At 40.8% G+C, this 144179-nt stretch overlaps 2 protein-coding genes and 1 long non-coding RNA gene across 8 annotated transcripts in view; 2 read left to right on the top strand and 1 right to left on the bottom strand.

Moving 5' to 3' along the window:
• Positions 1-30106: 30106 nt before the first annotated feature.
• On the top strand, positions 30107-98361 carry LOC122539965 (zinc finger protein 652-like). Of its 5 annotated transcripts, XM_043675195.2 has the most exons (7): positions 31486-31612; positions 32016-32129; positions 66301-67502; positions 79588-79735; positions 91230-91345; positions 94969-95113; positions 97214-98361. In XM_043675195.2, exons 3-7 carry the CDS (start codon positions 66372-66374, stop codon positions 97693-97695), a joined length of 2022 nt encoding a protein of 673 aa, XP_043531130.2. In that variant the 5' UTR covers positions 31486-31612; positions 32016-32129; positions 66301-66371; the 3' UTR covers positions 97696-98361. The 5 variants fall into 5 exon arrangements, with proteins under 5 accessions (XP_087834013.1, XP_043531134.2, XP_043531130.2 ...); XM_087977887.1 differs by lacking the exons at positions 31486-31612; positions 32016-32129 and adding an exon at positions 30107-30127; XM_043675199.2 differs by lacking the exon at positions 32016-32129 and having other exon boundaries at positions 31467-31553.
• On the bottom strand, positions 30931-31935 carry LOC148141792 (uncharacterized). The gene is made up of 2 exons (XR_015752507.1): positions 31841-31935; positions 30931-31195 (listed from the first exon to the last, which is right to left on the bottom strand). It is a non-coding gene; the product is annotated as an uncharacterized LOC148141792 (long non-coding RNA).
• Positions 98362-118411: 20050 nt separating the features above from the next.
• The window catches only part of LOC122539968 (phosphoethanolamine/phosphocholine phosphatase-like), a 26111-nt gene continuing 343 nt past the window's right edge, over positions 118412-144179 (top strand). Inside the window, exons 1-2 of one of the 2 annotated variants that reach the window (XM_043675204.2) lie at positions 118412-118501; positions 137384-144179. The exon at positions 137384-144179 is cut by the window's right edge and continues 343 nt beyond it. In XM_043675204.2, the coding sequence (XP_043531139.2) occupies positions 137423-138151 (729 nt within the window). In that variant the 5' untranslated portion in view covers positions 118412-118501; positions 137384-137422 and the 3' untranslated portion in view covers positions 138152-144179. The remainder of the gene's footprint in view (positions 118502-137383) is intronic. The other variant, XM_043675205.2, reaches the window with a different exon arrangement.

The following is a 144179-nucleotide window of genomic DNA, read 5'->3' on the forward strand; positions in this document are numbered from 1 at the left end:
GACGTTTTGAGCATAAGCTCTTCAACTTCCTGAGAAGCGTCGGTTCTCCTGTTCCTCGGAGGCTGCCTGACCAGCTGTGTTTTTCCAGCACCACACTCTCCATTCTGTGTGGTAGTTCCACATTGTCATTGCATAACATTTTAATTTGTTTGGTTCTGTGCGGGCGATCAGAGTAACGGGCTATGGACATTAGGGCAGTTGCATGTTCCTCCTGTAGAATGTGGCAGGTGAGAGACACTTCACATGTCTCTGCCGACTACATCTGCGGGAACCGAGTTAGGGAACTGGAGCTGGATGAACTATGGATCATCCAGGAGGCTGAGGGGGAAATTGAGAGGATGTACAGAGAGGTGGTCACTCCCCAGACACAGGATAAGGACCGGTGGATTACTGTCGTGGGGAAGAAAGGGAACCGGCGGTCAGAGCAGGAATCCCCTGTGGCCATTCCCCTCAGCAATAAGTTTTGGATACTGCTGGTGGGGACAGCCTACCCGGGGGAAGCCATAGTTGTCAGGTCTCTGGCACTGAGCCTGGCACTGTGGTTCAGGAGGGAAGGGGGGGAAATAGAAAAGCGCTAAGTGGTAGGGGACTGAATAGTTCGACGGATTGACTCCCGGCAGGTATGTTGGCTCCCTGGTGCCAGGATCCGGGATGTTGCCAATCGGATTTACAAGATTCTGAAAGAGGAGGGGGAGCAGCCAGAAATCGTGGTACATATTGGCACCTATGATGTAGCCAGGAAAGGGATTGAGGATCTGAAAAGTGACTACTGACAGTTAGGTTGTAGCTGAAGAGCAGGACGAGTAGAGTAGTGATTTCAGGTTTGCTACCGGTGCCACGAGATAGTGAGATGAGGAACAGTCAGCAAATGCAGCTTAACACGTGGCTGTGAGGCTGGTGCAGGTGGGAGGGCTTCAGATACCTAGACCATTGGGATACCTTCTGGGGAAGGTGGGACCTGTACATGAAGGACGGGTTGCACCTGAACTGGAGGGGTACAAATGACCTAGGTGGAAGATTTGCTCGTATGATTCGGGAGGGTTTAAACTAATTTGGCAGGGGGGTGGGAATCAGAGCCACATGTCTGAGAGGGGGTCAGTTGCAGACATGACAGTGACAGGATATATTGAATTTAAAAGGAAGGTTTCTCACGCAATGAAACAAAGGGATCTGTTATAGTGTGTATGGTTTAATGCAAAGAGTGTCCGAAATAAGAGTGATGAACTTAGAGCATGGATCAATACTTGGGACTATGATGTTGTGGCCATAACAGAGAGTGGGTTTCACTGGAGCAGGAATGGTTGCTTGATGTTCCAGGGTTTAGAACGTTTAAAAAGAACAGGGAGGGTGGAAAATGAGGAGGGGGGGTAAGCATTGTTAATCAGAGAGTGCATTACAGCTACAGAAACGAAGGTTTTTGAGGAAGGTTTGTCTACTGAGTCAGTAAGGGTGCAAGTTAGGAATACCAAGGGAACAGCCACCACATTGGGGGTTTTCTACAGACCACCTAATAGCAGTCGAGAGATTGAAGATCTCATTGACAGGCAGATTCTGGAAAAATGCAAAAGTAGCAGGGTTGTTGTTATGGATGATTTCAACTTTCCCCATATCGACTGGAACGTCCTTAGTACAGATGGTTTGGATGGAGCTGTTTCTGTCAGGTGTGTTCAGGAGGGTTTCCTTACTCAGTATGTAGACAGGCCAACAAGGGGAGAGGCCATTTTTGATTTGGTGCTCGGCAACGAGCCACGACAAGTGTCAGATCTCGCAGTGGGAGAACACTTTGGTGACAGTGATCACGACTGCCTCACATTTAGCATGGCCTTGGAAAGTGAAAGGAGCAATTACCGAGGGAAGATATTGAACTGGGGAAAAGGAAATTATGATGCTATTAGACAGAAGTTGGGAAATATAGACTGGGAGCAATTGTTCCACAGAAAGGGCACAGCAGACATGTGGAGACTATTTAAGGAGCAGTTGTTGCGAGTGATGCACAAATTTGTTCCTCTGAGGCAGGTAAGAAGGGGTAGGATTAAGGAACCTTGGATGATGAGAACAGAGGAACTGCTCGTCAAAAGGAAGAAGGCAACTTACGTAAGGCGGAGGAAGCAAGGATCCAGCACAGCTTTAGAGGATTACAGGCTTGCTAGAAAGGAGCTCAGAAACGGACTGAGGAGAGCCAGGAGGGGGCATGAAAAAGGCTTGGCAAGAAGGATTAGGTAGAACCCAAAGGCGTTTTACTCATACGTATGGAAGAAGAAAATGATCAGGGAGAAGATAGGGCCGATCAGGGATAGCGGAGGGAACTTGTGCATGGAGTCTGAGCAGATAGAGGAAGCCCTATATGAGCTTTTTGCTTTGGTTTTCACCAAGGAACGGGAACTTGTTATAAATGAAAACTTAGAGGAGTTGGGATACAGTCTTGACCAGATCAACATTGATGATGATGATGTGCTAGAATTTTTGGAAAACATTAAGATTGATATGTCCCCAGGGCCAGACCAGATTTATCCTAGGATGCTCCGGGAAGCGAGAAAGGAGGTTGCTAAACCGCTGGCGAGGATATTTGTCTCCTCACTCTCCATGGGAGTCACACTGGAGGATTGGAAGGAGGTGAATGTTGTTCCTCTTTTCAAGAAGGGTAATAGGAAAATCCCTGGCAATTACAGACCAGTCAGTCTTACGTCTGTGGTCAGCAAAGTTGTGGAAAGAACTCTGAGGGATAGGATTTATGACTATTTGGCAAAGCATAGTGTGATTAAAGGCAGTCAGCATGGCTTTGTGAGGGGCAGGTCATGCCTCACAAATCTTATTGAGTTCTTTGAGGAGGTGTCAAGACAGGTCAACGATGTTCGAGCAGTGGATGTGGTGTATATGGATTTCAGCAAGGCATTTGATAGGGTTCAGCACTGTAGACTCATTCAAAACATCAGGAAGTATGGGGTACAGGGAGATTTGGCTATCTGGATTCAGAATTGGCTGGCTGACAGAAGGCAGAGTGTGGTTGTAGATGGAAAATATTCTGCCTGGAGGACAGTGTTGAGTGGAGTCCCGCAGGGCTCTGGACTTGGGCCTCTGCTCTTTGTAGTTTTTATAAATGACTTGGATGGGGAGGTTGAGGGGTGGGTTAGTAAATTTGCAGATAACACAAAGGTTGGAGGTGTCATCGATAATATAGAGGGCTACTGCAGGCTGCAGCGCAACATAGGCAGGATGCAGAGCTGGGCTGAGAAATGGCAGATGGAGTTCAACCTGGATAAATGCAAAGTGATGCATTTTGGAAGGTCGAACTGGAATGCTGAATATAGGATTAAAGACAGGATTCTTGGCAGTGTGGAGGAACAGAGGGATCTGGGTGTGCAAGTACATAGATCCCTCAAAGTTGCCACTCAAGTGGATAGAGTTGTTAAGAAAGCATATGGTGTTTTGTCTTTCATTAACAGGGGGATTGAGTTTAAGAGCTGTGAGGTTTTGCTGCAGCTCTACAAGTCCCTGGTGAGACCACACTTGGAATATTGTGTCCAGTTCTGGTCGCCCTACTATAGGAAAGATACAGAAGCTTTGGAGAGGATGCAAAGAAGGTTTACCAGGATGCTGCCTGGACTGGAGGGCTTGCCGTATGAAGAAAGGTTGAATAAGCTCAGACGTTTCTCTCTGGAGAGAAGGAGGAAGAGAGGAGACCTGATAGAGGTGTACAAAATAATGAGAGGAATAGACAGAGTCAATAGCCAGAGACTTTTCCCCAGGGCAGGATTGACTGGTACGAGAAGTCATAGTTTGAAGATATGAAGAGGAAGGTATAAAGGAGACGTCAGAGGTAGGTTCTTTATGCAGACAGTTGTGAATGCATTGAATTCGTTACCAGCGGTGGTGGTGGAAGCAGAGTCATTGGGGACATTTAAGCGACTGCTGGACATGCACATGGATAGCAGTGAGTGAGGGGTGTGTAGGTTGTTACTATATTTTACATTAGGATTAAATCTTGGCACAACATCGTGGGCCAAAGGGCCTGCTCTGTGCTGTACTTTTCTATGTTCTATGTTCTAAATAGGTGCTACACAGGCCACAGAAAAAAAACTCTCTCTGGAAGGGGTCAAAACTGACAAGGAGAATGTGTTGCTGGTGTTTTTGAATCTGTAGTCTGTACTGTTTGTCCTGTTCTGGTCCGAATGTGTTGGATAGGCCTGCGATAATTAAAAGTTGACAAAGCACTGAGATCTGACATAGATACAAGAAGTTTAAGGAAGTAACAGTGGAAACTGCTTTCCAGATTTGAGAAACAATATCAGCAATGGATAGTCTAGCCTTAAACGTCCTCATTGTTTGCACTCCTCCAGTTCAGTCTGTTGAGCATCCCTGCTTGCTCTGATCACTGGCCATGGCTTAATTGGCCAAGGTGTGAAACTCTTCCATGAAATCTCTCTAATTGTTTTTTTCCAATTTTATGCACAAGGTAAAATTTGACCACGTAAGCTTTTGGACATCTATGCAAATATTTCTTTATATGGCTTGATGTCATATTTGATAATGTTCCTGTGAACCACCTTGTGGTGGTTTCTAACATGAAAGGTAATAAATACAAGTTGGTGTTGATATTTTGATCTTAGTATTAGTGTCAGCCCCAATTCTGGAAGCAGTACTTTAATCTAATCAAGACTGTACTAACAGCTCTCGTAGCACTGCACCTTACTTTGAGATATACCTTTTGCCTGTACTATCTCTGTAGGCAACATGCTGCTAAGGTGTAATGAAATGGTTCTGAAAGGGTTAATGGTGGAGATGATATTAAGTTCCACCAAATCTGATGATGCAGAAAGCCTTTAGGTGGGGAAATCAGGATAATAGCTAAAGGCCTTGAAGGGGTCCGGTATGCCATCTATGTCTCCCAATAGTCTTAGTAGTACTGTCAAGTTCAGTGTTTTGCATCAATCCATTTAGATACATCTCACACGGCAAGTGGAATGCAAATCCAGACTTTCCAGCCCAGATGCAGGGACACTTCCACTGTGCACCTAATTGCTATCTTGCAAAAACATCTTGTTAAGACAAGAGCCTCTTTTCGTTACAATTCTCTAGAGGCTATTCCCTTACACTTGTGAACCAAATAAGCCCTTAGACCCAGTCAGGGCAAAAATAATGGCAACAACATCCTTTGATCTGCCCGATACCACAAACAGATGTTGGTTGTTTTTTTCTAAGATTGGAGATGAGATGACCCCTGACCCATTAAGCCCATAGCATATGGGAGAAGCTTCACAACTAGAAAAGTAAGATTGCAAACATTTTCAGCAATTTTTACAAGCATGATCTTGTCTCTTACCTGTTACGTTGACTGCGTTAGCCAGCGACATAAACTGGGCAGATTCCCCAGCACTATAAATCTCACAAAAAGCACTTTCACAAACAAGTAATGACAACATACAGAAGAATTTATGACTGTGTACTTTGCCTAAAAGTACATGTTAGCTCATTGTCTGTTGCTGCTTCATCCTGTCTTGTTTCCTGGGCAGTTTTTGTCAGTGGGAGTTTGCCATTGCTTTATAATCTCTGGCCAGGGGAAGGATACCAGTCCGATGTTTACTTCAATCAGAGCAGGAATCGAACCTGTCCTATTTAGATATTATTCTGAATGACTGAATAGCCATCTAGCCCACTAAAACCCCATTCAGAAGAAAATGTCTTCTATTTCTGCAAAGAAAAATTCTAAGCAAATTGCAATTATTGAAACTAAAGACAAGTCCATACAACTAAAGCATCTAAAACTAAGCTATGCTTAAGATAAACACGTATGATCTGCTCAGCGTTCGCATTATCCATTGTGCAGATCTGACCACAGCACCAGCTGCATAATGGGAAATCAGAAGAGATCAATTCCATAGCTTTTCTTTCATTTCACATTGACAAGCTGTGTAACATGGCTGTTTAAATATTCCATTCTGTTTTTTAAGGTATTTGGGTATTGCTTCTTCCCTCAATATCTACAAAGCAAAGATGAACTGATTTTTCATGTCCTTGCAATTTGTTGTGCACAAAGTGATTGTCCCACTTGTGTACTTTACTACCGTAATCAACTCTTTGGAGTTTCTGTGATGAAACGGCAGGTTTTACTGAAGAAGTGGCATTAATATTAATGTGATTTGCCCTTACATGACTCTTTTCATCTCACCTCTGTTTATTCCATTTAGCATGGTGACAATGCTGCACAACATATGGAAACTATCTTCAATGTGGAGACAGGACTTTATCTTTCTAAGGTCTGTGTGACAGGCACAGTCAGGCAGTCATATTGGTAATGTTGGAGTCAAGTATGGTTTCCCTCTTGTTGGATCCCTCAATTTCTACTGCAAACACAGTCTAGCAGCTATGTCCTTTAGGACTCGACCAGTTTGATCAGTTGCAGTACTACTGATATACTCTTGGGAGTGGACATTGAAGTCCCTCATCCAGACTACATTCTACACCTCAATGCTTCCTCTAAGTGGTATTCAATATGGAGGAGCACGGGTTCATCAGTTGATTGGTGGAGTGGTACATGATAGTCAGTAGGGGTTTTCTTGCCCATATTTTACCTGATGTCTTCAGATGTTATGGGGTTCAGAGTCAACTTAGATGAATCCCAATGCAACTCTGTCCCGACTGTAAAATACTGTGGTCACATCTGCTGGTGCTGGTGTTGCCTGGGACATAGTGTGAAAATTATGATTCTGTGAGTATGTCAGGTGTGACTAGTGTGACAGACGCCTCTCGAAATTTTAATATTAACCCTCAAATATTGGCGAGTAGAGCTTTTCAGGCATGACGGATTGAGTTTGCTTTTGTTTATTCTGGTATCTAAGTCAATGAAGATAGACGGTCCAGTTTCATTCCATATATTAGGGATTTTTAAAAATTAATGCAAGAATTCAAAGCGGGTGTGGATCTGGAATCCTTCCCCAAAGGGTGTTGGTGAACCTTATATATTTTTACATAGATGGATACATGGTCACCATTAGATATTGTATTTATATTCCACCATCTGCCGTAGTCAGATTCAAATCAGGACACCAGAACACTACGTGAGTTTTGGATAGTAGAACTATGCCATCACGTCTCGCTGAAAGTTGGTCTAAGTGTGAGCTGATAGCACAACAATGAGGTAAAGCAGATATCTAGAACCTGATCTAGACACAAATCATTTCAATGATTATGAAGATTGGAAGGAAGAGTAAATTGGATTTGGTGATATCCATGCTGAATTGGGTACAGAAATGAAATAAAGGGAACAGACAAAAGACTGGATTAAAAGAGAGAAAAGAGACAGTAAGTAAAAAGGAAAAATGTAAATTTAAAATTTTACAGTTCTAGAATGTCCAGCAATAATTAAAACTTGAATTTGCAACAGTTATTTTACATTGCAAAAAAGATTGACTGGCTGTTAATTAAGACCTTATATGATGACCCAGAATGAAATGCCCCCCAGCTTTACTTTTGTTGACATGCATCTCGTTGTACCTAATTCGCAACTACAGCAACGTCACTCCATATTAGAACAGTGAACTAAACAAGAAGCCAAGAAGTCAACAGCGAAGCATGAGCCCATCTCAGACAACAACAACCGAATTTCTGCATTTAAGCAAGACGTTTCCTTGACTGAGGTTTACTGTAGCATTTGCACATGAACACAGCAATCGCAGATAGCCCCACCATTATTTTGACAGCCCATACAACACTATGATTGTGCATATATTTCCTGTTTATTCCTGATTTTCTTCCAGTTTTTCTTTTCAAATTCAAACCATAAAAATCAAAGTGTTCATTACTTCAGTTCCTCCCAATCGAACTATTATTTCATGATTTGAATCTGAGGTATATAATAATCCCAAGTTACTGGTACCTTTCATTGTAAAAGGAAATTCTGAATAATATTAAATATCACAGAACACAATTTGCAAGCTGCAATTTCATCTGAGAGTGTGACACATGCTTAATTGAATGGTACAATGTTCGTGCAGGCAAATAATGTTGTTCTCAAATAACCTAAGGTCGACCTTATGTTAAATATATCTTTAAAAATAAATCAATGTTTTTTTATAAATCTATATGAATTGTTGCTTACAATTTTTTTTACTCATTTCAATTCATTTTTCACACTTGTAACACCTTGCTAAATACATCATCTATAGCATAGCTTACTGGATGACCACAATACTGGCATAGACCCACATGTAGTAGCTCTATGTGGCGGTTAAAGTCTCTAGATTCTTTGCCTGAAAAATGCGGTCTCCTAAATTAGTTTCTTTTGTGGGTTTGTCTTTAAAAAGATCGTAGTTACATCATTGCTGTGCTTTCAAAATACAGTTCCACAACTATCTCGTTGGCATTTTCTCTGATTCCTCTGATGAAAGAATATCTTAAATCGTGGAAAGAGTTGCACTGACTTGTTTATTATACTTCAAACATAGAAACGTTCTGGAAGCTTTAAATGTCTCAGCCATCAATTTATAGGATTTTTTTCTGCTTTAGAAGACATAGCTGTTCTAAAAATAAACTCTTACAATTGCTGTTCTCACGTGTACCAGAAAAAGTCTATTATCCACTGGGAGAAAGTTACTAAGGCAAAATCCCCTTTAGCAGCTTGATCTAAAATGAATTCCTATGCATTCTTTTTACCTCAGATTTCACTTCACCTTCTAAAGGAGGTGTTTTATACTGGGCCAAAGCATCCTGTTCCTTTTGCAAATGCCACAAATGAGTTTGGTATTTATTACACCCGATTGGTTCCCGACAAGATGCAAAAATGAGGGAAAATTAATTCTGCTTCTATTTTCTCCATCCAAATTTCTGAGTGGATCCAGGGTGGCCATTGAAAGACAAATAGCACAACATTTCAATATATAAAAATGGGCAGGCAAGGCCTTCACACCATTTTCCAGCCATTGGACATGAAATGCAAGCATGAGCTTTGGGTCATCAGGTGGGTCATTTCGGAAGTTAACCGATAAATGATTTTTGGATTGCTGTTGTCACGTTTTTGAGGTGGTCCATGCTTGCAATACCTTCCAGGCTGTTTCTGTAAGGAGATGAGATAATGTCATGATTGTCAGAGGTAACATCAACAGATGTTCCTCTTTTCAAAAAGAAGCTACACCAGTCCACCTTCCAATACGAAGCTAACAGTTTTACAGGCTTTTCAATGCATATAATATTGAATGAAACAATGCAGTGCAGATTACGTTCTCTGGCTGCAGTCACCAAAATGCCACCAATGAAGTTTGTAGATGATGACACAATTACATAACAATTTAGCTTTACAGGGCCTTAATCAGATACATTGATATTCTATCTGCTGCAAGGACATGTGCAGCTACCCACACACCATGGGGCTGGCACTTGCAGGGACAGTACCTAGAATGTGGCTACACTTCCTTGCAGCTCTTTTCAATGTTGATCTACTGTGAAGGTGTTGAAACCCTCCCTTGCAAGCATTTGAGGCATTGCATCAAACTCAGCAGTTAGCAAACAAGGTCAGAAGAGTTGATCAATAGCCGTCCAGACATCCAGGTTCTTGTTATTTTGTCTAATGCTTCTAAAACTCCAGCCCTTTCAGCTGCTGCTGGATTTAGTTGCTTTTGAAAGCTTTTCAAAGCTTTGCAGATTTTCTTTCCCACATTGCAGTGACACTCCCCTTTAATTGTCTTCAACCCTTTAAAATTGCCTCGCATGCAATCCGCCTGGTTCACCATCAGCGTCCCCATGGACCTGGCTGAGCATACACCTGGTGTTGTTAATAGTTATGCAAATGAGCTCACCAGGGAATTGAATGCTGTTTGCACTTCACCTTACAGGTGGGGCTTGCATCAGTCCTCGATCTGTTTTGATCTGAAGGAGGCCTGACAATGATCCTCACCTCCTTCAGGCTGGATATTAACAAGGTCAGGTTCTGTAGACTGGAGTTTCAGGCAGGAACACCGGAGGTCTCGGCTCTCCACGACAGTGTGCATCTTTTTGCGTTGGTGGTTTCGCCATCTAGAAGTCAGCCTGATTGACAGTCAGGAAGGGAGCACTCCAGGGCGAGTCATGGGAGTAGATCTGTTCCACCCATGATTTCAATGGTACAGTCTGATCTTGGGTGCTGGGATGGGGTGTGTGTGTTTGTGTGTGGAGGGTGGACATCAATCCTGATGCAGGAATGCATTTTTGTCCAACCTAAGAGGTCAGGGGCACTGATTCCGCAGGAAAGGAGTCGGATCCTCAGGGATGTGATTATGGCTCAATTCTTGCTGGTATGGTCTGATCCTGGACCCTGGGGACCTACGTGAAGGAGAGGCCACTGGGGAAACTATTATTGTTTCTTCTGACCCCCTCCCCCAAGATGTTCTGCAAAGATGCTTAACTACCCCCTGAAGCTGAAGCTCAGCTCACTTCAGTTGTCAAAATTCCAAAACGTGCAAAACCTCAAAAGAAGTTTAAATTAAAGGCTTCCAGTCTCTTTAAAATATTTAAGCTGCGAAACAACCTGTTGGTTAACTTCGTCACCCCTGTTTTACCTCAATTAAAAACTCTTGGATCTCTTTAAAGATAGTAATGAGATTTCCCACTATCCTTGTCAACATTGCTTGTTCAATGACTGATTAATGATATTTTTGTATATTCTGCTGGATAAGACCGTTAAGTTGTAGGATTGCATACTGATTAACATTTGTTATTGACAGTCTGACAGGTTTCGCTGTGAACACTCCGTCTGTGCTTGTAACCATCTTCATTTCAGACAATATGTTAGTTCGAAAAACCGAAATTTAGCATCTGTGGAGAGAAAGCAGAGTTAACGTTTTGAGTCCAGTGACCCTTCTTCAGAATTAAGAGTGAAAAGACTCAAAACGTTAACTCTGATTTCTCTCCACAGATTCTGCCACACCTCCTGAATGTCTTCAGCAACTTCTGTTTTTCAGATTTCCAGCATACAGAGTTCTTTGTTTTATTATAGTTAGTCCTGTACACAGTAAGAGTTTTGTGATCTTTACAAACCCAAAGAACAGTGAAGAAGGTAAAGACGTTTGATGCAAGTGTCATTTTATGTGTTAATCCAGACCTGATATTTTGATCCACTCAAAGGCCTGTCTAGAGCACGATTTGAACCCTACACCTTCTCAGTGAGAGTGCTGCTACCAAAAGCTCACTCTACTTGAATGGTAATAACAATGATCTTATTGTGTGAAACTGACTACTGTTTTGAACTACATAAAGTCAACGACGATAGTGATGTGGAGAGGTGGAAAAGATTCATTGAGGAAGTTCCAGAGCTTGCAGCCTAGGCAGCTAAAGGTATGGCTGCCAAACGTGAAACAATAAAGATTGGCATTCAAAAAAGGCTAGAATTAGGAGAGTGCAGAAACCTCAGAGGGCTGCAGATCTGGAAGGTATTACAGAGTGTATGAGGAGCAATGCCATGGAGGGAATTGCAAACAACTTTTTAAGTCAAAGGTGCTCCCAACAAGGAGCCAGTGTAGCCCAGCTTGCATAGGACTGATGGATAAGAATTTGGTGTTAGTGAGGAAATGAGAAGCAGAATTTGGATAAGTACTTGTTTATAAAGGGGAGAAATTAGGAGAGCAACCAAGAGAGCATTGACATAGTTAAGCCTAGATGTAACAGATAAATGAGCAGCAGATGAGCTGATGTACAGCAGTCAGATGACCAAAGAAGCAAGTAACAGACAGAGTTCTATTATGCTTTCTCTCTCAATAAATGTATGTTCTAGAAGCTCTCCATCAAGTATTGTTGATTTAATTTAACAGATTTCAGCATTTTCATATTCCATTTATTAAAGAACCTTGGATAGAATTGGTTCTACATGGTAATGGTATAATTAATGCAGAATCACTCTCAGTTAGGATATAATGGAAATTCTTACCTGAAAGAAGTTGCTACAAAATTCAATGACATCATTCTAGCCACAAACTTTCCCAAAGTCTGCAGAAAATTCACAGAGACCAGCAATGGTGAAAATGAACAGCCTGAATAAATGCAATTGCTATTGGCAGCAGTCATTTAATTAATTCTTAGAGAGAAACTAAAGCCAAATAAGGAGTTTTCAAACTTCTGACAAACCGACACTGGGTCACTTATGTTATATAGTTGGCTATAACAATAACCCTAGGATATTAGATGGCCTTAGGCAACAATCCTGAGACATTGAATAGCAGTCAATGTTGACTTATAGCACCATTCACAGGTTAAAATTAACAGCATTTTAAAGACCTTACTTTATTAGTAGTTTCATAACTTTACCCTTTGTATTCACAGTAACATTCCTCTTTTCAAAAAACAATGCTTATGATTTTATAATCTAACCTGGTGATATTTGTTTTTAAGCTGAGCAGTGTTTCATGGCATGTGACAATGTTTCAGTGATTTTACATTTATCCACACATGGGCTACATTTTTAAGTGCACATTTTTGGCATGCAAAACAAAACTATATGCCAGTAAATGGTCACAAGCTGGAACACGTCTGTTTAAATATAGTCAAAGAGGAAGATAACAGCTGTAGTTCTGCTATAACTGCCTTTAGGAAAAATTCTTTAAATCAAGTTTAAAAAAGCTAATTATCCAGGTGCACTGTACAAGACGTATAGCCCATGCCAATCTCTATTACAAAACTTAATGGAAGATCCATGCATTATAGAAGGATTTGGTGTAATTGAATGAGTGTTAGAAAATAGAGTTGAAACTTTATTGCTGGAACAGCACAGCAGGTCAGGCAGCATCCAGGGAACAGGAGATTCGACGTTTCGGGCACAGGCCCTTCCTCAGGAATGAGCAGAGAGTGTTCAGCAGGAGAAGATAAAAGGTAGGGAGGAGGGACTTGGAGGAGGGGCGTTGGAAATGTGATAGGTGGAAAGAGGTCAAGGTGAGGGTGATAGGTCGGAGTAGGATGGAGGCGGAGAGGTCAAGAAGAAGACTGCAGGTCAGGAAGGCGGTGCCGGGCTGGAGGGATCCGGCTGAGACAAGGTGGGGGGAGGGGGGATGAAGAAACTGGTGAAGTCCAAGTTCATCCCCTGCGGTTGGAGGGTTCCCAGTCGGAAGATAAGACGCTCCTCCTCCGACCGTCGGGTTGTTGTGGTTTGGCGGTGGATGAGTCCAATGACCTGCATATCCTCGGTGGAGTGGGAGGGGGAGTTGAAATGCTGTGCTACAGGTTGGTTGGGTTGGTTCGTCCGGGTGGCCCAGAGGTGCTCTCTGAATCGCTCCGCAAGTAGGCGGCCTGTCTCCCCAATATAGAGGAGGCCACACCGGCTGCAGCGGATGCAGTCGATGATGTGGGTGGAGGTGCAGGTGAATCTGTGGCGGATATGGAAGTTTCCTTTGGGGCCTTGGAGAGAAGTGAGGGGGGAGGTGTGGGCGCAAGTGTTGCACCTCCTGCGGTTGCAAGGGAAGGTGCCGGGAGTGGAGGTTGGGTCGGTGGGGGGTGTGGATCTGACAAGGGAGTCGCGGAGGGAGTGGTCTCTACGGAAAGCTGATAGGGGAAGGGAGGGAAATATATCCTTGGTGCTGGGGTCTGTTTGGAGGTGGCGGAAGTGACGGCGGATGATGCGCTGTACATGGAGATTGGTGGGGTGGTAGGTGAGGACCAGTGGGGTTCTGTCCTGGTGGCGGTTGGAGGGGCGGGGCTCAAGGGCGGAGGAGCGGGAAGTGGAGGAGATGCGGTGGAGGGCACCGTCGACCACGTCGGGGGGGAAATTGCGGTCCTTGAAGAAGGAGGCCATCTGTGTTGTACGTATTTTGAACTGGTCCTCCTGGGAGCAGATGCGGCGGAGACGAAGGAATTGGGAGAATGGGATGGCGTTTTTACAGGGGGCAGGATGGGAGGAGGTGTAGTCCAGGTAGCTGTGGGAGTCGGTTGGTTTGTAGTAGATGTCCGTGTTGATTCGGTCGCCTGAGATAGAAACAGAAAGGTCTAGGAAGGGGAGGGAGGAGTCCGAGACTGTCCAGGTGAATTTGAGGTTGGGGTGGAAGGTGTTAGTGTAGTGGATGAACTGTTCAACCTCCTCGTGGGAGCACGAGGTAGCGCCGATACAGTCATCAATGTAGCGAAGGAAAAGATGGGGGGTGGGGCCAGTGTAGTTGCGGAAGATGGATTGTTCCACATACCCTACGAAGAGTCAGGCATAGCTGGGGCCCATGCGGGTGCCCATGGCTACTCCTTTTGTTTGGAGAAAGTGGGAGGATTGGAAAGAAAAGTTGTTCAGGGTGAGGACCAGTTCGGTCAGTCGAAGGAGGGTGTCGGTGGAAGGGTACTGGGTGGTACGGCGGGAAAGGAAGAAGCGGAGTGCTTTGAGTCCTTCGTGATGGGTGATGGAGGTGTACAGGGACTGGATGTCCATGGTGAAGATGAGGCGTTGGGGACCGGGGAAGCGGAAATCCTGGAGGAGGTGGAGGGCGTGGGTGGTGTCACGAACGTAGGTGGGGAGTTCTTGGACTAATGGGGACAGGACCGTGTCGAGGTATGCCGAGATGAGTTCGGTTGGGCAGGAGCAGGCTGAGACGATGGGTCGTCCGGGGCAGTCAGGTTTGTGGATTTTGGGCAGGAGGTAGAAACGAGCGGTGCGGGGTTGTGGGACTATGAGGTTGGAGGCGGTGGATGGGAGGTCCCCTGAGGTGATGAGGTTATGGATGGTCTGGGAGATGATGGTTTGGTGGTGGGGGGTGGGGTCATGGTCAAGGCGACGGTAGGAGGAGGTATCTGCGAGCTGGCGTTTGGCCTCAGCGGTGTAAAGGTCAGTGCGCCAAACTACCACTGCGCCTCCCTTGTCAGCTGGTTTGATGGTGAGGTTGGGGTTGGAACGGAGGGAGTGGAGGGCTGCGCGTTCCGAGGGTGAGAGGTTGGAGTGGGTGGGAGGGGTGGGGGAGTTCAGGTAGCGGTTAATATCGCGGCGGCAGTTTGCTATGAACCCATTCCATTTAAAGCACCAAGGACAAGATGTTCCCTCCAGGGCTTCAAACACTGGTAAAGACTGGTTCCTGCCCAAAACTGCCCCTCACAGGGTGTCAAATTAAGGATGATCAGCAGGGGGTGGGGATGGCCCTGAAAATTGGTCAACCAATCAAAGACTTCTTTTAAAAAAGCAACTGGCTGCAGGAGAGAATTAATAAAGAGAGAAGTCAGAAGGAGGCTTAAACTAAAAAGGATCTTATAGGCAAGCCACCTCGTGGCAAAGGATGATGGAGGAATGGAGGGAAGGAGGTTCTCCACAGGCAGCAACTCCTGAAGTAGGGAGGGCTGCTTGCAGCTTGCCTGGAGATCACTGCCCTGCCTCCTCCCCCTTCCATTCCACCAGGGTACTCATAATTCCAACAACCACTAGGAGCTCATGGTCATGAGCACCAATAAAACTGAAACCATTCTTTTAGATTTCTCTGCAACTTTTCTCCCTTCCTGTGCTTACTAATGATGTGGAAGAGCTGGTGTTGGACTGGGTTAAAAAACACACAACACCAGATTATACGTATAAATAACTTGGTAAAAGTGAGAACTGCAGATGCTGGAGATCAGAGTTGAGAGTATGGTGCTGGAAAAGCACAGCCAGTCAGGCAGCTTTCGAGGAGCAGGAGAATCAATGATTGTGGGCCAACGGGACTAAGATAAAAATGGGAGGGGGATGGAGCTGGGGGCGGGGAAAGTAGCTGAGTGTGTGATAGGTAGATGAAGATGGGTATGAAGGTGATAGGTCGGAGAGGAGGGTGGAGCGGATAGGTGTGCAGGAAGATGGACAGTTAAGAGAGGTCAGATAGGTCGGTGCTGAGTTGGAAGTTGGATCTGGAATAAGGCGGGGAAATGAGGAAATTGATGAAATCCACATTGATCCCATATAGTTGCAGGGTGCCAAGGCGGAACATGAGGCATTCTTCCTACAGGTGGCAGGTGGTAAGGGTTTGGCGATGGAGGAGGCCCAGGACCTGCATGTCTTTGGGGGAGTAGGAGGGAGAGTTAAAGTGTTTGGCCATGGGGCGGTGGAGTTGCTTCGTGTGTGTGTCCCAGAGATGTTCTCTGAAGCGTTCTCCAAGTAGGCATCCTATCTCCCCATTGTAGAGGACACCACATCAGGAACAACTGATACAGTAAATGACATGTGTGGAAGTGCAAGTAAATCTCTGACGGATGTGGAAGGATCCTTTGGGGCCTTGGATGGAGGTGAGAGGGGAGGTGTGGACACAGGTTTTGCAATTTTTGCGGTGACAGGGGAAGGTGCCGGGAGAGGAAGTTGGGTTGGTGGGGGTCGTGGACCTGAAAAGAGAGTCATGGAGGGAATGGTCTTTACAGAATGTAGATAGAGGTGGGGTGGGAAATATATCACTGGCAGTGGGGTCTGTTTATTGGTGTTGGAAATGGCGGAGGATGATGCGGTGTATCCGGAGGTTAGAACATAGAACATGACAGGCCCTTTGGCCCTCGATGTTGCGCTGACCTGTGGAACCAATCTGAGGCCCATCTAACCTTCACTATTCCATTCTTGTCCATATGTTTATCAGGTGACCACTTAAATGCCCTTAAAGTTGGAGAGTCTACTGCTGTTGCAGGCAGTGCGTTTCACACCCCTACTACTCTCTGAGTAAAGAAACTACCTCTGACATCTGTCCTATATCCATCAATCCTCAATTTAAAGCTATGTCCCTTTGTGCTAGCCATCACCATCCAAGGAAAAAAACTCTCACTGTCCAACCTATCTAACCCTCTGATTATCTTATATCTCTCAATTAAGTTATCTCTCAACCTTCTCTCTAATGAAAACAGCCTCAAGTCTCTCAACCTTTCCTCATAAGACCTTCCCTCCAAACCAGGCAACACCTTAGTAAATCTCCTCTGAACCCTTTCCAAAGCTTCCACATCCTTCCTATAATTCAATGACCAGAACTGTACACAATACTCCAAATGTGGCCTCGCCACAGTTTTGTACAGCTGCAGCATGATCTCATGGTTCCAAAACTCAATCCCTCTACCAATAAAAGCTAACACACCGTGTGCCTTCACAACACCCCTAACAACTTGGTTGGCAACTTTCAGAGATCTATGAACCTGGAAGCAGATGTGGCAGATATATAGCTGAAAATGTGTTGCTGGAAAAGCGCAGCAGGTCAGGCAGCATCCAGGGAACAGGAGAATCGTGTTTCGGGCATAAGCCCTTCTTCAGGAATGAGGAAAGTTTGTCCAGCAGGCTAAGATAAAAGGTAGGGAGGAGGGACTTGGGGGAGGGGCGTCGGAAATGTGATAGGTGGAAAGAGGTCAAGGTGAGGGTGATAGGTCAGACTGGGGTGGGGGCGGAGAGGTCGGGAAGAAGATTGCAGGTTAGGAAGGCGGTGCTGAATTCGATGGATTTGACTGAGACAAGGTGGGGGGAGGGGAAATGAGGAAACTGGTGAAATCCGAGTTCATCCCTTGTGGTTGGAGGGTTTCTAGGCGGAAGATGAGGCGCTCTTCCTCCAACCGTCATTTTGTTGTGGTCTGGCGATGGAGGAGTCCAAAGACCTGCATATCCTTGGTGGAGTGGGAGGGGGAATTGAAATGTTGAGCCACAGGGTGGTTGGGTTGGTTGGTCCGGGTGTCCCAGAGGTGTTCTCTGAAACACTCCGCAAGTAGCCGGCCTGTCTCCCCAATATAGAGGAGGCCGGCCTGTCTCCCCAATATAGAGGATATAACTTGGTGTTGTTGATCTTTAACTTTGTGCTTACTAAGCCAGTCCTACTTCAAGCTAGCCCCTGCTTGAACTCTGATGTTGAATTTCACCTTATCCTTAAGAACCATCTCCTGCACCCTTTCACCTGATGCACACTAAACTCCAATTCACTTTCTGGACCATGCTAGCTGAGATTGTTCCTCCTAGTCTCTTATTAAAATGGCTGTTACCATGATTTAGAAATCTCACCCTTGAACTTTCAGTCCTTGCAATATCTGGCCTCATCACTAACTTCATTTTCTTCTGCAGACACCTTCAATGATTTGGAACCTTCCAAATCAAAACCTACCATAATTGCACATTGCCCTCTTTGAATCTCTTTAATCAGGTTTCTGCTCCATTATAGTACCAAACATTCCTAATTGAGAATGTGGCTTACTTTTCTTTCTCAGCCTCCATGACCTTGTTATAATTTTCAACATGGTTGACTACAAAATCCTCCTTCAAGACCTCTCCTCTGTTTTCCTGTTTAGTCAGACTTCCTTCACTTGACTGAATTCTTACCCATCCAGTCAAAGCCACAATACCTCTTTTTCATCCTTAGTCTCATGCTGCTCCTCAGAAACACAAGGTAAATACATTGGTTTTGAATCTAGCAATACTTTGATCTCAAAGTTATCGCCTCATTTACAAATGTTCCTATCTATCTCTGCAACCTCTACCAGTGCTACAACTCATCAGAATTGCTGAACTTCTCCGATTCTGGTCTTTTTTATGCCCCTATGTTAATCTCTTTGCTGCTGGTTGCTGCACCTTATGTCCTAATCTCACCAATATCTTACAAAAACCTCTTTATCTCTTTCCTCATTTACAGCACTACTTAAAACATACCTTTTTGACAAAGCATTTGATCTGTACTAATTTCTTTATATGTATCAGTAGGTGGAGGTGGGTACTGCAGATGCTGGAGATTAGAGTCAAGATTAGAGTGGTGCTGGAAAAGCACAGCAGGTCAGGCAGCATCCGAGGAGCAGGAAAATTGACATTTCGGGCATTCCAGATGAGGGGCCTTTGCCCGAAACATCGATTCTCCTGCTCCTTGGATGCTGTGCTTTTCCAGCACCACTCTAATCTTGATTTATATGCATCAATGTCAAGGATTGTTTCACAGCTCTTATGAAGAGTCATCTAGACTCGAAATATTAGCTTTCTTTCTTTCCATGGGTGCTGCCAGACCCCCTGTGATCTCTAACATATTTTTGTTTTCAGTACAGATTCCAGCATCTATCGTAATTTGCTCCTATTTTCCTTGACTCTAACAAGAAACAAGGCACTGATTTGAAAAGCATCAAGAATCGTATTAATGATAGCCATCAGTCTATTTAACCAGTTAAATTCCAACCATAGCTCAACCTGCATGTATATCAGAATCAAATCATGGCTCTAATGATCTGAGTCTTGCTTTCTGCATTGAAATAAATCAGGTAAATCCTTTAGAGAGAGTAAGTGCGCACCCTACATCATGGAGATGCACAGATGAAGGGGGCCAGTCACTTCATTTATCTACGGAAACATCCAACATCTCTTATCATTGTGCCAAAGTGTCTTGACAGACTTTGACTTTTTGTTTTTCTATCGCACTACCAAGAAAACTATCCTGAGTAATAATCACCTTCTTTTAGAAAAAAATACTTTATGATAACAATCCTGAACTTGTCCTTTGTTAGCAAAGAGATCTCGGTGTGCATGTATATAGATCTCTGAAAGTTGCCACCCAGGTTGATAGGGTTGTTAAGAAGGCATACGGTGTGTTAGCTTTTATTGGTAGAGGGATTGAGTTTCGGAGCCACCAGGTCAGGCTGCAGCTGTACAAAACTCTGGTGCGTCCGCACTTGAAGTGTTGTGTATAGTTCGGGTCACTGCGTTATAGGAAGGATGTGGAAGGTTTGGAAATAGTTCAGAGGAAATGTACTTGGATGTTGCCTGCTATGGAGTGAAGGTCTTATGAGGAAACATTGAGGGACTTGAGGCTGTTTTCGCGATAGAGAAGGTTGAGAGGCGACTTAATTGAGACATAAAAGATAGTCAGAGGGTTAGATAGGGTGGACAGTGAGAGACATTTTCTTGGATGGTGATGGCTAGCACAAGTGGACATAGCTTTATATTGAGAGGTGATAGATATAAGACAGATGTCAGAGGTAGTTTCTTTACTCAGATAGTAGTCGAGCATGGAAAGCAATGCCTGCAACACTAGTAGATTCGCCAACTTTAAGAGCATTAAAATGGTCATTTAATTAACATATGGATGAAAATAGAATAGTGTAGGATAGATGGGCTTCTTTTGGTTTCACAGGTTGGCGCAACATCAATGGCTGAAGGGTCTGTACTGCGCTGTAATGTTCTATGCTTGTATCCACAATTCCTTTGTCCGACTCACACGATTTGATTTGAAGCAATGCTTGGCTTCAAACCTTTTTATTCTGCATTGTTTCTTCATAACTTTTAACTCCAAATTTGAGGGTACTCATTTTTTTGAAGCCAGGGCTTTTCTCCTTACAGCAAAGAACGTTATGAGGATTTATGATAGACTTGTTTGAAATTATGGTTCCTGATGAAGGGCTTATGCCCGAAATGTTGATTCTCCTACTCCTCAGATGCTGCCTGACCTGCTGTGCTTTTCCAGCACCACACTGTCAACTCTGATCTCCAACAAACTGCAGTCCTTACCTTCTCCTTGTTTGAAATTATGAATGGTTCTGAAAGAATAAATAAAGTTAAATTATTTCTAGTGGCAGAAAAATCAGTAACCAGAAGACAAAAATTTAAGACGCTTGACAAAAGATTCAGAGATGGCAATGATCTGGAATATATAGGCTGAAAAGGTGTTGGAAACAGATTCAGTAATGACATTCAAAAACAATGAAATACATTTTTGAAAGGGAAAAAAAAATGGGAAAAAGTGAGGGTGTGGAGTTAATTGAATACTCTACCGAACAGCTGACACAGGCAAAAGGTGCCAAAGGACCCTCTTCTGTGCTCTATCGTTCAATTGTTTTATCATTCTAAGATCTGTCTCCATTCCTACCTTGCAAGATTGGTTTGCAAGTTCTTATCTGTTATTCATACACAATAATTTTACACCGTGACAGGTTCTTTTCCAGGTTTTTGATATTTCTCTTGCTTCTCAGCAGCCAGAATTGAATGCAATATTAAAGTTGCAGCCTGACCAAAGCATTATACAATGTCAAGATGACTGCCCCACACATTTGTTTTACTGATTTGCCAATATAGCTCAGTTTACCATTTTCTTCATCGACTGATGTGTCCTAATGACTGACTGAACTTAGAACGCCTCCTATAATTTATATAGCCTTTTCACTATCTGAATGGATGAAATTCTTGAAGCATGTCTGTCACTTATTCTTCAGTCAGAAACTGATATTATACCTTCATAGAATTTTTAGTTTAAAGAATATTAAGCCTAATGAATTTTCACAGTTTCCAGCTGATCAAAATAAAATTGTTCTACAATGAGATTTATACTAACGACCGGGGCCTTTACCGCACTTGTAATATAATCAGTTCTTATTTGATTGACTAGGTTTGTGCATTAATTGTTGTACCATAACTTTGATAGGGAGATCTGTTTTGGTTTCATTTGGTCCAGGTGGTGTTTGTGAAAGTTTGTTTTGAAGATTAGGTTGTTTTTGTAAGTTGTCTGCTCGTTTTTTTTCCCCTGTTTTGTTGACATTCCAAAATGCTTAAGGGCATTTGGGGCAAGAAAATTGCTGTGGTTACAGCTGTGTGCTTGCTAATGGTGAGAGTGAGCAGGGAGCTGTTTTCCCTTTCTCTTTAATTTGTCAGTGCCTTCCAAGAAAATTGAGCTGATTTTTTTTCCCATGGGGAGTAAGGTCCTCCATTACAGGTTTGCAGGTGGGAGGGTCTGTACTATTTCCAGATGGTCTTCTTGCCACCCTCACACCAGCCTCCAACCTACCCACACTTTTGTGTGAGGCAGGTAAGGCCTAGAGCCAATCATTAGCCATTCAAGGGCTACTTCCTACCTGACCTCAATTAAGAGGCTGAGTTCAGGGCAGGAGAAAATCTCAGCAGTTCACTCTGCTCGAGGCTCAGACTGGAAAGTGGCCTTGGGATCTCCCGAATGGATTTTCCTATCCACATCAGGTGCCCCCCCCCACCCCCCCACATCCCCCCCTCCTGACTTCCAAGGTCTGCATTGCAGGCATACCCTTGTCATTAAGACTTCAACATGCCTCTCCGCAGTCCCCTCTCTGCCATGGGACATAAGAGTGATAGGCATGCAGAATGACAGGCCTGTAGAGAGACTGACACACTTACATGTACTCAGTCTTGGCACCTGGGACATGGAATCTCAAAACTGCTTTTAATCCCAATCCTGGTCACTGCTTTCCATGGCATTGCCAGCAATTCTTCGCCAAAATCTTACACCTGTACATTTAAATAATACAAGCAGTCTTACTTTATCTACCTAATTTAAATTATTCATAACATCCACCTAAATCATCTTTTCTCCAAGGAGAACAAGCACAGCTTCTTCTAGCCTTGTAGCTAACATCTCTCATCCCTTGAACTATTTTGATAAATCTTCCTTTAACCTCACCAGCACGCATCCTTCCAGAATGATCAGACAAGTTGGATAGAGAGGGAATGTTGAAACCTGTGGGTGAGTCTAGAACCAAGAAAAACTGTCTTAAAATTAATGGTCACTTTGAGGACAGAAATGAAGGGTTTTTTTTCTGTGAGGGTTGTGGAACTTTGAAGTTCTGCCTTAGAAGATTTCATAGTATCATTGAATATCTTTAAGGCAAAGGTAGATAGATTCTTGTTAGGCAAGAGAATCAAATATCATCAGGGATAGTGGAATTTGGAGCACAAACGGACCAACCATGGCCTTATCTAATGATGGAACAGACTTGAGGGGCTGAATAGTCTATTTTGACTCCAAATTATATGTTTGTATGTTTATAAATGCGGTGGCTAGATGTGGATACCAAACATAATTGTGGTGTACCAGACCATTATGACGGTTCTGCATAACTTCCCTGTTTTTGTTCCTTACACTCATCTCCCCTCCCCCCATCTCATTCCAGATCCAATGTGGCACATCTTCTTAAACTGTCTTCATTCCCACCTATCCGCTCCACCCTCCGCTCTAATCTATCACCATCATCCCTCACCTGCATCAACCTACCACCTTCGAAGCTACCTTCCCCCAATCCCCCCATTTATCTCTCAGCCCCCTCGCCCCCCCCCCATCATTTCTGATGAAGCGCTTATGCCCGAATCATCGATTTTCCTGCTCCTCAGATGCTGCCTGACTTGCTGTGCTTTTCCAGCACCACACTTTTTGACTCTGATCTCTAGCATCTGCAGTCCTCACTTCTTTCTCTTTACGAAACCAAGGGTTCCACATGCTTCACTATTAACTCCCTCAATATGTTCTGCTGACTTCACAAAAGTCTATCTGAGTCCTTCTGTCCCTCTCAACTTTTGTACTCTTTAGAAATATGCCATTAAATCAATATTGACCCCGCCGATCCTTTTCACCCAAAATAAATGCCCTCACACTTCTCTGTATTAAATTTCATCTGCCCCCGCATCCCCATAATCCTGACCTATATCCTATCACAGTCAATTAATATAATCCTTGTTCCTTGCCATTCCTCCAAGTTTGGTGGCTTCAGCAAATTTTGAAATTTTACTTTGTATTTCAATAAGCAGTTAATTAACTTATGTGTATTTTAAAGGTGTATATCAGGAAACAAAACTTCAAAAACTAAAGTGATATTGTCAGTAGTAACATCTTTTCCAGTATTCTATAGCCACAATACAGCTACTGACCCTATGAAGAGTGTTCTTTTACATTTATTTTCCAGCTGAATACGTGATTCATGCTTATAAGACAAAATCAATCCCACCTGTCATTCACACACTCTGGTTACATTATCAATTGGATCCACTACTGCAAGTCACGAGGATTATTTTAGCAATAAATCTGTTCCCTCAACCTCTACCTGCAAGGATGCCAAGAATACCAATATTGTGTGAATAGAAAGTCACAATCCATTTCAACGTGGACAAAAGTCACTCTTGCTTCTCAATTACTGAATCAGTATTCTGGAAGTCCATACCTAGCCCCATGAAGGAAGCATCATGACCACAAAGACAGCAGCAGTTAGGATTTATAATGATGTAGACAAGGACAAGTAATGCAAGCTTCTCTGCAATGCTGTAATCCTCCATGATCTCTGCATTCCTTACAGACTGACTTTTTGTATATACTCACTTCCATGACCCCATCCTTGGTGGCCATACCTTCAGTCTTTGAGGCCTTGTTCTCTGCAATTCTCTCTGCAAATATTTCCACTTCTCTGTCATTGTTTAACATATTTCTTCAAGTCCACCTTAGATATTTATCAACGTTTTGGCCACCTTAGCTAATGTTTCCTTTGTTGGGTCAATGCTAATTATGGTCAGATTTCCACTCGTGTAAAACATCTTGGTATGCTGACATTGCTAAAGACACTATGTCAATACAGGTGGTTATTTTGCTGCATCCACATTCCCTGAACAAATAATTAGAATATAATTGAACTGAACTTCAAGCACCTCTTTAAACCAAATGAACCTTTTGAAAACTAAGAATAAAATGCCTTGATTTCATTCTTAAACTTATTCTTAAACTGTTTGATCAATACGAAAAAATTATCCATATGACATAAATAAAATGCGGGAGACTGGTAAGAATTCTGTAACTTGCAGAATTGCAGAGGTGCATTCCACATTCATACTACGCTTTTGGTAAAGATAACTTTGCTGTTAGGTTTATTAGTGACTGAATTATATTTTTGTCTTTTTGTCTTGGATTGCTCCATAAGTGAAAGCCCTATCTTTTACCTTCAGCCTATCAAATCCTTTATCATCTTAACAACCTTTATCAGATCACCATTCAGCAGTCTCTTATCTAAAGAAAAGAGCCCTGTATGTTTGCCTCTCTTGTGAAGTAAATTATCTTTGTTCAGTTACCACATTTGTCAATCTTTTTAAAAATGTATCAATATCTCTATATCCTTCCTATAATATAGACTCAAGAACTGTGCAGTGTTTGAAATTCGGTGATATGTATGCCTAGATTTTGTGTCCATACTGTTTACTAAGCAATGATAAATAGACTTAAAGCGAACTCTCTACATAAAGCACATCAGTCAATGACAAACTTGTGTTTCATTTTGCAGTCAAATCTAGTCAAAGACAATTGTTTCCATGTTCTCAAATTTCCAAATTTTAGCAGAATTAATATCAAGCAAGGTACCCAACAGGACACAAATAAAACATTACTTTCCTAATGTAGTTAATGCACTCTTGAGCCAACAAGAAACAAGTTAACCGTGATAATTTTACATTTATACTGGCTGTCGCTACCACAAACGGGTGTTCAATGTTCATAGTGCGAGAGGTAGGGGATATTAATTCCTCTCAAAGTGATTTCAACCTGATTTTGGGCAAGTTGTCTCGAAGATTCTTGGGTAGGGCAAGGAATGAGGAAGAGGTGAGAGATAAACAAATGATGTGGGAAGACAATCTGAGAGAAAAGACAGGCTGTGCTGCTCTCCTTTTGTTTCTCAGGTCAGGTTTTAAGACCATGTGGATACTCAGCCCAATGGTCGACCTGAAACAGAAAGTACATAACTTACAGTGAGAAAACGACAGAATCTTGAAGATAATATTTCACCTGCATAACCTTATTAAATGGAACAGCTTTCTACAGAAATTGACCTAGAATAGAATTTGACAAACTGAAATGTTGCTTTTGTCATCCATCACAGAGTCATAGAGGTGTACAGCATGGAAACATACCCTTCGGTCCAACTCATCCATGCCCACCAGATATCCTAACCTAATCTAGTCCCATTTGCCAGCACTTGGCCGATACCCCTCTATTCATATACCATCCAGATGCCTCTTACATGCTGTAATCATACCATTTCCTCTGGCAGCTCATTCCGTACACTCACTATCCTCTGTGTGAAAAACTTGCCCCTTAGGTCTCTTTTATATCTTTCCCCTCTCGCCCTAAAACTATGCCCTCTAGTTCTGGACACCCCACCCCAGGGAAAATACTTTGTCTATTTATCCAATCCATATCCCTCATGATTTTATGAACCTTTATAAGATCACCCCTCAGCCTCCAACACTCCTGGGAAAACTGCCCCAACCTATTCAGCCTCTCCCGGTAGCTCAAATCCTTCAACCCTGGCAACATCCTTGTAAATCTTTTCAAGTTTCACAACATTCTACCAATAGGAAGGAGACCAGAATTGCATGCAATATGCCAAAAGTGGCCGAACCAATATCCTGTAAAGCCGCAATATGATCTCCCAACTCCTATACTCAATGCTCTGACCAATTAAGGAAAGCATACAAAATGCCTCCTTTTCTATCCTATCTACCTGTGACTCCACTTTCAAGGCACCATGAACCTGCACTCCAAGGTCTCTGTTCAGCAACACTCCCCAGGACCTTACCATTAAGTGTATAAGTCCTGCTAAGATTTGCTTTACCAAAATGCAGCACCTTGCATTTATCTAAATTAAACTCCATCTGCCACTCCTCGGCCCATTAGCCCATCTGATCAAGATCCCTTTGAGCTCTGAGCTAACCTTTTTTGCTGTCCACTATATCTCCAGTTGTGATGTCATCGACAAACTTACTAATTTACCTTCTATGTTAACATCCAAAACATTTATATAAATGATGAAAAGCAATGGACTCAGCATCGATCCTTGTGGCACACCACTGGTCACAGGCCTCCAGTCTGAAAAGCAACTCTCACTGAGCCAGTTCTGTATCCAAATGACTCATTCTCCCTGTATTCCATGAGATCTAACCTTGCTAATCAGTCTTCCATGAGGAACCTTGTTGAATGCCTTACTGAAGTCCATACAGATCACACCTACCACTCTGCCCTCATCAATCCTCATTGTTACTTCTTCAAAGAACTCAATCAAATTTGTGAGACATGATTTCCAATGCACAAAGCCATGCTGACTATCTCTAATCAGTCCTTGCCTTTCCAAATACATGAATAGCGCTGAAAATGTGTTGCTGGAAAAGCGCAGCAGGTCAGGCAGCATCCAGGGAACAGGAGAATCGATGTTTCGGGCATAAGCCCTTCTTCAGGAATGAGGAAAGTTTGTCCAGCAGGCTAAGATAAAAGGTAGGGAGGAGGGACTTGGGGGAGGGGCATCGGAAATGTGATAGGTGGAAAGAGGTCAAGGTGAGGGTGATAGGTCAGACTGGAGTGGGGGTGGAGAAGTCGGGAAGAAGATTGCAGGTTAGGAAGGCGGTGCTGAATTCGATGGATTTGACTGAGACAGGGTGGGGGGAGGGGAAATGAGGAAACTGGTGAAATCCGAGTTCATCCCTTGTGGTTGGAGGGTTCCTAGGTGGAAGATGAGGCGTTCTTCCTCCAACCGTCGTTTTGTTGTGGTCTGATGATGGAGGAGTCCAAAGACCTGCATATCCTTGGTGGAGTGGGAGGGGGAATTGAAATGTTGAGCCACAGGGTGGTTGGGTTGGTTGGTCCGGGTGTCCCAGAGGTGTTCTCTGAAACGCTCCGCAAGTAGCCGTCCTGTCTCCCCAATATAGAGGAGGCCACATCGGGTGCAGAGGATGCAATAGATGATGTGTGTGGAGGTGCAGGTGAATCTGTGGCGGATATGGAAGTTTCCTTTGGGGCCTTGGAGGGAGGTGAGAGGGGAGGTGTGGGCGCAAGTCTTGCACCTCCTGCGGTTGCAGGGGAAGGTGCCGGGAGTGGAGGTTGGGTTGGTGGGGGGTGTGGATCTGACGAGGGAGTCACGGAGGGTGTGGTCTTTATGGAATGCTGATAGGGGAGGGGAGGGAAATATGTCTTTGGTGGTGGGGTCCGTTTGGAGGTGGCGGAAATGACGGCGGGTGATGCGTTGTACATGGAGATTGATGGGGTGGTAGGTGAGGACCAGTGGGGTTCTGTCCTGGTGGCGGTTGGAGGGGCGGGGCTCAAGGCGGAGGAGCGGGAAGTGGAAGAGATGCGGTGGAGGGCATCGTCGACCACGTCGGGGGGGAAAATTGCGCCCACACCTCCCCCCTCACCTCTCTCCAAGGCCCCAAAGGAAACTTCCATATCCGCCACAGATTCACCTGCACCTCCACACACATCATCTATTGCATCCTCTGCACCCGATGTGGCCTCCTCTATATTGGGGAGACAGGCCGGCTACTTGCGGAGCGTTTCAGAGAACACCTCTGGGACACCCGGACCAACCAACCCAACCACCCTGTGGCTCAACATTTCAATTCCCCCTCCCACTCCACCAAGGATATGCAGGTCTTTGGACTCCTCCATCGTCAGACCACAACAAAACGACGGTTGGAGGAAGAACGCCTCATCTTCCGCCTAGGAACCCTCCAACCACAAGGGATGAACTCAGATTTCACCAGTTTCCTCATTTCCCCTCCCCCCACCCTGTCTCAGTCAAATCCATCGAATTCAGCACCGCCTGCCTAACCTGCAATCTTCTTCCCGACCTCTCCGCCCCCACCCAGTCTGACCTACCCTCACCTTGACCTCTTTCCACCTATCACATTTCCGACGCCCCTCCCCCAAGTACCTCCTCCCTACCTTTTATCTTAGCCTGCTGGACAAACTTTCCTCATTCCTGAAGAAGGGCTTATGCCCGAAACGTCGATTTTCCTGTTCCCTGGATGCTGCCTGACCTGCTGCGCTTTTCCAGCAACACATTTTCAGCTCTGATCTCCAGCATCTGCAGACCTCACTTTCTCCTCAAATACATGAATACCCTGTCCTTCAGAATTCCCTCCAACAACTTCCCCACCAATGATGTCAGGCTCACCGGTCTATAGTTCCCTGGCTTTTCCTTGCCACCTTTCTTAAATAGTGGCACTATATTAGCCAACCTCCAGTCTTCTGACACCTCACCTGTGACTTTCAATGATACAAATATCTCAGCAAGGGGCCCAGGAATCACTTCCCTAGCTTCCCACAGAGTTCTTGGGTACACCTGATTAGGTCCTGGGGATTTATTCACTTTAGTGGGTTTCAAGACACCTAGCACTTCCTCCTCTGTAATATGGACATTTTTCAAGACGTCACCATCTATTTCTCCACATTCTATATCTTCCATGTCCTTCTCCGCAGTAAACACTAGTGCAAAATACTCATTTAGCATCTCCCCCATCTCCTGTGATTCCACACATAGGCTGCCTTGCTGATCTTTGAGGGGTCATATTCTCTCCCTAGTTATCCTTTTGTCCTTAAAATATTTTTAAACTCCCTTTGGATTCTCCTTAACCCTATTTGCCAAAGCTATTTCATGTCTCCTTTCTTCCCTCCTGATTTCCCTCTTAAGTATTCTCTTTATACTCTTCTCAGGATTCACTCGATCTCTGCTGTCAATACATGACATATGCTTACTTCTTTTTCTTAATCAAAACCTCAATTTCTGTAGTCAACCAGCATTCCCTACACCTAACAGCCTTGCCTTTCAGCTTAACAAGAACATATTGTCTCTGGACTCTCATTATCTCATTTTTGAAGACTTCCCATTTTCCAGCCATCCCTTTACCTGCGAAGATCTGCCCCCAATCAGCTTTTGAAACTTCTTGCCTAATACTTTCAAAATTAGACTTCCTCCGATTTAGAACTCTAACTTTTAGATCTGGTCTATCCTTTTCCATCACTATGTCAAAACTAATAGAATTATGGTTGCTGGCCCCAAAGTGCTCCCCCACTGACACCTTAGTCACTTGCCCTGCCTTATTTCCCAAGGGGAGGTCATGTTTTGCACCTTCCCTAGTAGGTACATCCACATACTGAATCAGAAAATTGTCTTGTATACACTTAAGAAATTCCTCTCCATCTAAACCTTTCACACTATGGCAGTCCAGTCTATGTTTGGAAAGTTAAAGTCCCACACCATAACCATCCTATTATTCTTACAGATTAACAGAAATCTCCCTACAAATTTGTTTCTCAATTTCCCTCTGTCTATTAGGGGATCTGTAATGCAATCCCAATGAGATGATCAATCCTTTCTTATTTCTCAGTTCCACCCAAATAACTTCCCTGGATGTATTCCCAGGAATAACCTCCCTAAGTACAGCAGTAATGCTATCCCGTATCAAAAACTACACTCCCCCTCCTCTCTTACGTCCATGGCCAGTGGGGAAAACACCTACAAGAACGAGTATCCGAGGCTGCAAAACCCATGGAAACTCCGTTTCACTGCTGCCCATCCTACAATGCGTGGTATATGTATAGCTTATTTATAACGCTATGTAAGCATGATTGCGAGGTCAGCCCACATATGAGTAATGTGAAAATCACTATATCACAGGATACATCTTTGCTTTCTACTGTTAAAGATCCGTTCAAAGGTAAGATACTCGTGCGAGGTAAAACTTTTTTTGTAACTTATTAAAGTTTACATTGGGGGATACATACGTCAAGTTCGGTGTAATGCAGTAGTTCCAATTCCATGCTTCAAGAGCGAACTGCAAGAGATTTATTGGTCAGGCTTGCAAGTAACCGATGTGCAGATAATCAGGGCAAGTCTATGGCACTGATTATTAAGCAAGGTTTCCCGGAGTGTGTGCTTTGAAAAAGTAAAACCGTGTTGTTAAAAATGCATGTGCCCCTGGATGTCAAAATGCCTACTTGTTTTAAATCCCAAATTTTAAATTCGATGTGCCTATGCTGTAACACGTCATTTTCTACAGCGGGGTGTTGCTTCTGCAGACTGGAAACTTGTAAATAAAGGTGCAAGGGACGGTTCCTAAAGTACACAATAGATGTGCTAAAGCGATTACTGTTAACGACACGGCTGTTTTGTTTACTGTTTGAAGTTCTTAACCAGAGTGTTCATCTAAAAGTGATTTTATATTGATGCTTTGAGTCAAAAATAAACAAATGCGTTTTTAGTTTAGATTTTATCGTTGCCCCTTTTGAACAGATTGTAAATTGAATTGTGTGGTACGAAGTCGTACAATTATTTTTAAAGTAAGGCGACATGCTTTCAAAATGGATAACAATTTCACTAGTACCTCTACTAGCATAGGGGCACTAAATGTAAGGAGCTGGCTGGCTGTTTAAGTAAATCGAAACGTTCAAATTGAACAAACTGGGATGATTGCCAGATAACTGTGGGAAAAACAGAGACGTTCAGTTTAAATGTTCTGTATTAAGTTACAATGGACTCAAATAGAGACCAATGCCTTTATTATTTCGACAATGACACATAACTTGCTGCAATTTACTGTTAAGTACTTGCAGCGCTGAGCCGCGAGTTTAAAAATACAGTATGAGCACACTTGGAATACAGTTTCTCTGAAAATCGGAGGGCGTGTTGGCAAATATCTTGTCTCCGTGGATTTTGAACCCAATTGGACTCATTTGACGCAATTACAGCATGTAACAAGAGCTCGCACAGCAAAGCCACATTGTGCCTGTCACAGAGAAAGAACCGAAGTGTTAGGAAAGGGGAATGGGTACTTGCAGCAGTTTTATAAAGTTGCTAACTCAGGTTTTGGATGGCAGTACTAAATGCATGCGGAAGCGGGGACACTGAGAACGTAGCTGTCAGTGGAATTCAATGTACTCTGCACTGGGGAGACACACACACACACACAGAGATCAGGTGTGCGAGTGCACACATCGGTGTGTAGCCAGACCCGGGGACAGTGATTGACAACTTGACAGCTCGGGTGTGAGGCGGGCTACTGCGCAGGCGCAGAGCGGCGGTCCCTTTAAATGCCGGTTATGGAGTCTCGTAATTCCCGGAGCCGGATATCTGTAATGTCATGGGTGCGTTCATCCTCCTTCCCTCCCCGCTCCGCCGCCGCCGAATTCCGAGTCGAATCGAGGTGCGTGGCAGGGAGTTTGCTCTTGGGGAGGTTGTGCGTGTGTTGAGGGGAGATTTTTTTTTTCTCTCTGGGAAGGGACGGATCGCGAGCCGGCCCCGCGGCGGTGCCACTATTGGGCAAAGGTGCGCGGGGAGGCAGCCAGTGCGCAGGCGCACGGCGGCCGCCGCCGCTGCTGGTCAATGGAGAGCTCATTATTTGGCAACGACCCCATTCCCCTCCACCCCCTACCTTCAGTCACTGGGACAGGCCACGTCGGCCCGGCCTCTCCCCCGCGCGCGCGGGGGGGGACACGGGGAAAGATCATTCTGGAAGGAAAGTGTTAAACCATACCACTAATTCCACCCCCCCCCCCCCCACCGCATACGTTCAACCTTTCTCTTCCCACCTCTTTTTTTTTCAACAGTGCAAACACTTCCAGTTTATTATGAATCATTATTTATTATTATTCCGGTGAGAAGGATCCAAGGGGAGGCCAGTGCCTGAGGAAGTGTCTGTGTGGCTGCTGCGGGCCCGGCGGGTGAGTGACTGACCTGACTGAAGGGGGTGAGCCCCTGTCTCCTCCATCCCTCCTCCCCCCCCCCCCCCCAGGATAGGGACAGGGCGAGGGTTTGGAGGCTTTGAACCCCCCCCCCCCCCAACCGGCCTCATGACACCTGCGGGCGGGTACCCTCCAACTCCACCCACCCACCCAGAGCGGGTTTGGGGTGGGGGGAGAGAAGGGGGTAAACCGACAAGGGGACACAGCCCCCCCCCCCTCAACCCCCCTCTCGTTTTTTTTTGGGGGGGGAATAGTGCTGGATGGGAGGGAGAGGGCAGGGAATTTACACACACACACTACCCCGTGGGGGTGAGGGCAGACACCACAACAAACGTTCTGTCCCCTTCCCGATGAGGGGGGGGGGGGGGGCGAGGGAGTGATATAAAGACGGATCCATGAGGTGAGATAATGGGGACAGACGCCCCCCTCCTCCCCTGAGGTGAGGGTGGATACGGGGACAGACGCCCCCCTCCTCCCCTGAGGTGAGGGGTGGATACGGGGACAGACCCCCACCCCACCCCCCCTGAGGTGAGGGGTGGATACGGGGACAGACCCCCACCCCACCCCCCCTGAGGTGAGGGGTGGATACGGGGACAGACCCCCACCCCACCCCCCCTGAGGTGAGGGGTGGATACGGGGACAGACCCCCACCCCACCCCCCCTGAGGTGAGGGGTGGATACGGGGACAGACCCCCACCCCACCCCCCCCTGAGGTGAGGGGTGGATACGGGGACAGACCCCACCCCCCCACCCTCCCCTGAGGTGGTGGGGAAAGAACCCCCTCCACAAGGGAGGCGAAATGGTGACAGACTCTTTCCCCAAGGGAGTTGTAATGAGGACCCCCCCCACCCCCTTTTATTTTTGAAGGAGGGGATATGGGGCGGATGGTGGTGAGTAGGCACCCCCACCCCCAAAAAGATGGTGTCCGACCCATTCGCCCACTGTGGCGGTATCTGTTACCCATCCCCAGAGCCCCTCCATCCCTACCCCAAATCCTCCTAAACACCCACCCCCAGAAGTTCGGACACCCCTCAATCAGTGGCTGACCAGATGGAAAGGGGATACAACTGGTGTCAGGGCAGACAACTCCCCCACACCTAGAATCCTGGGATCGGAGAGAAGGGGCAGAACGCCTGTGTGCAGCCACCCCGATTGTGAGTGTGGGGAGAGGGGAGGAACACTACAGGGGTGCTTAATGAGAGGGGCGTCCCAAAGTGGAGCAAGAGATTGGATGGATGAGCAGACCGCCCCAGAACGGGGCAGATGAAAAATTTAGGAGGATTTGGGGTAGGGATGGAGGGGCTCTGGGGATGGGTAACAGACACCGCCACAGTGGGCGAATGGGTCAGACACCATCACCGAACTATCCAGCTGGTAATGCTCCACGATCACTTCCTCGAACATTCACTAAACCCCACTTCGTGTTCCATGTCAATTTCATTTGACTTCCTTAGGTACTTGATAACTGGACATTCAAATATCTCTTTTATAATCGTATATCTTATACATGAAGTGATTAAATCCTTCTTCAGGAGCATAATAAATATGAACGCCATAAATTTTATCGTGTGTTCTTTCCCCGCTGCACAGTTCCACATCAGATGTGGCAGTTTTCCAGAGGGGAAAGCGAGGCTTAGCGAATCATTTCGTGTCGTTTTGGTCTAAATATTAAAAAAATGTATTGATGTCAAAAGCTTTGCGGCTTTCCAAGTCTTGATTTGCAAAGTATACTGGGCAATAGCATTTTACTTTCATTCCTAGTTAACGCCCCTGTGCAAATGTCGAGTATATGTTAACACTGTGCTGACTGCAGTACTGTTGAGCAGCCTCATTCACCACCATTACCCCTAAATTTCAGAAGTGTAACTTGTATTTGACATTATGCATCTTTTTTATTTTGTTCTACATTGGTGGAATTAATTTTGTGAATTGGTTTAATATAAGCCAAGTTTGAAAGCTGCATGCACGTAGCAGGTTAAAGGAATGCAAGTGGGCGGATTTTTGTGGTCCGTGTACATTCGTCAATTTATATTTATTTCATGAGCTGTGATTTGAAATGTTGTTTAACTCAAGTGATAGTATAGAATAAACGGGGAGAATGTGTGTTTACCTACTGAAAATATATAAACTCATTTGATAGTGAAATTAACCCGTTGTTTTCATAACGGGAGGACACTGATCATTTATCACTTCCAATCGTGATATTCACAAGTATAGAACTATACTTTTTTCTGATCTAGCCATTCGTCTTGCATTGATTGTTGCTACAACTCGGACGGCTGTAAAATATTGTACCTTCTTGTCCTTGCGTTACTGCTGTTTAAATCGTGCGTTGTTTATCTGCTGTAGTTGTTGATTTAAAACAATTCAGTGTTACATCTCTGTGGCAGGTTCAGGGGCCAAGTGTATTCGCTCAGTCCATTACAGTGTTCGTCATGCATCATTTTGGAGATTAACCTCAGGCCTTCATATGGTTCTGTTCTTAGTGACCTATACTTTTTTGAAGAAAAACACAAGCAAAAATAAAGTATCTGTACACTGGGTACTGAATACGTTTTGGTCAGCCAGATTGTTTCAACTGCATTAAAACAAGAGTGCAGGTCTGGTGGTATCGTTGCAAGAGAAACAGAGTTAATGTTTTGAGTCCAGTTTGTATTGAGTTCTGAAGAGTTTTACTGGTCTCAAGTTAATTCTGTTTCTCCCTCCTCAGATGCTGGCAGAACTGCTGAATTCCAGAATTTTCCATTTTTATTTCAGATTTCCAGCCTCCACAGTATTTTGCTTTTTAGTTTCAACTGCATACTTGGACAGTAGTTTGATATTCTATTGATTGTACTCTTAAAAATATTAATTGCAGTTGAAAATGCAGGTGAAACATTTTAAGTCACTTTATTGATGGTAAGTTTACGTATTTGAATTTGCTTTGTTTTTAGCAGTTATTTTCGCTTTCAATTTTAAATGAAATGACCACAGACAATTATGACTTTTGGGCAATTCTGACTAAATCTTTGTCACCAGAGGAAAATATCTGTACAGTTCAGGAGAAAGTATTGTAACCCTTGCACTGATGTATATCAGTCCAATACTATTAATGTTCTTGACTATGTTGGCAATAATTCAAATAATATTTCTATTGTTCATTTTAAATGTAAATGTAACGTCAATGGGAGTATTAATGGGCCGTATTTAGTATTATTGAGTGGTTATTCTTCTAAAGATGGATTAACATGCACCATTTGAAATGTCTACAATCTGTCGTTGCAGAAGAAATGAATTTAAAAAGTCACTGAAAGCATCTTTTGATTTTAAAAGATTTTCTTTTTTAAAAGAAATTTTGCTGGCATTCAGGCTTGAGGCAGAGTTCATTGTCTAGTTTCAATTTTTAAAGGAATGAGTTGCAGACTTTTTTTATTTTAAAAAATGAGAGCATTGGTGATGCAGGTGCCAGCAAAATGTTTACTCAGTTTTCTTAAATCTCTGATTTGGTGTCCTGGTTAGTTTTGGTATTCCGCTGCTGCTTACCATAGTGGGATTGTTTAAATTAATGTCAGTGGAGCAGAGATGTTTTTGACATTTCCCACTTATATCAAAGAAGTCGTAGTGCAGAGAAAGATTTTCTTATCTGACTCCTCACCTTAAGTTTTTACCCATTTTGAAAAAGGAATGGTGAAATATTCTCCATAATAAAATCAAGAAGTGAATCACTTATATAATTTTAGATTAGGCCTGGTATTTATGAACTTTAAATATGAGAAGGTTTGGAAATATCTGCATACTAGTGACAGAAACAAACAATGCAGACAGGCTCCTTTGGCCAGGTGATTTAAACACATTTCCAAAGTTGGCAACAAAGAAAAGCCAATAATTCAGATTTTAATTCTACTCACTGAGCTGGCAGCACGGTGGCACAGTGGTTAGCACTGCTGCCTCACAGCACCAGAGACCTGGGTTCAATTCCTGCCTCAGACTGTGTGGAGTTTGCACATTCTCCCCGTGTCTGCGTGGGTTTCCTCTGGGTGCTCCGGTTTCCTCCCACAGTCCAAAGATGTGCAGGTCAGGTGAATTGGCCATGCTAAATTGCCTGTAGTGTTAGGTGCAGGGGTATATGTAGGGGAATGGGTCTGGGTGGGTGCGCTTTGGCGGGTCGCTGTGGACTTGTTGGGCCGAAGGGCCTGTTTCCACACTGTAAGTAATCTAATCTAATCTAATCTAATCTAATTTGTTCTCAGACATTTTGTCATCATGCTAGGTAACATTATCAGTGAGTGTCCGTTGAAGCGCTGGTGTTGTCCTGATTTCTATTTGTGTGCCTTGGTATGTTAAGTTGGATGATATCATTTCCGGTCCTTTTTCTCAGAGGTTGGTAAATGGAGTCCAAATCAATGTGATTGTTGATGGAGTTGTGGTTTGAATACCAGGCCTCTAGGAATTCCCGTGCTGGTCTTTGTTTAGCCTGTCCTAGGACGGATGTATTGTCGCAGTGGAAGTGGTGTCCTCCTTCGTCTGTGTATCGATACTAGTGATAGTTGGTTATGTCTTTTGGTGGCTAGTTGGTGCTCGTGTATCCTGCTGGCTTGTTTCCTGCCTGCCTGCCCAATGTAATGTTTGTGGCAGCCCTTGCAGGGTATTTTGTATATGACATTTATTTTGCTGGTTGTTGATACAGGGTCCATTTTAGGTTCATCAGTAGCTTTTTTTTTTAAGTAGGTTTGCGGGCTGCCATACCAAGAGGTCGGAGTAGTCTGGTCATTAGCTCAGATATGTCTTTGATGTATGATTGTGTGGCTAGAGTCTCTGGGCGTGTTGTGCCTTCTTGTTTAGGTTTGTTGTTTTTAGGATTGGCAGACTGCTTATAGAGTACCCATTGTTCTTGAATACATTGTATAGGTATTTTTCTTCTGCTGTTTGTAGTTCCTGGGTGCTACAATGTGTTGTAGCTCATTTAAATTATGTCCTGATGCAGCTCCATTCGTGGGTGTTGGGATGATTGCTCCTATAATTTAGTATCTAGTCTGTGTGTGTTGCTTTCTTGTAGATGCTGGTCTGCAGTTCTCCTGAAGGATCCAACACACTGTTTCTACGGATTACCTAAGGTATACAAATCCAGGGCCCCTCAGACCCTGGATCCAACACACTGTTTCTACGGATTACCTAAGGTATACAAATCCAGGGCCCCTCAGACCCATAGTCTCTCTTCCCAACACGCCAACATACAGACTAGCAAAAGAACGTCATTGTAAGCTGAAATACCTAGTAGAAGACTCGCCACTCCATCCAGTCCACCCAAGAATTGCTTAACATCAGTGAAGACACCAAGATAGATGATGATAAAGTCATAGTCTCCTTCGACGTAACGGCCCTATTCGCATCAGTCTGGCCAAAGAAACATGGACCTCACTACTAGTCAAACCAAAGACACACACACCAGACAGCACCATCTCCATCAGCAAGGACAGCATCCTCAAATTAGTAGACCTGTGCCTTGTTACCCACTTCATCTTCAACGACAAGACCTACAAACAAATCAATGGGACACCAATATCAGGATTCTTGGCAGAAGCAGTTATGCAGAGACTCGAACAAACAGCCCTCCCCTTGATCCAACCCAAGCTCTGGGTCCACTATGTGGATGACACCTTTGTCGTTATGAAACTGAACAAATTAGAAGAAACCTACAATATCATTAACACCATCCTTACTGGCATAAATTTCACCAAAGAGGAAGACGACAACAACAGACTCCCCTTCCTAGATGTCACATTGGAACGAACTGCAGACCAGCGTCTACAGGAAAGCAACACACCAGAGACCAGATACTCAACTACAGGAGCAATCATCACAACACCCACAAACAGCTGCATCAGGATATTATTTAAACAAGCCACAACACACTGCAGAACTACGAGAAAAATACCTATACAACCCATTCAAGAACAATGAGTACCCGATAAGCACACTCTGCCAATTTTTAAACAATAAATCTAAACAAAGACCCAATCCAGAGACTCTAGCCACGTTACCATATATCTAATGATGACCTGACTACTCTGGCCCCTTGGTACCATGGTAGCCCACAAACCTACCAACATCTCTAGATGAATCTAAAGGGCCCTGCACCAACAAACTGCTGAATAAATGTCATGTCCAACATATCCTGCAAGGACTGCAACAAACATTTTAGGTTGGACTGACAGGCAGGAAACTAGCCACCAGGATACATGATCACCAGCTAGACCCAAAAAAATATGACCAACTATCACCAGTACCCTTGCACACAGATGAAGAGGGACAAGGGGAGTGGTGTTTTTGATAAGGGATAGCATTTCAACTGTACTGAGGGAGGAAATACATCGAGGGAAGTTATTTGGGTGGAACTGAGAAATAAGAAAGGGATAATCATCTTATTGGGATTGTATTATAGATCCGTTAATAGTCAGGGAAATTGGGGAAACAAATTTGTCAGGAGATCTCTTATCTGTAAGAATAATAGGGGATTTCAACTTTCCAAACATAGACTGGAACTAAATCTAAGGGTTTAGATGGAGAGGAATTTGTTAAGCATTTCCAAGAAAATTTTCTGATTCAGTATGTAGATGTACCAAGTAGAGAAGGTGCAAAACATGACCTACTCTTGGGAAATAAGACAGGGTAGGTGACTGAGGTATCAGTGAGGGAGCACTTTGGTGCCAGTGACCATAATTCTTTAAGATTTAAAATAGTGATGGAAAAGGATAGACCAGATCTAAAAGTTGAAGTTCTAAATTGTAGAAAGGCCAATTTTGACGGTTTTAGGCAAGAACTTTCAAAAGCTGATTGGGGGCAGACGTTCACTGGTAAAGGGACGGCTGGGAAATAGGAAGCCTTTAGAAATGAGGTAATGAGAGTTCCACAACAGTATATTTCTGTTAGAATGAAAAGAAAGGCTGGTAGGTATAGAGAATGCTGGATGACTAGAGAAATTGAGGGTTTGGTTAGGAAAAAGAAGGAAACATATGTCAATATAGATCGAGTGAATCTTCAGAGTATAAAGGCAGTAGGAGTATACTTCAGAGGGAAATTAGATCAAAAAAGGGACAGCGGATAGCTTTGGCGAATAGTTAAGGAGAATCCAGAGGGTTTTTACAATACATTAAGGACATAAGGGTAACTAGGCAGAGAATAGGGCCCCTCAAAGGTCAGCAAGGCAGCTTTTGTGTGGTGACATCTTAAAATGTCCATATTACAGAGGAGGAAGTGCTGGATGTCTTGAAATGCATACAAGTGGTTAACTCCCCAGGACCTGATCAGGTGTACCCCAGAAATCCGTGGAAAGCTTGGGAAGTCATTGCTGGCCCTTTTGCTGAGATATTTATGTCGTTGATGGTCACAGGTGAGGCGCCAAAAGACTGGAGGCTGGCAAACATGGTGCCACTATTTAAGAAAGATGGTAAGGACAAGCCAGGGAACTACAGACCAGTGAGCTTGACATCAGTGATGGGCAAGCTGTTGGAGGGAAAAATCCTGAGGGACAGGACAGCGAAGAGAGTTACCTCAGATTACAACAGGATCTGGATCAGATGGGCCAATGGGCTGAGGAGTGGCAGATGGAATTCAATTTAGATAACAAGGTGCTGCATTTTGGGAAAGCAAATCTTAGCAGGAGTTATACACTTAATGGTAAGGTCCTGGGGAGTGTTGCTGAACAAACAGACCTTGGAGTGCAGGTTCTTGGCTCCTCGAAAGTAGAGGAGAAAGTGAGGACTGCAGATGCTGGAGATCAGATCTGAAAATGTGTTGCTGGAAAAGCGCAGCAGGTCAAGCAGCATCCAAGGAGCAGGAGAATCGATGTTTCGGGCATGAGCCCTTCTTCAGGAATGAGGAAAGTGTGCCAAGCAGGCTAAGATAAAAGGTAGGAAGGAGGAACTTGGGGGAGGGGTGTTGGAAATGCGATAGGTGGAAGGAGGTTAAAGTGAGGGTGAGAGGGCGGAGAGGTCAGGAAGAAGATTGCAGGTTGGGAAGGTGGTGCTGAGTTCGAGGGTTGGGACTGAGAAGGTGGTGGGAGGGGAAATGAGGAAACTGGAGAAATCTGAGTTCATCCCTTGTAGTTGGAGGGTTCCTAAGTGGAAGATGAGGCGCTGTTCCTCCAGCCGTCGTGTTGCTATGGTCTATGCTATGCACCTCCAAATGGACCCCACCACCAGGGATATATTTCCCTTCCCTCCCCTATCAGCGTTCCGAAAAGACCACTCCCTCCGTGACTCCCTCGTCGAGTCCACACCCCCCCCACCAACCCAACCTTCACTCCCGGCACCTTCCCCTGCAACTGCAAGAAATGCAAAATTTGCGCCCACACCTCCCCCCTTACTTCCCTCCAAGGCCCCAAGGGATCCTTCCATATCCGCCACAAATTCACCTGCACCTCCACACACATCATTTACTGCATCCGCTGCACCCGATGTAGCTTCCTCTATATTGGGGAGACAGGCTGCCTACTTGCGGAATGTTTCAGAGAACACCTCTGGGACACCCCGGACCAACCGACCCAACCACCCCGTGGCTCAACACTTCAACTCCCCCTCCCACTCCACCAAAGACATGCAGGTCCTTGGACTCCTCCATTGCTAGGAGGAAGAGCGCCTCATCTTCCGCCTAGGTACCCTCCAACCACAAGGGATGAACTCTGATTACTCCAGTTCCCTCATTTTTCCCCCCCCTCCCCCCCCCCCCGCCTTGTCTCAGTCCCAACCCTTGAACTCAGCACCACCTTCCTAACCTGCAATCTTCTTCCTGACCTCTCCGCCCCCACCCCCACTCCGGCCTATCACCCTCATCTTAACCTCCTTCCACCTATCGCATTTCCAATGCCCCTCCTCCTACCTTTTATCCTCGCCTGCTTGGCATATTTTCCTCATTGCTGAAGAAGGGCTCATAGAGGGTTGTGCATGTGTCGAATGGGCTGCCAGAGGAAGTAGTGGAGGCTAGTACAATTATAACATTTAAAAGGCATCTGGATGGGTATATGAATAGGAAGGGTTTGGAGGGGATATGGGTTGGGTGCCAATAGGTGGGACTAGATTTGGTTGGGATATCTCGTCAGCATGGAAGAGTTGGACTGAAGGGTCTGTTTCCGTGCTGTACATCTCTGACGTGGGACAATACGTCCGTCCTAGGACAGGCTAAGCAAAGGCAAGCAGGAGAATTCCTAGAGGCCTGGCATTCAAACCAGAACTCCATCAATAAATGCACTGAGTTGGACCACATTTATCAGCCTCTCAGAAAAAGAACATGAAGTGATCTCACCCACCACAACAGACCACGACAAACAAATAGAAAGTGGGACATAACGCCAGCGCGTCAATGGAGGCTCACTGATGATACCTAGCATGTTGACAAAATGTCAGAATCAATCTACCAGCTCAGCGAGCAAACTTATAACTGGAACCACAATCTGAGCTACAAATCTTCTAAAATCTTAGAGCATTTTTCTTTGTGTTAAAGATGCTGCACAAATGCAAGTTGTCAATAAAGTATGCATTCATATAATGTCATATAAATTGTTCTCATTTTACAATTCTTACAGAAACCATAACTTAATGAAAATATTAATTTTTAATGAAAGGAATTATGCAAAGTTTCAAATTAAGACTTTTACTCAAAAATTGGCTATTTAGTAGGTAAGTTTTATGCTCTTGAAAACCCACAATTTAACCTTTTTTAAAATGTGCTGTACATTTCTATGACTGACTGACGGACTGAAAAATCCCCTTCACGTTTGTACCTTACTTTTGGAAGCACTTACATCCTCCCAAAACCAATCCAAAGCTGTTCTCCGTTTGCTTTCTTTTCCAATCAGATAATGTCTAATCTTTCAATTGACATTTATGGTGAGAATTACCCTGGAGATCTCTTTCTAAAGTTTGGCTAATTTTCCAGTCTTGTTTAATTCCTCACAAACTTGGTTTCTTTAGTTTGAGTGCAAGGTCCCACTCACTCTCAAAGTGGTGAACAATGGAAACTAGGTATACTATCTCTCTGCCCTCTTTTTTTTTCTTCTCTCAGCTTCTTGCATACTGGCTTATTTGAGGTTCAGGGTATCTTAAAGGAAATGCTGTGAGCAGATATTATTTTGAGTTCTTCTCTCAAAGCCCTTCTGTGTGGTAAAGTGAATTAAATAGGCCTTGTATTTAATGTGTTTCTATCTTACAAATTCCCAACTCCGTTTTTTTTGGAGTTGAATAGATATTCCGAACACCTTCCAGTGAGACTTGGATAAGTTTGAGCTGTACACCGTTTAGCAACTAAGCCATGCAAGCTGCTTGTCCTAAGAATTTGGATCAGGTCACATGAATCCTTCATTACTCAAGTTTACAATAAATAAATAGTCCCAAAAATAGTGTCTTAAATTTCCTATTTGTAGCACTTGATTAAACTAGGTGATATATGTCACTTGACATTCCTAAGGATTTGAGTTGGAAAGTTAGGAATTTAAACCAAATTTGTCACTATTTCTGCTACAAGTGTCAGGGATTCTGATATAACGGGACTTCAATCTTTTATTTTCCCTCAATAGGTTAACTGAAAAGGTGTTAAATTGCCACAGTTCATCTGATTTGCAGTAAGGCAGAGTCATAGTAACTGATCAAAACTGAGTTCTGAAATGACTATTGACTTGGAGTAAAAAAAAAAATGCCATTTCACATTCTGTTGATTATTGACAATTATTCCTTTGGCAACCTTCGAGCATTAATTCCAGTTATTTTCCTTTGGGGTTGTCCACAGTTTCAGAACCATCGATATTGTTTCTTTGCTCTACTCAAACGTCTTAATGCCTTTTGAGTCAGTTTTTTTTGTGGACCTCTTCTAATTGTAGAAGTAATCAGGCATTTGTACAATAAACAAAATTAATTTAGTTTTTTTTATCTTTTAAGTACCTACCCTTTTAACTCAAAAAGGGGAAAAGTGTTCACATTTGTTGAACACCGTTTCATCATGAATGGGTCTTGCAATTTGTTTGTCTGTTTCTGTTTATTTCTACTGGAACTTTTTTTGTCCTTGGGATGAGGACGTCACTGGCTAGTTCTGCATTTATTACCCATCCCTAATTGCCCAGAGGGCTGGGAAGAGTCAACCACATTGCTGAGAGTCTTGAGTCACATGTAGGCCAGATCCGGTAAGGATGGTAGTTTACTTCCCTGAAGGACAGGAGTGAACCAGGTGGTCTTTTCCAACAATCAACAATGGATTCATGGTCATCGTTAGACTCCTAATTCCAGACTTTTGTTGAATTCAAATTCCAACATCTGCCATGGCAGGATTTTAACCTGGGTCCCCAGAACGTGACCTAGGTCTCTGGATCAACAGTCCAGCAATAATACCATTAGGCTGAGGCCTCCCCCTAACATACCATTGTAGTTCTTAACCCCGTCTGTTCCAGAATGCAGATATTTAAATGCCATTTGTTTTCCTCAACTAGTTCTGACTCCTACCATTGATAAAGTTTGTAAATATCAGATTTGTTTTTGTTTAAATCAGACAGCTCTGCAGACTTGGTCCAAGCTGAGATTAAAGTCAGCAATGAGAGGCCACGGGACAACTGCCATTTATATATCAGTGTTGGAGAAATACAGTGTGTTCCTGTCAACTGTTAATCTGTTTGTTTAGTACTAAGATACTTAAATGCAACTGTTGTTACTGACTGTTGACTAGAATCCTGGCTTTCACTGCTGATCTCTTTAAAATTTGTACATGATCCAGTGGAATGGATAAATTAGAAACTTTTTTTTTTATCTGGCATCTTTTTGATGTAAAATGCTTTGGCATATCTGCAGGTGTAAGAAACAGAATTGATGACCACGCAGCAAGGTGAGATGAGTAATAGTTTAGTCAAAGTTATACTCTCCAACAATATTGTCCCTGCTTATCAGTTGTAGGAGAGAACAGTGGAGAGATGGAAGGCTTAAGGAAAAAATTTCAAAGTAGTAAGCCCAAGTGGTTGCAGTGAGAACTGATGGTGAGGTGAAAAATGTATTTACATACAAACAAACTGGTTTCTGAATATGGAGAACATGATTGGACTATAGCACCAAACAGAGTAAGGATGAAAGAAAAGGGTTGAAATAATGGAGAAGAATTAAACTCATGAACATGATTTTTAAATAAAGGATTATAGGCTTTCTGCCTCTTGCTTAAGAAACAATTTGGTTTGAGGATGCATGAGCAAAAGCTGATGTGGTACAAGATGAGCTGCAGACTTTTGGATTAACTCCAGTACGGTGGATGGAAAATTGGCCAGTGGAACGTTAGAACGTAGTCAGACCTGAGTGTTACAAAGGCTTGGCTACAACATCCATCTGCAGTAGAATGAAGTAGTGAGGTCCAAGTCAATTATGTTGTGAAGGTGAAAGTAGGTTATCTGCAAAGTTTGAAGGATATAAGGCTGGTACACAAATCAATCGGAAGAAATTGGGGGACACCTTTTTTTTTTCCCCCCCCCCCCCAAAAAAAACTTTGGCTGCATGACTTTGCGTCTACTCTTCTGCCTTCTGCACCAATTGTCCCCGCCAATTCTCTGCCATTCAATGAGGTTATGGCTAACCTGAACTTCACATTCTCACTGACCCCCAAGAATCTTTCATATCCTTGCTTAGTAAGAATTTATCTGCCTCTGACTTAAAAATATTCAAAGACTCTCTGCTTTTTGTAGAAGGGATTTCCAAAACCTCAAACCTCAGAATAAATTTTTCAACTTTGTTTTAAATGATAACACCTTCTACAAGGAAATATCCTCTCCATGTGCACCATGTCGTGGCATTTCAGGATCTTAAACACTTCAGTTAAGTTGCAGCTTTCTAATCTAAACTCCAGAAACAAGCCTGGTTTACCCAACCTATCCTCATAAGAGCCCCTGTCAATTCTTGGTATTAGTCTGGTAAATCTTCTCTGACTTGGTTCCAACTCACTTGCATCGTTCCTTAAATAAGGAAACCAATACTGACCATATGTTTTAAAAAATTCTCAAGGTCAGGTTCGTAGGAGAGTAGTCTGACACAGAACAAACGACCAAGAGGCGAGACTGCTAGAATATGGGCATTTTATTCCCCGCAGTGTCGCACAACGGGTCTGGTTTATGCTCACTCTACATGTTACAAAAACTGGGAGCCGTCAGTTCTTGTAGAGCGGTTGCCAACAACCCACGCTCGGCGGTTAAACGTAACCCCGGAGCAGACTCACCGAACTGGAGACTTTTCCAGCTTTTTATTCTTTTCCAGATATAAACATTCATGTGAACAGCAGAGCAAGGCTAAAAAACACATTCCATTCTGGTTACATACAGATAAGAAGATTCACACGGGACTAAGCAACACCTCCATTCTGGTTAGATTCACACATGTATTGGGACATAATTTTTAACCGTTTCACCACATTCCACTGCTTGGAATTTTACACCACATTCCACTGCTTGGCCCAATACATGTGTTACATTATGCTTAATTCAGTTCAATTCGTTTCAGTTAATTTCAGTTCAGTCAATTCAGTGTAATTCAATTCAGTTCCGTCCATTTCAATTCAATTTAGCTCAGTTCCATTTTGTTCCGTTCAATTTGATTCACTTCAGTTCCACTCAGTTCAGTTCAGTTCAATCCCATTCAATTCTGTTAACTCCGCTTCAGCCTTTTGGACATGCCCACATCCTCCGCTGTACCCCAGGCAAGGGGTTCTTCGGCAGGACTGGGATCCTTTCTCAAACAAACTGCCACGTACATGCCCACATCCATGCCATCCCGGGACGGTCGGGACCTCCACAGTTTGTTCTTCTGGTTTCTTAGTCGTTTTCCAAAACATTGTTCTGTATCAAAATCTCTCCTCAATTGCGATTGACCCTGCTCGACTACGCCAAATGTTTTAAAAAAATTCTCAAGGTCAGGTTCGTAGGAGAGTAGTCTGACACAGAACAAACGACCAAGAGGCGAGACTGCTAGAATATGGGCATTTTATTCCCCGCAGTGTCGCACAACGGGTCTGGTTTATGCTCACTCTACATGTTACAAAAACTGGGAGCCGTCAGTTCTTGTAGAGCGGTTGCCAACAACCCACGCTCGGCGGTTAAACGTAACCCCGGAGCAGACTCACCGAACTGGAGACTTTTCCAGCTTTTTATTCTTTTCCAGATATAAACATTCATGTGAACAGCAGAGCAAGGCTAAAAAACACATTCCATTCTGGTTACATACAGATAAGAAGATTCACACGGGACTAAGCAACACCTCCATTCTGGTTAGATTCACACATGTATTGGGACATAATTTTTAACCGTTTCACCACATTCCACTGCTTGGAATTTTACACCACACCATAGCACTTCAAATGTGGTCTCACCAATGTCCTGTATAACTGAAGCATAACATCTCTACATTACATTACTTGCAAAGGGAATTGAATGTCATTATTAAAACTCTACTAACTTTCCTAAATGAACAATTTCAGATTTTTCCCCATTATACTCCATTTGCCAAGTCTTTGCCCATAACCCTGACATTCTTATAGATTAAAAAAAACTGTCTAAATCAGTTTATAGAATTATAATGAAAAATATTAATCAACTAGAAATGATGACTTTAGTTCATTAATTAGTCATTTTGGGTCACAACAGCTTCAGCACAAAACTGCTGAACAAATCAATTAAGTTACATTTTTGTGTTTGTTCTAGTTTTATATATAAATGTGGCAGTTTGTGCAGTATAAACACTACTTTAATATTGTTCTGCTTTTATCTGTTCCTCCTTGTTGGAACAAAAGTAGATGGTCCTACCAGCATGAGCTGGTTTTTAGAATCTGATTCAAAATATCTTCAGTGACTTAGCCTCCACTACTGTTTGGGGAAGAAAATTCCTCTTCTCACTGTCACTCTTGCTCCCACCCCCCTAAAATGAGAACCCTACCTGTGTTTCAAAAATGTCAGCCCTTCTTCTAAGCTCCAATGACTTTAGGCCCAACTTGTTGACCTTTTCTCATGAGGCAACAAAGATGTCCAAGGAGTTCGCCTAGTAATCCATTTCTGAATTATTTCCAGTGCTTGTGTGCAGCTCCCCAACAAAAGAGTCATATTGTGTGCTGTCCTCTAGGAGTGGTCTCACGAATACCTTATACAATTATAGCAAAGTTTCACTACATCAGTACTTCGTGTTTTCAGTGAAGGCTCAAATTCCATTTGCCTTTCTAATGTCTTGCTGTATGCATGCTAATTCTGTGATTCACATACAAGGCCAGCTCAATTTGAGTTTGAGAATGAAAGTAATCCAGCTCTGACTAAAGTGGTGACTGAACAGGGAATTTAGGCCAGTATTAAGGTACTGAATCAAAGTTGATCACTCTGGCCTTTCAAACTGAAATTATTGCGCACAGGTTGGATATTGGACCAGCAGCATAATGGCTGTTATAAGAGCTGGCTCATTAATCTCATTTGGCTTGATGAACCAAAAGTTTTTAAATATTGGAATAAATGGAAGATCAAAAGGGAAGAAAAGGAGCATGCTGTCCCCTTCTGCCTAGAGTCATTTCTTCAGCTTCAGCACTCTGCTAACTCTGCAATGCAATAACTTCTCTCAACAAACACACTTAAAAAAAATTGAAACCAGCAAACCACCTTAAACTTTAGTCATCGCCATGACAATGCAGCATGCTTTGAGCAGTTACTAATCTGACTTCTAGTTTTAAGAATGTCTTCTTTACAATTTTCCTTTTGATCTGATAATGGATTTTACAGCTTTTCATACTTCACTGAATTAGTTTAACTTGGCTTTAACTCCAAAATGACTTTCTGGGCTGTCATTATTGCATGCAGTGTACACACCATATCTCCAGCTGAGCCCACCTGCTGTTGTTGATCCTACCTTTCTAACTGTTAACTCTTGAAGCAATATGACCCTCACCTGTTATTTTTAATTGACTTCCATATGCTTCCATTGCACTTATCACATCACATTTTCTACAGTTAAACTTTAATCCCTGCAGCCCCAATGTTACACTCTACCTAGATCTTCTCTTAGCATTGTTATGAGAATTAGTGAGAGGGACTGTTGGGTGTCATGAATGTGTAGTACGTGTGGAAGCTAACTTTATCTATGGATAATGTTGTAAAGTGGGAATGTGTAGATGACGAAGAGGGGCTGACTCTGGTCTTTAGGCGATTCCATAACTCTCTTTGCAGGGGTGGAAATGAACACCATCAGTGGTCTGACTCACAAGGAGAACCGTTCCATTGGATTGAACAGTGATAGTGGATGGCTTGTTGATTGTCTAAGTCTACAGAGAGAGACTGGATAATGCAGGACAACAACTGTTGCAATTGCTGCATTTGTTTAGAGTAGCTTATGAGTCATTGAAAACTGTTGGAGTAATTAAGATTTAAGGGAGAATCGGGCATGAATCTTGGAAGAGGCATGTTTAAGGATGCATGACAGCAGGAATTAGGGCTAAAATTTGGAGGGGGTTTAATTTTGTATTGGGGAGCAATGCAATAACTAATGGTACTGAAAACATGGAGCAGCAAATCTTGGCATATAAAAGTTCTTCAACATATATTTGTATGCAGATTATCTTGCATTCCTCAATTGATAAAATGTAATTTTATAGGTTGTGAAATCGATACTAAAGAGGCATTTATAGTACACTGTTTGCATATTAGATATTTCAGCTTTACATTAGCGACATAAAGTAGTTAAATGTTATGAGATTTAAGTTACTCTATTCCTTTTTTAATACCTGTATTTAAAGGAACACAGAGCTGAAGTAGACCATTCGGCTCCTCAAGCTTGTTCAATCATCCAAACCGGATCATGGCTGATCTGTGGCCTAATTCCATATGCTTGCTTTGGACCCATATCCCTTGATACTCTTGCTTAATAAAAATTGCTTTTATCTCCAAGTTAAATATAACAATTGAATTAGCATTGACCGCTGTTTGAGGAAGAGTGTTCTAAACCTCCACTGCTCTGTGTAGAAGTGTTTTCTAACATCTCTCCTTTTTAATTTAATAAAGGGAAATGAGTAATTGTAATGCAAATATTTTGTCTGCTGAGATGAGTAACACATTAAATACAGAATTATGTCTGATCATCAGGATATGGTTTGAGGTTACAGAAATTCAGTTCAGAAGAAAGAAGCATACATTACACTAACTAAATTGGCTATGTCTTTTAACAAAGATGAACATCTTAAGGTAGTTCACAGATATGTAATCAGAAAAAATTGATAAAGAATCAAAGAAGGAGCTATGATTAGGGGTGACTTAGGTCAAATAGGTTTTAATGAGGAAAAGGTTTAAGGATGAAATTCCAGAGCTTAGAAGTTTAGTTGGCTGAAGGCATGGCTACTGACGATTGGATTAAAGGATTGGAGAATGTACGATAGCATTGTAAGACTGGAGGGGATTAGCAAAAGGAAAAGGGGAGGCTATGGAGGGATTTTAATACAATTATTAAAATTGTAAATTGGAGACACTGTGGACTAGCAGCCAACATATTAGTAGATGCAGGGATTGGCGAGTTGGGTTTGTACTTTAGCCTAGGAGCAGCAAAATCTTGAAGCTGAAGTTTAGAGATTGCAAACTGAGGTCATTCAGGAGAGTAAAGTCTGGAAATGATATTTAGTATAGATGAGGGTTTCAACAGCAAATGGATTGAGGTAGGGAAAGGCTTGCCAGTTCAGGGATGATTTGGAGATACCAGTGTTGGACTGGGGTGTACAAAGTTTAAAAATCACAACACCAGGTTATAGTCCAACAAGTTTAATTGGAAGCACTAGCTTTCAGAGCGCTGATCCTTCATCAGGTGGTTGTGACCAGTGATGAAGGTGCAGTGCTCCTAAAGCTAGTTCTTCCATTTCGGGGAGGGTTGATTAAAAGGCAAGATGTTGCCATCCATGAATAAAACTTTTTAATGTCCTAAAGTCATGGATTACAATGATTTCAATGTGAGTGAACATGGTGGAAGAAGATGTGGTGATGGCAGCAGTGTGATCTGGGATAAGCTGCTGGGGGGGCAACAATGGATGAATGAGCAGAATGTTAAGCAGTTTGGTGAGATTACCCACAGCAGCTGAGAGTTGAGAGGGAGATGGAATTGTTGAAGTTAATGGTTATAAGGAAACAAACTTGTATGGGGGCTTTTGGAGAATGTTGAGAAGTACATTTGAGTAACTGTGGGATTTGAGCTCAGTAAAGTGACAGATGGATATGAAAGCAGAGGAAATTGAAGAGTTGAAATATGGATTGCAGGGTGAAGTACTTCTGAGGAAAAATAAAATCTAATGTGACTGAGTTACATGAAGGTGGGGGGGGGGGAGAGAAGGAAAGTTGATTTATTGGGCTCTGGTCTGAAGTGACAATGTAGACATCAATGGATATATAGTATTTAAATTCCATGGCACGCTCAATTTTTCTCTTGCCCATATCATAGAATTGTACAGCATGGAAACAGACACTTCGGTCCAAACAGTCCATGCTGAACATAATCCCAAACTAAACTAGTCCTGCCTGGTCCTGGCCCATATCCCTTCAAACCTTTTCTTATTCATGTACTTATTCTAAATGTCTTTTAAACATTTTATCTCTGGCACATCCACCACTTCCTCAGGTGGTGAGAAATTCATTCCACACATGAACCATCCTCTGTATAAAATAAAATTGCCCCTTGTCTTTTTTAAAATCCCTCTCCTCTCACCTTTAAAAATATGCCCTCTAGTCTTGAAAACTGAATCAAATTTATGACACTATTTTCCTTGCAAAAAAAACTATGCTGACTATCCCTTATCAATTTTTCTCCCTCTAACTCTCTATAAATCCTATCTTTTAGAATCACCACCTACAATTTGCCCACAGCTGAAGTCTATGGTTCCCCAATTTCTCCTTGCAATCCTTCTTAAAAGTACATTAGCCTCCCTCCAGTCATCAGGCACCTCACCTGTAGTTATAGATGATGCAAATATTACCTTATTGTAAATGTCGGATATGGAGGAGAGAATGTTCATTAGTTTAAAGCTAAAGTCAGAGTTAGTGATTATAATGAAGTTTACTTGTCAACACCAGCTTGGAGCATTTGAGTCCAGTTTCAAATTTCAAATTTTAGAGGCAGTGTAAAAGGTAATTGTATAAGAAGTCAGGCTACCAGAGATAGTTCAATATAAAATAAGGTAATTAGAGTGTGATCTTTGGTGATTTCATAATATATACAACTGACCCAATACTAGAGTAGAAGAGGGAGAAGCAGCTGGAGCAAAATCCAAGGAATGAGAGCAATAAAGCCCAGGAAGACCATGATGGATAAAGTCACATATCTGAAGCAACTTAAGTGAAGGGTCCAGGAGTTCTGAAACAAGTGAATTTGCCAGTAATTGGAAGCAAGTAGAGGAGAAGAAAAGAAAGGTAGTTGGGAGCAAGATCTAAAGCAGGGAATGACCAGCTGGAGCAGGTTAGGTTTAGATCAGCATAGTATAAATGTCACACTATATTCGCTAAAAGCTAAGGACACAAATAGGAACAAGGATTCAGATGGCCCATGTCACTGCTTTCTGCAGAGATTACAGTCATGGAGGTCAGTAAGATCCTGAGGCCAACAGCGGTCCAGGCAAAAATAGATTTCTGTCAAAAGCAGCAAAGTAAGCAGAGGAACCATAGGTGTAATGAAATGCGGTCAGAAAATCAGTTTGTATAATGTTGCTGGTAAAATCTTAGTTGTAAGCTAAAATCCTTCCCAAAAATTAACACCAGTTTTTTTTTTTTTGAAAAAGGCAAGAAGCAGCAGTGTAGAATCCTGAAGCAAGAATAAAAATGGTATTTCATAATATCTAAATTTTGTCTTCTATGTTTCTATTCCCAAAATACTAAAGAAAATGTTGAGGTACTTGGGTTTGCTCAAAAAATTCTGTAAAATTGTTATTTCAAGCAATAAATTTTATGATTAGAAAAATTGATATACTGCAACATTGAACATGAAGGAATCCAAAAATCTTTGTCAAGTTTGAGCCATGTTTGAAGTATTGAATTGTGTGACTTTAAAACAAATTTGATTCCATTCCAACATTTGATAGGGCATGAATTGCTGAATTATAGATCATAAATGTGTCTCTATCCTACATCCCTACCTAATAACTGGTAACTTAGCAGAGTTTGCATTCCACTTTTCCCACTAGATGTCAAGCCTAGTGGTGCGCCATTGTTTGAACTTCCTGGTTAAGCATTTGCCACTTGTGTATATAATTGAGGCAGATCCTTTTTAAAGAAGAAAATAATCCAAGTCTAGGTGTATAATATGTATTATACAAGAATTGCTCTTGTTTTGTACTACAGTTCCTGTACTAACCATGAACAGCTCTTGTAGAGAAGGTCTTTAAACAGTTATTTTGTAGGTTAACTAATTGAATGTGTAATCAGATTCTAAACAAGAATGTGATAACTGTGTTACAGGGAAAAATGTTCTTTAACAGCTGTAATAAATACTACTTCTGGTATTTTACTGTTCATGTGATTTTTACTTCCATATCAAAATGAGTATTTTGACCTCTTATCCATTTCAAAGTTGATTATTTTAGCAATTCTACAAGAGATTCTCTCAAATTATGTTAATATCTTTAGTCTCAACTTCAATTCAAGTGTATATACAATGTATTAAAGTGAAGCAGTTAACCAGGCTCTTTATGAAAGGCCATCTTGCAAATAAGACCATTATCTATCGCAGACAAAATGTTATACCTCATTAATCAAAAATAATCTACTCTTTCTAACATCTGACCAAGGTAATTTGCTGACTTACAATGGAAGGCTACCCTCTTCCTATCATGTGATGCAGAGATAATGCAAAACTGTGCTGTTGTATTATTATTATTATTATTATTATTATTAAAGAAAAATTGGAAGATAGAAATTCCTGCAAAACAGAAGAAAATAGTCCTAGCATAACAAAGTTTTATTTGTATCCAAATTGTGGTAATTGAGAAAAACTGCTAACTTAATCAAGTGTTGCTATTGTGAATTAATAAATTATTGAAGTCCGATGGACAGTGTGAATTTGTATCAAACTCCTAACCACTTCTTATTTTAAGAGGAAATGATGTTATTGGACCAGTAAGTAGGGAGATCCTGCATGTTTATGGCAAATAACTGGCTTGTGTAATGTTGTCTTTTATGAGGATTACTTGTCTAGTCTTTCATATTTTAAATGCATAACCATTTCATCCAGCCCAATTTTCATCAAGATGTATTGGTACTGAGCATATGTTGCAAACTTGCCAGCTGCGTAGAGATGGATATAATTGGCCATGCTGAATTCATGATTGAGAAATTTGGGTTTGTGGCTCATGGACCGGCATTAGTAAATGTGTTCAAATTATCAGCAGCATTTTAATGAGATCAGTGTTCTTTATGATGTTATTACTCTTCAGACTGTGATAGAATTGCTGTGCACAGTCATTTTGCCAGCCATAATTTTGTTGTTTTCTTGAGCATCTTAATGGTGAGATATTATTAGTTTTTTCCAACTTTTCTCATCATAATTATGTGAAATGGTAATTCAATAAATTGGGTTCAGCAAAGTAATAAGGAAATACAAAAATTAACTGTCCTATTGCCTGTAGGGGGAAAAATAATAATCCGAGTGCAATGAATAAATGACAAACTTGTACAAATGACATGGACTCAAAGGGGGAAACTCTTCCTTCAGTACCGTGAGTATTATGCAACTATCTGCCAAGAAATTAGGGCTAGCTAGCACAGTTGGTATCTTGCATTCTGTTTCATGTTGTCAAAGACCATGGGAGAAAATATCTGCAGCTCATCATCCTCAATTCCTTGTGATGATATATTTAGTCCAGAGCAGAACCAGGACTAAAGGAATGACTATTCATAGTGTCATAACTTTTTTTTAGTACAATATTTATTAAACTTCTACCTGTTTGAATTCTACTGAGGAAGCATGGTACTGTGTAACCCCCCCCCCTTTTTTTTTTTGGGGTGGTCCTTTCAGTGATTTGATGGTTTTTAGTCTCTGTAAGATTCTAGCAACTTGCAGTCAAACTAATACTGCCAAGCCCTAGCCAAGGTGCCACACACTTGTCTGGAGTTGAGGTTTGTTTTGGTTTAAATACAGTAAAAATGGAAACTATATTGATACTGGAGTTTTAAGAAGCTTATTTTCTTATTGTGCTTATTTGTCCTTTAAAGAAAGCTACTTGAATTGTGAGTTTTAGAATGACTAATATGCGACGTGTGATATAATAACAGTAGCTTCCAAAGATGAATGAACTTCTATTCACCTCCCATTGAAAATTGTCTGAAGCCATGCATTGATGCATATTTCTATTTGAAGTCTTAAAGATGTACATTTGAAATATTTTAATTTGCTTTCATAATATTTACTTGTTGACTTGCTGCTACAGATGAAATTTTTTTCTTGTACTTGATCCCATGAAATATATAGCAATTTGCATAAAGCATATAAGCTGAAAGAACTGTGGCTTTTGTAAATCCGAAACAAGAACAGAAATTGCTGGAAATGCTCAGCAGGTCTGGCAGCATCTGTAAAAGAAATCAAAGTTAATGTTTCGGTTCGAGTGACCCTTCCGCAGCTTCCACTCAACCCAAAACATTAACTCTGATTGCTTTCTAGAGATGCTGCCAGACCTGCTGAGCTTTTCCAGCAATTTGTTTTTTTGTTTTTTGCAATTGTATAAAACATTTGTTATACAGTGAAATCACAGTATAATTAGTTTTTCAGAATTACTGCAAATTGTGTAAAATGTTTCTGGTAACTTAACTGTATCTCCAGTGCATTTTTTAATCATGAAATCTTAATTAGACATTCTTTTAAAGCATGTTACTAAAATAGCTTTAAAATTTTATTGTATGCAAATATTGTAATGCGTAAACATATCTGCAAACAACTGTATATTTAAAAATTAATGCATGATCTGAGAATAAACCCAATATAACTTCTGATGTTTTTGTTCTATTGGATTTCATTTTGAAGGATTTATTTGAAGCCATGATTAGAAGAATATTTTAGTTTGAATTTCTCCCTGATTTTTTTTGTTGTCAGGAAATAGACACCAACATTCGAAGAATATATCATTTGAGTTAACCGTGTCAAACTGATCCAAATCGCACGATAATTCTGTTGAACTTACTGGCAGTTTTAATGATACACATGTTGTGCACCAAAACCAATTTTTTTAGAGTCCAGTTTATAAACTACAAAAGTAATGTATTACACCAGTATTGATGAGAAAATGACTAGTTTTAATTTAATTGGCATATAACCTTGTGTAAGCAGCAGAAGTTTTAAAAAGGAGCAGCTTTACATAGAGAATATTTAGAAAATGGTGAATGTAACTGAGGCTGTAACATTTAATTCTCAATTTGGAATTCAGATCAGAGAATTGGGTTTCTAGAGAAAGGGTTTACATTTTCTATTTCTAAAATTCATGTGACAGTGCTATCTATTGAATGCTTAAATCTTTTTTTTAAACTACAAATGGTTGAAACATATAACTAAAATCCTGTACCTGAGAGTTCGGCTAGATGTTTGTGTAGGTCCTTAGTCCTACTTAGTCCTAATCCATCTCCAATTCATTACTGATGAGACTTTATACGATTTCAAGGAATAGATCATACTTGGCTATCATGCCGTGTACCATATGTTACTGTTGTAACTCTACTTTCTATTAATGGAAAACTACCACAACAATCTCAGAATCCACTTTTAAATAAACGTTTACGATAGCTTGAATTTATGTGAAGTGTTAGCATAAAGATCAGATAAAGATGTAACTATTTTCTGAGGAAATAGAATGGATGTTTATTATTCATTAATAATGTGTCTTTACACTTTTTTTGTGACTGATACCAGTCATTTGGTTCTTTGATTAATCTGCTGAGGAAAGAATGTTGTCTGCATAGATGTATATACCTACCATGTTCTCTCTCATACGAAAATGTATTTTCAATTTTGAATGTACTGAGATTAGTCCATAAAAGTTTTCTAAACTGGATTTGACTTTTCATTTAATTACTACACCTTGACCATGCTAAGTGGAGTGAGAGTCTATCTCAAGAGTATCTCACTGTACCACTGGAAAGGGAAAATCGTGAAGGGAATTAAGTGGTGATGCAGAAGTGGAAACAAACAGTATTGGAGGAGTACTCGGGTTGCATTAGCTTGGGCTAGGCTTTTGTTATTGGTCTGTTATTAAAAATTCACCCTAAACAACTGAGCAGTGAAATAAAAGAACTGCTTCCATTTGTTACAAGTCACTTTTTTGGTTTCGCTACCAACAGTGGATTGGACAAACTTTTTTTTTTAAAAATGTCTTGCTTGAAAGCCTCAAGTCAGTTGTCATCGTTCCAAATTCACCAGTGATGTGCATGTTTCCCTCCTGTCTTAGCAAGATAACCACTAGCACTTAGAGATCCAATAGCATGGTAATTTCACATGACCCCTAAAATTTATCACCTACATCATATTCCTTTACTCCTATCCTAATGTGCTGCACTAAAGTGTCATAAATTCATAATTGGTAACATGATCCATACAACCCAATTGGTGGTCTAGTTGAGATTAGAAAATACATTTCTAGCTGTGATTATTTTTGTTAGTCTAACTTAAAGTTTCAAAATTAACTGAGATATGCATTTTTAAAGCTAATATTGATTTTCCAGGGGAAAAACATGAAATAGCTGACTAAAATCTGCACACATAGCACGACAGTCATCTGATAAACATGTGTATTTGTTTATTATACCGTTCCCACTGCAGGGTTACTTCTCCAGCCCAGAGCAGGTATCCCAAGCCCTGGCACCCGACAGACACTCAGCTGTCTGGACTTGCGCTTTTCACTGCAAATAAACTGCATAATCAGTGTCAATTTCCCTTCATTGTACTGTCTCCTGCTACTGCTACATTCCTCCTCGCTCCTCAATCTTTAAAGGCTCCCTATATCATGGTGCCATTGCCAATGAGCTAATCCACTGTGGAACTCTCACTATCATTCAGATGATGAGGAGGTGCCAGTGTTGGATTGGGGTGGACAAAGTTAAAACTCTCAACACCAGATTATAGACCAACAGATTTATTTTGAAGTACTAGCTTTTGGAGCGCTGCTCCTTCATCAGATAGCCAGTGGGGCAGGATCATAAGACACAGAATTTATAACACAAGATCATAATGTTATGCAACTGATATGATATATTGAACAAACCTAGATTGTTGTTAAGTCTTTCAATTTTTAGAATGGGTTGCAGGTTTCAATTCATTAATATGTAAATCCCAGAACTCCTTTTCAAGTCACATTTCTGAGATAACATAAGGCTTTATATTTAAAAAAAAAGTGAACTCTCAGCTCAGGCAATGCATTTAAAGGTGTGAAGTTAAAGCTGAGCTGAGAATGTCAGACCAGTTGGCATATTGCAAAGGCTCGGGTTCCTGCCTTCCGGTTCCCCTTGCCTGCCTCATCTGTAGTCCGACCTTCCTGTTCCTGACCACTGTCCAAATCAGAAGACACTCACACCTAAGAACAATCTCCTGAAATGAAGGGTTAAGTAAGTTTCTCCCTCCCTAATTAACTGTAGTGTCTGCCGGTTGGCCTCCAGCTCAATAAATCTGACCTAGATTAGATTAGATTAGATTAGATTAGATTAGATTACAGTGTAGAAACAGACCCTTCGGCCCAACAAGTCCACACCGACCCGCCAAAGCGAAACCCACCCATACCCCTACATTTACCCCTTACCTAACACTACAGGCAATTTAGTATGGCCAATTCACCTGACCCTGCACATCTTTGTGATGTGGGAGGAAGCCGGAGCACCCGGAGGAAACCCACGCAGACACGGGGAGAACGTGCAAACTCCACACAGTCAGTCGCCTGAGGTGGGAACTGAACCCGGGTCTCTGGTGAATCGACATTTCGGGCAAAAGCCCTTCCTGATGAAGGGCTTTTACCTAGCTCCACAAATATCCCATCCTTAACAATGGAAGAGCCCAGCACATCAGTGCAAAAGATAAAGATGAAGCTTTCAGCCAGATGTGCTGAGTGGATGATCTATTTCTGCCTCCTACAGTGGTCCCGAGCTTTATAGATACCAATCTTCAGCTATTTTGATTCACTTCACATGATATCAAAAAATCATTGGAGGCACTGTATACCCCAAAGGTTTTGGGCCCTGACAAAATTCTGGCAATAGGACTGAAGACTTGTGCTTCAGCACTTGCTACTCCCCTAGCCAAGCTGTTCCATTACAGTTAAAACACCAGTATCCACCTGACAATGTGGAAAATTGAACATAAAAAGCAGGACAAGTTCAACATGGAGAATAGATTGGGGCAGTAATTAGCTATCATCAGTCAAGTGATGGAAGATGTCATCAACAGTGCTATAAAGCAGTATCTGCTCAGCAATAATTTGATCAGTTCCCAGTTTGGATTCTGCCAGGGCTACTCAGCTCTTGACCTCATTTCAGCTTTTGTCCAAAATAGTGGCTACAAAAGAGCAGAATTCCAGAGGTGAGGTGAGAGTGACAGCCCTTGACACCAAAGCTGCATTTGACTGAATGTGGCATCAAGAAACCCTAGCAAAACTGGAATCCAATAGATGTCAGGGGCAAACTCTCTGCTGTTGGGAGCCATATGTGACATAAGATGTTTATGGTTGTTGGGGGTCAGTCATCTCAGCTCCAGAAGATCTCTGAAGCACTAATTCAGCAATTTAATCCATTACCTTCACTCCATCGTAAGGTCAAAAGTGGGGATGTTTGCCAATGTTCAGCACCATTCAGACTGCTTCAGTATCTGAGGAGTCTTATGTTCAAATGTAAGAAGACCTGGACAATGTCAGCCTAAGCCTGGATAAGTGGCAAGTAACATTTGTGCCACACAAATATCAGGTTGTGACCATAATTGATAAATGACCATCTGACCACTGCCCCTTAGCATTTGATGTTGTTACCAATACAGAATCCTCCACTAGTAACATCCTGGGGTTTATCATTGACTAAAAACTCAACTGGATTCATCACATAAAAATAGTGGCTACAAGAGTAGGTCAGAAGCTAGGAATACTGCAGGGAGTAACTAGTCTTCCGAATCCCCAAAGCCTGTCCACCATCTACAAGGCACAAATCAGGTGTATGATGAAATACACTCCTCCTTGCCTGAATGAGTGCATCCCCAACAATGTTCAAGAATCTGACACCATCCAGGACAAAGCAGCCCGCTTGTTTGGAACCACATCCACATGCATTCACTCTCTTCAACATCGACACTCAGGAGCAGCAGTGTGTACTAGCTGCACTTGCAGAAATTCACCAAAGATCCTCAGGCAGCACTTTCCAAACACATGACCATTTCCAGCTAGAAGGACAAGGGCAGTAGATACATGGGAACATCGCCTATCTAAAAGTTTACCTCCAAGCCATTCACCATCCTGACTTGGAAATATATCGCATTCCTTCACTGTCACTGAATCACAATCCTTGAATTCCCTCCCTAATGGCATTGTGGGTCAATCCATAGCAGGTGACCTGCAGCAGTTCAAGTGGGCAGCTCTCTCTCAAGGGCAACTAGGGATTGGCAATAAATACTGGTCAGCCAGTGATGCCCACATCCCACAAATGATCTTTTTTAAAAAATACATTGAATGGAATTTTGTTAGATTTGGAAGGATTGAAGCAAGAGTGAAGTTTTAATATTGAGTATTGTAATTCAATTTATAAATCCTATATTTGTCAAATATTGTTTCTTGTGACCATGATCCAGTTTATCTAGTGCGGGGTTGAGATTTGAATCATGACTCCTAATTGGCTTTCAGGAAGGAAAGGTCAGGCATTTTGAAATAACGTAATCAGGGCCCACAATCTGCTGCTTAGTCTCTTGTTGGTTGAAATATCCTGAATTTACAGTTAACAAACAATAAAAGTTTGTTTGATTTAGGAAGTGAACAATGCTTGTGATTGAGCCTAATGTTAGCATAATACCATAAGACGTAGGAGCTGAAATTAGGCCATTTAGTCCATAGTCTGCTCGCCATTCAGTCATGGCTGATAAGATTTTCAACTTCAGTCTCCCGCTTTAACCCTGTAACCCTTGATGCTCAAGAACCTATCTATCTCCTTATATAGCTTAGATTTCCTACAGTATGGAAACAGGCCCTTCAGACCAGCAAGTCCACTCTGACCCTCCAAAGAGTAATCCACCCAGACCCATTCCCCCTTGACTAACGCACCTAACACCATGGGCAATTTGGCATGGCCAATTCACCTGACTTCCACATCTTTGGATTGTGGGAGGAAACCAGAGCACCTGGAGGAAACCCACACAGACACTGGGAGAACGTGCAAACTCCACACAGACAGTTGCCTGAGGCTGGAATCGAACCTGGATCCCTGGTGCTGTGAGGCAGCAGTGCTAACCACTCAGCCACTGTGCTGCCCTCAATGACCTGGCCTCCACAACTTTCTGTGATGGTGAATTCCATAGATTCGCCACTCTCTGCCTGACAAAGTTTCTCCTTTTCTCTGTTCTAAAAGATCATCCCTTTTACTCTAAGGCCATGCGTTCGGGTCTGAGTCTCTCCTACCAATAGACATCTTCCCACCGTCCACTCTGACAAGGCCATTCAGTATTCTGGAAGTTTCAATTAGATCCCCCTCATCCTTCTAAATTCCATTGAATATAGACCCAGAGTCCCCCAAATGTTCCTCCATATTTTAAGCTGTTCATTCCTGGGACTATTCTCGTGCACCTCCGAACACCCCCCAGAGCCAGTACATCCTTCCTGAGATGTGGGACCCAAAACTGCGCACAGTACTCCAAATGTGGCCCAACCAGAGTCTTTTATAGTTTCAGAAGTACATCCCTGCTTTTGCATTCAAGTCCTCTCAAAAGAAATGCCCTCATTGCATTTGCCTTCCTAACTACTGACTTAACCTGCAGGTTTACCTTGAGAGAATGCTGGACTAGAACTCCCAAGGCTCTTTGCACTTCAGACTTCTAAATTTTCTCCCCATTTTAGAAGATAATCCATGCCTCTATTCTTCCTACCAAGGTGCATGACCTCACTTTCCCACGTTGTACTCCATCTGCCACTTCTTTGCCCACTCTCCTAAGCTGTCCAATGCTTCTGCAGCCTCCCTGCCTCCGCGATGCTACCTGTCCCTCTGCCTATCTTTGTGCTGTCTGCAAACGTAGCCAGGATACCCTCAGTTCCTTCATCTTGATTGTTAATGTATCAAGTGAAAAGTTGTGGTCCAACACTGAGCCTTGCAGAACACCACTTGTTACTGGCTGCCAACCTGAGACGGACCATTTTAACCCACTCTCTGCTCTCTGCCAGACAGCCAAGCTTCTATCCATGCTAGTACCTTCCTCCAAAACCATGGGCCCCTGCCTTACTCAATAGCCTCTTGTGCGGCACCTTGTCAGAGGCCGCCTTGAAATCCAGATAGATAAAATCCATTGGTTCTCCTTGGTCTAACATACTCATTACTTGCTCAAGGAACTCTAGGAAATTCGTCAGGCTGACTCTACTCTTTTACCATATGCTTCTGATCCTTCACGATGGATTCCTGGATCTTACCCACGACAGAGGTTAGGCTAATTGGTCTGTAATTTTCCGTCTTTTGCCTTACTCCCTTTTTTTAAACATGGGTGTTACGTTAGCGATTTTCTTCTGGGACCCTTCCTGATTCAAGTGCTTCCTGAAAGATTACCACTGACGCCTCCACTATCTCTTCAGCTATCTTCCTTAGACTCCTTAGTCCCAGAGTTCTATCTGGTCCAGGTGATTTGTCCACCTTCAGGCCATTCAGTTTTTCTAGCACTGTCTCCTTTGTGTTTGCCACCATACTCATCTCTGGCCTCTCACTGTTGAATTTTTGGGATATTACTCCTGTCTTCCACTGTAAAGACTGACACACATTAATTATTCAGATCCTCAACTATTTCTTTTTCCCCACTATTTTCTCTCCTGCGTCATTTTCCAGCAGCCCAATGTCTACTTATGCCTCTCTTTTGCCTCTTTAGATATCTAAAGAAACCCTTAGTCTTTTATTACTGGCCAGCTTACCATAATATTTAAATTTCTCCCTTTTTTTTATATTGCCCTCTGTTGATCTTTGTAAACTCCCCAATCCTCTGGTTTCCCACTGTTACATGCTTTCTCCTTTGCTTTTATGCTATCCCCAACTTCCCTAGTCAGCCATGGTTGCCTCATTCTCCCTGTACCATGCTGCTCTCTCGTTGGGACGAATCTCTGCTGTGTCTCCTGAATTACACCCAGAAACTCCTGCCTTTTGTTCCATTGTCTTTCTTGCTAGGCTCCTCTCCCAGTCAGTTCTACCCAGCTCCTCCCTTCTGTCTCTGTAGTTGTCTTTATTCAGCTGAAATACTGTTACCTCTGGTTCTATTCTCTCTCATTCTTGCTCTCGCTCTTGCTCTCAAATTGCAGAGTAAATTCGATCATGTTATGATAACTGCTTCCTTAAGGGTACCTTCACCTTAAGCTTGCTTATCAAGTCTGCCTCATTGAACAAAACTAAATCCAGTATTACCTGTTCCCTAGTGTGCTCCACCAAAAGCTGCTCCAAAAAGCCATCTTGTAGACATTCCACAATGCCTTTTTCTTACGAACCACTACCAACCTGATTTTCCCAGTCTACCTGCATATTGAAATCCCCCATGACTACTGTAACTTTGACTTTCCTACTGATCTTTTCTAGCTCCTGGTGTATCTTGCACCCCAGCTCCTGACTACTATTTGGAGGCCTATACACAACTCAAAGTATGTTTGTTTTTAAACCTTTTTTATGGTTCCTCAATTCTACCCACACAGATTTTACACCATCTGACCCTACTTCATTTCTTACCATTGATTTATTTTCATTTCCTATTAATAAGGCAACCCCACCCCCTCTGCCCACTTGCCTCGCTTTTCAATAGGATGTATGTCCTTGAATATTTAGCTCCTAGTCTTGATCCCCTTGCAGCCACGCCTCCGTGATGACCGCACGTCATACTTGCCGATTTCGATCTGCACCAGAAGCTCATTTATTCCTTTCTAGTGCGTGCATTCAGATATAACATTTTCAGTCCTGTATGAACTGTCTCTCTTCTCATTGTCATTCATTTGTCCAGTGTACTTGAAGTTTGATTGCACACCCTTTCCAGACAGTTAAAATCACACAACACCAGGTTATAGTCCAAAAAGCTTATTTGGAAGCACTAGTTTTAGGAGTGCTGCACCTTCAGGTGATTGTGGAGAATAAGATTGGAAGACACAGCATTTATAGCAAAAGTTTACAGTGTGATGTAACTGAAATTACATATTGAAAAAGACCTGGATTGTTTGTCAAGTCTCTCATCTTTTAGAATGACTACGTTGGTTTCAGTTCTTTCATATGTAAATCACAAAACCAGTTTTAAAAGTTACATTCTCAAGTGCACTTTAACAATTGGTGTCATGTTGGCCCAGATAAGGTATTGAAGGTGTTAACTCCGCGTGAGGCTGTCTGTGCCAATGGTCAGTCTGATTCTAATCTAAAAAATGGAATTGTACAATTAGATTAGATTAGATTACATTACATTACAGTGTAGAAACAGGCCCTTCGGCCCAACAAGTCCACACCGACCCGCCGAAGCGAAACCCACCCATACCCCTACATTTACCCCTTACCTAACACTACGGGCAATTTAGCATGGCCAATTCACCTGACCCTGCACATCTTTTGGACTGTGGGAGGAAACCGGAGCACCCGGAGGAAACCCACGCAGACACGGGGAGAACGTGCAAACTCCACACAGTCAGTCACCTGAGGCGGGAATTGAACCCGGGTCTCAGGCGCTGTGAGGCAGCAGTGCTAACCACTGTGCCACCGTGCCGCCCAAATCTTACATGGATTCATGCAGTTTTTGAGCGAAGTAAAATATAATTCTGCAAGTACAAATTCACCCCACAACCTTTGCGGGGGGTAGGGTTATGAGTGTCTGAAAGGGTGTGTGAGAGTGTAAAAGAGTTTTTAAGTCTGTGAGAGGGTGTGTATATGAGTACGTGCATAGTGCAATGGGCTTGCCTGTAGTGTGATGTGAACCCAAGGTCCTGGTTGAGGCCATCCCCATGGGTACCAAACTTGGTTATCAGCCTGTGCTCGGCTGAAGGGAATTCCAAAGAAGCTAAACCCTCTGAGTGGGGGAAAATGTGTTTCCTATCTCTGTCTTAAATGGATAATCCATTATTTTTAAAGTATGACTCCTAGCTCTACATCCTCCACTTAAGGAAACCCCCTTTTCAGCATTCACAGGGTCAAAAGTCCCCTTTGGATCCTTGTTTCAATTAAGCCCTGATGCTTTTGACTATGGAGTTATGAAGAGTGTTATAATCCCAGACCTGGTCATCAAATTTATATTTCAGTCTGGCTCGGGACCAGTAACTTTTACTTTTAAAGTAGACAGTAGAAAATAGAATAAATGCACAAAGTTCTGCAATTTTGAACAAACAATAAACTTAACCAATAAAGCTTTACAATGTCAGTACAGAAATCCAATCCACGTGTGCAACTCATTGCAAAGCCGGAATTGACATCATAAATATCAGTAATATACTGTGCTCAAAAACCTATAGTGCATAGCAAATGCAATTAACCGAGGTCCCACAGATCTCAGCAACAGCACTTGATGTTAATGACACAATTCCACCTCCTCCAGCCACCAAAGGCAATGCTCAAGTATGAAATTCTGTTCCAGAAATAAAGTTGTGTACGGTGATTTCCATATTCTTATAGTAAAGGTTGCTCCCTCATTCCTCTGAAAAGTAGGACTTGGCTGTCAATTATCTGCCATTTTTCTTCTTTATGTTAAGTGAATGATTTGCTGAATGCTAAAGGATGATGCAGTGAAGTTGTTATAACATCAAAAGCTGATCAATGAGTTCTGTGAGCTTAATTGTAGTTCAAATAGCTTTGGGTATTGCTGAAGAAAAGCACATTTTGTTGAAGCACCATGACAATTTGCAAGAAATACCTAAGTTGAGGGATAACAAAATTTCATGCATTGTGAAGAAAGTATCAATTATCTTGCACGTGGACTCTGACAGACATGTTGCCATGGAGCATGCACCTGTAAATGATTGCTGATAGTCAATTGCCTAGTCTTTTGCTTAAATTCTAAGTGATCCAGTTTGACTCTGGTCAAGGAATTGCTCTCAAACTAGATAAGAGTTCTCACCTAGTTTGTTGAGTTGAACCAGATACAGTTTGTTACTTTTCTGTATTCTGCATTCTGTATTGCAACTGCATTGTTACAGCATGAACCAGCTAGCTTTAATTTTTGCGCAAGTGTTTTTGGACACTTTTTGCTTCCAGGTATTCTTGAAGCAGATTTTTCAGGACCAAGAGAAATATGTTCTCCGGTACTCAATGAGTCATTGGGATCTAGATTTTTAGCAGAATAAAATGAATGTTTTTATAATGCTAAAGAATATCTAAATCAATAATATGCTTCTTATGTACCCAAGGAATTTATATTCTCTTGACTTAACACTCTGGCGGATTACTTACTTTAATCAGTGTTAAATGGGATATTTCAGAGACTGGGTGGCACGGTGGCACAGTGGTTAACACAGCTGCCTCACAGCACCAGAGACCCGGGTTCAGTTCCCACCTCAGGCGACTCACTGTGTGGAGTTTGCACATTCTCCCCGTGTCTGCGTGGGTTTCCTCCGGGTGCTCCGGTTTCCTCCCACGGTCCAAAGATGTGCGGGCCAGGTGAATTGGCCATGCTAAATTGCCTGTAGTTTTAGGTTAGGGGTATGGGTGGGTTGCGCTTCGGCCGGTCGGTGTGGTCTTATTGGGCCGAAGGGCCTGTTTCCACACTAAGTAATCTAATCTAATGATACACTATTTACAGACCAATGGGTATTATGTTACAAATTATTATAAATAACTAAAACTGAATTGCAGGAAAGGTTTTGTAATTTTGATCAAGCTGAAGATTTCAGTTATATATCTTTAAAAGAGGCATGCTGAACTTTTGTTATTGATTGACTTGCACATTTTTGATTTTTTATCAAATGTGTAAATGTAATACCAAGCTTTGTGATTTAGAGCTAATAAGATTTTTGTTTCTCCTTCTTACAGCTAATGATTGAAAGGAGTTCTCTCAACCATTTGGAAAACACCCTGTTGGAGAATGCCACTTGCCTTTGCACATGCTTGATGAACAAAGAGAGCAATGCACGCTTGAGCCTCACTTCTGTGACGACAACATCATTGTGATAAAACAGAAGCAATTGTTTATTGCTATCAAACAAACGTTGACTGCTTATAGTTGCTTTCTATTACTCCTCACGCAGACCAAGTGGCTGCAGCAATTTGATCTCCTTAATGAAACCCTAACATTGCAAAGTTTCAATCTGATACTATGCTTCACTTATGCATCTAGGCTTAATGTGATTGCAAGTAATGTACAGAAGAGGGTAAATATAGTTGGGGGCCTTCAGATGAGTCATATTGCCAACACTTGCAAGAATTTATTTAACAGTTGTGCTTTGCATGTTTCTGGAATGGCCCATGAGGGAAAACCGTGTTCTCAAATCTCTCCTCCGTTTTATTGCAATGCTGATAGAGAACTTGATTTATCCACCAAGATTTATCCAAGGGAAGGAAATAAATCTTACTTGGTGAAAGTGGAGGATACAATGGCAAAACGACATTTGAAAGCAAGAGATCAAACGTATTATGAGGAAAGCAAGCAAGACAAAGATAATCGTAGAATGGAAGGAGATGCAGAAGACTCTAATGACTCAGATGATCAAGAATCTTATAACCAAGAACAAATCATAGTTGAGGTAAACCTTAACAATCAAACTTTAAACGTGTCAAAAGGGACAGAAGGTGTGTCTTCACAGTCTGAAAAAACTGCAAGGATGGACTCCAGCGATGGGGATAATGAAGAGGATGATGTTGAGCTTGATGATGATATTGATACTGAAGATGATGAAGAAATTGAAGACTACATTAAAAACAGAAAAGCCAAGGAAACTGGCAAAATGGGGAGAGCAGAAGCAATTCCTTCAAGGGAAAGTGCAAAGATTAATATGCCTAAGAAAAAAAGAAAAAAAAGCCCCAAAGTTCCAACCCAGAAAGAAAAACCAACTGAAGAAAAACAGCATCTGACCTGTGAGAAATGCCCCAGAGTCTTCAATAATCGTTGGTATCTTGAAAAGCACATGAATGTCACTCATAGCCGAATGCAGATATGTGATAAATGTGGGAAAAAATTTGTGCTCGAAAGTGAACTTGTCCTTCATCAACAAACGGAGTGTGAAAAAAATATTCAGGTAGGCTTTTTTTTTGTATTGGCAAGGTTCATTTTTGTATTTTCTAAGTTAAGCACGGAATAAATCATCTGACAGAATCTGAAGACGTACAGAACATCTTACAGGTTCTGCTTCTCTTTGAAGATGTGCTCATCTTTTTGTCATCTCAGGGCTACAAGGTTTTTCCTGCGTGCCAACATGATAGCTGGTCTAGAAGCAGACTGTGATGCTGTTAGTTAATTACAAGAAAATTATATATAATGGTGTAATGACCAATTGATTTCTGTTTCTTTTTCTCACTTTTTCAACATGCATTTGATGTTACACAGCTTTCACTAAGCAGTTAGTCCTATAGCTGAGATACAGTTAGCAATGTTCCCCTCTGGTTTAGTGGATTCAGCACGTCCTGTTTACTTACAAAGAATTTTAACACACCATAGCAATTTCTGGTCCTGAAAAGTAAGTTTGTTTTCTGCGATTTGAGTAACTTTTTCAAAACTGGTGTGATTTTTATAGCTGAATTAAAATGGACCTGATATGAATATCAAAGGATGTTGAAACTGTTTTATCATTTAATGGAATATGGACAATGGATGCAATTGAGATAACATTGTGCATATTGAATCAGTATTATCCTTGTGATTCAGTTACATTACAGTTATTATCAAGGATAAACACCAATGTTATGTTTTTAAAAATGAATTTCAATGCAATTACGAATTCATTGTTTTAGCTTCTAATGCTTTCCGATGAGATTTAATGTGATCAGAATGTAACGAATAACAACTTGAGAAACTATTTGTATGTGTCATCAAGGACTAGCAAGGTACTAGTCTAGCAAAACCATTATAGCAGTTGTCTCGACTGGTATCTTGAAGTGTGACATCAGTAAGGGTTCATCTAGACATAGAATGAATTCCTGAGTCAGCTATTTTATTTCTCTTTTGAATTAGTCTCTGGTCAACCTTTTTTTGTTTGATAGTGTTTCTGTTCAAATAACTTCAATGTAATATGGTTGAAGTTCAATTCATTTCATATATTTTGCATGATATCCTGAATATCACAGTTGTTTGTTTCTGTTGTGTAAATCTAACATTTCGATGTACAATTTAGGGCCAATTTGAGAAATAGTTTTTAAAAACTGGAAAATCTGTCACTGTATATTCAGGGGTGGTTCTCTTTTAACTGGCTGATGTTGTTGCATGATTAAAGTCCTTTCAAGTTTGTTTAATGAATTTAGATTTTGATCATCTTTACGTCTTTAGTAAACAATGATTTTAAAATGCTCATCTTTGTGACTATTTTTTAAAAATTAAAAAATTAAAATAAATGTTAATTGTTTGTTATTTAGTAAGGATAATTTAGATATCTACTCTTCCTTTGACCTAATCCGGTGTACTTTTCAAAATATGCGTTCCAAAACATGCCCATTCAGGCTAATTTGACAGTAGCATAATGTTAATGGAAAGAGATTTAACATAAAGATAATTTATTAAATTTGGCAGAGTTTTATTATGGAATCGGCAATAAACTTTTTGGTTCATTATCTTGTCCAACAATCCTAATTTTCTTTTTAAGGATAGTGCAGATGGGGTTAGCTCTGGGTAAGAGGATTCTTCCTAAAAGCTGCCTGGACTCTAAGGTAATAGGAAGAGTGGACTTTTTGAATGTGTATGATAGCATTTGTGTCAAACATATCTGTTTACTGCAGGTGCAAAGAGTGATTCTTGTTCACAATTTAATCCCCTATCACGTCCAGGATTCCTATGAACAGTGCCTATCCAGATATAACAATTTTGTGAGAATTGTTTAGTTTTTTCTAATTTGTTTGAGTATTCATATCCATTTTTCTGTATGCCATATTCAGTGTATAAGGTCAGAAGTCACATGACACTAGGTTGTAGTCCAGCAAGTTTATTTGAAATCACAAGCTTTCAGAGCACTGCTCCGCCAAGTGAAGATGAAGGAGCAGTGCTCCAAAAACTGGTGATTTCAAATAAACGTGTTGGACTAAAACCTGGTTCCATGTGAATTCTGACTTTGTCCACTGCAGTCCAACACTGGCACCTCCACGTCCTATTCAGTGGAACTATTTTTTTATACCCTGTATGTCAAGGTTCTAGGTGATTTAATAAACTGCCCATTTGTGTCTTTATCTGGGAATTACTTGGAATTAGTGTGGACTGTTTTATAGCGGATGCAGGCTTAAATTCTACACTACCAAATTGGCACTGTGCAAGCAAGAGATTTAATGTATTATCTAAAGATAATGTTATAAAATTTGGCAGAGTGTTCACTCCTTTACTCAGCATCAAACTGTAGTATGTCCAGACTTGAACAGTTTCGTGCTGACCCTGGATTACAAAAGTTGAAACAATTCTGAAAATGATACCACAAGTTGACCACAAATGATGATGCAGGTGACTAGCATGCCAAATTGTAATGTGAAAATTCTATTACTGTTTTTTAAAAAGGAAAAGCTGCATTAACATGTTTCTATATCAGCATATTAACTTGACTACATAAGAAAAGTTATATCTAATAAATATTTCTTCCAGAAAAAGGAATACTCATCTAATCCATATACATTAGGAAAATGCCAAGTTCACACTCTAATAAATGTTTAATCTGAGTGAAGGGCATTACCATTGTCTTCAGCATCTCTGAGTTGGGTAGAAGAAAAATGTAGAATCAGATCTGGTACACTGAGCAAGTGCAGGATTGTACTTGGCTGTCAGGGTCTCTGCAGTGAAATTACCCACTAGCATTCTTCGTGTCAGTGCTCATACATGGAGTATTTGAGTGGTATTATGGCAGTGCAGACATTCATTGAACATTGAAGAAATATTAATGCTGTTTTCTTTTTACAGATGCCGCCAGACCTGCTGAGTTTTTCCAGCAATTTTTTTTGTTTCCGAACTCTAGTATATATGCTTCTTCTTTGTTTTATTATACTCCTTGAATATAGTTAGCTGCAACTTTTTTGGTAGCACTCTCGCTGAATCATAAGGTACTGATTTCAAAGTCGCACTGTAAGGCTTAGTATCCAAATTAAAGCTGACAGTCCAAAGGAGGATGAAGGGAGTATTGTACTATTGGAAATAAGTTAAATTGAAGGCCTGATCTATCTGATGAGATTAATGTGAAAGATCTTGTAACACAATTTCCCCCACTCTTCTTTTGAAATATCCTAACCATCATTTATTCCTGAGTAAACTTTACGAAAATGGCTTATCTGCTCATTGTCGCCTTCTGATCGTGAGTGTTTGCTGCATCCAAATTAGTTACTGTTATTTCCTACACTACAACAGTGACAACAACCCAAAAAAGTTTGATTGGCTGAAAAAGCACTCAGACATCTGGTGGTTGTGAAAATCGATAAATATACTAGTTCCTTTTACTTTTGAGGATCAAGGTAATCTGAAAAAAATTTGGACGCATCGACACTTATTTGATACAATGCTAATAGCATACCCTGGCATTTCTTAAGAGATCCAAAGTCAAAATTCTGGAACTCGATCTCTAACTGTATTTTGGGTCTGTTGCAGCAGATCAAAAAGGCAGCTCACTAGCACATTCTCAATGGCACATAGAGATAGACAATACATGCTCACATCTGAAGAATGAATGAATGTTTTTAAAAATTTCTTGTTGGCAAATAATACACTCAACCAATGCTCCCTAAACATTTTCCTGTTACGACCCCACTTTGAGATTTGAAAATTATCGTAGTACCCAAGTGAGAACTGAAGGGAAACCTGCGAGAGTAAGGGGTAGCCCTTTGTAAGTTTGAGCCTGTCTGTTAGTGTGGTGTGCAGTTGCTATACTTCAGTCAGAACACCATGATGGTCTATTATTGCTTTGGATCTTGTGAGCCCAAAATTTTAGTTCGCAACCCCACTTGGGGTCTTGACCCACTTTGGGAAGCCCTGCACCAAACTGCAGAAATGGTATTCCCTTTGATGTCTTAATACAATTTTTTTAAAAAACATGCCTAATGCATTACACCATATTTTTAACTGTTATCGTGTTGAGTCCTGAGCTCCTATGATTTAATAGGATCTCTTCTCCCTGCCCTTACCCTGCATGGTGAGTATTTCAGTCTCTTCTTAAATTAAAGTTCCCATTAATCAACCTTTTTATAAGCTTAATCAAATAGACTTCCAGTATAGCAAGGTACCCTCTGGCAATTTTCTATGGTGTTTAACACTTCACAAGCTTAGTTTCTCCAAATTGGAATTTCATCTCACCAGTGTTCTGTTTTGTTTTCAAAGCAAATTGTTTTTCTGACTTGGCATAGTAGTATCTGTTCTGGGTTGTCATCTCCCAGAATCCCTCTGTGTAACAGAGTCTGGTAGTCCCTAACTTTTGAATAAGCTTCAATTTGTTTCTTTCTCCATAATTAGCAGTTAATATGGATTTGTTTATTGGGGAGATTTAGTATGAAGTCTTCGGGTCATGATTCTAGGCAGATTTCTAGGAGGTTACCATCTCTCTCTCTCCTCTCCTCACCCCAACCCTCGCCCCCAATATCCTTTAATATGACTGACTGAAACCTACAGTGTGTTTATTCAGCTGAACTTCATTCCTGGACTGAGTTAGGAGCTTTTCTGTTTCTTGTTTGAAAATGTATTTTTGAGGGCAGCACAGTGGTTAGCACTGCTGCTTCGGTGCCAGGAACCTAGGGTTCAATTCCAGCCTTGGGCAACTATCAGTGTGGGTTTCCTCCTACAGTCTGAAGATGTGCAGCTTAGGTGGATTGGTCATGCTAAATTGTCTACTATACCGATAGTAAGGAAGTTAAAAATCTCTCAACACCAGGTTATAGTCCAACAGGTTTAATTGGAAGCACACTAGCTTTCGGAGCGTCGCTCCTTCATCAGGTGGTAGTGGAGGGCTCAATCCTAACGCAGAATTTTATAGCAAAAATTTACAGTGATGTAACTGAAATTATACACTGAAAAATTGATTCTGTTAAGCCTTTCATCTGTTAGAATACCATGACAGTTTGACTTCTTTCATGTGTAAATCACAAAACCTTTTTTTTAAATAAGTTGCATTCTCCGGTTAGCTGTTAACAATGGTGATAGCTAGACAATATGTTGAAGGTGTTAGCCCCCTGTGTTCTCTGTATATGCTATGATGTTTAGATTGATTCTAATCTAAAAAGTGAGATAAGAGTTTTACATGAATTAATGTAGTTTTTGAGCAAAGTACAATGTAACCCTTAGTAAGGAAGACTGCGTTTCTGATTACTTGTTCTTAAAACAATTTAATGATTATAAAATCTTGACTAGTTACTAGCTCCGCTCATTAATACACTTATTTTGCTTTTCTATGTGCACCTCGCAATATCCTCATCTATTCCATTAACTCCATCTCAGCAACACTTTTTTTTCCTCCTGCAGTTGTTTCTACAGCTTCCACTTCCACTGGCTTTGACAATTTGCTATTGCTCTGATAAAATCTGACTTAGTCCATACCTACACTCTGTTTTTAATTTACAATGTTATTGAATTCCCCCAAGTTTTGTATAGGGAGAACTTAGTTACAGCAATACATTAATACTGTAAAGTGAGTTTCAAAAATTGCAACTTATTTTTAATGGAAATTAGATTTTCTTTAATTTCAATCTGTTAAAGTTTTAGTTACACCCTATAGGACCTTTTTCTGTACGAAATATAAGCATACACTATATGCTGAAAGACTGTGCATTCCAGAATTCCTATTATTAGTAAATGAATTAACTTCTATTACAATTTAATTCTAGTACATTTAAGATTTCTAATACATTTAAAATAGTGACCAAAAAATGCTGTCTTTTTAACTTCTCATGCAGGCTGTCTTTCTTTTTCTCACTGCTTTCTCTCTTGAACTCTTTCTTTTACGTGAGGCTCAGGAACAAGGTGAAAGTTAGGAAGGGAATGGGATAAAGTTGATAGTGTCTTCAGGATCGGGAAAGTCTGACGCAAAATGGTGGTGATTGGATCCTGCATAAAATGATGCTAAAGCAAAGTGATGCTGAATGAATCAACATGATATCGTTAAAATGGCCCTCCAACTTACATTAAGTTTCTCTACTGGTTTCCTTTTGATCTAAAGTGTTAGATGCAAAGTTTTTTACACTTCTAAGCAAACATAACTAAGGCCATTAATTTTTAATTTTTGAAGATGTGGACCATTATATAATGTGAATCTAAATTTACTGTTAAGATGGCCATAATATCCAAACAATTAGAACAATTGCCATAAATCTGTATCCTTTATAGATTTTCCTTACCCAACAAAGAGTATTCTTCATAATGAGCAATGGCTTCTAAAGAAGGCTAATGTGTTAATATAATTTGAAACATGAAATTTTAATTTAGTGGGATTTAACTTTCATTGATTTTTGCAAGGTTTGTGAAGGTTTGTAGCTCCGGGTGAGGTTTAGGGTGTAGGTTTGCTCGCTGAGCTGTAAGTTTGACATCCAGACGTTTCATTACCTGGCTAGGTAACATCGTCAGTGGCGACCTCCAAGTGAAGCGAAGCTGTTGTCTCCTGCTTTCTATTTATATCTTTCGCCTGGATGGGGTTCCTAGGGTTTGTGGTGATGTCATTTCCTGTTCGTTTTCTGAGGGGTTGATAGATCTAGATGCCATCTATGTGTTTGTTTATGGCGTTGTGGTTGGAGTGCCAGTCCTCCTGAACAGGAAATGACATCACCACAAACCCCAGGAACTCCATCCAGGAGAAAGATGTAAATAGAAAGCAGGAGACAACAGCTTCGCTTTACTTGGAGGTTGCCACTGATGATGTTACCTAGCCAGGTAATGAAACGTCTGGATATCAAACCTACAGCTCAGTGAGCAAACCTATAACCTAAACCCCTTTCATTGATTTTATTGGGACTTTGTTTTAAATCCACTTGATATCCTTCAAACTACCTATTGTGATGCATTTATGTTTTAGATTTTTGAAATGATTTGAATCAAACCCTAGTGGATATTTTCAAAGTGCACTTTTAATTTGCCCAATTCTAATACTTGTAGCATTTTAATTTGTCCGAACAAAAGTCGTAACAACATTAAAGTGTAGGCACTGACACATATGAATTTGATCCTATTTCAAGCTTGGAAAGATAAGTTTTCTTTCTCTCAGCTGTAAAGATTTCTTACATGGAATGAACTTGTGCTGTAAAACCAGTTTTCTCAATGCAGATTAATGCCCCTTTGGTACTTCCTCCGCGTGTAATTTTTAAAATTTGAACAAATGTGGAACTTTGCCATACGGTTATAGAACATAGAACATAGAACATAGAAGAATACAGCGCAGTACAGGCCCTTGGGCCCTCGATGTTGCGCCGATCCAAGCCCACCTAAACTACACTAACCCACTATCCTCCATATACCTATCCAATGCCCTCTTAAATGCCCATAAAGAGGGAGAGTCCACCACTGTTACTGGCAGGGCATTCCATGAACTAACGACTCGCTGAGTGAAGAACCTACCCCTAACATCAGTCCTATATCTACGCCCCCTTAATTTAAAGCTATGCCCCCTTGTAATACCCGACTCAATACGCGGGAAAAGGTTCATACTGTCGACCCTATCTAACCCCCTAATCATCTTGTACACCTCAATCAAGTCACCCCTAAACCTTCTTTTCTCTAGTGAAAACAGCCCCAAGTGCCTCAGTCTTTCCTCATACGATTTTCCTTCCATACCAGGCAACATCCTGGTAAACCTCCTCTGCACCCGTTCCAATGCCTCCACATCCTTCCTATAGTATGGCGACCAAAACTGCACACAATATTCCAGATGCGGCCGTACCAGAGTCTTATACAACTGCATCATGACCTCAGGACTCCGGAACTCAATTCCTCTACCAATAAAAGCCAGTACGCCATATGCCTTCCTCACCGCACTATTTACCTGGGTGGCAACTTTCAGAGATCTGTGTACATGGACACCAAGATCCCTCTGCTCATCCACACTACCAAGTATCCGACCATTAGCCCAGTACCCCATCTTTTTGTTATTCTTCCCAAAGTGAATCACCTCGCACTTAGCTACATTGAATTCCATCTGCCACCTTTCTGCCCAGCTCTGCAGCTTCTCTATATCCTGCTGTAACCTGCCACATGCTTCCTCACTGTCAACAACTCCTCCGACTTTCGTATCATCCGCAAACTTGCTCACCCAACCTTCTAACCCCTCTTCCAGGTCATTTATAAAAATGACAAACAGCAATGGTCCCAAAACAGATCCTTGCGGAACACCGCTAGTGACGGCACTCCATGAAGAAACTTTGCCATCAACTACTACCCTCTGTCTTCTTCCATCCAGCCAATTCCTAATCCAAACCTCCAACTCACCCTCAATGCCATATCTCCGTATTTTCTGCAGTAGCCTACCATGGGGAACCTTATCAAACGCCTTACTAAAATCCATATATACCACATCTACCGCTTTCCCCTCATCAACCTCCTTCGTCACCTTTTCAAAGAATTCAATAAGGTTTGTGAGGCACGACTTGCCCTTCACAAAACCATGCTGACTATCCTTGATCACATTATTCCTATCTAGATGTGCATAAATCCTATCCCTTACAATTCTCTCTAAGACTTTGCCCACAACAGAAGTGAGACTCACCGGCCTATAGTTACTAGGGCTATCCCTACTCCCCTTTTTGAACAAGGGAACCACATTTGCTATCCTCCAGTCTTCTGGGACTACTCCTGTAGACAAAGAGGACATAAAAATCAAGGCCAATGGCTCTGCAATCTCCTCCCTTGCTTCCCAGAGAATCCTAGGATAAATGCCATCAGGCCCAGGGGACTTATACAGGTTACCTCTTATAATTTACAGTGATACAGAATGCACAGGTCTAGGGGTTGGTGAAATCCTCCTTAACTGCCCTGAGATCCATCTATGCAATTTGGTTGTCATAGATAAGAGGCCCAGGCCAAAGCCAAAGGAAAATCAAGTGCCAGTTTCTCAACTTGACACAAACGCTCAGAGGAGAAAGTGAGGTCTGCAGATGCTGGAGATCAGAGCTGAAAATGTGTTGCTGGAACAGCGCAGCAGATCAGGCAGCATCCAGGAAACAGGAGAATCGACGTTTCGGGCATAAGCCCTTCTTCAGGAGGGGCTCAGAATCAGGAGACCTGAGGAAAGATGTGATGTTGGGTGAAGAAGCAGAGAAGCTACTGTTGTGAGAGCAGTATGCTTGTGATAGTCTGGTTTCTGTCAGAAAGAAGATTGAAAAGACACAACTTCTGGTGAGTTAAGAAAAGGTTGCCAGAGTAGATCTTGCAGCTGGAAGTCAGTTTGAGGATACTAAGAATGCTGTATAACAGGACACTATGACTCGCCCTGATGTGGCACAAAACATGAAAAAGTGAGGAGAGATTTGGACTTTGTAGAGCCTGATAGCTTCATCTAGTGAGAGCTTCGTGTAATATACCAGCGGTTTGTAAAGCTTTTGATTGCATTAATTAGTTAACGGGATGATACTTTTTCTGTAGTTTTGTGCATTGGTTGTCTACTAAATAATACGTCATCTGTGTTGATCACAGTTACTTACAATAAAAATTAATGAAATTCATGTAAATATTTAAGTTGATTGCTGGGCAGTTTATTTCTTTAAAGTTGACTTCTTGCCAGGATGATAACATAGGACATGACCTTGGTGGACTGAGCAATACTTAATTATATGTAAGTTCACATGAGATGTTGTTAATGATTTGTAGGAGTATTGGCCAAGTTGCCAGGAGAGTTACCTTGTATTGTTCAATAGTTTTATCGATTCTCTAGTAATCACTGGCAGGTGGACAAGTCCCTCACTCAAAACATCTGTCAGTAGTGAAGGTGCTCTTGTATGACTCCACTGTCATATCAGGTTAGATGATGTATTTGCAGAATTATGAACACAAAGTAACTCCACATCTTTAGAATTGTTGCTTCATTTTAAATAATTGCTCAGTTTTCAAAAGTTTAAAAAGAATTATTTTGCAAATAATCACACTGAATTAATTTTTACTATAGAATGAAATACCACAGTTTGAAGATAAGCTTAATCTTTTGGGTGTTGTACTGTATATCAGGTGTGTGTTTTTTTTTAAAAAGAAACACACTCTGTAGTTAGCTTTAGGTGAAGTACCTTGACATGCTGCAAAATGAATGCACTGTATTCAGTGTTTTTGAATATGGAAACTCTCATTAATTTTCATTTTAACCAAAATGTACTCTATGTGCTTAAACTAAAGATCTCCAAAGCATATGCACTTCAATTTTCTCAGTACTTCTACAAAGTGTTTAAAGTGTTTTGCATTGCTTGTAGCATCTCTGCAGTTACCTCATATTGCCCATAGATGGCACAGGAGTCCAACTTTTATCACAAACCTAAATGTTAAGTATCTCCATGTATTTATTGTCTCATACATTTGTGCTTTATTATATTGACAATATTTTTGTGTAAGAAAATTATTCATTCAAAATATTTCATGTTGTTATTAATGTGAAAAATGATGTGGCTGTAAATTTTTGTGGTTGAACAGTATATCCATGCTGTTTGTCTGAAGATAATCATTCAATCATGTTGGTGAGAGTAGTGGCCAGCCATCTTGTTGATGATGAATCGTTGGTATCTGCTGTCCCTATTTCCGTTGTTTAATGGCTGATTAGTGACTATCCTCCTAGAAGGATCAAGTGGCTCAAAACTTACATGATGGGAAGTTTCAAAACAAGTCAATCCTGCATGGACAACTTGGTGAATGATATCTGAACCAGACTAAATCACACCACTCCTCCATGTTACTGATGGGCTGATAAAAAGCTCTAAATAACTGCTTCCTTTTAGGTGGGGTGACCAAAGCTGTGTGGGCAGTAGGAAATTTGCGTTTTGAAGTGCAGTTTTAGCTGGTTTAACTACATACCTTTTTTGGTCATATTTGGAACCCCAAACCTTGGTAAACTGCATCTAAACTGTGTAGATGAAAGAAAACGATGAATTGATTTGTGTAAACAGCGAATTTAGGTTTACACAAACCTCAACATAAATGGTGTGTGTTTATCTGGATCTCTTAATTTTCTTAACTGATCCCTGGTTATAGATTATCTAATGCATAACTGAGTCACTGGATCAAGTAACCTACTTAGTCAAAATGAAGTCTCTGAACATAGAAACCTGGAGAGGTCATTCAATCTTTTTGAACTTGTGCAGCTTTTCAGTTAGATCATTGATCTGTATCTTATCTCCATTTACTCCTCATCCACAGCTTTTTATATCTCAGCCTCCTAAACAGAAGGGAGTACAAGACATGTTTACACAAACTTGCATCGTTATTTAATCCTTACAGTATAGTATCATTCTAGTAAATCTGTTTTCTTGCTGAGGCCAAATATATCTTGTATGAGGTGCAATGCTGAAAATGAATGCCATTCTATCTAGCTGGGGTTGGATCAAGGTCTTGTATACAACAAATGCTTTCCAATTCCCTTGACATAAAGGCTAGCATTTCATTTGCTTTGATAAAATACCTGTTGTACTTGTGCACGCGCTTTGTGATTTGGATTTGTTTTCTTAGATGTTCAATATTCTCAAAAGTTCCTATTTCCTCTCCATTTAAAGAAAAAAGATACTGATCTGTCTTTTGGATTTAAAGTGGATGGCATCAGACTTGGAAAGGATATTGTTCCACTGTGCATAATTATATTTTGTTCTACACATTAATGAAAGGTTATAAAAATTTAAATGAACTGCCTGAGAGTAGAAGTAGTAGTACTGAGATTTTTTTTTTTTGCAAATACTATTGGTAAAATTGAGCACTTCTTCTTACTCTGGACCAAGTGTGAATAATAGTTAATCACAGACTGTCACTTTTTAGGTCTAGCTGAGAGTACATTTTGAGGAGCAGCTAATTAGCCTCAATGGTCATTTGGCTGAAGTGCTAGTAGAGTAGCAATGCCTGTGGAAGTACCCTAAAATGGGACACTGTTTTGTTTAAAGGAGAGGAGGGATGAAATGGTGTTTGATGCAGGATAGACCAAGCATTTTGTATAGCCAGATACTCCTATTGTAAGTCAAAATTGTAAAATATTCCTTTTCTTTCCCCCCACAAAGTGTGTATCCTGTGGTAAATCTTTCAAGAAGCTTTGGTCCCTCCATGAGCACATCAAAGTTGTTCATGGCTTTGCTGAAAAGAAGTTCTCCTGTGAGATTTGTGAGAAGAAATTCTATACAATGGCTCACGTTCGGAAACATATGGTCGGTGAGTTAAGAATATGATTGTATTGCTTTGGATTGAGGAAAGTAAAATGCTTTGTAATATATCTTAATTTAATTCCTGATAAAAATAAAATTTAAAATGTGAATTCTAGTACAATTCAAATACACTGTAGTCCAGTATATTATCATGTGCAATCATGTCTAACAATTATTCAAGATAACTACAGGTGATAAAAATCATGTGACCAATGTTAGTTCATTATATTCAGACCATTTTGAATACTTGGAACAAGTGGAATCTGGGAATTTAATCTTTCTTCAAAAGCTCCATGAGTTGCTGAATCTGCCATGGTCAACATTTTTGAGGGAGGGATCCAAGATCGTGGCGATCTAGGAGGATTGCGTATCAGAGCTCTGCACTGCAGCACAAGCGGGACGAACTTTTATCCTACCCAACCCAGATCATCGCGATATCCTGGGATTCTGGAAAGGACGTGGAGTCCCAGGAAACTGTTGAAAATCAACTTACCTGTGTTTTTGCTGTCCAGGGCTGCCGAAGAAGGGAGCAGCGTCCGAGGGTAGGCCCACAGCCCAGCCTGCAGGTTCCTTGGACTCGATTACTTACCAGGCTCTGCTGACCGAGCTCGCGAAATCTCGTGAGATGTTGGGTAAGCAGATAGAGGAGAAGCTGGCCCCGATTTCTATCATGTTGTAGAAGCATGAACAGCAGCTGGGAGACCTGAAAAAAAGGACAGATGAGGTTGAACAGAGAGTCCCAGTGGTGGAAGCTGATACCACTTCCTCCAAGGATAGAATCCAAGCACTGGAGACGCAGGTCCATAATTTGCGCGACCAAGTTGATGATCTCGAGAACAGAGGCAAGTGAAAAAATATTCAGATCATTGGTCTGCTGAAGGGTAAGGAAGGTGAGTAGCCGGTGGAATTTGAGGACTGGTTGCCGAAATTCCTTAACTTGGAGACTGGAATGAGAGGCTTGAAGATCGGGAGGACTCACCGGGTCACAGCATGGAGGTCAGCTCTGATAGAGATAAGAGGAGAATCGTGGAAGCTGCCAGAATCCAGGGGAAGGATCCGAAGGCTCTAATTTATGAGGGCTCTAACATATTGTTCTTCCAGGACTTGTTAGTGACAGTGATCCAGAAAAGAAAATCCTATGACAGTGTCAAGAAAAGACTAAGGGAGCTTGGGATCCAGTACTCTCGGGTATCTGGCAGTGCTAAAATGGATCTGTACATTTCTTTGACACGTCAGAGACAGCAAGAGACTTTTTGGACAAATTAACTTAATCTGAACAATTTAATATGTACAAATAGTAGTGTTGTTTGGATATATCTTTGTTTTTTCTTTAAAAAACGGAGGAAGTCCGGTTGGGGCTTTCTTTTCCTCTTTTTTTTTATTATTGATAATAGTTTAAACCAAATTTATGGTGGCAGTTGAGATGTCAATTTCTAAGTTAAGTTATACCCAAGCATGGGTGGGGTATTTATCCTTTTTTAAAAAAATGTCTTTATTGATCTTGCTATTCCATGGTGTATTTTCTTTCTTTTCTACTTGTTTGCATTGCGGCTTTTGCTAGGAGGAGGGAAAATGGTTGAGATGGCTGGATGCCTACTTATTGGCAGTTTATACCCGGTTCAGGTATTTAAATGACCGTGCTGCAGTCTTGGCAGCAGGATGGGAAATTGGGTTTTGGGATGGCTGTTGGCCCCTTTTGGGCAGGGGGTGAGTTCCTCTATTTAGCACCATTGGTGCTTTTATATGTAGGTTTGCTTTTTTGTTTTTGTTGTGTGTATATAATCTTTGACAGCTTGTGTAGGTTTGTTAACTGTGGTTTTAGTTTATGTAGTTTTTATGTTTGATGGACCTTGTGACACTAAAGCACAGCAATTTGTGGTTCAAGTTCCTCCTCCCTGGAATTTAAATGTTACTGCAGAAGGTTATGGCTAATGACTTGATATTCCAGGTACACCATTTAATCAAGGGGAGTCACTCACCAATTAAGAGGAAGAAGGTACTTTTGAGTCTTAGAAAGGAAAAGGTGGATACTACTTTGTTACTGGAGACACACTTGGAAGACAGGGAGCATTTGAAACTACAGAATGGCTTAGATCAGGTTTACTTTTAATCTTTTAATACCAGAAGGAGGGAAGTGGCTATATTGGTTAGGAGGAATCTCCCATTTAAGTTATTAGAATGTGTTAAAGAGACACAAAAGAGGTTTGTAATTCTCAAAGCCCTGGTAAACTGGGGAGAATATGGTGTTTTAAATGTCTATTGCCCTCCGGCCCATCCCCTCAAATTTCTGGTAGATGCGTTCTCTAAACTGATCAGTCTCTAGTCCCAGCATATCATTATAGGGGGAGATTTTAATTGTGTCGTGGATCCCACAGTAGAAAGGTTGCCCAAAGGCCCCTCGATACCCTCTGTACAAACTAAAATATTAGTGGATCTGTGTATGGACTTAGGGTTGGACGTCTGGAATTGTCTCCACCCTACAAGCAGGGATTTTATATTTTTTCCCAATCCAAACAGATGTCACGCCAGGATTGATTTTTTTTTTCTGACCCCCATGGCAACCCTGGACTTGGTGACATCTTGTACTATTGGTAATATTGCCATCTCCGGTCACGCTCCAGTGTACCTGTTGGTTAAGATTAAGGATGTTTCAGTGGGTCCGAGGCACTGGCAAATGGATCCCTTTATCCTTCAGGATAATAAGTTTGTGGAGTACTTCCCTAGGGAACTTCAGGCATTCCTAGACATTAAGTCAGGCTCAGTTAGTAGCCCATCCGTCCTTTGGGAAACTGCCAAAACCTGTGTAGGGGGTTAGTTATTTCCAACTCTGCCAGTAGGAAGCGGCAGAAGAATGAGCAGCAACGTCATCTTGAAGCACAGTTGAAGACAGCCGAGAAGACTTGCTTTGACAGGCACTCGGTCAAGATACAGAGGATTAAGGCACTGCGATCTGCATGGAATTCTGTGCTCACGCAGACAGCAAGGAAGGAGCTTTCTTTTGCAAAACAAAGATTGTGAGCATGGTGACATGCTAAGTATTTGCCTGGCCTATCTCAGCAGGAACTGGAGCGCCCCTCAAGCCATTACAGCAATTGGGGAAGGGTCTGGGAACCTTACATGTGACTCAAAAAAGATGAATGTGGCATTCCAGAGATTTTACTCTTAAGTTATATCAATCGGAGGGTTGTGAGGAGGGGCGGGCTAAAATGCAATCCTTTTTCAATGATCTGGAGTTCCCAGGTGTAACCCCCGAATAAGAGTCTTTTCTCAATGCCCTCTTAGCAGAGCAAGAAGTGCAGGAGGCTGTGAAGCAGCTTCAGAGTGGAAAGGCGCCCGATCCTGATGGCCTTCCCAGCAAATTCTAGAAGGAATTTATAAACACATTGTCAGGCCTGATGCTCAACATGTTCAGTGATTCATACAGCCATGATTGTATACTGCCAACTCTGAGAGAAGAGAATATTTCACTTACTCTTAAAAAAGGGAGGTCCCGGAGGACTGTGCTTCAATCAGGCCCATTTCACTCTTAATTGTGGACTTTAAAATCCCCTCTAAGACTTTGCGTTAAGGCTGGAGGTCTGTGTTACCTTCTATTGTTAAAGAGGACCAGACGGGCTTCATAAAGGGCCGCAGATCCTCCAATAATGTTAGAAGGCTGCTTAATGTAATTTAAGCATGTCAACAACAGTCAATACGGGGATTGGTGATTTCTCTAGATGCAGAGAAGGCATTTGAGAGTTGAGTGGCTGTACTTTTTTTACGTTCTGGAGTGGTTTGGCTTGGGCGAAGTAGTTATAGAATGGGTAAAGGTTCTCTGCAGTGATCCTCTTGCTGCAGTCATCACCAATGGGGAGCAATAAAGCAATTTTAACATTTTTAGGGGCAGCCAGCAGGGCTGTCCCCGCTTGCCACTGCTTTTTACATTGGTGATTAAACCATTGGCGGAGGCCATTTGTAGGGACCCCAATATATCAGCTCCAGAAGTGGAGTCAAAATTACATAAGATTTTGTTGTACGTGGACGATGTCCTCTTTATTTTGTCAAATCCAGGAGTTTTGATGCCTCGCCTGATACAATGCATCAGTGCAAATGACGCCTTTTTGGGGTACAAGATTAATTTTGCAAAATCGGAGGCTATGCCAATGGGTGCTCTTACAAGAATATAGATTTCCCATTTAAGTGGTCACGGGAATTTTGTGTATTTGGGGGCATATTCAGTACTCCAGTTCTGGATTGGCTTTTCAAAGCTAATTTTGTTTAATTATTTGACAAAATCAAACAAGACCTTCAAAGATGGGAGGTGCTTCCAGTCTTGTGGTTGGGTCAGATGAATATTCTTCCCCCACTTGTTGTACCCTATACAGATGCTCCCCCTGATTTTTGATAAGCAAACATTCGGGAGACTGGTTGAGCTCTTTTATTTGGCATCGTAAGCAGTCTCTTATTAAATTTGGCCAAACTGCAATTACCTCACAGATTGGGGGGAGTGAACCTCTCCTACATTAAAAGCTATCAACTAAGTTCGCTTTTATCTTAGGTGAGTGAGTGGGCTTGCGGGGACTCTCTTTCGATATGGTTAGACATCAAAACCTCTGGCAGGGTGTTCCCTTACTAGTTTGCTGTTTTTGGACAAAATGAGGACAGTTGGGAATATTGCCATAACAGAATAGCTATCAACACTGTTAAAGCATGGAGGGCAATTCGGCAGAGAGAAGGCAATATTGGCAAAACATCTTCTCTTACACCTATAATGGGTACGCCGGACTTTCAACTGGGGATGATAGATTCAGGATTTAAACATTGGGCAGCTAGAGGTGTGTCTTGCATGAGCAGTATATTTGAGGGAGACACAATGATGTCCTTTGATCAGTAAGCACGGAAATAAGAGCTATCTAATAGGGACCTCTTTCATTTTTTTTTCAAGTTAGGGATTTTATTCAAATGATGACTACATTTTGACTGCTCCCAACAAATCCGACAGAGGAGGGTACTCATTGCTAAGAGTACACTTTCTGTCAGCACTTTATATCATCAGTTGGGGAGTGCCCCCTCAGATGAGGTTGATCGTCTCTGTGGGATGTGGGAGAGAGAGCTAAGTGTGAAGGTCTCCTCTGAGGCATGGGAAGATATTTGGGAAAATGCAAGAAAGATATCAATTTACAATAGGACCCATGCTTTACAGTTGAAGATTCTCCACAGGGTCCCCTTGGCACCAGACCATTTATCAAAATTTAAATCAGGGTATCTTCAAAGTGTCCCAAGTGCAAGGTTGGTATGGGCACTCTTCACCATTGTCTGTAGTCCTGTAGTAGGCTTCAAGCATACTGGAGCGCTGTGGCGGGTGCAATTTTGGATGTGAGGGTGGAGAAGGACTCAATCTCTCCTTCTTGGCCAGCCCAGTGTGTTCCCTGTAGATGTGCATAAGAAAAATCTTTTCAACATCCTCACTTTCTGCACAAGAGAATATCTTGTCAGGTTGGTCATCCAAAAATTCCCTGGGCCTGTCAGGTTGGCGGAAGATTGTTATGGAGCATATCCCCTTGGATTTCTTCACAAGTATGGTACACCACAAAACTGAATTTCTGTAAGACGTGACTGCCCTTTTTGGACTACCTGGACACAGATTTATCTGCCACGCTAATAAGGGCTTTTATATAGCCATAATGATTGTGTTTTGAGTCCAATATTGAGGGAGGAAGAACTGTGACTGTATGAGTGTTTGTTTGGATGATCTTAGTTATTACTATTTATTAGTTTGATTATTATTTATTTACTTAAATAGTTTTTTTAATACATATATTTATACATTTGTACATGAGGTCAGGTTGGGTTTTTTTACTTTGTTCTTTCTTTGTATTGTTTTGAATTTGTTGTAATATTTAAAAAATCTCTTTTTCAAGAAAAAATATTTAAAAAAAAAACAAACATTTTGTGGGTCACCATTGACTGGATATGTAAGTATAATCAGACATATTAACATAAGTACAAGAGCAGAGAAAACGTTGAGTGCTGTGCAGTAATTCATTCAACTGCTAATCCTCAAAGTCTATTGTGTATAAGGCTGCAGTAAGAGTAAGATACATCGGTCACTATCTGCTGGATGAACTTAATACCATCAACACTGGAGATGATCTGTGTCAGCTAGGACAGAGCAGGACTCTGTGACCAGATCTTCTATAGCTGGTATGCTGTGCCTTTGCATCCTGTAGCCTGAGTATACAATGTAGCGATAGAATAGAATTGGCCATTATTACTCTCATATCTGCCAGTTCTGTGCAAGCACAACTCTATTGATACCACTCCCTTGCCTTTTTTCTGTACCCTCCAAATGTTTTCTCTTGGGGTTACTTGAACAGCATCTCTCCTGTGCATCCGCAACAAATAAATTAAACTAAATTAACAGTTTGGTATCCCTTGCCTTTTGACAGGTCTGGGCTTTGGTGACGAGGCTTAAGTTAATTTATACAACAGAGGTGTTAATTTATTAAGCCTGGGTTACACTCTACTCAGATGTTCCTCTCCAACCCAACCCCTCCTTTCCATCGTTGAACCACTTTATTAGCCAAGCCCAGGACTTTCCCTGTCATCAGGGACTTGATTTCCAACACGTTTTTAGTCTAGGTAGGGTTTTCCACAGCCAATTTGAATTTGTACTTTCCTTGAAAACATGATTTGTTTTGTATTAAAATTGCTATATTAACTGAGAGCCTACAACTCAGGGATTTCATTCATTCTCTCGTTCTGTGGCTGTTGTATTAGCTTGTTACACTTAACATTCATTTAAACTCAACATAAGCGCTTTTAAAGGCTAGAAATTATGGATAAATATTCACATTCAAGCAAGGATCTTTACTTTCTGATTTCCAAATGCAAATATTTGTGTAATAACCAGGCAGAAACCGTATTGTTTTTTTCCGTGAGTGGCACGGTGGCACAGTGGTTAGCACTGCTGCCTCACAGCGCCAGAGACCTGGGTTCAATTCCCACCTCAGGCGACTGACTGTGTGGAGTTTGCACATTCTCCCTGTGTCTGCGTGGGTTTCCTCCCACAGTCCAAAAATGTGCAGGTTAGGTGAATTGCCCGTGCTAAATTGCCTGTAGTGTTAGGTGCAGGGGTAAATGTAGGGGAATGGGTCTGGGTGGGTTGAGCTTCGGCGGGTCGGTGTGGACTTGTTGGGCCGAAGGGCCTGTTTCCACACTGTAAGTAATCTAATCTAATCTAACTATGCTACTGTCTCTTTTTCTTTGTACAATCAGACTAACTTTTTTTTTGATTCATGCGTTGGCTTGACTAGTGTAGACTAGTGTTTATTTTCCATCCCAGTTAAAAAGGCAACCATGTTGTCTTGAGTCAAGAGTCACACATATCAGACTAGGTAAGGCCGGCATGTTTCCGAAGAGGGCATCAATGAACCTCCATTGTCAAAAATAATCCAATCAACAATGATTTCATGGTCATCATTAGCCTCTTAATTCCAGATTTTTATTGAATTCCCATTCCATCATCTACAATTGTGGATTTAAGCCAAGGTCTCCAGAACATTACCTAGGCCTTTGAATTAATAGTCTAGCCAATAGGCCATAACCTTTCCTGAGCATCCAAAATATGCACTCTTTATTTTTTCTCATAGTTCATTGAATAATTTCTGCCTCCTTGTGTACATCTCCCCCCAGTTCTGCCTTGTCTTTCACACATTACAGCAATCTCTTAGATCTGTGCCTACATACTTTTGAGTTATTATGAATACTAAAAACACCTCAATCCTGAGTTTTACAATTCTTCGGCAAACAGAAAGCAAATGAAAGATATAATTCTCATCCTTACCATTTTCATTGGTATGACTTCCTGACATCTGTAGAGAAGCGTTACAGTAAACAAGCCAATTATGTCATTCCGTACAGATAATATGGCTGGGAATCCACTTAGTGATTACTGTAATTCTTTGAATAAAACCCTTCAGCTGGCTGAATCACTGAGAACCAGATGAATATGATTGGGAGCACTGGATCAATCCAATAACTAGAAAAGATCCCAGTACCTACTTTAGAACATCTCATCCAACCTTGGATGATTTGGGACAAGATCTCTCTGATGTTAATTTGGTGCAAGATTGACCAATGTTTAAATTGGAGTCAAAAAGGGTGGCACTGGAAAAACTACAGCAGGTCAGGCAGCATCAGAGAAGTAGGAGAGTTGATGTTTTGGGCATAAGCCCTTCATCAGGAATGTGGGGGTGAAGGGGAATGAGAGATAAATAGGGGAGTGGGGCTGGGGGGAAGGTAGGTGGGAAGGCGATAGGTGGATGCAGGTGGGTCAAAGAATTGTATTAGATGAAAATTTCAAGTACAGTGACTCAGTCGGGATCAATGACACCAAAAGTTCAACGTGCTGTTTCTAGTGTCTTTAAACTTTGGATTGGAACCCTTCCTACTGAACTTGCATAAATAAAATAAACAGTTTTACGTTTGTATTCTGTCCACATCGTAACTGACATATCGGCATTATAGACAGCTATCCTTGATAGATTAAGCATGTATGACTCTTGAAATAGGCCAGTATGGTGGCACTGGCATTCATAGACTATGCAAAGAATATTTGACAGAGTATAAAACTAAATAAAGAGGTTGTTTTGACAATCCTACATGGTCTTTGGAATAATTGTTATAACCTAAGAGAACACCGTTCACAACCCCTGCTAGGTACTTCCAAAGTGTGTGCATGATTTGATCTTAACTCAGTACAACAAAAAAAACAGGATAGTGTTCTCTGCTCTGGGCTATGTTCTATGGTCAATGGTCTACATTTTGAGAATTTATTTAATATTCAAAGGACAAAATTGTCTACTTAAGCTAATGTTAAAACAATTGCAGATGTTGGGTCTAACACAGAGCATTTGAAAGCACTTGATCCTAGTTATATGCATAGCCGTGTACTCAAAAGTCAGCTCTATATTCAATCTCTTCTCTTTTCCCGCCCCCCTCATTAAAGAGGGACAGATGGTGGTGAGTTTTGAATCTATGTTCTTAGCATCTGCATTGCAAACCAGCCATCCAGCTAACTCCGCTAACTTTACTTCCCTAAGTGCAGTTTTATCTGCAGGAGACCATGCCCAAAACCCTTCTCTGTAATAAGGATTAGATGTAATATACTTCTTCAAATCACTTGTCCAAAAATAACAATGCATTGAATGCATCTTTCAAAAGCAGGTGATTTAGGCATATATTAGAGCCATTAGTGCTGTAGAATTAATGTTTCTTGTGAATGGATTCCCTAGTAGGAACATATAAACAACTTTAAATAGTGCACAAATAGTTGTTTTGAACATTTGCACCTGCAGTCAAACACTGACCGTTGAGCAGTTCTTTGCACCTCTGGCAGTAGCTGTACTCAATTTATGTGAAAGTACTGCCACTAAAATCAGAATTTCTATAGTATCTGTCAGTTTTTGAACTTAATCCTTTTCTGGACCTGTACCTGAAATAACTTTTAGGTTTTGAGCAGAGCCTTTAGCTCATTCACTTTCAGAATCCGAAAACCCTTGAATGTTTCCTCGTCCTAGTCAAAGTGGTACTGAACATGTATTGTTTCCTATGATCCAATTATTCCTTTCATGGCTTTTCTTCTTTGCTCTGCTCTGTCATCTCAGCTAAAGCAGAATTCTCTTCTCTCATCTGTTTCACCTTTTTTTTAATGGGGCACTTACTACTTATTTCTTCAGGTGGAACAGTTTCATTGGGAGAATAGGCTGAATCTTTGGAATTCTTTACTCCAGAGAGTAGTGGAGGCCTGGTAATTAAGTGTATTCAATTAGACGGATTATTAACTTGTAAGAGTTGAGGACTACGACAGGCAGACAAAAATGTCGACTTCAAGCCAGTCAGAACTGTCAATATCATCTTGAATGGTGCGTTAGGCTCAAGGGCTCAAATGCTCCACTTCTGTTCCTGTTTCTTATGTTCTAAAAAAAGGCAGAATACTGAATCTATACTGATATCCATCAAATTATGCTTTAATGTGAAAAAAATGCAAAGAGGCTTCAAGCTGACTTGGATAGACTATGTAAAAGGGCAAGAACTTGACAGATGGCACGTGCTGAGTGTAAAGTTGTTCATTGTTGGTAGGGATAAAAACCCAGAACATTTCTTAACTGAGAAGGTTGTGTCAGAAAGTGTCCTTGAGGATCCTTATTGAGTCACAGACCGCTTGCTTGCTGGTGCTTCAGTATTGCTGGCCTTTATTACAAGGGGATTTCAGTAGAAGTATAGCTGCAATTGCAGCTAATCTTGGCGAGACTTCACGTAAAATATTCTGTACAGCTTTGGTCCTCTTTTTAAAGGAAGGATATATGTGCCATTGAGGGAGTGCAATGGAAGTTCACAAAACTAATCCCCAGGACAGAAAGATAGTCTTAAGAGGCAAGATTGAGGAACCTTAGTCTAAATTCTTTAAAGTTTCCAAGAATGACAGGTGATCTCATTGAAACATACAATGGTTTCATAGGGGCCTGACAGAGTGAATGTGGACAAATTTGTCCCTATTTGAGTTTATAGCTGGGGACATAATGTAAAAATAAGTGATAGGCCTTTGAAATCATGGTTGAGGAATTTCTCATTGAGGGTGTTGAATCTTTGGACTTCTGTACCCCAAAGGCTGTGGTTGGCTGGAAGTTCAATCATTGAGTGTGTTCGAGACAGAGGAGATTAATAATATCAAGGCAGATGGGATACTGCAAGAAAATAGTGTTGAGGTAGATGATCAGTCATGGTTTGGTGGAATGGCAGAGCAGGTTAAAAAGGCTGAATTCTGGATCAGTGGTGCTGGAAGAGCACAGCAATTCAGGCAGCATCCGAGGACAGGCAAAATCGACGTTTCGGGCAAAAGCCCTTCATCAGGGCTTTTTACCTCTAAAAAGGCTGAATGTCTACTCTTGTTGATATGTTCCTATTAGAAAATTTCCAGCTTCCCTGTATCTTTATTTAAGTAAGTAACTTCAAATTGGATTGACTCCAGATATACTGAATGGTTACATTTGTAGATATTTAATATTCAGCAATGAAATGCTACGAGAGTCTTGTGGCACAGTGGCAATGTCTCATCCTCTGCGTTAGTGTCCAGGTTCATGCTCGCATGCCACAGCTGTGTCATAAGATGTTCAAACAGGTTGATTTAAAAATAACTTAAAATAAATGCTTTTCTCCGGTTCTGCTCAAAATAGCTGCAACTGAGATACCTAAAAATTGCGTACTAAATGTAGATATTAAATAGTTTTAATCATGGTTATAATCATGGTAATTTGTCATAATATAAAGACTTTATGCTGAATTGAAGATCTATGACAGCGAAAACCTTTAACACATGTTTAATTTAGGAGATCCTGTAGATTTTACACTATTTGCAATATTGAGTTTTTTTTAACATAGAAAAAGCATGCGTACTGCTGTAATGATACAAAGATTCCAATAAATTTTGTTCTGTAGCATTTGGACATTTGTTGTTTCAGCCCATACAAAAGATATGCCATTCACCTGTGAAACATGCGGGAAGTCTTTCAAGCGTAGTATGTCATTGAAGGTTCACTCTCTTCAGCATTCAGGAGAAAAGCCTTTCAAATGCGAGGTAAGTAATTATGTTAGCTGTGAGTTCTGAGGAAGGGTCAGTCAAGCCGAAGTGTTAACTCTGCTGTCTCTCCACAGATGCTGCCAGACCTGCTGAGTTTTTCCAGCAGATAAGTCCCCTGGGCCTGATGGCATTAATCCCAGGATTGTCTGGGAAGCAAGGGAGGAGATTGCAGAGCCATTGGCCTTGATTTTTATTTCCTCGTTGTCTACAGGAATAGTGCCAGAAGACTGGAGGATAGCAAATGTGGTTCCCTTGTTCAAGAAGGGGAGTAGGGATAACCCTAGTAACTATAGGCCGGTGAGTCTCACTTCTGTTGTGGGCAGAGTCTTAGAGAGAATTGTAAGTGATAGGAATAATGTGATCAAGGATAGTCAGCATGGTTTTGTGAAGGGCAGGGTACCTCACGAACCTTATTGAATTCTTTGAGAAGGTGACTAAGGAGGTGGACGAGGGGAAAGCGGTAGATGTGGTGTATATGGATTTTAGTAAGGCGTTTGATAAGGTTCCCTATGGTAGGCTACTGCAAAAAATACGGAAGTATGGCATTGAGGGTGAGATGGAGGTTTGGATTAGGCATTGGCTGGCTGGAAGAAGACAGAGGGTAGTAGTTGATGGTAAAGGTTCATCTTGGAGTGCAGTTACTAGCGGTGTTCCGCAAGGATCTGTTTTGGGACCATTGCTGTTTGTCATTTTTATAAATGACCTGGAGGAGGGGCTAGAAGGTTGGGTGAGCAAGTTTGCGGATGGTACGAAAGTCGGTGGAGTTGACAGTGAGGAAGGATGTGTCAGGTTACAGTGGGATATAGATAAGCTTCAGAGCTGGGCAGAAAGGTGGCAAATGGAGTTCAATGTAGGTAATGTGAGGTGATTCACTTTGGTAAGAGTAATAAAAAGATGGGGTACTGGGCTAATGGTCGGATACTTGGTAGTGTGGATGAGCAGAGGGATCTTGGTGTCCATGTACACAGATCTCTGAAAGTTGCCACCCAGGTAAATAGTGCGGTGAAGAAGGCATATGGCGTACTGGCTTTTATTGGTAGAGGAATTGAGTTCCAGAGTCCTGATATCATGTTGCAGTTGTGTAAGACTCTGGTGCGGCCACATCTGGAGTATTGTGTGCAGTTTTGGTCGCCATACTATAGGAAGGATGTGGAGGCACTGGAACGGGTGCAGAGGAGGTTTACCATTTTGTTGCCTGGTATGGTAGAAAGATCATATGAGGAAAGGCTGAGGCACTTGGGGCTGTTTTCATTGGAGAAAAGAAGGTTTAGGGATGACTTGATAGAGGTGTACAAGATGATTAGGGGTTTAGATAGGGTTGACCATGAGAACCTTTTTCCACGTATGGAGTTAGCTATTACGAGGGGGCATAGCTTTAAATTAAGGGGTGGTAGGTATAGGACAGATGTTAGGGGTAGATTCTTTACTCAGCGAGTCGTGAGTTCATGGAATGCCCTGCCAGTAGCAGTGGTGGACTCTGCCTCTTTATGGGCATTTAAACGGGCATTGGGTAGGCATATGGAGAATAGTGGGCTAGTGTAGGTTAGGTGGGCTTGGATCGGCGCAACATCAAGGGCCAAAGGGCCTGTACTGCGCTGTATTTTTCTATGTTCTATGTTTCTGTTTTTGTTTCTAATTAGTTTTTTTTTGTATTTGCAATTATAATATCACAAATTGATACTTAATCATATTTGTTTTTGAACTGCAGTCTAAACATAACATGAAAATTGTGTCTGAGCAGACATTCTGAAACCTTTGGAAAGATATTTCTTTCAAAATTATAAATTTGTTTACTGGTTGAATCAGATTTGCTGCCCGTGACAGAAGCACTCACTGATGCACTTGCATATTTTAGCCTGTTGCACCATTTGATATATATAAATAAGTTTAATTCTGTGATCAAAATAACTTTTCTTTGAATTCTGTTTAACACTAATCGCTGGCTATGAAATGTATTCACATAACAACATGTGATTTTCAAATGAAAGTCCGCACTTTTATCTTGCTGGAGAGTTACAACTAAAACCAGAGATTCTCGGTACAGATACACTGAAATCCATAACCACATATGCTTGCTCGTGAGACCCTTTTAGCAATTCAAGTTAAGAATGTATTAGGAACTTTAAATAAAATAAAGGTAATTTATATTGTATTGAGACAATTTACTAATTTATGCTTTATTTTTAAAAAGTAATCAAGGTTATGAATAATTCATATGAAACAATATGGATCACTGGTTAGTCTGCCTACAAGGCAGTAGGTTGCTAAAGCACAGATAAATTAGAAGGGCAACTCCAACTCAAATGGTTATTAATATAGCTGGATATTGTGCATTGCACCTAGTTTTTAGGTCACAGTGCACATGTGCATAATGCTTATGAAGCAATCTAAAAGAATTAAAGAAGCTGCGTACCATAATTGAATAGAATACCAGAAATTGATCCCTAAACAAAAATAGGTAGTATATTCAATTTCATTAGGATCAGTTTTCCTCACAGAATTACAGCTAAAATGAACAGTAATGTGAGGAATTATTTCGAGCATCATGAACAATTTCTTTCCTGCAATATCTGTTCATGGTTGGATGGTTGATCTGTTGTTGTTCTTGGACCTAGTGATAAGTGATCGTGACCTAATTAAGATGAGTTGTTTCTGTATTCAGAGCTGAAAATGTGTCGCTGGAAAAGCGCAGCAGGTCAGGCAGCATCCAAGGAACAGGAGAATTGACGTTTTGGGCATAAGCGCTTCTTCAGGAATGAGGAAAGTGTGCCCAGCAGGCCAAGATAAAAGGTAGGGAGGAGGGGCTTGGGGGAGGGGCGTTGGAAATGCGATAGGTGGAAAGAGGTCAAGGTGAGGGTGATAGGCCGGAGTGGGGTGGGGGGGGCGGAGAGGTCAGGAAGAAGATTGCAGGTTAGGAAGGCGGTGCTGAGTTCGAGGGATTTGTTCCAGAATCTTCCATCGGCCTCCGAATACAACTGTTCCAGAATCTTCCATCGGCCTCCGAACAAATCCCTCAAACTCGGCACCGCCTTCCTAACCTGCAATCTTCTTCCTGACCTCTCCGCCCCCACCCCACTCCGGCCTATCACCCTCGCCTTGACCTCCTTCCACCTATCGCATTTCCAATGCCCCTCCCCCAAGTCCCTCCTCCCTACCTTTTATCTTTGCCTGCTGGGCACACTTTCCTCATTCCTGAAGAAGGGCTTATGCCCAAAACGTCGATTCTCCTGTTCCTTGGATGCTGCCTGACCTGCTGCGCTTTTCCAGCAACACATTTTCAGCTCTGATCTCCAGCATCTGCAGTCCTCACTTTCTCCTGTTTCTGTATTCAATAGCCTCATTTTCTTGGTTGAATGTGCTAATAGCAAACTATCTGTTCGTTAAAGATGCATAAATGGATAACTAAAATAAGTTGGGCTTTAAAATGATTAAATGTTTTTTAATATCATTTTTGAAGTGGTAATTTGCATGAAGTGGATTTTGCTTAAAATGATTTGTCACTTTCTAAATGGTGCACTTTTTACATCAGAAAGTTATCACTCTTGAAGCAGCCATTAAACTTGCAATGTATAACTGATAATCCAGATATTGAAAAATTAAGTAGATTAATCATCTTTCAGAATTGTGATGAACGATTTCAGTACAAGTACCAACTTCGCTCTCACATGAGTATTCATATTGGTCATAAACAATTCATGTGCCAGTGGTGTGGCAAGGACTTCAACATGAAGCAGTATTTTGATGAACATATGAAAACTCACACTGGTAAGAACATGATACTGCTGTTAGATATTAATATTCTTAATTTTATGTGGTTAATTGAAATTTGCAATATACGATGAAGCATGAGTTTTTTTCGGTAGGTGAGCTGGATTTTTCCCAAACATAACCACTTTGGCAAGATAAGGTTAGAGCACATCTACAGTCCAATGTGATATTAGCCAGAATATAGACTATGCACAACCACCTGATGAAGGAGCAGCACTCTGAAAGCTGGTGCTTCCAATTAAACCTGTTGTACAACAAAATAACATGCCACTTCATGACGCAAATTGTGTGTCATCTTGCCAAAGTGGATTTGTTTGGAGAAATCCAGCTCATAACTACTTTGGAAAGATGACACACAATTTGTGTCATGAAGTGGAATGTTATTTTGTTGCATAGACTGTATTCTGGCTAAAAACATCTTGCACTGTAGATGTTATCAGGAACCAGAGCTGGCAAAATAAAATCTGATTTTGAGAGTTAAAATTCTATATATTTGGACATAAATAGTACCTGATCATGCATTGTGACCAAAATGCATTGCAAACAAAAAAATAATTCTTTTCCTGGTGGGAAACTTAAACCCAATGCTGTAGCTATTTTTTTGTTTGTGAAGTTTGCTCATCTTGGGACACAAAAAAATGTCAGTGCAAGAAATTTTATTTTGAGAGAGCTGAAGGTTATGGGCCACAAGAAAACAATCTTGGAAAGATCAATGAGTTGTCAGAAAATATAATGACTTATATTTTCCATTATGACAGTCTACAAACTGTTTTTCATTTCAAGTTGGGTGGCTTTTTTAAACAGATTTTCTATGAATTGATTAGGGAATGTTTTGATTTTCAGCATATGTTATTTGTTAGCTGAATAGATCTGTAATAGAGACAAATGGCTTTGAATAAAGAAATACAATTTAACTCACAACTGTTTAAAAACTGGACATAAAATCTCACCATCTTCAATACAGTATTGATCACTTTCAACTGTTTTGAATACTACTCAAAAAGTGCCAGATATCTGAAAATTCAGATGCTAGCATTCCTTATTGATGCTTTAACAGCTTGTGAGGAACCAATAATCACCAAATTCTAGGCATGTGTAATTATTTAATATCGTAATTTGATTTTTCGATGCAAAAACGTTGCTGTAAAAAATGCAGCACATTTCAGCACAGAATTACATTTTTCTTTTAAATGCACATGCTGGCTAGATATAACATTTTAAAATTCAAAATCTGCTTCTGTAATAAATTCCAATGTCAATAAGCTTAAAATTGTGGTTATGTTTTATTCACAGCAAACAAATACATTTTGTGACAATCCAGTTTGAGAACAGAAGTAAAATTAGATCCCATTGTATTAAATATTATTTTAAAAGTCAATCGACATATAACCTTGTTCTTCTGTGGTCATAAAATGTCCCTTTAAAACTTGTGCATTTTTCAATTTCATATTAAAGTAATTGTTGCTTGTGACCAGTGTCTCACCGCAATGTATCAAATGGTGAATTAACACATATATGGTAGAGTGACGCCAATCTGGGCTTCCAGTCTCTGTTGTTGTGGCAACCATTTGCCTTTTTTTATTTACAGGTTTTGTAATTATGGTATCTAGCCCTTTTAAAATATAAACTGGTGTTATTGCAAATTATATTTCCTGATTAATCTCTCTCGGGTTAGGAAAGAGTTGTCAATACAAATAATATCAGTCCCAACAATTAGGCATTTTAATTTGAAGACTGTAGCATGTGATTTTTTTTTTTCAGAATCATGCAGACTTTTAATTTAAATATATGCTACAGAGTAGAGGTAATCCATTTTTAAGTTCAAAGCAACACTGTACGGTTTACAATGTTTCTAAACCCCAAATGCTTGTTGCAATATATAATCTGCTGAGACAACCATTTTTTTAGTTCTGATTTTTAACAGTTAAATGTGCTACTGTAATCCTTTTTAAAGCCCGACATCCATTCAAGTGAGTTTTATTTTGTTATTATTGGAAACAGTACACTATACACATTTCAAAATGTATTTTACAAGATCAAAATTCATATGTTTCTTCCTTTTTGTAACCAAACTTTTTTTTATATTTATCTTTTCAGGGGAAAAGCCATTTATCTGTGAAATCTGTGGCAAAAGTTTCACAAGCCGACCAAACATGAAGCGCCATCGTAGAACTCACACTGGGGAGAAACCATACCCCTGTGATGTTTGTGGTCAAAGATTCCGGTTCTCCAACATGTTGAAAGCTCACAAACAGAAATGTTTCCGGGTCAGCAGCCCTGTCAACTTCCCACCTACTGCATCTGTCACAACCAAACCCACTTCTTCTTCTTCTTCTCCTCCACCAGTCACTATAAGCTCCCATAGCTCATTTCCCCCTCGACCAATGCCACACCCTCTTTCCCATCTGCATCTTCATCCTCCCCATCATACGCTTTCAATTCCAGCTGTTGCACATCTTCCACCGCCACCTACCCTTTTTAATGCTGAAGCCGTGAACCATAGATGCCAAAATGAAAGCACTTTCCTGCACCACATTTCTGAAAAAAACACTGTAGCAGGTGGAAGCCATCATCATTGAAACATGGATATTTCTACTTGACATTTAAGCTGTGCCGACTGTTTGGCAATATTCCAATTTAACTGTGCACTAAACGGCAAAGCAAAGACTGAGCAATCATGGTGAACTACAAATATTATTTTACTAAACATCCATGTACTTATTGCAGTTGTAGGACTAGCAAAACAATTTTTATCTAATCTATTGTGTAAGACAATTAAGCTGTCTGTGTATAATGAACTAAGGTTTTTATCATTTTTTAAGAAAACTCAGATGTATCCAGTTTTGTCACTTAATATCTGTTGATAAGATATGCTTTTTTAAATGTTAGACTATTCCTTTTGCATTAAAGTACAGTTTCTATTGCATTAAGATATTCTGGAGAAATTTAATCTACTAAATTAAATAATTACGTTCTCTTATGAAACATGAGAGCATTACATATTATCACTGTGCAAAGATTTTTCTGAAGCTAGTAGTTAAGACTAGATCCTGTTCTAGCCTAACCTGTTTGGATAAAGCATTATGAAAAAATCCTGTTAATACATGTCTTTCCCTTGACTTAAAGTTTTTAAATGTCTGTGTAGAATATGTAGAAATAATTCTAAGAGATAAATGTATGTCATTATTGTAATAATTATATTTTTGTTCTTGTAGCTGTATTATACATAAAATTCAGTTTTACAACTTTTGAGCAATTTATTCCAAACATTCTGCGGAAAAGATAACCTTTTTGAGTGTAAAAGTGTGCACAATTACAGACGAGTCGTGATACATACCTCTGCATTCTTCGACTTTCATATCTGTAATTCAAGAACACAGGCTTTTATGCAAAGGAAATTGTAAGAAAGATAATTTGATGCATTTTAAGGTCACTAACTTGCTAACCTTTTTGTCACAAGGATTCAAATTTGTATGCCTCCAATCTACAGAGAAAGAAAAATGCGAATACATAAATTTTCATTTTGAGAAAATGTGGCCCAAGCTTTTAAATAGTTGTAATATAATTCACAAAATACTTAAATCTGCTACAGATGTTCAACATTGAGAAGTTAATACTTTTTTAAAAAGTTACTTCAAATTGAAGACATCAACAGCTGTCTAAATTACATTATTTTAACATTATACTTTATCTGCCAATATCTGCTCCAATGCTTCCAAATCGAACTAATTCGTTCTTCCTTCATTACAAACCATTTCTTCCTGTTAAAGAAATAGCATTAATCACATTCTCCTCTGCCCCTTAAATTTGTTTTTTTTTAAAATCCAGTCTGTGTACATTTCCCTATTTACAATAACTTCTTCCATTCCTGAGTTCCTAATTTCTTTCCAATGATAGGGACGTGCACCATTTGAGTGTTTCAACACTGGTTGTGGCTGCAGTGCCTTGGCAGTTGAGCCATCTGTTTCTGGACTGAAAATCTGGAAGAAAATGTTGTCTTTAGTTTTAGCAAGAATATTATAAATTTCTGCAGTTCAGGCAGCATCTGAGGAGCAGGAAGATCGACGTTTCAGGCAAAAGCCCTTCAATTCCTGATGAAGGGCTTTTGCCCGCAATGTCGATTTTCCTGCTCCTCGGATGCTGCCTGAACTGCTGTGCTTTTCCAGCACCACTCTAATCCAAAATCTGGTTTCCAGTGTCTGCAGTCATTCTTTTTACCTATTATAAATTTCTCTCAGGGTAGATAGAAAGCAATAATGTTTATGTAATGATGAACCTTCTGCTCTTGATGTTTTTGAGTTGGTGTAGCATGTATTTATTCATAAACATTTGCTCAGCTTTTCCTACAGCCCCACTTGGAGCAGAGTTACTCAAGTACATAGAATTAAATGTATCTCAAAATGACAAAGTTGTGGTTGCTGGTCAGAAATGGATCCTTTGCTATATCATAACTAAATAAATTGCAAAGATTTTGTGAAATGGGATGAACACCCAATCACTTTCACTATCCCTAAATACAGCTAGTTAATTCCTCTCCAAACATCTTTTTAGATCTTTCTTTACCTCTAATCAGCTACTTCAAAGAATAGAAAGACACCGTCAGTGGTGAGTTCTTAAAGCCACTTATACTGGAAGTGCACATGTACGCCCTGTATGTTATCACCTTAAAAACTTTGATAATATTATATGCAAAGGCTGCATTGCAAATGCACTGAGAAACAATTCACCAGCGTGGAGGGCCCATTTAAATGTGCATACATGAATGAAAGTAGCGCACTGTGTGCGTGTGCTCATATCAGCAAATGCAGCCGAATGAGATAGCTCTACCAAAGAGCTGACAAAGGCACGTTTGGCCTTTTTTTTATTCTAAGATTCTACTTTATTCAAAATTTAAAATAGTTGTTTTCTAGTATTTCTTGCAGTTGTTTCACTGCCTCCCTAAAGCTAAATGGGTCTTTCGGAAAACTGGTTTTGTATCAGGCTGTAGTCTAATCTGCCTTTAAACACAAGATGCTCATTTTCAGGTTTGTAGAAGGTGAACTTTAATAGTTGCTCTGAAGAGAAAATTCATCTAATTTAGTCTGATAGCCAATTTTGTTGTCAATAAACCTTTTGTATTCAGAGCTATTTCAATAGTAGGACAAACCACAACCAGATTTAAACAACAAATGTTTTTGTAATGGGAGATTTTTCCATATTGGCCCATATTTCCGTTTTTGAGGGGATCATTTTAAAAATGTTTCAGACAAAATAAGTCCGATGGGGTTGAAATCCAAAATAAGGGAAAGGAAAGTGCTTTTTTTTTGACTTTGTGAAACCTAGTTATTCATAGAATCCCTACAGTGTTTAAACAGGCCCTGTGAATCTTATCAGATCGAATGGGTTAGCTGGAGAGACGGTTAGAAGCAATGAGGAATTTGTAACAGCAACAGTATGTGATGGATAGCGGTTTTAGGAAGGGGGCAAAGTCTCCGATACAGTCACATAGATGGGTTAACTCCAGGAAAGGTAAGAGAGGTAGACACCTAGGGCAGGAGTCTTTTGTTTTTTTTTAGATCTACCCATTTCAAGCAGGTATGCTGTTTCGGAAAATGTTGAGGGTGATGGATTCTCAGGAGAATGTAGCATGAACAGCCAAATTTCTAGTATTGAGACTGGCTCTAATGCAATGAGGGGTACTTCAGGTTCCAATAGATCAATTGTGTTAGGTGATTCTCTAATCTGAGGTACAGACAGACATTTCTGTGGCCTGCACGAAAAATCAGAATGGTGTGTTGCTTCCCTGGTGCTAGGATCAAGGATGTCTCTGAGAGGGTGCAGAATGTTCTCACGGGGGAGAGGGGCCAGCAAGAGGTCATTGTCCACACTGGAGCCAACGACATAGGAAGGGAAAAGGTTGAGATTCTGAAGGGTGATTAGAGAGTTAGGCAGTAATTTAAAAAGGAGGTCCTCAAGAGTAGTAATATCTGGATTACTCCCGGTGCTACTAGCTAGTGAGGGCAGGAATAGGAGGATAGAGCAGATGAATGCATGGCTGAGGAGCTGGTGTGTGGGAGAAGGATTCCCATTTTTGAATCATTGGGATCTCTTTTGGGATAGAAGTATCCTGTACAAGAAGGATGCATTGCACCTAAATTGGAAGGGGACTAATATACTGCAGGGAAATTTGCTGGAGCTGCTCGGGAGGATTTAAACTAGTAAGGTGGGGGGGTGGGACCCAGGGAGATAGTGAGGAAAGTGATGAATCGGAGACTGGTTCTTAAAGCCATTTGTACTGGAAATGCACATGTATGCCCTGTACATTATCACCTTAAAAACTTTGATAATATTATATGCAAAGGCTGCATTGCAAATGCACTGAGAAACATGATAGTGAAAGACAATTCACTAGGGTGAAGGCCCATTTAAACGTACATGCATGAATGGAAGTAGCGCATAGTGTACATGTGCTCATATCAGCAAATGCAGCTCTATCAAACAGGGCAGGCAGGGACAAGGTAAGACTAATAAATTGCATTTATTTCAATGCAAGGGGCCTAACAGGGAAGGCAGATGAACTCAGGGTGTGGTAAGGAACATGGGACTGGGATATCATAGCAATTACAGATACATAGCTCAGGGATGGGCAGGACTGGCAGCTTAATGTTCCAGGATACAAATGCTACAGGAAGGATAGAAAGGGAGGCAAGAGAGGAGGGGGGGGTGGCATTTTTGTTAAAGGATAGCATTACAGCTGTGCTGAGGGAGGATATTCATGGAAATACATCCAAGGAGGTTATTTGGGTGGAACTGAGAAATAAGAAAGGGATGATAACCTTATTGGGATTGTATTATAGACCCCTTAATAGTCAGAGGGAAATTGAGAAACAAACTTGTAAGGAGATCTCAGCTCTCTGTAAGAATAATAGGGTGGTTATGGTAGGAGATTTTAACTTTCCAGCATAGACTGGGACTGCCATAGTGTTAAGTGTGTACAAGACAATTTTCTGATTCAGTATGTGGATGTACCCACTAGAGAAGGTGCAAAACTTGACGTACTCATGGGAAATAAGGCAGGGCAGGTGACTGATGTGTCAGTGGGGGAGCACTTTGGGGCCAGCGACCAAAATTCTATTAGATTTAAAATAATGATGGAAAAGGATAGACCAGATCTAAAAGTTGAAGTTCTAAATTGGAGAAAGGCAAGAACTTTTGAAAGCTGATTGGGGGCAGATGTTCATGGTTAAAGGGACGGCTGGAAAATGGGAAGCCTTCAGAAATGAGATAACGAGAATCCAGAAAAAGTGTATTCCTGTCAGGGTGAAAGGAAAGGCTGGTCGATATAGGGAATGCTGGATGATTAAAGAAATTGAGGGTTTAGTTAAGAAAACGAAGAAAGCATATGTAAGGTATAAACAGGATGGATCGAGTGAATCCTTATCAAGAGTATAAAGGAAGTAGGAGTATACTTAAGAGGAAAATCAGGAGGGCAAAACGGGGGCATGAGATAGCTTTGGTAAATAGAATTAAGGAGAATCCAAAGAGTTTTTACAAATACATTAAGGACAAAAGGGAAACTAGGGAGAGAATAGGGCCCCTCAAAGATCAGCAAGGCAGTCTTTGTGTGGAGCTGCAGAAAATGGGAGAGATATTACATGAGTATTTTGCATCAGTATTTACTGTGGAAGAGGATATGGAAGATATAGACTGTAGGGAAATAGATGGTGACATCTTACAAAATGTCCATATTACAGAGGAGAAGTGCTGGATATCTTGAAATGGGTAAAGCTGGATAAATCCCTAGGACCTGATTGATGTACTGTAGAACTCTGTAGGAAGCTAGAGAAGTGATTGCTGGGCCTCTTGCTGAGATATTTGTATCACCAATAGTCACAGGTGAGGTGCCAGAAGAGTGGAGGTTGGCAAACGTGGTGCCACTGTTTAAGAAGGGCGGTAAAGACAAGCCAGGGAGCTATAGACCAGTGAGCCTGACGTCGGCGGTGGGCAAGTTGTTGGAGGGAATCCTGAGGGACAGGATGTATGTGTATTTGAAAAGGCAAGAACTGATTAGGGATAGTCAACATGGCTTTGTGCATGGGAAATCATATCTCACAAACTTGATTGAGTTTTTTGAGGAGGTAGCAAAGAGGATTGATGAGGGCAGAGCGGTAGTTATGGACTTCAGTAAGGCATTCACCAAGGTTCCCCATGGGAGACTGTTTTGCAAAGTTAGATCTCACGGAATACAGGGAGAACTAGCCATTTGGATACAGAACTGGCTCAAAGATAGAAGACAGAGGGTTGTGGTGGAGGGTTGTTTTTCAGACTGGAGTTCTGTGACCAGTGGAGTGGCACAAGGATCGCTGCTGGGTCCTCTACTTTTTGTCATTTACATAAAATGATTTGGATGCGAGAATAAGAGGTACAGTTAGTAAGTTTGCAGATGACACCAAAATTGAAGGTGTAGTGGACAGCGAAGAGGGTTACCTCAGATTACAACAAGATCTGGGCCACGTGGGCCAATGGGCTGAGAAGTGGCAGATGAAGTTTAATTCAGACAAATGCGAGGTACTACATTTTGGGAAAGGAAATCTTAGCAGGACTTATACACTTAATGGTAAGGTCATAGGGAGTGTTGCTGAACAAAGAGACCTTGGCGTGCAGGTTCATAGCTCCTTGAAAGTGGAGTCACAGGTAGATAGGATAGTGAAGAAGGTATGCTTTCCTTAATTGGTCAGAGTACAGGAGTTGGGAGGCCATGTTGTGGCTGTACTGGACATTGGTTAGGCCACTGTTGGAATATTGTATGCAATTCTGGTCTCCTTCCTGTTGGAAAGATGTTATGAAACTTGAAACGGTTCAGAAAAGATTTACAAGGATGGTGCCAGAGTTGGAGGATTTGAGCTATAGGGAGAGGCTGAACAGGCTGGGACTTTTTTCTCTGGAGCGTCGGAGGCTGAGGGGTAACTTTATAGAGGTTTACAAAATTATGAGGGACATGGATAGGATAAAATAGGCAAAGTCATTTCCCTGGGGTCAGGGAGTCCAGAACTAGAGGGCATAGGTTTAGGGTGAGAGGGGAAAGGTATAAAAGAGACCTATGGAGTAATTCTTTTCACACAGAGAGTGGTACGTGTATGGAATGAGCTGCCAGAGGAAGTGGTAGAGGCTAGTACAATTGCAACATTTAAGAGTTATTTGGATGGGTATGTGAATAGGAAGGGATATGGGCTGGGTGCTGGCAGTTTGGACTAGATTGGGTTGGGACATCTGATCGGCATGGACGGGTTGGACCGAAGGGTCTGTTTCTATGCTGTACATCTCTATGACTCTCAGTCCACACCAACCCTCTGACGAGTCACCAACCTAGACCCATTCAGCTACCCTATTACTCTACATTTACCCCCTGACTATTGGACCTATTCTACACATCGCTGAACATTATGGGCAGTTTAACATGTCAAAATCACCTAACCTGCTCATCTTTGGATTATGGGAGGAAACTGGAGCACCCAAAGGGAACCCACACATACACAGGGAGAACATGCAAACTCCACACAGACAGTCACCCAAGGCTGGAATCAAATGTTGGTCCCTGGCGCTGTGAGGCAGAAGTGCTAACCACTGTGTCACCCCTATCTTGCAAGCAGATTCTCACTGCCTCATCTCAATAGCTTGAAGTCAGTGCATCTAATGATAATGACATCAACAAGACAGAATCAAGATCTTGGTTGCCTCCATTGAGAGATTCTGCTGATTGCAGGCCACCACCAGATAAAGGAGCAGATTTAGGCCATTTGCTCCATCAAGTCTGATCCACCATTCAGTCGTCAGGAGATGGAGAAGTTAATGTTTTGGTGTAACCCTTCAGATCAGGGTGTTTGTGTAATGGGAGCTGCAGATAAAGGGGGTGAGGATTGCAGGATGGTGAGGAATGAAGAGGTGAACACAGGTAGAGGATACTTGTTTGGTTAATAGGAGAAAAAAATCTGGTTGGTGGCTGGGAGGATGGGTCAATGAGAGGAATGGAATGGAGGAGGAGGGTGTGGGAAGGGTGTCTGGTGATGGGACAGGAGATCATTTGAAGGAGAACTCAGTGTTGAGTCCTCCAGGCTGTAGGCTGCCCAGGCGGAAGATGAGGCATTGTTCCTCCAATTTGAGGTCTGATTTGTTATGGCAGTGGAGGAGGCCAAAGATGGTTATGTTAGAAAGGGAGTGGGAAGGGGAATTAAGTTGGGTGGTGACTGGGAGGCCAGGTTGGCCCCAGTTGAGATGCTCAGTGAAACGTTCCCTTAGTTTGTGTTTGGGCACCCCAATGTAGAGACGACCACATCAGGACCACCAGACGCGTTTGGTATCCCCAATGTCGAGAAGACCACAACATTTCGCCAAGCATCTCAGCCGGGCCCATGGGCCAACCTGACATCCCAGTCACCGCCCATTTTAATTCTCCCCACTTGCTTTCCAACATGACCATCCTTGGCCTCCTTCATTGCCATAATGAATCCAACTTCAAATTGGAGGAACAACACCTGATCTGCCTGAGCAGCCAACAGCCTGGAGGACTCAACACTCAGTTCTCCAATTTCAAATAACCTCTCTATCACCTGACTTTCTTACCTGCCCCTCCCTCTCCCATCCACTCCTCCCATCGACCAATCAGGTCATACACCCTACTCGTGTTCACCTATCTCCAACTCACCACCCTGACCCCCACCACCTTTGTCTGCAGCTCCCCTTACACCTACTCCCAGTCATGAAGAAAGATCACACCCCAAATATTGCCTTCACCTCCTGATGCTGCCTGCCTTGCTGTGTTTTTCCGGCCTCCTGTTTGTCTATTTTGGATTCCAGTATCTGCAGTTTTTTTCTCTCACACCATTCAATCATGGCTGATATGTTTCTCAACCCTATTCTCCTGCCTTCTCCCAGTAACCTATGATCTCCCTACTGCTCAAGGATCAATCAATCTCCAGCTTAAAAGCACTGAATAACTTGGCATCCACAGCCTACTGTGGCAATGAGTTCCACAGATTCACCACCTTCTGGCTGAAGAAATTCCTCCTCATCTCAGTTCTAAAGGATCATCCCTTTATCAAGGAGCAATGCAACATTTTCTGTGGTACATTTGTAAGCTAAGGTTATGGAAACAAATCTATTCATGATGCCCTACATTTGGGAATACTCTGCATCTCTGAACAAAGTTTTGATGAAAAGCTATTGACCAAAGTGGATAATCCTCCTTGTTTTGGAAATTATTGTACAAATCTAAACATACAATCTTTGTGGGCTCTCTGTTAGATTTGTGAAGGTATTTCATTGACCTGAAATGTTAGCTTTGCTCCTGTCTCCACGCATACTGAGTATGGCCAAGGTGTTCATTTTTCCTTTCAGATTACTAACATCTTTTTGTCTTTCCGGTCCATCAGTAACTAGTATACAATCTAATTATTGTGTCTTCATGCTCACCTTTTTGTAGACTTAAATTTGTCTCACAGCAACTGTGACTCTCAAATTTTGCTATAATCAATGGCTCCAAAGTACTAATCAATTAATAATCTACTTTGATTTTGCCTTGAGCTTGTTGGTCTAAGACCTCTTCCAGATTTCTTGCAATGTTTTTTACTCTCAGTTTAAACACCTTTTGGAACATAACTTTATTACTCTATGAAAATCATAATTTTATTTAGTAGTAAACTCAATTCACATCTCTCTATTCCTCTTTTGTGAAATATAGCTGAAACAATTTAAGAACCAAATGTTGCCACAATGCGTACAGGTAAGGAGGCTTGATCAAAGGATGCACCATGATAATGGTTAACTGCTTTATGAGCTAATATGAAGTTATGTATATATGTGAAGTAACAGTATGGTATAGCTGATGTACTATTACCAAATATCACTGGGATCTAACCGGTGGAGCCCCTAAGTGAGAATGCCCATCCTGCTCATGTTCTTTGCTTGACAGTCTTCTGTAGTTGCCAAGTATGAACTGAAAAAAAAAGATTTGTTTGTAACAAAGCCTCATAATTTGAATTCTGGTTTCCCATCCTAACAACCCTCTCACACTTAAATTCATTTTTGGGAGTTAGGCAATGCATCCCATTCTTTGTTTATTCTCAAATCAACCTGATCAAAGATGTTGTTACATATGTCTGGAGCAGGTACGACTTGAATGCAGGCCTCCTGACTCAGAGCTAGGGATACTACCACTGCACCACAAGATATGTTGCCAACCATTTTATCTCTAATTATCCTTGACCACCTTTACATACTGTTAGAATTTAATGCATTGTCCTATTTGGTCACTCATTAGGGCATTTAAACGTCAAACATATTTGTACATGACTTCGGTTCCACCAAACAGATTGGACACAGTTGTCAGATTTCCTTCCCCAAAGAGTATTGTGTACTAGTTGTTTTTTACAGCAATTTAACAGTTGTATGATATATATTGATATGTGTGAATTATTTTTAAATATCATTTTTGAAAATGAATTCAAATATTCAAACTATACTAGAACTAGAATTCTCATTTGTTGGATTATTAGTCTCGCAATAAAAATTACTACCTCCTCCCAGTCATGAAGAAAGGTCACACCCCAAATATTGACTTCACTTCCTGATGTTGCCTGCCTTGCTGTGTTTTTCCGGCCTCCTGTTTGTCTATCTTGGATTCCGGCATCTGCAGTTTTTTTTTGTCTCAGACCATTCAATCATGGCTGATATGTTTCTCAACCCTATTCTCCTGCCTTCTCCCAGTAACCCATGATCTCCCTACTACTCAAGGATCAATCAATCTCCAGCTTAAAAACACTGAATAACTGGGCATCCACAGCCCACTGTGGCAATGAGTTCCACAGATTCACCACCTTCTGGCTGAAGAAATTCCTCCTCATCTCAATTCTAAAGGATCATCCCTTTATCAAGGAGTAATGCAACATTTTCTGTGGTACATTTGTAAGCTAAGGTTATGGAAACAAATCTATTCATGATGCCCTATATTTGGGAATACTCTGCATCTCTGAACAAAGTTTTGATGAAAAGCTATTGACCAAAGTGGATAATCCTCCTTGTTTTGGAAATTATTGTACAAATCTAAAGATTCAATCTTTGTGGGCTCTCTGTTAGATTTGTGAAGGTATTTCATTGACCTGAAATGTTAGCTTTGCTCCTGTCTCCACGCATACTGAGTATGGCCAAGGTGTTCATTTTTCCTTTCAGATTACTAACATCTTTTTGTCTTTCCGGTCCATCAGTAACTAATATACAAACTAATTATTGTGTCTTCATGCTCACCTTTTTGTAGACTTAAATTTGTCTCACAGCAACTGTGACTCTCAAATTTTGCTATAATCAATGGCTCCAAAGTACTAATCAATTAATAATCTACTTTGATTTTGCATTGAGCTTGTTGGTCTAAGACCTCTTCCAGATTTCTTGCAATGTTTTTTACTCTCAGTTTAAACACCTTTTGGAACATAACTTTATTACTCTATGAAAATCATAATTTTATTTAGTAGTAAACTCAATTCACATCTCTCTATTCCTCTTTTGTGAAATATAGCTGAAACAATTTAAGAACCAAGTGTTGCCACAATGCGTACAGGTAAGGAGGCTTGATCAAAGGATGCACCATGATAATGGTTAACTGCTTTATGAGCTAATATGAAGTTATGTATATATGTGAAGTTACAGTATGGTATAGCTGATGTACTATTACCAAATATCACTGGGATCTAACTGTTGGCAACCTCTAAGCAAGAATGCCTACCCTGCTCATGTTCTTTGCTTGACAGTCTTCTGTAGTTGCCCAGTATGAAATGAAAAAAAAAAGATTTGTTTGTAACAAAGCCTCATAATTTGAATTCTGGCATAATTAAATTCTGGTTTCCCATCCTAACAACCCTCTCACACTTAAAATTCATTTTTGGGAGTTAGGCAATGCATCCCATTCTTTGTTTATTCTCAAATCAACCTGATCAAAGATGTTGTTACATATGTCTGGAGCAGGTACGACTTGAATGCAGGCCTCCTGACTCAGACACTACCACTGCACCACAAGCTATGTTGCTGACCATTTCATCTCTAATTATCCTTGACCACCTTTACATACTGTTAGAATTTAATGAATTGTCCTACTTGGTCACTCATTAGGGCATTTAAACGTCAAACATATTTGTACATGACTTCGGTTCCACCAAACAGATTGGACATAGTTGTCAGATTTCCTTCCCCAAAGAGTATTGTGTACTAGTTGGTTTTTACATCAATTTAACAGTTGTATGATATATATTGATATGTGTGAATTCTTTTTTTATATCATTGTTGAAAATGAATTCAAATATTCAAACTATTCTAGAACTAGAATTCTCATTTGTTGGATTATTACCCTAGTAATAAAAATTATCCACTTTGTACACAATCAATTTCTAGAATAAAGTTAAAATTTTGTATCTTCAAATAATTTTCTGCCGGTCAGATTGAGGAAGTAATGAGATTTCTCTTATAAGTGTCGAGAGTGTGTTGCTGGAAAAGCATAGCAGGTCAGGCAGCATCTGAGGAGCATGAGAATCGACGTTTCGGGTCCTGATGAAGGGCTTATGCCTGAAACGTCGATTCTCCTGCTCCTCGGATGCTGCCTGACCTGCTGTGCTTTACCAGCAACACACTCTAGACTCTGATCTCCAGCATCTGCAGTCTTCACTTTCTCCTAGATTTTAAAACTGAAAAGATCAATGTGTATCGTTCCTGTATGTTGAATTGGTTGACATAAAGCTGCAGTAAACATAAACTCTGTTGCCCATTTCCAATAATATTGAATTGACAAAGATTCATGAGGGTATAACCTGGGGCATTAAAATACAAGACTGGAGAATCTGTTTGACCTCGACAATTAATTTGGGAGGATTCCAAACTAGAACAGCGAGATATGAGATGTATACTTTCAATAATACCAGTAAAGTTGTCAACTCTTTAACGGTGGCTTTCTAAAGAAATTATTAAAGATGTGGGCATCACTGATAAGGGCAGTGTTTGTTGTCCATCTTTAATTGTCCTCGAACTGGGTGGTTTGCGAGGACAATGCAAATGGCATATAAGCGTCAAACATTTTATTATGGTTCTGAAACCACGTGTATGGCAGATTTCCTTCTGAAAAGGACATTAGTGGATAATGGGTCTTAATGACAATTGATAGTTTCATGGTCACCATTATTGAGACTAGCTTCATATTATAGGTTTATTCATTGAAATTAAATGCCATCAGCTGTTATGGTGAGGTTTGAGCCCATGTCCCCAAACCATTAAACTAGGCTTCTGAGTTATTAGTTCATCGTTGTTGTCCCTACTTCATGACCCCAACCACATACTTTGTTTTGTGAAATTAATTAATAATGAAAATCCTGTGGAAAAAGTCCGTCTTCCATAGTTACACCGGCACCACTCCCCACCTCTTCCTCCGTTACATTGATGACTGCATTGGCGCCACCTTGTGCTCCCGCGAAGAGGTTGAGCAGTTCACCAACTTCACCAACACATTCCACCCCGATCTTAAATTCATCTGGACCATCTCTGACACCTCCCTCCCCTTCCTGGACCTCTCCATCTCCATTAATGACGACCGACTTGACACTGACATTTTTTACAAACCCACCGACTCCCACAGCTACCTGGATTACACCTCTTCCTACCCTACCTCCTGCAAAAATGCCATCTCCTATTCCCAATTCCTCTGCCTCCACCGTATCTGCTCCCAGGAGGACCAGTTCCACCACAGAACACACCAGATGGCCTCCTTCTTTGGAGATCGCAACTTCCCTTCTCAAGTGGTTGAAGGTGCCCTCCAACACATTCTCATCCACATCCTACACTCCGCTCTCAAACCCCACCCTCCAACCGTAACAAGGACAGAACCCCCCCCGGTCCTCACTTTCCACCCTACCAACCTTCGCATTAACCATATCAACCACCGACATTTCTGCCACCTCCAAACGGACCCCACCACCAGAGATATATTTCCGTCCCCACCCCTTTCCGCTTTCCGCAAAGACCACTTCCTCCGTGACTACCTGGTCAGGTCGACACCACCCCCCCACAAACCACCCTCCCATTCTGGCACCTTTTCCTGCCACTGCAGGAATTGCAAAACCTGCACCCACACCTCCTCCCTCACCACTATCCAAGGCCCCAAAGGACCCTTCCACATCCATCAAAGTTTTACCTGCACATCCACCAATGTCATTTATTGTATCCGTTGCTCCCGATGCAGTCTCCTCTACATTGAGGAGATTGGACATCTTCTCGCAGAGCGCTTTAGAGAACATCTCCGAGGCACCTGCATCAATCAAGCCCACCGCCCCATGGCCCAACATTTCAACTCCCCCTCCCACTCTGCCGAGGACATGCAGGTCCTGGGCCTCCACCACCGCCACTCCCTCACCACCCGAAGCCTGGAGGAAGAACGACTCAACTTCAATCCCAGGGCATCAATGTGGACTTCACCAGTTTCCTCATTTCCCTTCCCCCCACCTTATCTCAGTTCCAACCTTCAAGCTTAGCACTGTCGTCATGACCTGTCCTACCTGCCAATCTCCCTTCCCACTATCTGCTCCACCCTCTTCTCTGACCTATCACCTCCATCCCATCCCCATTCACCTATTGTACTCTTTGCTACCTTCTCGCCAGCGCCACTCCCCCATTTATCTCTCCACCCTGGAGGCCTCCTGCCTCCATTCCTGATGAAGGGCTTTTGCACGAAACATCGATTTTCCTGCTCCTCGGTTGCTGCCTGACCTGCTGTGCTTTTCCAGCACCACCCTGATCTAAACTCTGGTTTCCAGCATCTGCAGTCCTCACTTTTGCCTGAATAGGCAAAGTCTTTTCCCTGGGGTCAGGGAGTCTAGAACTAGAGGGCATAGGTTTAGGGTGGGAGGGGAAAGATATAAAAGAGACCTAAGGGGCAACTTTTTCACACAGAGGGTGGTACGTGTATGGAATGAGTTGCCAGAGGAAGTGGTGGAGGCTGGTACAATTGCAACATTTAAGAAGCATTTGGATGGGTATATGAATAGGAATGGTTTGGGATATGGGTCAGGTGCTGGCAGGTGGGACTAGATTGGGTTGGGACATCTGGTTGGCATGGACGGGTTGGACCGAAGGGTCTGTTTCCATGAAGTGCATCTCTATGAATCTATGACTCTATGTGCAAGAGCATTTCAAATTAAAATTGAAAACCTGCAGGATTAAAGTGAATTACTTTACAGAGATCAAGATATCCTAAAGAAATGCAATTTAAACCTATACTTTTGTGCATTTTGCATCCAAAACATGTATTTGGGATGTTAAATACTCAGTTTTCAAAGTGACTTTTCAAAACAAATTACTTCGAAGTTGTGAGTGAAATCTTTCAGCCACTGAACAACAGGTGTGCCAATTAGGAAAATATGATGAGAGCTGCAGAAATGAGATTCTCAACTCAAAAAGTCTGATTCTGCAACTAAGTATTGAATACTGAGATGACAATGTCACTAGTGTGCACCAAGATGCATGTATTTGCATACCATTCGTACCTAATCTTATTTTATTGATATATATTTCCCTATTCTTCCCACACATCAATGATAAACTAGATTGTGATAATAGCTGAAAAATGTGTTGCTGGAAAAGCGCAGCAGGTCAGGCAGCATCCAAGAAGCAGGAGAATCGACATTTCAGGCATAAGCCCTTCTTCAGGAATGAGGAGGGTGTGCCAAGCAGGCTAAGATAAAAGGTAGTGAGGAGGGACTTGGGGGAGGGAATGCGATAGGTGGAAGGAGGTTAAGGTGAGGGTGATAGGCCGGAGAGGGGGTGTGGGCAGAGAGGTGGGGAAGAAGATTGCAGGTCAAGAGGGTTGAGACTGAGATAAGGTGGAGGGAGGGAAAATGAGGAAGCTGGAGAAATCTGCATTCATCCCTTGTGGTTAGAGGGTTCCTCGGTGGAAGATGAGGCGCTCTTCCTCTAGGCGTCATGTTGCCATGGTCTGGCGATGGAGGAGGCCAAGGACCTGCATGTCCTTGGTGGAGTGGGAGGGAGAGTTAAAGTGTTCAGCCATGGGGCGGTTGGGTTGGTTGGTGCGGGTGTCCCAGAGGTGTTATCTGAAACGTTCTGCAAGTAGGCGGCCTGTCTCCCCAATGTAGAGGAGGCCACATTGGGTGCAGCAGATGCAGTAAATGATGTGTGTGGAGGTGCAGGTGAATTTGTGACGGATATGGAAGGATCCCTTGGGGCCTTGGAGGGAAGAGGTGTGGGCGCAAGTTTTGCATTTCTTGCGGTTGCAGGGGAAGGTGCCGGGAGTGGAGGTTGGGTTAGTGGGGGGTGTGGACCTGACGAGGGAGTCACAGAGGGAGTGGTCTTTCCACTTAGATTGTGATAATGCCTGACATGGAAGAATGAGTACTCAGTTGCTTCCAGCTCATCACTTGCGCATCTGGGTCTTGCTGCATGATTAGATTAGATTCCCTACAGTGTCGACACAGGCCCTTCAGCCCAACTAGTCCACACCGATCCTCCGAAGAGTAATCCACCCAGACCCATTCCCCCCTAACTGATGCACCTAACTCTATGGGCAATTTAGCATGACCAATTCACCTAACCTGCACATCTTTGGACTGTGGGAGGAAACCGGTGCACCCGGAGGGAACCCACACAGACATGGGGGGAATGTGCAGACTCCACACAGACAGTCACCCGAGGCTGGAATCAAACCTGGGACCCTGGTGCTGTGAGGCAGTAGTGCTAACCACTGAGCCACCATGCTGCATATTCCCAAACAGCTGAGGAGGAATATTAAATCATTGAACAGGAGGAAAAAGTGCAACAAGCCAGACTGGACAATATTCCCTTAGGGTTCTAAGAAGGCATAACTTAAATAGCTTGGACCTTAACTGACATATACCTCCACCATCAATGAGCAAATGACGATGTTTGCTTGGTGCCATAAAGGTGTTGTGCATGACTAATGAAGTGAGCTGTGGAAAATCATGTGAGACAACTCACGTGATCAAGGAGAGAAATCTTCCACCAAACTTGCTGACGTTGACACTTAGCCAATGTTTGTGTAAAATTCAGAACTGTGTGTTTTTAGAGTGAAATATATCAGGCAAAATAATGCAACTTTATGCAACTCTTTATTTGTTTTTATATTCACAAAAGCAATGTTACGTGCAGCTTATTTACACTGGAATATGTTATAGTATTTAACATTTCTCAAGATATTGCTGATTAATCTTATGACATTTCCCCCTTTTAGTATAATGGATTACTTGTCAATTTTAGTAGGAAGTAAAACTTCATTCATGGAAGAATCCCTACCATTTATGGGTAATGAACTGAACTTGAGAAATTTAATCACATTGATATTATATTTCAATATATATTTGTGTTCAGTAGTGTCTATTATTGCATGAAAGTGTTTTAAAAAAAGCTTTGTACTAATCATAGATTTTGATGAAAAGTATTTTTGACTGGTGGTGCATAGCTCATGTTTCCCATTTAATTCTGGTGAATCCAGTGTTTGTACTGGCTTAAAATTTGAAAGATTGAAGAAAAGTCAGTTGAATAAAATGCTTGTAAAGAACCTATACTAGATGTACATCAGTTCATCCATGAGATTTATTAAAAGTCAGCGTTAAAATTTATTTTACATTATGTTTTTTATACAGTTTTAAATGTTTTAAGGTCAATTGCACACACTGATTGGGATTTGTCACATTTTTATACAGTAAGTAGTCCTTTATGCTGACCAACAATATGAACTCTCTGTTCTCAGAACAGTAGTTTCATTGCATTCGATAGCCCCTTTCATCCTACCCACTTTAGCATTCTCTGTAAAATGACTTACTTAGCTCCCTACAATGAGCGGCTTATTGTTCTCAACTCAATGGCCAATAGGTAAATGCTGCTGAACCTTCTGTAATTTAAGATTATTAATAGCCGTTGAAACAAAAAGGAAATCTTCATCCTATCAGTCAGAAGTGGATCAGTACCCAGTTCCACAGAGAAGGTTTAAAACCAATCCAGACTAAAAGGCCATTTAGGTCACTAGATGTTTTCTCAAATTTTGCTTGTATAAATCAAAGAGAAGGGGTTCAGTGTTCTTGGCAAGTAAGCTGTTATCGCTCAGTTGTAAAGTATTGTCATGATAACACATCCAATAATCAAATATTTGATTAACAACCAAATTAATAACAAAAACAGCAAGACAGGACCTTATATGTCAGGTAATAAGTGTTAAGTATTATTTAGAGGTGGATCTGTTAAAGCATATTCAGATATAACAGGAACAATAACATGACTGTACAAATTTATATTTCTTTTGTATAGTGCAATTTAATTGTTTGTCTGGTGTGATGTGCAAGATATTATTGTGGAGAGAATCACCTGGAAAACAAAACCTGAGCCAAAGGATCTTGCAGGCAAACAAGCCATCAAAACGTTTCCTTTGGCCCCATCCCCTACACAACTCCAACCCCAGAATGTGTCAGTGATTCAATAATTCACTGGCCCATATTTGATCATTGCAATGACAAAATTGTTAGCAATCACTGAAATTGACAATAACTTTCAAATTCCGCATTTGTTCAGAATAACATGAAAACCCATGTGATCAGTGATTATGCACTTTTCTAGAATGTACACTTTTAAAAGCGCATCCACAGACTGCAATTTATGGAAATCAATAGAGTTACTGATAACTCTTAAATGTATGCATTTGTCTTGCTTTGTAAACTACTTGTTTTTTAAAAAGTTATTCAATAAGGTGCAAAAGAGTTTTTAATGATATACCAACTTCATAACTGCTGCTGGCTCCGATCTTCTATTTCACAGTAAGTGGGAGGCTGCTCTGAGGTGAGTGCTGTAGACTTCCCAAGGCTACATGATTATATCTGCTTTACTTGTGGGCCAGGAGAAGCAAAGCTGTTCCAACCAGGGCCACAAAGTAACCACTTGACCTCTGGCTGCCTTAATCTATGAACTTCCTTGATCATGGCCTCTCTTTCCAATGCAAGAGACTGTGTTCCAACAGCACCCTGACCACAGCTTCCTGTCACTAGTGTCCTCTGCTGCTTCCTGTCTAAGGTGTCAATTTTGCCATTACCTGGGCAAGAGGTGGATCTAATATGCTAATAGGAATCTGATTGAAATATGCAGGATCTCTTCCACAGTTGACTGTGGATGCTAATCTTAACCTGTAGTCTGAAAGTATCAGGACTGTTGTATGTGGGTGAAAACTACACTTCTTGGTTTGAGCTCCTTTTGGCTAAGGCTTGTATGAGAAGTAATGAGTATAACTGTACTATAATGCATGCTATATAGGCCCTGCAAGCTCAAATGTACTTCAGTAATTTCAGTGATCATAAATGGGGCACAGTAACAGGCTGCTAACATTGTGAGCTGGAGATATAAACTGCTTTGGGTGTAATGATATCCAGGTGTGAGCAACATTGTGCCTTGGACTTAAGTGACAAAGTCACATTCATTTCACACAAGTACCAAAGGGAAAGTATGGCATGAGGACAATGTAAACATTCTGCAAATGCATTGAGATACTGTAGTTTGCATTAGTTTGCAAAGCACAGAGCGGGGTAGCAAATGCCATGTAGCATAGAGAAAAAAAAAATTCAATCATGGGTCCTGGGTGTCACTGGCTGGGCCAGCATTTATTGCCCATCCTTAGTTGCCTTTGAGAAGGTGCTGGTGGGCTGTCTACCTGAACGAATCTGTCCATGTACTAATAGTGGAGCAAAATGTCATTAGGTAAGGAATTTTAGGACTTTGACCCAGTGACACTGAAAAAAACAGCAATATTTCCAAGTCAGGGTAAGTGAGTGCTAGGGTAACAACTTACAGGTGATGGTGTTCCCACTATCTGCTGCCCTTGTTCTTCTCGGTGGACATGGTTCATGGGTTTGTAAGGTGTTGTCTCAGGATCTTTGGCAAATTTCTGCAGTGCATTTTGTAGATGGTAACCTGCTGCTACTGAGCATTGGTTGTGCAGGGAGTGAATATTCATGAAGTGGTGCCAATCAGGTGGGTTCCTTTGTCCCGGATGGCGTCAACATTCTTGAGTGTTGTTGGAGCAGCACTCACCCAAGGTAAGTGGGGAGTACTCTGCCACATTCCTGATTTGTGTTCATAATCTGGGTGTACATATTATTTTGTCAATATGTTGTGGAGCAATAATTCATCTTGGATTTAAAGTGTCATATTTTTACGAGACAAAAATATATGACTTTAGGGAAATAATACTTGACAACAGCAGAGCAGCTTTTTGAATGCATTCAATCATTAACATGTTCTTTCCAAAAGTGAGGTCTGATCACTTTGTTAAGGGAAAATAATTTTGGAGTTTGATGTAAATTGTGAGAAATCAGCATATGTTGGCAATCAGAGTTTTGGATGTCCCGTACAAGAAATACAAAGCTGCTAAGGAGGTATGGTAAATAATTAAAGAAAATTGTATATATTTTCTAATTAATTGGTTTCTGCGTTGTTATTATATACCTCTGGAGTAAGTGGTAATTGAACTCAGAGCTCCTGGCTCAGACAAAGGGTCAATACCACTGCACCACAAGGAAAATTCTATGTTAGCTTTCCAACAAGGGAGTTAGAGTAAAAGAACAAGGAAATCTTACTGCAATTGTATAGGAATTTATTACAACCATATCTGGAGTACCATATAATCCCTATATCACAAGAAGGAAATATTTGTCTTAGCAGGGCTCTAAGGTTGATTGGCGTTGTCCTATGAGGAGAGATGAAGTAGATTGGGCCTATTTTTATACGTTTAGGAGAATGTGAACTGGCCTCATTGGTTTTGAGACTGTGGATGCTGAGAGAAAGTGAGGGCTGCACATGCTGGAGATCAGAGTTGAGAGTGTGGTGCTAGAAAAGCACAGCAGGTCAGGCAGCATCCGAGCAGCAGGAGAATCGACGTTACGGGCAGGAACCCTTCATCAGGAATGAAGATGCTGACAGGTTGTTTCCCCCAGCTGGAGAACCTGGAATCACGGTGCTTAGTCTCTGCTTGAAGGTGAGGGGTGTGAGACGTCAGTGTCTGTTTCTCTCCCCACAGATGCTGAATTTCTCTGGACTTGTTAAGCGGCTGTGGGCTTAAGTGATGAGTCAAAGGGAAGGATTGTCTGTAATAAACCCGCACCCCGCGGTAGCTCCACCTTCTGTCCCCAAGTCACTTGTCTCTAAGTTGCTGGGATTTCTATTGGTTATGTTCCTGGGAGCGTCACAAAAGAAAACCCCTCCTCCTGAAATAAGCAGTTTCCTCGAACCCGCTCCCTGGAAACATCACTGTTACATCTTTAACAGGCGCTCGGTGCAGGAGGTTAGGTCAGAGGAACCTTCCATGTCAGTGTATGTATGTTCTCTCCCTCTCCCTCTCCCTCTCCCTCTTCTCAATCGCCGTGGTTTCACACATTTCTTTTGAATACGCATAAGTAAATGTCTATGCTCCGCGGGAGGTAGGAGCAAGCGGAGATTTCACTGTTCAATTCAATTCAAACTGTTTTCCTTTGTGTCAATGACACTCCAGCTGAGGTGCTTTTCTTAAGAAAAGATTTTTCACCCGAATCTCATCAGTTTGGTTTTGCTGGGCTGAAGGATTGGCTGATAAAGGTATTTGTTGATCTGGGCATAAATCCTTGGCAGATTTGAAGGTCAGTTCCCAGAACAGTGAATGCGGGGTGTGGGAAGATGTTTAAAGTTTCTATCTTCAAGGTTAACAGAATTCCTGCATTGACGTTTATTTGTGTAACAGTTGCAATGATTCCGCGCAAGTTCTCCCCATTCATCTGAAGCTTTTTAACAAATGATATAAATGAGTGAATTAGTGAAGTATTCCGGTCGCGCTTCCTTCTGCCTTCTCCCTTCCACTGCCTGACAATTTATCACAAAGACAAGCTGGAAGGAAGCTGCAATGTCAGTAGCGGATTCTGAGAGGCAGACTGCGCAAATGCCAGCTCAATGCTCAAAGTGAAGGATTCCCCCACGGCGACAAGCCGGTTCCTGGCTTTTAATGTTTTTAAATACAAAAACCTTCCCTCGATTCCGCGGTCCAAGGGCGGACTCACACCAGAGTTGGGCTGTTGATTTGATGCTGAGTGGAGTGAGTGATAGAACAGGCCATTTGGCCCATCCAGTCCACACCGACCTTTCAAAGGCATTTCACCCAGACCCACCTCCCGTATCCCTGTAACCCTCCATTTCCCATAGCTAATCCACCTAGCATGTCCACTGTGGGCAACTTAGCATGGCCAATCCACCTAACCTGCACATCTTTGGACTGTGGGAGGAAACTCACGCAGACACGGGGAGAATGTGCAAACTGCATAACAAGCAGTCAGTCCTTCAAGGGCGGAATCAAACCCAGGTCCTTGGCACTTTGAGGAGCTGTGTTAGTCACTAAGCCACCATGTCACCCTTTTTGTTGTCGATGTCAAATCTTCCCCCAATCCCAGCACCCTTTTGCACCGAACCCTCACTTTATTTGAAACAGCTGTAGGATAATTCTTCAATAATCCATTGTGTGTATTTCTCTAATCTCTAGCAATTTATTTCCAATAACATAAGGAACTGTGCTCCAGGTGGATATGTTACTGTGTAATTTCAAGCAGTTCACTAAATGTCAATTAGAATTGTAGTGCATAACTTTCTTCCATAGAAAGGGAAGAATCCATGGAATTTTTGGTTATAAAAAAGAATTAACATAAATGTCCACATATAACATAATATATGAAGTATTCGGCACTGATGAAAAAAGACATTGATCAAAGCTTTTTGTCTTTCATTCATCTGGATTTGCAAGAAATACCAATGTAAAAGCTAAAAAAAGTTATCCAGTGTGAGAAGAGAATTACCTTCTGTATCAAAACGTTGCCCCTCAGACCCATTTTAAATCTTTTTCTTATCACTGTATGTTGACTGATGGTTAACTACCAAGCTTTCTTTAAATGTAAACTAGCCAAGTTGACTCTTGATTAGTCATGGCATTGCCCTGAGAGATGAGCCAGAGAATGACTGCCAGTATTTTGTTGAAACATGCTCAGTTTGTACACATTGTTTCTGCTTCCAAAGAACAGGGCCCTGCGTAATATTTCCGCTGACATGCTGTGCCAGTGACTTGAAAACACAGATTATAGATAATAGGTGAAAAGACCTGGAGGAAAATGAAGCAAAAAAAGTGTTCATTGTACAAGTTGTTAAGAATTGGAATACGCTACCTGAAAATGATAGAATAAACAGATTTAATAGTGGTGTTCAAAAAAAGTCTATACATACTTTAACATATTCTATAAATAAAAAGGGAAACAATAGGTTTATGAATCTAAATGAATAGCTCTCAAAGATCTAACATAATTATTATGGTCAGAATGGACTCCTGTGCCAAAAGATTTTGCATTAATGGTTTTATATCTATTCTGGAAGTGAAGCTTGCATTGCTCAACTTGAATTTGATGGAAACAAAACAAGAAATTGCTGGAAAAACTCAGCAGTCTGAACTCCACTTCTGAAGAAATGTCGCTGGTCCCGAAATGTTAACTCTGCTTTCTCTCCACAGATGCTGCTAGACCTATTGTTTTTTTCAATAGTTTCTGTTTTTGTTTATGATTTCCACCATCCACAGTTCTTTGTTTTTGAGTTTTAACTTATTTGTGAGACAGTTAATGTTCAGTAGTTAGAATTAACTGTCTCCTGCTTTGGTGTGGTTGGATTGTTATGTTGCCTTGTGCAACACTGCCTGCTCAATAAGATAGTCTGATGTCTTTGTGAAGTTTGTCCGGTCATAAAAAGTTACTTTGTTGACAAAATCCCAGGGATGAACAAACCGAGGTTTTAACAATGATTCCCCCACACTGTAAACTGCAACAAAATAATCTAAACCAGTGTTTTCTTTTAAAACATTAATTTACTGCTCACTTTTAATGTGTTTGAATGCTTTCAAGAAGGTGTTCCATTTATTTCAGTGCCACACCCTTAACATGGAATTAGCCTGTGTTATTTGCATAGAACCAGAAACAGCAGAACCGTTGATTTATTGTTCTCTGTTGCGGCTGTACAGGACTTTGATGAGGCCACTTTTGGAACATTGCGTGCAATTCTGGGCTCCTCCCTATCGGAAGGATGTTGTGAAACCTGAAAGGGTACAGAAAAGATTTACAAGGATGTTGCCAGGGTTGGAGGATTTGAGCTACAGGGAGCAGTTGAATACGCTGGGGCTGTTTTCCCTGGAGCGTCGGAGGCTGACAGGCGACCTTCGGGGTTTATAAAATCATGAGGGGCATGGATAGGGTAAATGGACAAATTCGTTTCCCTGGGGTCGGGGAGTCCAGAACTAGAGGGCATAGGTTTAGGGTGAGAGGGGAAAGATATAAAAGAGACCTAAGTGGCAACTTTTTCATGCAGAGGATGGTATATGTATGGAATGAGCTGCCAGAGGAAGTGGTGAAGGCTAATACAATCGCAACACTTAAAAGGCATCTGGATGGGTATATGAATAGGAAGGGTTTGGAGGGATGTGGGCCAGGTACTGGCAAGTGGGACTAGATTAGATTGGTATATCTGGTTGGCATGGACGAGTTGGACCGAAGGGTCTGTTTATGTGCTGTACATCTCTATGACCCTATGTTTAGTTTTAAAACTGTCCTGTAGGATATGAAGCAAGTGTTTGACTTCATTCTGTAGCTCCAGCCACTGCTAACATTAGCAGTGGGAATCTTAGTGCTGTCTAGTATACTCAGAACTCCATCTTGAATATATTCCTTGCTCTGGAGTCTCTCCTCACTGTAATAACTTTTTATTCTTTTTTATTTGATTTTGTTATAATAAGTTTATCATTCTATTTGACATTTAGAATGGCATCTTCCTCAAGGTACCTTGAAGAAAAGGTATCCTCCCAGCTGGGTTTCTTGTCATCTATAAAATGCAAGAGACCTGATCGGCAAACTCACCCAGGGGCCAAAGATCTCATCAATTCCAAATGTGCGAAGCTGTCAAATAATTATTGTGACACTTCTTGTCTATGGCAATAGCTCCTCTTTTCATTCTCCTAAAGTCGAGAAAAACTAGAATGACCCCGAAAAAATAGGAATGGAGTCAGCACTGCACTAATGTATACCTAATTTCCCTCAAACATTATCTGAATAATATTATGAAATTGTTCATCTTGAAGGCAATATTTGTCAATATCCTTAAGAAATTGAACCCTCCCCATGCAATTGTTTAGCAGTTCATTATGTGCAAAGAACTTACTGTGGCAAGTCTCAAAATCAGGAAGTGCCATAAAATTTAATTATCTTATTACACACAGAAGACATGCAATTTTATCCTGATTTTTGATGAACTACATTTAGAAATGATCTTTGTCCTTTTACTGAAATTATGGAGATAAGGCAGGTCTCTATCTATCATTGTTCTGGACTCATTCCCAAATAAAGTCTTCTGGCAAAATAGTTTGGCAACAATCCATAAAACTGCTAAAGAAAGGTTCTTTCTTGAACGTACAAATAGTCCTCTTTAGATTTTCCAAAATGAATGGCAGATTATGTAGATATCAGTATCTTCCCCAAATATTGATACCTACATGTGACTGAAACATTTTCTGTGATGAGCCATAACAGGGTTGCTTTATGTGGTATAAAGTTTTCTTGAAGAGTAAGAAAGCCACAAGTACTGGAAAGTCACCAACTTGAAACTATTGGAATCAGTTGAAATGTTTTTCTACTCTGGTTATTGAAGGTTTCACACAACAAAATGTTGGTTCCTTCCTCTTTGATTTGGACATGCTGCTGGGGTGTATAAATTTAAAAATCACACAACACCAGGTTATAGTCCAACAGGTTTAATTGGAAGCACTAGCTTTCGGAGCGCCGCTCCTTCATCAGGACCTGATAAACCACAACCACCTGATGAAGGAGCAGCGCTCTGAAAGCTAGTGCTGCCAAGTTAACCTGTTGAACTATAGCCTGGTGTTATGTGATTTTTAACTTCCTCTTTGAGTCATTGATGGACTAATCCTATGTTTATTCATTTTCTATCTTTATTTTACTTTATGCTTTAAAATCCCAGTTGAATTGATAAATTGATTAATTGAGAAGCAGCTGGAACACTTAAGGTAGGTTATGAAATGTAGTAATTGGTCAACATTGACTTTGACCTGAGAGTTTTTGTTCTAACTGTAGGCAATTGTTTTAGAGTACTGTTGTGCTACAGATTGTAGACTCAAAACAATGTGGTGAGCAAACCTGACTAGCAGTCACTTGCATTGAAGTCTACTTCTCAGTCAGATGATTTTTAATATTTGGATGATTGTCTTTGCCTAGCATTAAAAGGGAAGATTAAATATTTCCCAGATTATCCAATAAATTGTGGTTCCTCCATATGGTTACAGACTCCAAATAGCCCCTGAAGGCTCTGCTATATCTCTTCCCTATAAAGAACTAGAAATAAAGGCGCATTATGCATTTTTAGTTCGAACCAGTGACATTTTGGATGATCATTGATTTAAAAAGTAATGGTATAAAAGTATTGTTAATATCGTTTGTAAGAAGGTTAAACTACAGAATTAAAATTGATGGTCTGTGATGGATGGTACTACTGAAAATAAATAAAATATCACCAGTCAGTTTCTTTATTTCTACATTTTTTTTGTATTCTATGTTTTAACAATTCACATTATTCCTACTGCAAGATTACTGTGCTTGTTCAAAAGCATCACACACAACACAAGGGAGAGGCAAAGAGTTGGCCACCTAGCCATGTCTGAATGAATAGCTGCGGAGGTTGGAGCTCAGACCATTGACAGTTTGTGTGTTTGTCAGTTTGAGAGATGGAGAGCTGGGGGCCTCCTTACTATCTGATCACAGGAGTAAATGTCAGGTGGTCACAGGGAACAAAGCACTCACTCATGTTGACCTGACGTCAGTAACGATTGACATATGATCACTTAAAACACTCTCTTGCCTGAACAGTTCTAAATTATGCCATTCGTCTCCCACAAGACCTGCAAGTGTCTGACAAGAGAATGAGGGTTACTGTAGAATCATAGATTCCCTACAGTGTGGAAGCAGGCTCTTTGGCCCATCAAGTCCACACCAAAGAACATCTCATCCAGACCCATCCCCCTACCCTATCCCTGTAACGCTGCATTTCCCATGGCTATCCGACGTAACCTCCACATCCCTGGACACTATAGACAATTTAGCATGGCCAATCCACCTAACTCACACATGTTTGGACTATGGGAGAGGACTGGAGCACCCAGAGGAAATCCACACAGACACTGAGAATGTGCAAACTCCACACATACAATTGCCCGAGGATGGAATTGAACCTGGGTCCCTGGTGCAAGCCACTGTGTCATCCATCTTTTTCTCACATCATGTTTTAAGCATTGCTGATTGCAGTTATGTTCTTGCCTTGCTTTCACTGTAAAATTTGACCCAGTGCAATTGTTAAAATTAAATAGTAAAAGCTATGTTAACATCATTGTAATTGACCATTTAATCATATCGAAGGTGACAAGGTTCTTCTACCAAGGGAGTTCCTCTCACACACACACACCCTGATGCATTGCAATTAAATGTAAAGATTGGCTCTGCCATATCATCTTTGATGGAAAATTTTTTGCGCATCAACCCCCACCCTCCCTACTCTCTTACATACATTCACACACATTAATGTTTGCCCCAAGAGAAAGGGAAACATCCATTTGATGTGTTGCTTTTGATCAAAGCTTTTACAAATTCCCTGTGGCTGATATTTCCATTTCACTCAAAGAGCATAGAAATGTTGTCAGGTTGTATTTCCAACATCAACTCAGCTGATTGTGTCACACATAAGCTACTTTCTTTAAGTTCCCTAATAAAGGGTTGCCAGTAGTCAGTAAATGACCCAGTTCAGGTATGTTAAGTTATTCTTTCAAGTAAAGCATTGTTTAAAATTAGTACTGCGTCAATTTAGTGTTTAGATCCCGAAAAGCAAGTTAGTATACTAAGTCAACTCTAGTCAATTATTTTCAGCCAACATTGGTGAATTTTACTTAATGCAATGCTAAACAAATTCTGACCTAGTAGGTTGGCCTTTATGCAATTGAAGCCTCTGGTTCAAGATGCATCAGTGTCTGAGGAAAACTGGTGCTGGAAGCTCATGATGAAGGAACAATATTGACATATATCTTATTGCTTATTGTTATGCTGAGTCATTAGTTCATAGGTTTATGATGCAAAGTGATGTCAACAGCACGGGTTCAATCTCCACACTGGCTGAGACTGCCATGAAGGACTCTCCTTTTCAAAGTGTCCCCTCTCCTGAGGCATGATGACCCTCAAGTTAAACCAACCTCCGTTGTCTCCCTCTAATGAGAGAGCAGCCCTATGGTCTGCTGGGAGTGTGGCGGATTTACCTTTCATACTCCACATAAGCCACCTTATGCCATAATTGCCTCTTCCTATCCTAAAAGGAATCTCTTGATTCCTTTTCCCCTTTATGGATGCATTAAGCTGTTCTTTAATTGCTATTACAATCACTGCATTCTTTTCACTCTTTTAAAGATTTACTCTTAAATTATTTCTTTAAAGTGTCAGCTGCTCTTATTGTATCATTCTGGTCACTTGCACAAGTAGAATCAGTTTCCCCCCATCCATCCTCTTGAACTCTATAAATGTAATGAATTACCCCAGTCCTCTGGTAAGTATTGACATTCTCATAGAAATGGTCTCCAACCTCTTCAATCTTGCCTGACAGTTGTGCCCTTCAAATTCTACTAACATTCTTGTAAATATTTTCCATATTCTCGCAAGTTTTCAGTATCTTTTCTGCAGCACAGAGACCAGGACACTTTATAAAACTCCACAGGTGGTCTGAACAAGGTTATTAACAGCACTTTTCTAGTTTTGTATTCTATTCTTATAAACCTCAGTACTTTGGTTCATCTCCTAGCCTGATCAACTTTGTTAGTTCTTTTAACAGTTTATGCACAGAATCTTAGGTCTCTCTGCTCCTCTACCCCATTTATCTTCTTACCTTCTAAGGAATAAGTAACCCTCTTATTTCTCCTATGAAAATAACAACAGTTCTTTTGAAATAATTAAAAGAATATATTTCCTCTTTCAAGCACCAATTCAACTTGCAAGCTGTAAGAGCCTTTTCTCTTCCTGTGTGGTTCTTTCAAAGGCTACTTTCATTTTCTAGCAAGCAACATCAACTGTTAATTGGGAAAGAGCACCAAAACCTTATAAGAAAGATCAGTGTCTGGCTAACACTTTTTAAAACAATGTCACCAATTTTTAAAATCCAAGAAAGAACAAGGGTTGTTGTTGTTATTATTGCTTGTCATGATACTATGCCTTTGAGATCCATTTTTAATCTTTTTTTTAAGGGAGGTCTTAAGACAGAGGCGCCAAACAATCTGTGCAAAGTCACTTGAGTAAACAGTTTGTGAGGCCTTGAGGTCTTTTTTAAAGTTGGAACGATCCAAGCAGCCTGAATGAGTATAGTCAAGCTCCCACAGATCCAGGATTTTTGGTTTTTTTTAGTTTTTTAGTAGCGGTTGCTGCTGGGATCTTGAAGATGTGGAAGCTGTTTTTTCATCTTTCGGTCACAGTTAAAAGCTGGGGTTCTCCTCCTACCATGAGAGTTGCGTGTGAAACAATCTGGTTTTCTGAATTTTCCTTTGTTAAAAGGCTGTTTATTGAATGTTACTATATTGGATCAGTTAGTTACTGTATCTATTATTTGATAAATCATTTTGATAGTGTTACAGCTCAGCCAATTTTCTTTATTTTCTTTTTGTTATTTTTTAACTATATCATAGTGTCATAGATGTGTACAGCATGGAACCAGACCCTTCGGTCCAACCCGTCCATGCCGACCAGATATCCCAACCCAATCTAGTTCCACCTGCCAGCACCCGGCCCATATCCCTGCAAACCCTTCCTATCCATATACTCATCCAAATGCCTCTTAAATATTGCAATTGTACCAGCCTCCACCACTTCCTCTGGCAGCTCATTCCATACACGTACCACCTCTGCGTGAAAAGGTTGCCCCTTCGGTCTCTTTCATATCTTTTCCCTCTCACCCTAAACCTATGTCCTCTAGGTCTGGACTCGCCCACCCCAGGGAAAAGACTTTGTCTATTTATCCTATCCATGCCCCTCATACTTATGTAAACCTCTATAAGGTCACCCGTCAGCCTCCGACGCTCCAGGTGTATGAATAAAGTGTGTTTTGCTTCAAATCTGGTATGTTGACCAGTTGAATTGCATCTGGAACACAACACTCCACATTTGAAATAAAAGGTTAGGGTCTAGACAATCTTAATATATTTTGAGTGGGTTTGGTCTGGTCTATAATATGCTGCACCAAGAGATGAGTGATTTCGACACTATGAACAAGGACAAGATAAGGTGAAGTTTATTATAGCTCTAGATATATGACTTGTTGCTAATAGTAGTTATATTAATTATGATCAATTGATCATTAGGAATTGATTAACCATGTGGATTAATTTATTTAAAACAGTAAAACACATTATAAGTTATAAAACAGACATTACAACAAGCCAACTGATTCCAGTGTTTGCAACCTTGTACATTTACACAGTACATGGAACCTTTCAAAATGACTTATCTTAAAGGAAAGGTACATATATGCCATTCACACCCGCTCCTTTTTTCAATAGAGCTGTTTACAATAAAAGTAAATGTTTATATATCCAGATTTTGGGAGAGTGGCATCATCTGGAGGTATTGTGGATTTTCAGAGTCACCAGTGTTATTATTGCTTGTGTTGTCATGTTTTTCTTTCATGGATTGTAGTTGCTCTTCCAGAAGGTTCTTAGCCTGACACACTCTTGCCAGACTTTGCTCCAGATTAGCTATTTACTTATCTTTTTTCTCAAGCTGTTTTGAATGGTTCCTATCTTCTTGACTGTTATTGGTTTGTTTGTTAAGAGCTTCGAGCTTCTGGTTTAACCATGAATTGATTTAATTCTTCTGTTGATCAAATATACTTTTCCCATTTGTAACCTACTCTAATAACTGTCCGGCCTCTTAACGTTTTTCTTTTCTTTTTGTTTTCTTTGAAACCTGGAGCTCTCCTACCTGCCATGTCAGTCATTAGTTTCCTCTATATCCTACTCAAGTTTTTCCATTAAGGCATCATTGCTGGCATTTATTTATGAAAAGACTGTTTCAGCTCATTGTGTGGGCACTGCCTCTTTACGTTTTGTAGGTCTGTCGTTTTCCCCAATGCTTTTTCTTTGCTTTGAGCTCAAGCCAATGTTTCAATAAATGTTCCTGCTGAGCCTGAGCTGTTTCCTGTAAACTAGTAATATTTTCATTGAATTGATGATTCAAAACTTGGAGTTCAACCTGCTATCTTTATTTCTCCTCCTGGGCTCTTTTCATTTTGTGAGTTGAGCAGAGATATCTGATATCAAGATGGTGTTCTCAAGTTTGGATTAAACCTGAGTTAGTTCAGAGTTTTCCCCTTGAGCTTTTATTTCTCTCTCCATGTCAGAGAGTTGAGATTTTAGCTCCACTAATTCAACAGGAAGTGAAGTGTTCGTTCCTCTTTCTTCTTTCGTTCTGCATGTGTTTCCTGAATAATCTGCAATGGTTTCTGTTGTGTCTCTGATTCCATAGCGTGTTACAAGTAGGAGGTAACACATATTGGTGTATCTGCCTGTCTCTATTATCTGACACTGAAAATATGTTGCTGGAACAGCGCAGCAGGTCAGGCAGCATCCAGGGAACAGGAGAATCGACGTTTTGGGCATAAGCCCTTCTTCATCCCGAAACGTCGATTCTCCTGTTCCCTGGATGCTGCCTGACCTGCTGCGTTGTTCCAGCAACACATTTTCAGCTCTGATCTCCAGCATCTGCAGACCTCACTTTCTCCTCTGTTATCTGACATCTGGGTGGTTTGACAGTACTTTCCAATACGAATGATCCAGTACATGAAATTGGTGACCCCTGACATGCTGTATGTTTTACCTTTACTGATTTTTGTCTCTTGTCTTGAGAGTATATGTTGTTTATAATTCACAGGTATAATATATGGTCACTTGTGCCTATGTCAATAAGTTAATAATAAACAGTCATTGGTTTTCTGAGGACAGTTAATTAGAATTTTTGCCAAAGTTCAGATAGTGTAATGATATTGATGTCTTCTAGGAGATTGACAGTGTGATACATGCCACTCTTTGTCTCCACGGGAATATTTTCGAATTCTAATATGCAGATCACTTCATGTCTATACATCCAGTAAGATGCCAGATGGTCTTTACTATATATTGAAGATAGTCCTTGTGCAAGGTTTGTTTGGGTTGGCATATCGCTTTTTGTAGCTGCATCAGCCTTTTCCTTAGTGCACTGCCTTTGTAACGTATCTTGTAAAAATGATCAAAAGCTGGATATTTCCATGGTGTATGCAACTTTCACGTGTTGCTACGTGTGGGAGTTCTAGTGATTGTGTCAAGCATCAAGTTTGTAATTAATGACTTGTAAGCTTTGTCAATCTGTGAGGATTGCTTCATACTTATGTTCGTGCTTCACTAGGTTCTTCGACACTACAGTTGTTTTTCTGGCAAAGCTTTTTGAAAAGCATCCATTTGAATGGATGTGGTCACCAATTTGAAAATTCTGCTTGCTCACTTATCATCTAAAAGATCACAACATGATTTTTCTTGCATCTGCTTATCAAAGTGGATATGGATTCTGTAGCCTTGTGTTTAAAAGGCATGAATTTTAATCAATTGATGTGCAAGTTTAATCTGACTCTGAATTGACCTTCTAACATGTCCCGTATCTTCTGGGGTGTCTTAACTCTTCAGCTATTAATCCTGATAAGTTAAAAGTGTGGAGACTTTCATTCCTGATTGTTAAGAAAATCTTAATAGTTTGCTATTTTTCTGTATTAGACATACGTGAATTTAGACACCATAGATCTGAACAAACTTGAAATATCCTTAATTCTATTAGGAGGTTTGGTGTGTCCAATTTAAACAAAGGAATTTTATTCTGAGAATTCCAAGACCAGTACAAGAGAAAGCCATAGCTAGTGAGAACTAGCAGAAGAGTAAGAAACAGGGAGAATACTGTTTGGTTTGGAAAGGATCCGGCAAGTAAGGTACCAATGAGGAATTAATAAAATGTGGCATTGGCGGGAGATGAGTAGGAGAAGACATTGCAGAGAGCCCACCAAAAGAATGAGAATAAAGAAGAACTCCCTTACTATTTATACCAATCTAATCAATTTAATATTTGGTACACTCACTACCTTTTATTATTACAGTAAAATCCAACAATAACTAATTAACCAACTTTGCAAAATTAACAACTGCGCTAATCACTGAAGTACACCACAAAGCAAAGCTCAAATTCAAACAAAGATCATTTCTTCAGAAGCATGTATTGGCTGATTTAGTCGGTAAAAATATGTCAGTCAGTATTTCGTCGGGAAAAGTATGTCAGTCAGTACAGTATTTGGCTTTCTCAGTTTGCAACTCTCCATATATTTCTGTCATCATTTTCTGTCTCAGTTAATGTCTGCTTGTCTCGTTCTCATTGTCTATGGAGAACTTCAGTGATCTAATGAATACATGCCAATACTGGTCATTGGCTAGTGATCCGTGACTACCTGAGGTGACCTTGAGTTCTACAAGATGGTATGGATAGTAATGACCTCTGTAATCTCTGAGACAGTGATGCAGACAAATGACTGTAGCTTCAGGTCTTTCAGTAGATTTCAGAGATGATCTGCAACACTCTGCCTTCTGAAGCAAAACTCTTCAAAAGGGGTCCTGACATGATCTGTAGTGTATATCCTTGAGGAGAAGGAATAGGTGGTTCCTTTCCTTAGTTTGAACTAGTTTTGATGTTTATCCGCTTCTTTTATGATGGTAAACATAGATATGGCGCTAGGAAAAGCCATACTTGCTGCTGAAATACAATAGCTGTAGATGGATGAGAAGTCAATAAAGCTGGATTCTTGGCATTTGCCATAAATTGGAATGCCCTCCACTTTAAAAAGAAATGCTGCTTCAGGATGACATAATGGTTGCATGTTTTATTGTAGTCTATTTATGATCCTGTTTCAGCAGCTGGTAGTTGGAAGATGTGCAATATTTTACATTTATGAGGATAATAACATGTTTTGGATTGTGCCTTTAACGTGAAGTAAAATGAAAGGGACTGATCTGTTCTGAAATCTGGCTGAAACTAAGCTTGGGTGATTTTATTTGTTAGAAATTGAAGGTGACTAAATTTGTTTTCCTGAGAAATAGATGCAGGGTGTTTATACTTAAGAGTTAATGGCAGCAGCTGCTGTGCTTATTGTGTGGATTGAATGAGTGTCTTCAAGGTCACAGAAACTAGTTAAGCATGTCAGGTTGCCAGCAGTTATGCTTTACGCTGTCCATTTAGTTTCAAGGTGAGAATTGGTCTCTTAAAGATAGCTAATCAATATTTCTACCTGGATATAAGGCCCATGTGTTTCTTGTTGCCTTTGGAGATGAGCCTTGAAAGGGGAATGGTCCACATTATCCCTGAATTACTCAAAATATTAATCTGCCAGAATTTTAAGAGAGAGCTGCAATTTGAAGCAGGATCCTGTGGTACGACAAGCAGGAATGCAGATGGGCGCTTACACTCTTATTTAAAAGACCGAGTTAATGGGGAGTTGAAATGATACTGGAAGATGTACCTGGCTTCATTCAAACTTACTTTTCATGTCTTCAGACAAAAAATCTGCCCTGATCAATGCAATTGGATAGGAGTTTTAAAAGTTTTTTTTTCCTGTAATTGAATTAAAATATTGATATATTACAGTGATAGCCCAGTGCACTTTATACTAATACAATGTACCACAAAAAAAAAGCTATTTATAACAAGAGAATCCAGTCTTGTGAGTAACCTGATTTTAAATAAATAACAGAACATTACTTTAAAATAACTGTATATACACGGCACGGTGGCTCAGTCATTAGCACTGTTGCCTCACAGCACCAGGGTCCCAGGTTTGATTCCAGCCTTGGGCGACTGTCTGTCTGGAGTTTGCACATGTCTGCATTGGATTCCTCTGGGTGCTCTGGTTTGCTCCTACAGTCCAAAAATGTGCAGGACAGGTTGAATTGGCCGTGCTAAATTGCCCATAGTGTTAGGTGCATTAGTCAGAGGGAAATGGGTCTGGGTGGGTTATTCTTTATGGGTGGCACAGTGGTTAGAACTGCTGCCTCACAGCGCCATAGACCTGGGTTCAATTCCCACCTCAGGCGACTGACTGTGTGGAGTTTGCACGTTCTCCCCGTGTCTACGTGGGTTTCCTCCGGGTGCTCCGGTTTCCTCCCACAGTCCAAAGATGTGCAGGTCAGGTGAATTGACCATGCTAAATTGCCCGTAGTGTTAGGTAAGGGGTAAATGTATGGGTGGGTTGCGCTTCGGCGGGTCGGTGTGGACTTGTTGGGCCAAAGGGCCTGTTTCCACACTGTAATGTAACCTAAAAAAAAATGTATATATTTAAAACTTGCCAAATGGTGCCTGTCTGTTTCAAACAAAAATGCAGATTAATTTTAAGAACCCCCTTGAAGATCCATGAGTGAGTAGAACTTTGAGGGAAGAGGGGTTGGAACATGATTTAATTCACTCTGAGTTTGGGGCTAGTTTTGTGGGTTGAATCAGCTTCTGGCACTTTTTAAAAAAAATAGTGCAAAAGATAACAAATTTATTTTATGTTGATGATATTTTGCACTTAAAGTTCAATCATTTTTCTGTGCTTCTTTCCAATTTCAGTGAGGGCACAACCCAGCAGAAAGCTTTAGCCTTGTGAACAGGCTGACTTGCACATTTAGTTACGTAATAATAACTGCACTTTTAAAGGGCTAACACATGGGTAACACTTTTTGAGACCTTTCTAAGACATATTAAAATCTTATGTCAAAATGTTTTTCTTTCTTGCTAAGATACAGATTGACTTGAGAACATGTTATAATCGTAGCTGGAAAATTGTAGCCATTTTACATTGGCTGGGGCGGCACGGTGGCTCAATGGTTAGCACTGCTGCCTCACAGCACCAGGGTCTAAGGTTCGATTCAGCCTCAGGCGACTGTTTGTGTGGAGTTTGCACATTCTCCCCGTGTCTGCGTGGGTTTCCTCCGGGTGTTCCAGTTTCCTCCAAAGATGTGCAGGTTAGGTGAATTGGCCACGCTAAATTGCCCATAGTGTTGGTGCATTAGTCAGTGGAAAATGACTATGGGTGGGTTGCTCTTCGGAGGGTCGGTGTGGACTTGTTGGGCTGAAGAGCCTGTTTCCACGGTATAGGGAATCTAATCTAATCTAAATCACTGATCCTCCTCAACCTCCCATAACTTAGAATGAGTTGATAGGCAACTCTCCCATGATATTGCTGATACTTACCAAAGGAATCTTCTTTAAATCCATATCTATCAAATTAGGTGCTGCCAATTCTTGCAAAGAAAAGAACAAAGCACTTTCCACTTACTTTGATCAGTGAACGGTCAGTGAACTATGGCAACAGCAAGAGTGTTAAGAGGAGTAGGGAAGAGAATAAAATTATATTTTTTCTTTGCCTTTTTCCAATATAAAGGGAATAAAACTGCAGTGCAAATAAATGAAGAAAAATTGTGGCAACTGCACTGAACTCATCAGATCAAACCAACATGCTTCCCAACTACTTAATTGGAAGGCAGACTTCTCAAAAAAGTGTTTTCCTCCTGTTTTGTAGAACTGTGGTTACACATTGAAGGTCACGGCAATAAGATGGGATTATAACCCACTTGTTTCAGCTAAAGGCTAGGACATCAATTATACCATTTTTCTTGCCTGAACCGCTTTCTTTTAAAAAGAATTGCCTAAAATAAATTTGGAGCTGTAAGACAAAATATGACATTTTTAGATAGAATACTGGGCAAATTGCCAAATGTCTCTGGGAGAATGCATAATTTGTGGACACAATAAATAAAATATTTGTTGTGAATTTATGTAGTAATGGAGAAGAAAATAACTATGAACTGTTGTGTTTTTTATGTCATTAACAAAATATTGTCAGTAAACCACTTATAAAATAGGCATAGAATTGAGACAATTTTATCAATCATGATTCCTTTTATTTTTTTTGGAAAAAAAAGACTCCTAATAACACAAGAATAGCAATTTGTTGCCTCAGCTATATTGAAAATAAAAAGCAACCATAGAAACTATTCATGAATCAAAGGAGTTATGTGGAATCATTATGTAGCAATACCACTCCAAGTTGATTTAGAGCATGATTTTTTTTAGAATAAACAGTTGAATCTGTAAGGTACAGCACAGAGATCAGTATTTTATATCCACAAAAGAACATGGCTCTAACTAATTTGATGTTTTTTAGGCTTTTTTTTCATGTTAATGCAATCTAACTGGAAAAGGTTGGAAATCAAAACGAAATGTTGAGGATCTACGTGTTAGCCCAAAGCAACTTGTCTGACACTCAGACTGGGGAGATGTTTCTGCTTTGGATATAGTCAACAATCTGGGCACACTCAGGACTAGTGCTAATTTTTCAATGTGCAATTGTGGCTTCGACTTCCACTCAATGTCACTCACATCGCCACAAACATTACCATCTTCCGTGAATTAATATAATTGAGCAGAGTTTTAGATGGTAATTTTTATTTTTATCATCTCTTAAACATAATTTTTGTAATAAGCACTACTTAGTTTGTATTAATAAAACAGCACAAGGTTTTCATTATTACTTTAAGTGTCTATTCGGCAAGCAGTGAGTAACCTGATTTAAGGAACTAAAAATACATTTCCATATTGAATGTGGTTGTACATTAAATTGTAAATTGCAACAGCAATTAATAGAATTTGTGCCTGCTGTCAATAAAAAGGAACAAAAATAATTAAATGTAAACCTTATTACAGCTTTTCTGGATTGTTGGGTAATATAGCTATTGTTTTCAATATCCATCAATACTCCATTTCCAGCTATTGACTCCATCCTTCTTCCTGGCAGCTGCTTGAGGTGATACCAGACTATTCACAACCTTGGAGTCATGTTGAACCGCAAATACCATCATTTAAGACTGCATGCTTCCATCTCCATAACATTGCTCAATTTTAGACCCTACTTCAGATCCTCTGCTGCTGAAACCCTTGTTCCTGCTATTGTTCACTTTAGACATGTAAAGTCAGTATGCTCCAGGTGATCACTCACATGTTACCATTCATAAATGTGAGCTCATCCAATATTCTGCTGCTTGTTTCTTAACCCGTACCAAGTTCTGATTACCCATCGTACATACCACGTGTGTTAACCTATATTTAGCTTCTGGTCAAGCAACACCTTAACTTTAAAATCCTCATCCTCATTTTCAAATCTCTCCAAAGCCCCATCTTTTCTTATCTCTAAAGCCCTGTCTGTCCAACAACTCTTCAAGTCAGATATTTTTCATAAGTCTGTTCAGAGATGTGTTGTCACACGTCTGGAGCAGGTGGGACTTAAACCTAGGCCTCCTGATTCAGAGGTAGGGATACTACCAATGTGCCACAAGCACCCAATCATCCAAGGCACCTCTCATCCCTTAATCCTGACCTCCTTGAGCTTTCCGGTCTTTAATTGCTGCACTATTAGTGATCACCTCTGCATCTGTCCTAAAGTCTGGTGTTCCCTTCCAACATTGTTTTCACCTCTTTACCTCACTTCCTCTTTCAAGGTATTTCATAAACTGATATCAAAATATATCAAAATCATTGTATGTCTAATGAGGCATAGACAGCAAACGACTTTGATATTTACAAGGGTTTTAGTGCAAATATTAGCTTCCACTTTTCCCGGTGCAGAAACCAACACCCACAGGAAAAACGCAGTTCTTAAATAAAAAAGTGTAATGAGTATTAACTGCTGTCAATGATGCAGTAATAGTGTTCCTACTTCGGGACCAGGTAGCCTGGGTTCAAATTTCACCTGCTGCAGAGGGAACATCTATGAATAGGTTGATTCAGAAAATATCTATTTGAACCTTAAAGGCTCCTGCATTTCTGATTCTGACAGAAGACTACTTAAAATCTCCCTGCTTGTGTTTGATTATCTGACCTAATGTACCTGTAAAATGACCTGGACCATATATTGTGTGTGTGTGTGTGTGTGTGTGTGTATGCAAACATAAAGTCATTGTTTTATTTTTCTACTCTCTGCATTGAAAAAAAATTGTAATATTTACTGTGTTTTGAACTTCAGAGCAGATTTACCATTGTGACTTATCAACAGTTTTATCAAAAATTCTACTTTAAAAATATTTTTAAGCCAAATGGCCATTTCTTTTTAATTGGTGGGGGTTGGGGGGGGGGGTGGAAAAGTGCAATGATTACAGTGACGGCCGATTGGATCTCATTGATCATGAGATCCTTGATTGAGGTTGTAATATGGGTCAATCAGGGAACCCTGGGTGATACATATGAACAGGATTCGGGGAGTCTGCTCATTCCAGGGACTGGCTTTGAGCTGGCTGGTCAGAGTCCATCTACTGTGCACAAGTAAATAAAGGATGACTTAATGACAGGATACTAAGCTATGTGCTGTTATTTCAGAAAGGCAATGAAGGACGATTAGTCACAAAAATATGTTTCCTTTGTTAATTTTTGCCTCTGCTGTGTCCCTTCTACTAAAGTGTTGATACTGCTTGCTTGCCATAAATAGTTGCAAGAGGACTGGATGATGAAATGCTGGCAGAACAATATATTATTGTTTCAATGTGCCAGACCAGCTAAAAATTGATGAAAATAACATGATATGTGGTTGCAGTTTGAAAGTATCAGAATCAACCGGTTTGTTGAATGGGCTAATACACCTGGGTCTTTGCTCAGGTGCATGTAAATGATTCCTTGACACAATTTGAAGAGTGTGGATATTTACCGGGAAAATATTTATCCATCAACCAACAACATCAAACAGATCGACCTATTGCCTGTGCAAATTAGCTCTTATATTTGTTTCCAATAAACAATACTAAAGTGGACTTAAACATGAAGTTATTGCCTGGAAACAACATTGGAACATCCAGAGTAGGAAAATGGCACTGTCTAAATGCAAGGTCTTCTTTGTTTCTTATATTTGTTTTGTAATTAAGGTCAGTAAATGGGAAACATGACCCAGCACCACTGACACAACACATGATAATAGCCTTTTGACATTCTCTTAACAAATTAAATGCATTTTTGTTTGTTTGTTTTGCAGAAGCATTTTACCTGTTATCTGATAACTCTACATAGTAAAATGAAAAAGTTTCTGATTGTATTTGATTTTGATGAAACCATCATTCAACACAACTCTGATTATGTCATCCTCAAATGTAATCCTGACCAAAATCTTCCAGAAGAATTGCTGCAGCCTCCTGAGGATGGACACTGGACTGAGCATACGAGCAAGATCCTCCGGTACCTGTGTGGAAAGGGTGTCAAGGAAGAAAGCATGAGAAAGATTCTAGCTGAAACCCCACTAACTAAAGAGATGCTAACCCTATTTCAGTTCCTTAGAGAGTCTTCAGATTTATTTGAATGCATTATTATCTCTGATGCAAACACCTTTTTTATTAATAGCATTCTTCAAGCAAATGGCATAAGCAATGTATTCCAGAAAATATACACAAATCCTGCATGCCGTGACAGCACAAACACGTTTGTGATAAATCCTTACCATTCCCACCTGTGTCAGGAGTGCCCCAACAACATGTGCAAAAGACAGATCCTGCACGATCACTTGGAAGAACGCAGTGAAGAAGTTGAATTTGAGAAGATCTTCTACGTTGGTGATGGCAACAATGACTTCTGCCCGTCCATAGTCTTGACAGCAACAGATGTCGTCTTTCCAAGGAAGAACTACCCTTTGCATCGGTTGATCTCCGAGATTAAAATGGCAGAACCCTCCGCATTTCAAGCTCAAGTGGTTCCATGGGAGTCTGCAGAAGATATATTGCTTTTCCTTCAAGATTGCGCAGGGCAATAGTACCACTCAAATTCACAAAAGAGCTTCAAGAAGAATTTCCATTTTCTGGTAGCAACTTAAATGCTCTTTGGGAAGAAATAGAGTAAATTTGACAGTTAAAATGCATGATTTTAATGCTTACTGAAATAAGCAGGGCCTAACAATTATTTTCCACACCCAATATTACTAGTAATTTTATGTACAGTAACATTTGTGACCAATGCTAAATGTGGATTGCCTTTGAAACCAATGCACCTGTTCTTGTTATATATAGATTACTGGGAGCTGTTTGTCTAATTATTTGTGGAGGGAGATTGTATCAGGACATGGTGGTATTGTTTCAAGGATATGTCACTGTACTTTCAAACCTCAAGGAACTTTTTTTTTAAAATGATAGACACAATCTGGAACATGTTTATGTATTCAGCTTTACAAACCTATTCACCACAGATTAATATAGCCATCTTCTATCAGTGTGTGGTAATTATTATAATCTTTCCTGAATATGGAATGTTGAAAGGGGTACAATATTTAGATTTCTGAAGGGGAAAATATAAAATATCATTCTTCAATTTCCATTTCTATAATTTGTTAACTCAAACATTAAGTTTCCACCGTCCAAAACTAAATACAAAAACTATTTGAAATACCCAAATAAGGAATCACCTCAGAAATGTCAGTGAGATGCATTAATTAAATAGTGGATGGGTAACCATTAGGGATTTGGGATTACTGGTGTATAATTCAAAGATTTTAAGCTTTCTATCGCATTCCTTGTTTGAATGGGACTTGCCACAAAATGTTTGGAGACAGAGGAGGCCATTCAGTCCACCATGTCTCTGTCTGCATAAAAAGCCTGTTCAGCCTCCTCCTGTTTCCCAGCTTTCAATCCATAATATGGCAGGTTACAGGATTTCACGTGAATGTCCAGGTACTTATTACATGCTACAAGAGGTTTAGATTTATTGTCATCACATGTACTCATGAGTACAATGAAAAGTTTACAACTCTCCACTTATGGTGTCTTCTTAGGTACAAGGTACCTACATGCACTACCTTTGGCACAAAGCAGAAAAATATTATACACTCTTCATTGTACTCCGGTACTTTTGTATTTGAGTACACATGACAAAAAAGTCAAAAGTAAAAAAAAACTCAATGTTTAACGTTACAGTTCTTCTTACTGAAAATTAGAAAAACAAAGAAATATAGTTAAAAGTTCAACACCACAGTCCATAAGTGCCTGGCCATTCTGGGCTCGCTTTCTTCAAAAGGCTTGACCTCCCCCTATATGTCCCCTACATTTAAGTCCAAGTGATTGATATGTAAGGGAAGCAAAAGGACCTAGTTCTGTGCTCTCCTGAGAAGAGTTTTTCAGCCACAAATAAAATCTTGCTGCTTTAAATCTAGTTTAGTTTCATTAAACGTTAATCTAAACAAGTACTAAACTGGATAATGACTTGCATGACATTCAATTGTATTACAACAGAAATAAATAGAGTAACAGAAAATTTTCAAATTTTTGTCAAGCTTGCTGATGCGTTATATGGAAAAGAAACAATTAGATAATTCTGCTGATTCAAAAGAAATTAACTGAGAAATTCCGCAAGACCTTTATGGAAAATACTAAAATCAGGGAACATAACACCTGGAAATTGCATTGGAAAGGAGATATTACTAATAAATTATTTAAAGAACATGAACTGCACTGTGCTGCTACTCTGGTGTCAGTACGTAATGTATACCAATGACACTGGATCTGAACTCGAAGTACGAAAATGTCTTGAATTGTACTGATGTCTTCTGCTAAAATAAAACAATCAGTCAAAGTTTAGACATTAAAATAGTTTTCCTCTTTAACTGCAGCTGTAAAATATAGTACTCAATATATATCTTCCAGGGATTGATGTATTTTAAGTTAATTAAAATGATAATTTCACCAGATATGCAGAGCACTACATTGTCAGAGCCAAGAGGTACACTGCAGGGTGAAAGTGTGTGAATGCAACAAGACTAAAACTAGTTAGTTTGAAATAATTGTGATGATGTTTGTGCATTCTTTGGCAGTTGGTCTTAGTATCTTAAAATACTGCTATTGTTCATCTGATACCCTGTGTTACTCATTACTTACTGAGATGCAAAATTTGTCGCTGCGTAAATTGGACAGTAATCCTTTTTACCCTCTGTCCAATGTTCTTCCCCAGTCCTGAAGAGGGGAGAGAGATAAATTGATAACATTTGAGAAGTTAATAAAGGAAATCCCTCCACAGAAAAGGCCCATTATAAATAAAACCATAAATAGTTACGTTGGTAATCTGACTGCTATGGGAAAACAATGTTGTCATGTAAACCTATTTTGAGATAATAGCGATAAAATTATGTGCATTCTTTTCATTTCTGAGAGACCGATACATCCACATCCAGCCAGGCTCAATGAATTTTAATCCAAGCCAAGTTAACATAATTCAGATCCCTCTGAACCTTTTTTGGGGTCCAAGCTTTGTTCTGATATTGTTTAACACCTTTTTATAAACACTTATGTCTTGTATCATCTTTTCAAGCATACATCAGCTCACAGAACTGAGATTTAGAGAAATACATTGAAATGATTCATACTAACCAAAACAGCTCCTGGAATGTTGTGATCTTTATGGTTTACTCTTCTGGGAAGGCCTGCATGGTCATCTTGGAGTAGCATGGATGTGGCCTCCGTGCAATTAGAACCTGCTCTGGATTAGAGACCCTGAATGTAAAAACTACAGCATGTCATTGCCCTACATCTCAGGAAGTAGCAGAGTTATTTTGGCTATAGCTACATGACATATTTATTTCTTGATTAAACTGTTTTATTGTTGATTTGTCAGGTTTATTTATTGACCTTAGCTGATAAACAATTTATAATTATTAGAAATTTTAATTCAGGAAATTATTTCTGTTGCTTAAGGGAGCAAACTGTGCCACTACAGGTTTTTACCTTAGACAATGAATGAGAAAAGAATATGAGAATTTAGTTCCTGTTGCAGAATTTTGCACCTCTCCTACCCCCCTGCCCCCGCTGCCAAGCTTCTTGAATTTCTTTTATAGATACATCAAGGAAATGAGTGCTAAAGTATGACGTGGAGTGGACAAAGTTAAAAATCACACAACATCAAATTATAAACCTGTTGGACTATAATATGGTGTTGTGATTTTTAACTTTGTGCTAAATTATGACACAGTTTTCAATATTATTGTTTTCCACCATTCTTGTCTTTGCAGATATCAAATACAGACCCATTTAATCCTAAAATGCAAAAGAGTGTTGCACTAAATTGTCCGTTTAGAGATGGATTCAGTGGGCCACAGGCTTAACTACCAATGATGGGATGGGCGAGGAGAACAGAATGCTCAAGAAGGAATTATTATGTTCCCCCTACTTAGGAATTCACAATTCCTAGTCCATCAGTTTTGAAGTTTTGGTGCTGTTCATGTAAACTTCCCAGTCAGATAACTAGATTTTAACACAGTTGCTGTCATGCTATGATTACAAGTTGTTGTAGTTAAATAACTTTCAAAGAATCTCTGATGATCTGTTGTCTGAGTGGAAGGGAGTCCTTTAGGAGACTTAGTAGATGGAGTTTTATTTGGATAAATGCAAGTTATTGTAGGACTTATACAGTTATAAATAGGGCCTTGGCTGATGTTGAAGAACAGAGAGACCTAGAGGTTTAGTTACAACATTTTTTGAAGTTTCCATCAAACATAGATAGGATGGTTAAGAAGGTGTTCAGCAAACATTTGCCTTCATTGCTTAGACCATTGAGTATAGGAGTTGGGACATTATTTTGAGGTTGTACGGGACATTGGTGAGGTCTCTCCTGAAGTACTCTGCCTAGTTCTGGTCTCCCTGTTATAGGAAGGATATTATTAAGCTGCAGAGGGTTCAGAGGTGATTTACCAGGTTGCTACTAGGAATGAAGGGTTTGAATTATAAGTAAATGTCGGACAGTAGGCTGGGCCTTTTTTCACTGGAGCATAGGGGATAGAGATTAACAAAATCATGATGAATAAAGATAAGATGAATGCCAGGTGTCTTTTTCCTTAGATGGAGGATTTCAAGACTAGGAGGAATCTTTTTAAGGTGACAGGAGAAAGCTTGAAATAAGACAAGGGGCAATTTTTTCACATAGCGAGTGTTTCATAGGGAATTAAATTCGAGAAAGTAGCAGATGTGGGTATGCTTACAACATTTAAAAATACATTTAGATAAGTACATGAATAAGAAAGGTTTGTTGAGGAGGGGATATGGGCCAAGCTCAGGGAGATGGGTCCAGTTATGGTCGGCATGGACTGGTTGGACCAAAGGGTCTGTTTCTGTGCTGTATGACCTATGAATGGCTGAATCTCTTGTTTTAAAAATCTTTTGAGGTGAAGTGCAGGTACAAATTTATTAAAGATTCCCTCTTTAATTACAACAGAGAACTAACACATGATTACATTTGAGGGCCAGTGTAGGTGAGGACAAATTTCCTCACATTGGCCAAATTACACTCTCTTCAGCTTCCTGGTTCCCCTGAAACTCAGAATGCATTGACAGTGTAAGATAGTTAACAAGCAACATGCAATGTATTTGCAGAAATGTGCTTTTTAAAAATTTCTTACAGGAAATTTTTTTTTACACTGTCTAACAGTTTGAGGGGGCTTGAGTCCATCTTGATCTAGTAAGAAAACAAATTCATTTTCGTGGTGGTGGTTCTGCCAAAACATGCATTTTGTTTCATTAAAGTTGTGTCGATTCCACCTCCTATTCAATGAATCTCAGCAGAGGCAGTGCAATCAAACCAAAATGCAACTTGGTTTAATTCTAGAATAATTTTCACTTCAGTGATATAGATTGTGCAGCTGTGAGTAATAATTTAGCACGTAGTTCCTATGATGGTAATAAAAGGTTGTAATATTTTCTCTTTGCACAATAAGCTGACACTGGGGGACCAGTCAAGTTGTCTGGTTTAATAGCTTGCGTTTGTAAACAGTATTTGATAGTTCCAACCTTGTGACAATCATCTGCTTTTCATTGGTTATTAATACCATCTGAAAAATTGAAATAGAAATAGATGTGTGTATTATTGCAAACTTGAAGGTAGAAATTTACTTTTAACTGTACAACCCTTAGCTAGACACAGTAAAAATGAACACTTGCTTGTACTTTTGTTATAATCTTTACCTTTTAGCTTGCTTTAAAAACTAAATATAAAGTAGATATCAACTAGGCAATTTGAAATGTGTGCTTCTAGGTAACTCTGAAGTTCACAAGTTAGATGTGGATTTCCTTGATAATTTTTTTTTGGCATTTCTTTGTGGCTTGGCTTATTTCCACAATATGGGCAAAGTTCACTTATGCTACAACCATAATAATTTATCTAAAATTATAACTTGTGTTGTTAGCTTTGAAACAGTTGAGCAGTTAAGCTCTATTAGAATTTATTGTGAATATAATTTGAATTGTTTGGAAAAATTTAAATTAAACCACAGTTGATTTAACCTCAAATTGATTTCATTTCAGAATTTTTAAGTAATGCACAACTTTGTCAGCCAGTCTGTAAATTAAGGAAAACATTTTAATCTGTGTATGTGTGATTCTTACCTTCATATATGTTTGCATATGGCAAAATTTACAAATGGCGATGAGATAAATGATAATATCTAGTGATCCTGTGGGTGAAGTGCACTTATGATGAGTGCTAGAAGAGAACACAACTGGACTTGCTGATTCTCATTATCAAAAAATTGAATGTGGCGATGACTATTTGGGCCAAGAGGGGCAGGGTGATTGGTGACCAGGCACCACCGCCCAGTGAGATCTCCTTTAGAAGAATCTTTTTTTTAAAAAATTGTGATATTTGGAAAAATAAACTATTGCAATGCAAAACATTTTTATATTAGGCTTTCAAATTGCCAAAGAATTCACATTGTGTATTTTATTCTTAAATATCTGATACAAAATGCTCTAAATTTTAAATAGGAAGAACTGGGATGCTGCGGAGGCACTTTAACCATGAAGGTGTAATAA

The sequence above is a fragment of the Chiloscyllium plagiosum genome, unplaced genomic scaffold (genome assembly GCF_037043375.1).
Source record: "Chiloscyllium plagiosum isolate Xiang-an unplaced genomic scaffold, Cpla_swu_hap1 HiC_scaffold_32, whole genome shotgun sequence".
NCBI lineage: Eukaryota > Metazoa > Chordata > Chondrichthyes > Orectolobiformes > Hemiscylliidae > Chiloscyllium > Chiloscyllium plagiosum.

Coding starts and splice junctions, on each gene's coding strand:
- LOC122539965 (XM_087977887.1), top strand. CDS start 66,372: ATGCTTGATGAACAAAGAGAGCAATGCACGCTTGAGCCTCACTTCTGT. Junction 79,736..91,229: donor CGTTCGGAAACATATGGTCG/GTGAGTTAAGAA, acceptor TTGTTGTTTCAG/CCCATACAAAAGATATGCCA. Junction 95,114..97,213: donor ACATATGAAAACTCACACTG/GTAAGAACATGA, acceptor TTATCTTTTCAG/GGGAAAAGCCATTTATCTGT.